Source organism: Schistocerca piceifrons, chromosome 2, assembly GCF_021461385.2.
Source record: "Schistocerca piceifrons isolate TAMUIC-IGC-003096 chromosome 2, iqSchPice1.1, whole genome shotgun sequence".
Taxonomy (NCBI): Eukaryota; Metazoa; Arthropoda; class Insecta; order Orthoptera; family Acrididae; genus Schistocerca; species Schistocerca piceifrons.
In genome coordinates this window covers 1,032,665,841-1,032,810,019 of record NC_060139.1, presented here as the reverse complement: position 1 = coordinate 1,032,810,019, position 144,179 = coordinate 1,032,665,841, and the positions used below count along the sequence as shown (strand labels likewise).

The window sequence follows — 144,179 nt, the reverse complement described above, 5'->3', positions numbered from 1 at the left end:
TAATGTACTTCAGTAATAGTATTTTGGGTTTTACGTCCATTTCTGGATGTGGGCGTTATTTCCTAAGCGACTTAATTTGTTTCTAGACGTTCCTAAACTGATGCCCTAGTCTCGAAGTCTTCCGTTCAGTGGGTATATCAGCGGCCGCAAGTGCGTCGTCAGTGGGAAAGCGAGCAGGGACGTGGAACGACTGTCCTACTCCCCTGTTTTTGATTGTTCGCAGGCTGTCAAGGAGTCCTGGCTGCCCAGTCGCAGACATGGTAAGCATATCACGGAACAGCCACAGAGGACTGCAGTAATACCGCACTCCAATTGTTTACGTTATGCTGCGGGTAGAGTTCATTGAGTTATGGGATGGCCTCCTGTGGAATTTCATTGTATGGGGTCTGAAACACTGCAGAGGAAAACAGAGGGGCGGCCTGCCTTCACACCCTTTGCCTTCTGTGTGTTTTTTGTCGATCTCCCAGCCTTGGTACCCTGCTGTGTAGTTTTTCCCCCCACACAGCGCGCACCTTACGTGCGGGTCCATGTGTTTCACTGTGCAAGTGCTAATGTCGTCGGATTCGCCGCATTTTCAACAGTGCACGAGCATCTGGCAGTGGGCTACAATGTGCTCCAGTCCCTGACACCTGAAGCAATGCACAACCTCGTTGCTGCGGAGGAGTAGCTCCGTGGTGACAGGGACTGCCAGAACAGCTCTTACCTTGCGCCTGATCTGCGGTGTGTCTGGCACACTAACCTGGAATAGTGGCGACTAGCTCTCTGGCCCATTTCTACCCATTTGCTCTACTGTTTTGACTACAAATCCCTGGGCTGTCAGGTCTGTCTCAATTGCCTGGGTCGAGAGTTGATGGGGAAGTCCCTAATGACAATGTTCCTGTTCCTTGTATTGGTGGTGGGGATCGCGTAATGGGGTATATTTTTGTTTGTGAGGGCCTTTCTGATGGTGTTGAAGTTTTCGATGTTCGGTAGAGTGATATTCATTTTGTCCACCCCCCCTGTTGGTTTTGCTGTAAAGTTGCCCCCCCCCCCCCCCTCCCTTGAGTTGTGGTTTCATGTCGTGGAGTTCATCGTCGTTGCGGCGGCCGGCAGAGCCTGGCTCTGCAGCAGCTGGAGTGCTCCAAACGGCCGGAAACGCGGCCCCTGGCAGAGACAAGACGCCCCCCCCCCCCCCCCCCCAGGGGATCCACAACTCTTTGGTGGATACGTCCGTAGCGAGCACGGGACCCCGAGCTAATGTTGTGGCCTTCCTTCCTTTCCGGGAGGCATACCTTCCCTTCCCTTTCCGCATCCTTCCCCATCCCCCATCTTCACCCCCCCCCCTCACCACTGGCTCTTTCCTTCCCTTTCTCCCCCTCTGGGAGTATGGTTTGTGCTTACGTCCAGAGACGGACGCTTGTAAATGTACCGCATTCTTCGCCTTCCTTGCTTGTATGTCTTCATCCTTCCTTTGTCCTTCTCTTTTCCTCACCTCTTCTCTTTACCCTTTTCTCCGCTACGGCGTTTGAGACCCCCTCTTCTTTCCTTTCCTTTCCCTTTCTCTTTTTTCCTCCCTGTGCATGTCTGAAGGCCGACCCACGCATTTCCATGCGTAGCTGGTGACGGGGTAACGCGTAATTTCCCGCCCCGGGTAGACAGGTAGGACACGTACGTACCCCCTGGTAACGGCCAGGACCAGGGAGGGGTGATTACCCGAGCTGATACCTTCCGAAAGTGCCGATTGGTCCCTCCGTCCGTCTGCCCACACCTCCTGACAATCACCTAAGGTGGGAGTGCCCTCAGAGAGGGCCCCCACAAGGGAGGAGCGCGCCATCGTAGACGCCGGTAATCATGGGGGGGATTCTTCCGCAATGGTTTCCTCACCTTCCTCTATGTCTGCTCACAAGTGTAAGTTCACCGAGTCCCAGCCACAGTCAGTTCTTCCATCGTTGCCACAGTTCCTTGTTGTTTCTCGGTCTGACGAAGGTCACAACTTCTCCACGGTCAACCCTTTCATTATTCAGAAAGGTGTCGACGCAATTGCGGGTCCTGTAAAGTATTGTTCCAGATTACGGAATGGCACCCTGTTGTTGGAAACACACAGTGCCCTCCAGGCTCAAAAATTGCTGCGTACTTCTCTGCTCCACACCTTCCCTGTCCGGGTGGAACCACACCGTACCTTAAATTCCTCACGTGGAGTCGTTTATACACGCTCCCTCGATGGATTGTCTGACGAAGAAATTCAGCACTACCTGTCTGACCAGGGCGTAACGGCTGTTCATCGGGTTATGAAAAGGGTTGACTCGAACATCATTCCAACCCGCACTGTCTTCTTGACATTTGACAAAGTTCAACTTCCATCAAAAATCAAAGCAGGCTATGAGATAATTTCCGTTCGCCCTTACGTCCCAAACCCTACGCATTGCTATCGGTGTCAGCGGTTAAACCACACCAGCCAGTCCTGTTCCAATCCGGCCAAATGTGTTAGGTGTGGCAAGGATGCCCATGAGGGTGCTTGTCCACCTCCATTCCCTCGCTGCATCAACTGTATGGGTGACCACGCTGCTTCCTCTCGAGATTGTCCTGCTTTTAAGGACGAAAAGCTCATCCAGGAAATTAGAGTAAAGGAAAAGGTGTCGACCTTTGCTGCTCGAAAATTATTCGCCAGTCGACAGCCCACCGTGCCTCAGAAAGAAAAATACAGCACTGTCCTTGCTTCTCCTCAGCCAACAAAGGAGGCGGCCACGCAGACTTGCGACCTCACCTTTAGTGCCACAGTCGTCAGATCGGCCAGCGCAAAGATCGCCCGTTCAACCTCACCACTTTCGCCTCCCCACTCTCTGGCTCACCCTTCATCGAGTTCTGCTAAATCTCGAGCCCAAAAGTCAGACACCAAGACTTCGAAAAAAAAACATACTCGTGCCGAGTTTTTATGTACGGCAACTTCCCAACCATTGGTCCCTCCTTCCTCTAAACATCATACTTCCAAGAAGGATACAAAGAAACCCAGTTCATCTCCTTCTCCGCCAAGGCGTGTCCCATCTACAGCACCACCTGGCGGAAATCTCCCTCGGCCGTCTTCTGTGTCGCCGAGGCGCACTGCTGGCGGCCAATCACCGGCCGATCGCTGGTGGCAGGTGCTGCTCCAGAACAGCCTATGGATCAGGATCTTCTGCCTTCGGCTGAATGCCATTCCATGCTGTCGGTCGCAAGCTCTGAGCAGTCGATGATTTGACAGCAACCTTGGTCAACCTTGGTCACATTCCTCCATTTTCTGTTCACCCTATGTCCATTATCCACTGGAATATCCGCGGCATTCGAGCCAATCGGGATGAATTGTCGATCCTCTTACGATCCTACTCGCCGGTCATCTTCTGTCTTCAGGAAACAAAGCTGCGTCCCCATGACCGCTTTGTTCTCCCTCATTTTCAGTCCGTCCGATATGACCTCCCCTCTGTTGAAGGCACTCCAGCCCATGGAGGACTCATGATTCTGCTCCATGATACTCTCCATTATCACCCAATCCCCTTAAACAGTTCCTTCCAAGCTGTCGCCGTCCGTCTTTCCCTTTCTGGATACACGTTCTCTCTATGTACGGTATACTTTCCATCGTCCACTACAATGGCACGAGCTGATCTCCTTCATCTTCTTGGTCAGCTTCCACCCCCATATTTGCTGGTTGGGGACTTCAATGCCCACCACCCGCTTTGGGGATCTCCACATCCTCGTCCACGTGGCTCACTATTGCTAGACGTCTTCCACCAAGCATATCTAGTTTGCCTCAACACTGGGGTCCCTACATTTTTGTCTGCCTCCACGACAAATTTATCTCATTTGGACTTTGCGCTCGGTACTGTTCCGCTAGCTCGGTGCTTAGTGGTTCGCCCTTGTTGATACGCACTCGAGTGACCACTTTCCATGTGTCCTTAGACTGCAGCCTCAACTGCCCTAAATGCGCCCGCGACGCCGGAAGTTTACCCAAGCCGATTGGACACTGACGGTCATCGAATGTAGCTAGAGACGAAAAAACTTTCCCAGCGTCGACGATGAGGTCACACATATTACCGACGTTATTCTTACAGCTGCGGAACATTCAATACCACGCACCTCCAAATTGCCCCGGCGCCTTCCCCTTCCTTCGTGGAACGAGGCATGCCGTGACGCAATACGTGAGCGGCGAGGTGCTCTCCGCGTTTTCCGCCACCATCCTACTTTGGCCAACTGTATCCCCTATAAGCAGTTCCGAGCGCGATGCCGTCGTGTCATCCGCGATAGCAAGAAGGCAAGCTGGAAATTCTTTATTAGCTCATTTAACACCTTCACTCCCTCCTCGGAAGTTTGGAGTCGTTTGTCCTTTCCAGGTTTCGGAACCATCTCCCCTCTAGCTATCGCCCCATTTCTCTCAAGAGTAGTGTCTGTAAGGTTTTGGAGCGTATGGTGAATTACCGTTTAGCTTGGTGGCTGGAATCCCGCAGTCTTTTAACACCAGCCCAATGCGGATTCCGACAGCATCGTTCTGCCGTTGACCATCTTGTTGCTCTCTCCACTTATCATGAACAATTTCCTCCGGAAACGCCAAACGGTAGCAATATTTTTTGATCTGGAGAGAGCATACGATACCTGTTGGAGGACAGGCATCCTCCGCACACCGTTCTCTTGGGGCTTTCGAGGCCGGCTGCCCCTTTTTCTTCGCGAATTTATGGCAGAGCGCACATTTAGGGTGCGGGTGAACACTACTCTCTCCCATACTTTCTCCCAAGAAAACGGGGTACCCCAGGGCTCCGTGCTGAGTGTTGTACTGTTTGCCATCGCTATAAATCCAATTATGGATTGTCTCCTTCCTGATGTCTCGGGCTCCCTCTTTGTGGACGATTTTGCGATCTACTACAGCTCTCAACGGACCAGCCGTCTTGAAAGACGTCTTCAAGGATGTCTCGATCGCCTCCACTCGTGGAGCATCGAAACCGGCTTCCGTTTCTCACCCAGTAAGACCGTTTGTGTTAATTTTTGGCGACGTAAGGAGTTTCTTCCGCCCTCCTTACATCTAGGTCCTGTCAACCTTCCGTTTTCCGACGTCGCTAAATTCTTGGGTCTTATGTTTGACAGAAAACTGTGCTGGTCCTCCCACGTTTCCTATCTTTCGGCTCGCTGTCTGCGTTCCCTTAACACCCTCCGTGTCCTGAATGGTACCTCTTGGGGAGCGGACCGAGTGGTCCTTCTCCGCCTCTATCGCGCCTTAGTGCGCTCGAAATTGGATTATGGAAGCATAGTCTACTCCTCTGCTCGGCCGTCTATTCTTCGGCGTCTCGACTCTATCCACCACCGTGGATTACGTTTAGTGTCTGGAGCTTTTTACACCAGCCCTGTGGAAAGCCTTTATGCTGAGACTGCTGAACCTCCGCTGTCCAATCGGCGGGCAGTCCTTCTGAGTCGTTATGCTAGCCATCTGTCTTCCATGCCTGCTAATCCAGCCCATGACCTTTTTTTCGACGCCTCCTTTGATGTCGGGTATGCAGGCCGCTCCTCCTCCCTACTACCCCCGGGAGTCCGCTTCCGTCAACTGCTCCATTCTCTCTCCTTCCGCTTTCCTAAAACCTTCTTGACAATTTGGGGTACAGCACCGCCTTGGCTCCGTCCCCGGATCGACTTGCTCAGAGACCTATGTCAATTTCCCAAGGATGGTACCCCTACACTTGTTTACCGTCGGGCATTTGCAGCTCTATGTGCACAAATGACGGAAGCCACATTTATTTACACCGACGGCTCGAAAACATCGTTAGGTGTAGGGAGTGCCTATATTGTTGGCGACACCCCAAATCACTTTCGGCTTCCCGACCAGTGTTCGGTTTATACTGCGGAGCTTTACGCTGTTCTCCAGGCTGTCCACTACATCCGCCGCCATCAGCGGATACAGTACGTAATCTGCTCAGATTCTCTCAGCTCTCTCCTCAGTCTCCAAGCTCTTTACCCTGTGCACCCTCTGGTCCACCGGATTCAGGACTGTCTGCGCTTGCTCCACCTGGGGGGCGTCTCAGTGGCGTTCCTCTGGCTCCCGGGACACGCTGGTATCTGTGGGAATGAGGCGGCCGATATAGCGGCCAAGGCTGCAGTCTCTCTTCCTCGGCCAGCTATTCAGTCTCTTCCGTTTACCGATCTACGGAGCGGTTTATGTCGCCAAGTTGCTCATTTATGGCATGCGCATTGGTCAACACTTCCCCATAATAAATTGCGGGAAGTGCAAGCCCTTCCTTGCGCTTGGACCTCTTCCTCCCGAACGCGTCGTCGGGAGGAGGTAATTTTAGCTAGACTCCGGATAGGGCACTGTCTTTTTAGCCATCGACATCTTTTAAGCAGCGATCCTCCCCCACTCTGTCCCCACTGCTCTCAGCTGTGGACGGTCAGACACCTTTTAATTGAATGCCCCTATTTTAATCCGTTACGCTCCCGTCTACAGCTATCGCCTCATCTATCGTCGATTTTAGCAGATGACATGCGCTCAGCTGACCGCGTTCTACAGTTTATTAGTGACAGTGAAATGACGTCAGTCATTTGAAGCTTTTTTTGGGGGACAACCAACCCCTTTCTATAGTGGATTTTTAAGCATTCCTTCTGTCTTTAGTTTCTCAAATTTTATGACATTGTTCCCATTGCTGCTGATTTTAAACTTCGTTTTTTTCCTGTTTTCTACGTCACGGGCTGGGCGCTAATGACCATAGAAGTTTTGCGCCCTAAAACCACAAAAAAAAGTGTCTACTGTGACAGCTTTTGATTAGCCTAACAGAACTTTCTCTATCTCACTAACTACACTCCTGCGGAACCCTTGTGTGTACAACTTGTTAAGTAGCCCTCTATGCCATACTGAATCAAAGGCTTTGGCTACATCTAATAGCACTATCCCGCAGTAGCCTCTGTGGTTGAAGCCCTGTGTGGCTGCTTCAACCATTCTCATGACCTGTAGTGGGGCAGAGTGGTTCTGCCGGAACCCAAATTGGAAATCCGGCAGAAGTTGCTCTCTGGGAATATGTTCCTGTATGGGTCTTAGCAGGAGGCGCTCATAGATCTTGCTGAGAGTTGGCAAGAGGCTAATCGGCCTGTAGTGCTGCGGGAATAGAGGGTCTTTCCCTGGTGTGTGTATCGCGACCATTTCGACATGTTTCCAGCAAGCTGGGATCTCGTGGGAACGAATAATCTCGTTGAGGACGTTCGCGAGGTGTATGATCGCTGTGGGTGGGAGATTTTGACTAACTGGAAGCATTGAGGAAGACAGCCAGTTGACGACTGACTACCTCTTTGAGAAGCAGTTTCAAGCGGTAGAACCCCAGCATGAAGAGCACGAAGGAGTCGGCGAGGGCGTTGGCCTTCCCAGCATGGCTGTAGACCAGTCCCCACTCGCCATGCAGTGGCGGCATCCTAGCGCGTCGTTTTGTAAACTGTTTTGTCGCTTGCCATAGTGTATGATCGCTACTTTGAGAGCTGTGAGGCGGTTTCGCCATGGCTGGTGTCTACGCTCATTGAGCGCTACCTTCAGTTCCCCCGTAGACGACTGAGCAGCCTCCTGGTGGCCTGAATTCTGTTAATCTTCCACTCCCTTGCCACTCTGTACTTCTGATGGATTTGGCCTGGGAAATGTTCTGGGAGTTGTACTTGCGGCAGTGGGCCGTCCCTTTGTGGAGGGGTGGCCTCTTCCGCTGCCTGCAAGATGGTGCCTGTTAGGTCTAGTAGCGCTTGTTCTACTGTTTCGGCAGTAGGTGGCGGAGCGCGAGCGATATCAGAGGCGACAGTTTCTTGGTATCGCTCCCAGTCTGTACGTTTGTGAGACGTCTGGTACCGTGGGAGTGCTACCCATTCTCCTACATAGACCTCCAGAATCACTGGGTTGTGGTCGGAGGACATTCTGTTGATTGTCCTTGCGGCCACAATCCCTGCGATCCTCCTAGTGAGAGCTATGTCTAACACGGCGGGCCTGCCTCCATGTCTTGGAAAATGTGTGGGCTCGACTGGACCCCATGTTTCGAAGGGTTGTGTGCACGCTAGTTGTTGCAGTTTGGCGCCTGGTCTGGAGGTTACTCTAGAATTCCAATCAGGGTGTTTGGCACTGAAGTCGCCCCCTATTATGAGTCTGCCTTCTATTTGCCCTAGAGCAGCTATATCTCCCTCATCTATCTGGTCATGTGGGGGTCGGTAGACTGCAACAATTATTAGGGGATCCGGTGGCAGTGGTTACTTCCACCGCCACTGCTTCGATTTTATTGGTAGCTGGTTAAAATACCTGGTGGTGGGATCCCTCTTTTTATGTATATGGCGGCTCCTCCGCTTTGGGTTGTCCTTTCTTCACGGTAGCTAACATATTTGGGAACTGTCGCTTTTATTCCCGGTTTTAGGTGGGATTCCCCCATCATGCATATGTCGATGGAGAACTCTTTCATGAGTTCTCTGAACTCGACCTCGACCTCTTGATAAACAATACCGTCTGCGTTAAAGACGCGCATTGTCAGGCCTTGGATATTCGGTCGCCTATTCATGATGGGGTTTTGATACTACTGAGGAAGTCACAGGGGAGCGACTGCTGGATTGTTGCCTGAAGGGCAGTGAGGATCTATGTTTTCTGCTTCTGGGCTTCCCTGAATTCCTTCATTTCCACGACGATGTTCGTGGTCTGCACCATAACGCCTAACAACTCATCCGGGGGGCGGGGGGGGGGGGGGCGGGGCGGCGCACTGTGTATGGGTTACCCTAGATCTTCCTCTGTCATGGTGGACCTGGTCGTTGTTATGGTCTGTTTCCCGGTGTTGTTCTCGTGATAGTGTCTGGTGTTGCGATGATTGGGCCACGCTTTCATGGTTCCTCGGAGGAGAAACCACTTCCGCATAAGTCACCCTCGGTGTGTCCGGCCTTGCTTTTACCCAGGCCTTGTCCGTTGGTTTTACCCAGGCCTTGTCCGTGTGTGTTGTCATGTTTTGTTTACTTGTATGTCTGGGTGGGTTTATGGGGTTTATGGTGTGTGTGTGTGTGTGTGTGTGTGTGTGTGTGTGTGTGTGTTTTTTTTTGTGTGTTGCTCCTCAGCAACCGCCTGGAATCTGTTTGGGGTGGGATCCACTCCCCGGGCTGGTGGAAGCCTCGGCTGGCGAAATGTTTTCTTCGCCAGCACGAAACATCCGAATCCTGCCCGGTTACGCTGTTCCCTCCAGTGCCGGTGTTTCCTGGTCCCCTCCCAGAGCGACGACACGTGCTGTCGGGGGCGCAGGCTCCTCGGAGGGTGTGGACGTGGTTAGGGTGGGGGTGGTGGATTGCTTCTTCCCCTTGGAGTGCTTCTCCTTCCTGTCCTTCTCTACACGCCGCTGCTTTGATGTGGTGGACTTGTGTGGGGGGGGGGTTTAAGGTATTTTGAATGGGTGGAGAACTGAGACGAGGGGGTGGGTTTGGGGAGGATTTTGGTCGGTAGACGGATCGTCTGCTTGCCATTTTTCATGGATTCAATGTATTCAGGTAATGTGCCAGTGGCGCTAGCAAGCAGGAGCGGAGTTAGGACGACGTTAGGAGGGGTGGGATTGCAAGTACTGATGAGGATGAGGATGTTGGTGTTCTGTGTAGGGTGGCATTACTTGCTGTGTTATTTGCCACGTCCGGAGCGGAGAGGGGGGCGCTGCCAGGGGAGTGCCAGTTACAGCCATCGTTGACACCGTTAGGTTGCCCGGCTGCATTGCTGGCCCTATTTTCCTGGTGGACGAGGAGGTCTGATCGGCGGCGGCAGAAACCTTCTCTGCGGTTCCGCGGCCGGCTCCCAGGTCCTGGCCCACATTTTCCCTAACCTTGGGGAAGGGGGGGGGGGCAGAGCCTGGCTCTACGGCAGCTGGGGCGCTCGAGACGGCCGACGACGCGGCCCGCGGCAGCAACAAGACGCGCTTTTTGTCGACAGCGGTTGACCGCTTCGACCCCGAAGCACCACTGGAGCTCGACATCCCGCAGTTGGAAGAGGAAAACACGACAATTCTGCTGTCGGGCGTCGCCAAAAAATGTCCTGCCCGCCGTAAGTCCTTGCTGCAGACCTTGACTGGGTTCCCGCCGATGCTTTAATAAGGGCAAAGCCGTAGATACCCCTAGTGTGTCACCCGTACAAGCGGGGGCCTATGAGTGATAGTGCGCGAGTAAGAGGAGCAAGCTCAAACCTTGACTGCTACTCAGCGAGTGGTCTGATGCTGCCTGCCTGCACTCATCTTTTGCTTTCCCCTCTTTGGGGAAGTGTGAGGGGGAGTCTGTAGCCTTTCGGCTTTTACTCCCCTGTGAACGTGTGTGTGTGATTTTTCTATAGTTTTTGGTGTCTGTGATTTGTGATGATTGTTGTGAGTGTGTCTGGTACTTGCCTGAGGTAGGCGAGAGTTTGGTATTATATGGGATGGAACAGGATGATGGATTGGGTGTTGGGATTTTCTCTTCGACTTAGTCGTCGAAGATCGTCATAGGGCGCTTGTGTTTATCGCGGGACATGTCATACCGACCTAGGGAGTGGATGAGTGCGTTTCCGGATCTGGAAGAACCCTCGTAGAAGGCCCTTGCCAGATCCTGGAAACGCTCTCTCAGGAGTGGGATTTCGGCTGCGGCGTGCAAGTCGTCTGTAGGGAACCCAAGAGGTAAGTGTAGTGCCCTTCTGAGGGCGCGGTTCTGCAGCCTCTGGAGTTTGTCCAGGTGCTGCTTTGCCGCGTATCCCCAGACAGGGCACGCATACTCCATTACTGGCCGGATCAGGGCCTGGTAGACATTTACTGCTACTGGGTAGGGAAGGGAGCTGGTTGTGTTCAGGATAGGATATAGGATGGACATTCTGGCGCAGGCTTTCCTGTGGACCTCGTCTATGTGGGGTTTCCACGTAAGACGAGAGTCCAAGGTTACGCCAAGGTACTTGGCGGTTCTGCGCCAGGGGAGTTGGGTTCCATTTAGGTGGAGGTGGAGGGGGGGACGTTGAGGAGGTTCGCGCCTTCCGAGCCTGCGGGTAATCAGCATTGCCTGCGTCTTCTCCGAATTGATGGTGATGCGCCAGCGACGGGCCCAGGTTTCTGTGTCGTCTAAAACCCTTTGTAGCCTACGAATGACCAGGTCCTTGTTCGCATTTCTCGTGTAGAAGGCTGTGTCGTCTGCGTACTGCGCGGTGTGCACCAGGGGGGCCGTCGGAGTGTCCGCAGTGTACAAGCTGTACAATACGGGCCCCAGGACCGATCCCTGTGGCACCCCCGCACGAATACGCCTTCTGGTGGAGGTGGCAGTTTCTACTTTGACGGAGAAGGTCCTATTCGCGAGGTAGCTCTTGATTAGTTGAACTATGCTCCCTGGAAACCCTTGTGAGTACAACTTGTAGAGTAGCCCTCTATGCCATACTGAATCAAAGGCTTTGGCTACGTCTAGTAGCACTATCCCGCAGTAGCCTCTGTGGTTGAAGCCCTCTGTGGCTGCTTCAACCATTCTCATGACCTGTTGTGGGGCAGAGTGGTTCTGCCGGAATCCAAATTGGAAATCCGGCAGAATTTGCTCTCTGGTAATATGTTCTTGTATGGGTTTTAGCAGGAGGCGCTCATAGATCTTGCTGAGTGTTGGCAAGAGGCTAATCGGCCTGTAGTGCTGCGGGAATAGAGGGTCTTTTCCTGGTTTGTGTATCGCGACCACTTCCGCATGTTTCCAGCAAGCTGGGAACTCGCGGGAACGAGTAATCTCGTTGAGGACGTTCGCGAGGTGTGTGATCGCTGTGGGTGGGAGTTTTTTGACTAACTGGTTTGTGACACTGTCGTGCCCTGGCGCCTTTTTTGTAGGGAGGGACCTGATTACTCTTGCCACGTCCTCGGGGGCAAAAAGTATGGGTTCGTCCTCTGGGTCCTCCTCAGCATTGAGGAAGACGGCCAGTTGACGACTGACTACCTCTTCATGCTCTTCATCCTCGGGTTCTGCCGTTTGAAACTGCTTCTCGAAGGAGTCGGCGAGGGCGTTGGCCTTCTCAGCATTGCTGTAGACCAGTCCCCGCTCGCCGTGCAGTGGCGGCATCCTAGCGCGTCTTTTTGTGAATTGTTTGGTTGCTTGCCAAAGTGTATGATCATCTACTTTGAGAGCTGTGAGGCGGTTTTGCCATTGCTGGTTTCTGTGCTCATTGAGCGCTACCTTCAGTTCTCTCTGTAGACGATTGAGCAGCCTCCTGGTGGCCTGATTTCTGGTGATCTTCCACTCTTTTGCCACCCTGTTCTTGTGTCGAATTTGAGCTAACAAGTGTTCCGGGAGCTGTATTTGTGGCGGTGGGCCATCCCTTTGTGGAGGGGTGGCTTCTTCCGCTGCCTGCAAGATGGTACCTGTTAGGTCTTGTAGCGCTTGTTCTACTGTTTCGGCAGTAGGTGGCGGAGCGCGAGCGATATCAGAGGCGACAGTTTCTTGGTATCGCTCCCAGTCTGTACGTTTGTACGATGTCTGGTACCGTGGGAGAGCTACCCATTCTCCCACATCGACTTCTAGGATCACTGGGTTGTGGTCGGAGGACATTCTGTTGATTGTCCTTGCGGTCACAAATCCTGCGATCCTCCTGGTGAGAGCTATGTCTAACACATCGGGCCTGCTTCCGTTTTTCGGAAAATGTGTGGGCTCGACTGGACCCCATGTTTCGAAGTGGTGGGTGCGCGCTAGTTGTTGCAGTTTGGCGCCTGCTCTGGAGGTTACTCTAGAATTCCAGTCAGGGTGTTTGGCATTGAAGTCTCCCCCTATTACGAGTTTGCCTTCAATTTGCCCTAGAGCAGCTATGTCTCCCTCATCTATCTGGTCATGTGGGGGTCGGTAGACTGCAACAATTGTTAGGGGTCCAGTGGCTGTGGTTACTTCCACCGCCACTGCTTCGATTTTGTTGGTAGCTGGTAAGAATACCTGGTGGTGGGGGATCCCTCTTTTTACATATATGGCCACTCCTCCGCCTTGGGTTGGCCTGTCTTTACGGTAGCTAACGTAATTGGGAACTGTCGCTCTTACTCCCGGTTTTAGGTGGGTTTCCCCCATCATGCATATGTCGATGGAGAACTCCTTCATGAGTTCTCGGAACTCGACCTCTTGATTAACAATGCCGTCTGCGTTAAAGACGCACATTGTCAGGCCTTGGATGTTTGGTCGTCTATCCATGATGGGGTGTTGATATTACTGAGGAAGTCGCAGAGGGTAGCGACTGCTGGACTGTTGCCTGAAGGGCAGCGAGGACCTGTGTGTTCTGCTTTTGGGCCTCCCTGAATTCCTTCATCATTTCCATGACGAGGTTCATGGTCTGCACCATTACGCCTAACAACTGATCCATGGGGGGGAAGTGTGTCTGGGGTTTCCTAGGGCCTTCTCCATCAAGTTGGACCTGGTCGTTGTTGCTGTGTATTACCCGGTGTTGTTCTTGTGTTGGTGTCTGATGTTGTGGTGGTTGGGCAATGCTTTCGTGGTTCCTCGGGGGAGAAACCACTTCCGCATATGTTGCCCTTGGTGTATCTGGCCTTGGTTTTACCCAGGCCTTGTCTGTGTGTGTTGTCATGTTTTGGTTTCTTGTGTGTCTGGGTGGGTTCATGGAGTTTTCTTTTCGTGTGTGGGGGGCGGCCTTTGCGCCCTTTGCCTGCTGTGTGTGTCTTTTATGGACCTCGCAGCCTTGGTAACCCGCTGTGTGGTTTTTGCCACACAGCGCGCACCTTATTTGCGGGTCCGTGTGTTTAATGTTGCACGTTCGTGTGTCATGGGCCTCGGCGCATTTTCTGCACCTCACTGCCATTGAGCAGTGTGCCGCAATATGGTTGAGGCCCTGACATCTGAAGCACTGCACCGTCCTGTTTTTGCGGCGCAGTGGTTCAGTGGTCACAGGGACCGCCAGAATCGTCTTAATGTCCCTTTTGTTCTGTGGGACGTCTGGCAGTGTGACCTGATACAGGGGCCATTTGCTGCCTATGTGTCCCATCTGTTGGACCGCCTTGACGATGTACCCCTGGGCAGTCAGGTCTGTTTTGATCGCCTGGGGGGCCACTCGTCTCGGCAGGTCCCTGATGACAATGTTTCTATTGCGTGTTTTCGTTGTGGGGAAAGTGTAGTGGGGTATGTTTTTGCTGTTGAGAAGTGTTTTTATTGTGGTGTAGTGCTCGAGTGTGAATAATGTTATTTTTATATTGTCACCACCAGCAGGTTTTGCTTTGAAATTGCCTCCCCCGATTGCTGTTTTTAGCATCTCGAAGAGTTCCTCGTAATTCCGAGTGAACTCTGCGACGATCGGAGGGAGGTGGTGGGTGACCTGGTTTTGTGTTTGTGTTGTTGTGTCTTGTGGTGTCTCAGGCTCATCGGCCACCGCCTGGAACCTGTTCGGGGTGGGTTCCACTCCCCGGGCCGGCGGGAGCTTCGGCTGGCGGAAGGTTTTCCTCGCCAGCACGAATCCATCCGAATCCTGCCCGGTTACGCGGTTCCCTTCCAGTGCCAGCGTTTCCTGGTCCCCTCCTAGGACGACGACAGGTGCTGTCGGGGGCGCGGGCTCCTCAGAGGGTGTGGAAGTGGTTGGGGTGGTGGAGCGCTTTTTCCCCTTGGAGTGCTTCTCCTTTTTGTCCTTCCTGACACGCCGCTGCTTGGAAGTGGTGGACTTGAGTGGGGGGGATTTAAGGAACTGGGATCGGGTAGGGGGTTGGGTGGCAGTTGCGGGTTTGGGAAGGATTTTTGTCGGTTGACTGGGCTTCTGCTTGCCATTTAGGTTGCGGATATGATCAGCAAGGAGGCCACAGCTGCTGGCAAGCAGGAGAGGGCTGAGGAGAGGGGAGGGAGGGGCGGGATCGCAAATACTGACTACGTATTTGTTTGTTTGTGTTTTGTGTGGTTTTGCCATGTCGGTTGCGGAAAGGGGGCTTGCTGCCAGGTTGTTGTCAGTTGCAACTTTCGTTGGCACCGTTAGGTTTTCCGGTTGCAGTGCTGACCCTAGTAACACGATAGTAGACGCGGAATTCTGGACGGGGGCGGCGGAAAACCTCTCTGTGGTTCCGCGGCCCGCTTCCAGGTCCTGGCCTACTGTTTCCCTATTCTTGGGGGGGGCAGAGACTGACTCTGCGGCAGCTGAGGTGCTCGAGACGGCCGGCCGCGCGGCCCGCGGCAACAAGAAAGCGCGCCTCGTGTCGTCGGCGGAAAGAGACCGCCGCGACCCCAAGGCGCCACCCAAGCTCGACATTCCACAACGGCGAGGAGACACGACAACTCTGCCAGGCGACGCCATGCAAAATTTTCTCCAAGTGCCGTCCGTGCTAAGACCTAGGCGCAAGTGCCCGTCAATGTTTTAATAAAAACAGAGCCGGTGAACACTTCTGTTGGTACTCCCGTACAAGCGGGGGCCTATGGCTGACAGTACGCGAGTGAGAGGAGCGATGCTCAACCCTCGACTGCTACTCAGCGAGTGGTCTGATGCTGTCTGTCACGCGGCTTTCTAGCCGCTGGACTGCTACCCGATACCGGGCGCCGACCAATCACGTGCCAGCGGAATCGCACCGGGCGCTTGGCGCCACCGGTGGTGGGGAGGGGGGCGTCGATTTCCGGTGTCTGTTCATATCAGCGCCGGCCGCGGACCCCTTCGGACTGGAGCGTTCTTGCCGAATTTTCCTAATTGTAGGATCCCAAGTTGTACTGAGATGGTATCCACTCTCTCAATGAATTGAATTTTCATGCAGACGAATCTCCACCGCTTCTTTTATCACCGAATCCCAAAATCCGCCTTAGTTGCACAACTTCGTTTCTTCAGATTGGAAGGTATGCTTTTCGTTGGTGCTGTGTTCCGCCATCGCGGACTTATCAAGCTGTCGAAGTCGCATGTTTCTGATATCTTCCGTACAACGCTGTGTAATGCAACATTGCGTGTGCCCTATGTACTGCATTCCGCATCCAATTCTATAAACACCCGGTGTCAATAATCCTAGTGGGTCTTTGGTCGATCCAAGAATATCTTTGATTTTTGTTGTTGCTTGGAAGACAGTCTTCCCTTGGTGATAAGCATCCTTGGGGTCTTCGTTGTTGTTTGTCCCACAGCAGGCAGGAACGCAGAATCTCCTGTGTCGTCCTCCTCTGGTCTCTCGCCTCTTCTTATTCCTCAAAGCTCTATTAGTTTCTCGCTGTAGGAGTTTCTCGCTGTAGGAGTTTCTTCTGAAGGTCTCCTTTAGATATTGTAATTCACTCGGTAAGCTCTTCCTGTCGCAAATGGACCTCGCCCTGTGTACCAAGGTGTTACAGAGCTGCGTTGCGCTGGATGGTGACAGCTCCTAGGGTTATTGGTCTGTTTCCTTCCTGTATACCGAATGTCCCAGCGTGCCTCCAACGTTTATAGTAACCGGGAGGTCCAGGTAGGGTAGGCTTCCGTTTTTCTCTATCTCCATGTTAAACTTAATGTTCTCATGTATACTGTTGAGGTGCTGCAGGAACTCGAGTAGTTCATCTTCATCATGTTTCCATACCACAAAGGTGTCATTCCCATATCTGTAAAATGTTCTGGGTTTCAGTGGAGCCGCGTACAATGCTACCTCGTTGAAGTATTCCACGTATAAGTTAGCCATGTTTGATGCTAAGGGGAACCCACAGCAACTACATCTATTTGCTTGTAGAATTCCCCACCACATTTGAAGTAGGTGGTGGTTAGAACATGCCGAAAGTGTTTGCCTATGTCCTCATCGAAGTGTCGGTCGACCAGTGCTAGAGAATCTTCCAGTGCCACCCCTGTGAAAAATTACGTCACATCGAAGGTGACCAATGGATCTTCTTCATCCAAGTGCATTTACGAATTCCGCCGAGATTTTCTCATCGTGGGGACAGTTCCCTACGAGTGGTTTCAACACATCTGCCATATGTTTAGCAATGCCGTATGTCGTCGCATTTATAGTGTTAAGAATCGGACGTAATGGAACCACCTCCTTGTGAATTTCTGGTAGGCTGTACAGGCATGGTGGTGCCGATGCCCTCGGGTACAGTCTTCTGACAGTGTTCTTTCATAGTCCTCAGTTTTTGGGCAACTCGATGGTCTTGTGTGTCACTGATGTAGTCGCGTCGTTTCCCACTTGCTTGTACGCAGGATGTTGCGGGAGGGTGTCGATTTTCTGCCAGTAATGTTCTGACGCCACAAGCACCGTCGCATTCTCTTTGTCGCTGTTAGGACCACTACATCATTGTCTTCCCGAAGTACTCGTAGTGCATTGTGCTCTGCAGCCACAGGAATACAGAAGAATATGAATTATAACACAACGATTAAATACATCAACAACAATTTTCTTCATCTTCTGAAGGCTCAAGGAAATATAGATGTGAAGTAGGAACGCGGAGAGCTTTTGGCTCTCCCTTCTCCATCAGTCAGCTTCTACATTGTTCTCCATTCTACAGTACCCATGTTGAGGACGTTGGACGTTGCACTGATTCTTTTCATCACTTCTTTTAACACTTTTCTAGACACACTTTGTAAGTCGTCGAGAGACCATATCCCCACTGAAGTCCCCATTCCCTTTCCAATTGCATCATAGAACTCCTGACTAAATGTTTGGGTTCTCTTTCCACTAAACACACCTTGGTACGACAGTTGTGTGTATGATACACTTAAAAGACCGGAAACGTTTGCTGAAGCCAATTTTGAGTAGTATCTCTGGGTTATGTGTTGGAATTGGACCTCTTAATCTGATTTTCCCATTCCGCTAAGACAGCTCACTAGCTGCGATCTTGTACTCCATGATCCAAAGTTCGTTATCTCTTTTAGTAGGTTCAGATCTTCTTTAAATGTTTCAAACATGCTATGAGAGAGAATCTGATTAGCCTGGGAATCAGTCATGTCTCCATGCATAGTAAATGGTCCAAGGGAGCACATTCTTTTGTACACAGCAAAAGCGCCATCTCTTGAAACGTTTACAAGTTTCAAGAGTTCGATGGTTGGCCTCCATATAGGATCTGCTTCAGTGACATCAACCTTGCAAGCTGCAGTAAAACGTAAGATGGGAAAGAATATCCTATGAGCATTACGACTTCATACCATAAGAAGAGTATCTGCTAAAGGAGTTATAACTGAAGAGCATTCATGGGCAGATTTTCCTTTCAGCACTTGAACCGAGTCCTTTATGTAAGGCATGTGTCCCATTGATCTTACACAAGCAGCCTCCCATTTTAGCCTATATAATCCCTCTGATCTTAGGTAACAAAGTAAGGCTGTTAGAGGTCCAAAGCTTGGTGCCATACTTGCTCTTCTGTCAGTATCCCCGCCTGTCACGCGGGAGAGTTCTTAGGCATTCTTGCCTTCTCAAGTACTTCGCAAATGTCTCACTTCTTCTGCAACCTCTGAGGGGCGTCCTCTTATGGTTTGTTCCACACCACTGGTGGTTCCGCGTTTTGGCAACGTCTTGGGAACCGTGGCGAAATCCAGGCCTTTTGACAGCACCGAAACAATTTGCTCATCCGTCAGATTAATGACCACCAAGTTTTAACATGTTGTCGTACACATGGAAGGCGAAATAACATGTTACACTGCTTTTCGGTGGCCTCCTCGTTGATCAGCTCACTATTAGCAAAAGTATTGCCGTCTACCCATTCCCAAGTGTGTGCTGGAAGACAGGAAGCCATACGTAGGTGGGGAGTGAACAGGCTCTTGGCGTTCTTGTCCAGTTCCAGCCTCGTGACCCGGCTGTGTTCTCGTGCTTGGGCTGAACCAGCCCGCCGCAAAATGCGTCTCGTCTTGGTAGTGTTGACAGGATGCCGTAGGTTCGCGAACTGCGGCATCACTTCATCATCCCGACACCAAAGTGAGAAAGATAGTGTGCTAAGCAGTTTCCCCTTCTTGATCCGTAATTTCTGCAGCGTCTTGCAGCTGCAGTCGCATATAATATTCTTCGTGTGTGCATAAATTATGAATTGGGGTTTGACGGCAGGCTTGCTGGTGTAGTCAGTGCAATTCTTACGATCAGTTGGCCTGGATGGCTTAGTGGTCTGGTTATCTGCCTAGTAAGCAGGAGGCGCCGGTTCCAATAGCGGTCCGATACAAATCTTCAACTTTAGCCATTGATGTGAATCAATGCCTACTTTCAGCGAGTGTCTGCTATTCCTTTGTTTTTGTACGTGTTCACTGCCGAATCAAAATGGTGTCGGTCCTTTCGGACATGTCAGAAAGAACACAACACACCACAACACACCACACCACATACGCACCACATACGCATAAAATATTCTGTTCAGGCAGTTTTAGGTTGGTTAAGTAGGTGTATGTAATAGGTCAGACATGTTTCACTATGGACATTTCACATTTAAAGTAAGCCAAGATTAAACTCGGCTAACATTCGTAAAAAAAAGTTCTGCACCATGCATGGTTGAGTCGGGGGGTTACAGATACTATGTCCCATATATTAGTCATCACCTGTCGTCAATTAGAATAATATTACATTGGCACATTTTGAAACCATGTCTCAGTGCACCATTGAAGTGGACCATAACAAAGTTGTTACACCCTTCCCTTATTTCGTCTCAGTTAAACTACCGATGCTACGAACCAGTGGTAATATAGCAAGCCAAATAGGTTCTGTAACAACTTCCTGAAATTACCTTGCCGAAGCGACTTTCCGAAGCTTCGGTACTGTGTAAACAGAGTCGCAAATACTTCCAGAAGGTATCCGGTAGTGGACACAAACCTAAAGAAATAAATGAAGGGCTGGGGTCATAGAGGTTAGCGATATCATGGTGTGTTGACCCATTGAAGTGGATTCGCACCTGACGAAACGACGTCATTATGTAAGGTTCCTTGGGAAGAATGTTTGGACGGGCCATAGACGGAGGAGTGCTGCATGGCTTCCTCGAAACATTAGGTTCACAGCGGTGACATCTCTCCGTGCAGTTCAGTAATTCGAGCAATGCAGCTGAGGTTCGCCTGGTTGCTCAAGGCTTACGATAGGTCCTAAACTTCTCGAAACCACATGAATTCCTGCCTAACGTACAACAAGCAGATTTAGTTGCTGACAACAGCAGTATTTGTATCAAACATACATACACTAAGAGAAGTGGAAAGTAATGTTAAAAGTATTATTGAGTCGTTTTCCGTGAATGAATGGTCACTCTCAATTTTAGAAAGCCAACACATTGCACTCTTAATATCTAGACATACCACACCCATCATGAGTATAACAAATCGTGACGAATTAATAACTAGGCTGGAAGCGTGGAAATATTTGAACTCGATAAAACAGATTTTCGAACTAGTAAAACAAATCACCTTGGCCACATTTGCACGTCGAATTATCGATAAGTATTGGCGAGAGACCAGTACGTGAGTTGACATTTTGCGTATTTTCATTGTATAATGTTCTGTGGGATAACCTTCTGCAGTAACTCTACGTCAGGAAGAAAACTTACGTATCCACTGCAGTTCAAAAGGAACAAAGACATGGACAATTATAATGCCGGGAGAAAAAGGCACATTCATTACTCCACTTCAAGCATGTCTTCCCTTTAAAACAGGGGTGCAAGGTGGAGACACCAAAATCTTCGCGCCATTACCGCACTGGTATACAATGCCAAAGGAACAGCAAGGTTAAATTTGAAAACGTAATGAGAAAGTTCGTCCTTTGCAATTCTTATACCGTGTTCCTGAGGGCTGGGTGGCCGTTTCTACCACGGTCTTCAGCTGACGTGCTGTAATAGACAAAGGTACGATCCACTGCTTCCCGCAAGGCTCTGCATAAAAGTGCCTGCCCATCAGTATGTAGTCCTAACACTAAACCGTTAAATAAGCACAGGTCTGTTATTTCTCGGTTCAGATCGACGTGCAAATGTGGCCAAGGTGATTTGTTTTACTAGTTCGAAATTCTGTTTTATCGAGTTCAAAAATTTCCACGCTTCCAGCCTAGTTATTAATTCGTCACAATTTACACTCCTTCCCGCGCAAATGATTGAAAGGTTTTTCTGTAAGATTGCACACGCACACTCCACGAGACGGAAGTGCAGCGGAATTGGTATTCAGTGAGTTACGGGCAATATTGCTTACTGCATTGCCAGTGACAAATCTTTGAAAGCGTAGGCCATTAAATTTCAGGTTAAACTGTATATTTAATATGTCGTAGCATACATGGCATATAGAAAAACTGACAGGGCGATGACTGTACTTCTAATCTTTCGTCGTATAGTCGAAGTTACCCGAGTAGTGCGTACATCAGTTTTTGATCAATATGCTTATTAAATTTTGTTCAGGCTCATGAAACATACAGACGCAACATCAGTCACACATCATAAGCATGGCTGCAGCTGTTCGTATTTCAGTGTCCAGTTACGGTCTATTTCCGCACAAGCTCATTTCTAAGTTGGCTCGCCATAATGTTTAACTTACTATCCGAAGTCAAGCAACTTGAAATCGCTGCAAATCAGTTGGCCGATTGGTTGAGTATTATCGTCTGTGGTCGATGTCGATGACATTATTTCCCCGATCGGCATCATCCACGTTTCTGCGCTGTTGGTCGCAATAATGGCAGCGTTCCACTATTGCTGGGTGTTACACTGGATTTCGCCCATCTTCAGCCAGATTTTCACGTTGAATCTGATTCTACAAGAATCGTACTGTCCCGCTCCATTTTTTGCAGTAGATCTCAAGTTACGGCTACACTACACTCGGACCGTGGGCTGCACCTGTTCACCGTACCGTAGCAGAACAAATGCTGTGTCCTGACGATGATCCGGTCTCGTTGTGGGTTTCAGCGTGGACGATGTGTGTGGAAGTACAATATGAGAATATACAGTGACTTCCTAACAAACTTTATTGTGCCGGTCACATTTTAATAACACATTTCGTATAGTTGTTTGAACTGTTGACGAGGTGCAACTTCTTCAGTAAGATAGTTGTTAGCTGTTGGTGGCTTATGGTTCTTCGTGTTGTATCGAGAAGAGCCCCTCAGTCACGGAACTCGCTTTCTCTAGGACACTATTCAGGTCTCGTGGCAGCCATCCAGGTTTATCGTTTAATGGTCCCCGTAAATTGCGTAATGCACATGGTGCGACGGTTTATTTGAAAAGGATTTAGCCATGTTGCTTCCTTATTCTTCTTCGATTATCCCCCCCCCCCACCCCCCCTGCGGGTTCGGGGGTTAGAATAGGCCCGCGGTATTCCTGCCTGTCGTAAGAGGCGACTAAAAGGAGTCTCAAACGTTTCGGGTGATTTCCCTAAATCACTCCAGGCAAATGCCGGGATGGTTCCTCTGAAAGGGCACGGCCGACTTCCTTCCCCTTCCTTCCCCATCCTTCCCCATCCTTCCCTAATCCGATGAGACCGATGACCACGCTGTCTGGTCTCCTTCCCCGAACCAACCATCAAACGTTTCGGCCTTGTGTGATGGTCCCCTCTCAGGTTTGTCCATCTTTCTGAATTGTTCCGAAGAGCGAGCCGATTGGGGAAGGGCGCCTTACTTGGTGCATTGTGTCCATCTTGCGTTGAGAACTTTCGCCAGCTTATTCGTCGTTGCATTGCAGTCCTGCCCGCTCTCCATCGCTTGGGCATGGATACGCTCATGCGTGCACTTTCTGCCAAGCACTGTGCAGGGCCATTTTCTGCACTGACGACGCCCATGGACCACATGTCACCTAACATCCAGCACGGTAGCCAGTCCGTTGTGGTGGGGCCGCCATGTACCCTCTTGGTTGTAGCCCCCTGACAACACAGGGATCGCTCTACTGATGCCTGCCCCGTTCACTCCCCACGTATGCCAAGGAGTAGATGCCCATCTCCCTGGGGCATCAGGACTCCCAGCAATGGCCATCGTGCCAGGTCCGTGGCTGGGTGGCGCCCGTGGGGAGGGCCCTTGGTCGGAGTAGGTGGCATCAGGGCGGATGACCCGCAATGAAGCGTGGTACATCATCTATCGCTGGTGGGCCTCCACCAGCGGTCTCTAAGCGATCGAGGTCTAACCTCAACGGCAGGAAATACGAACCACGATCATTTCCCTCCCTAGCTACTCCATGGGAGGAACGTCTTGCTAAAGAAGGCAGTGGAGAATATTCACCCCTGTACCTCGTGTGTACGTGGGTTGATGGAGAATCGTTCATGTCGACCAAGCCCCAGTTTTTTGTGGAGCATTTAGAAGACAAGTTCGGGGAGGTGGAGGGCTTGTCCAAGATGCGCTCTGGTTCTGTGCTCATCAAAACGGCATCCTCTGCCCAGTCACGGAGGTTGCTCCATTGTGACAAGTTGGGGGATGTTTCCGTTAGCATCACGCCGCATAAGTCTCAACATGGTCCAGGGTATTATATTCCACAGGGATCTTCTTCTGCAGTCCGACAATGAATTACGCGCCAACCTCGAACGACGAGGTGTTCACTTCGTCAGGCACGTCCATCGGGTTCCGAGGGATAATCAGGTAGCCACCGGTGCCTTCATCTTGGCCTTTGAGGGTGATGTCTTACCCGAAAAGGTTAAGGTGATGGTTTACCGTTGTGATGTGAAACCATATATCCCCCCTCCGATGCGGTGTTTTAAATGCTGGAAGTTCGGGCACATGTCATCTCGCTGTACTTCCAGCATCACGTGTCGGGATTGCGGACGTCCTTCGCATCCTGATGCTCCATGTGCTCCGCCTCCCATCTGTGTTAACTGTGGAGAACACCATTCCCCCTGCTCACCGGACTGTCGGATCTTCCAGAAGGAAAGGAAGATAATGGAATATAAGACCCTGGACCGCCTGACCTACACCGAGGCAAGGCGGAAATAGGTAGACGTCATGGGCACTGGATGTAGCCGCTCATATGCCGCGGCTGCAACACGAGTTCGCTCTCACCTCTGCCAGAATTCACCGGCCCCCTTGGTTGCGGGGGGGCTCTTCACTCCCTGTTGCTCCTGCTCCATCTACTTCAGGAGCAACACCACCCCAACCACCGGGGACATATGTTCCCCCTTCACAGCCGGAGAAGCGTGAGCCTTCTTCGGCTCCTCTCGCCTGGAAGGGGTCCCTTGGGGCCCTCCCATCCCAGGCTTTGCCCAGTGCCAAATCGGACACCCGCAAGTTTGTCAAACAACCACCGGTCGCTGGTCGTAGGGCGTCACGGTCGTCTTCAGTCCCTGAGACTGACCCAGTGAGGCCCTCCCAGCCAGACCCACCTAAGGCACAGCGCGCAAAGCAGTCGAAGAAAAGGGCTTCCAAGCATCCTGAAATTGCGGTGGCACCTGTCCCACTGCAACCTTCTCCCACTGCGTCCGAAGATGAGGTGGAGATTCTGGCGTCCGCTGAGGACCTGGATCTCGCCAGTCCCTCGGACGCAATAGATGGCTGTTGTCCAGGTGGTGACTCAGTAGCAGCAGGGGCCCCGGAGGCGTAATCTGCCTCCCCAGTCCCTTCACGCCTTTCCCATCCATGGACAATACCATCCTCCAGTGGAACTGCAGCGGTTTCTTCCACCATCTAGCTGAGCTCCGCCAACTTATCAGCCTTCACCCTTTCTTCTGCATTGCTCTCCAGGAAACTTGGTTTCCAGCAATGCGAACCCCTGCCCTCCGTGGCTATCGGGGTTATTATAAGAACCGAGCAGCTTATGAAAGAGTGTCTGGTGGCGTCTGCATATATGTCCTTAACTCCCTTCACAGCGAGTTTGTACCTCTACAAACAGCTTTAGAGGCTGTCGCTGTTTGGGTGTGGACGCCACAGGCTATTACCGTCTGCAGTCTTTACCTTCCACCGGATGGTGCTGTCATGCAGCATGTCCTGGCTGCTCTGATAGCCCAACTGCCGCCACCTTTCTTGTTGCTGTGCGATTTCAATGCCCACAACCCTCTATGGGGTGGGACTGTCTCCGATGACCGCAGTCGTGCTGTGGAGCATTTGTTGGCTCAGCTCGACCTTAGCCTCTTGAACACCAGTGCTCCCACGCATTTCAGTGTAGCCCATGGTTCGTTCTCGGCCATTGATCTCTCTCTTTGCAGCCCCGGACTTGTCCCATCCCTCCACTGGAGAGTGCATCCTGACCTGTGTGGTAGATGGGAAAATGGTCACTATTTGTCACTGCCCCAGTGTCATTCTTCTGGGCGCCTGCCCCGCTGGGCTCTCCACAGGGCTGACTGGCCAGGTTTTACTTCCGCGGCAACCATTGAGTCTCCCCCACAGGGTGACATTGACGTGGTTAACACATGGACCACCTCGTCAATCATTTCGGCGGCCGAGGCTGCTATCCCCCGCTCTTCTGGACTCCCTCGGAGGAAGGCTGTATCCTGGTGGTCGCCGGAGGTTGCTGCGGCTATTCGCGACCGTAGGCGGGCCCTGCAGCGTCATAGGCGGCACCCGTCTCTCGAGACCCTCATCGCCCTTAAGAGGCTCCGTGCCTTCGCCCGTCGTCTTATTGCACGGCGTAAGCAGGAGTGCTGGGAGCGGTATGTCTTCTCCTTGGGCTCCCGTGTCTCCCCCTCGCTCGTGTGGTCCCGGATACGGCGGATTTATGGACACCAGACCCCTACGGGTGTCCCTGGGATCTCTTTGGACGGCGCTGTCTGCACGGACGCTGCCGCCATTGCTGAACACCTTGCTGCGCACTTCGCTAAGAGCTCTGCGACTGCAACTTATCCTCCCACCTTTCGCTCTCTCGAGGAGCGTGCCGAGCAGACGCTGTTATCGTTCCACACGCGTCGATCTGAAAAATACAATGCTCCATCGGAGCGAGGGCGTGTTCCCGTCGCAGTGGCGAGAGGGTGTTATTGTCCCCATCTTGAATCCCGGTGAGAACCCACTGGCGATGGACAGCTATCGTCCCGTTACCCTCACCAACGTTTTGTGCAAATTGCTCGAACGTATGGTGGGGCGGCGTTTGCGTTGGGTCCTTGAGACGCACGGTCTCCTCGCTCCATCCCAGGGTGGCTTCCGCCGGGGCCGGTCTGCAGCGGACAATTTGGTGCGGCTGGAATCTGCTGTCCGTACAGCCTTTGCCCGACGTCAGCATCTCCTTGCTGTATTTTTCGATCTGCGGAAGGCGTATGACACCACATGGAGGCATCACATCCTCGCCACGTTGCATGGGTGGGGTCTTCGTGGTCGGCTCCCGACGTTTCTTCAAACCTTTCTATTGCGCCGCTCTTTCCCGGTGCAAGTCGATGCCGCCTTTAGTTCATCTTACACACAGGAAAATGGGGTCCGGCAGGGCTCGGTGTTGAGTGTCTCCTTATTTCTAGTGGCCATTAATGGTCTGGCTGCAGCTGTGGGGTCGTCGGTGTCTCCTTCTTTGTATGCCGACGACTTCTGCATCTCCTTTAGCTCCACGACTACGGGAGTCGCCGAACGCAGGCTGCAAGTAGCCGTTCGCAAGGCAGCATCATGGGCTCTGACTCCTGGGTTTCAGTTCTCTGCAGCAAAGACTCGAGTTATCCACTTCTGCAGGCATCGGACGGTCCACCCTCCTCCTGAACTTTACCTCAACGGCCACCTGCTTGATGTGGTGGACACTTGCCGCTTCTTGGGACTCGTGTTGGATGCCCGGCTCACATGGGTTCCTCACGTTACTCAGCTGAAGCAAAAATGCTGGCGGCACCTCAACGCCCTCCGCTGCCTTAGCCACACGTCTTGGGGTGCAGATCGCTGAACGCTGCTGCGATTGTACAGAGCCCTTGTGCAGTCTCGGCTTGATTATGGGAGCCTGGCCTATGGGTCTGCATTACCCTCAGTGTTGAAGTTGTTAGACCCCATACATCACTGTGGGGTTCGGCTTGCAACTGGCGCTTTTCGTACCAGCCCCGTGGATAGTCTACTGGTGGAGGCCGGGGTTCCCCCGCTGCGGGTTCGCCGGCATCGACTGCTCGCCGACTATGCTGTCCACGTGCATTGCTCGCTGGGCCATCCCAATCGTCGCCTGCTTTTCCCTGCCATGGTCCTCCATCTGCCCAAACGGCGACCTAGGTCTGGGCTTTCCGTAGCTGTCCGTGTCCAGTCACTGCTGTCGGAACTGGGGTCATTCCCTCTTCTGCCTCCCTTCCGGGTCCGTGCACCTACGCCTCCCTGGTGTTTGTCCCGGCCGTCCTCCGTCTGGATTTGGCACAGGGACCCAAGGACTCGGTTCCGCATGTGGCCCTCCGCCGCAGTTTTCTTGCGCTCCTCGCCTCATTTTCGGACTGTGAGACTGTCTACACTGATTGTTCCCTGGTTGATGGTCGCACTGCCTACGCTTTTGCTCACGCTGCCCCTGTTGAGCAGCGCTCCTTGCCGGCTGGCTGCAGTATTTTTACTGCCGAGCAGGTGGCCATATTGCGCGCTCTTGAGCATATGCCTTTCTGCTCAGGTAGGTCCATCGTCATCTGCAGTGACTCCCTGAGCAGCCTTCAGGCCATCAACCGCTGCTATCCCTCTTCTCCTCTGCTGTCCTCTATTCAGGAGTCTGTTTCCGCCATTACCCGTTCTGGTCGTTCGGTGCTCTTGGTTTGGACGCCAGGTCATGTTGGCATCCCGGGGAACGAACGTGTTGACAGGCTGGCCAAAGGGGCGATCGACGCCCCAGCTTTGGAGATCGGCCTCACAGCTCGTGATCAGCATCTGGTGTTGCGCCGTAAGGTGCTTGGGATGTGGTCTGCTGAGTGGCGAGGCATGACAGCGCCTAATAAACTGCGGGCTGTCAAGGAGACGACCGATGTGTGGCGCTCCTCCCTGCGGTCTTCTCGCAGGGACTCTGTTATCCTGTGTCGGCTCCGCATCGGCCATACATACCTGACGCACGGCCATCTTTTGCGTCAGGAGAATCCCCCCCTGTGTCGGTGTGGGTCCCGGCTGACGGTCGCCCACATCTTGTTAGTGTGTCCCAGACTGCGCCCCCTCCGGCAGTCTTTTAATCTTCCGGGCACTTTGCCTTTGGTTTTATGTGACGATGCCTCTGTGGTTGACGACGTTTTAAATTTTATGCGTGGTCGTCCTTTTTATGGTTCCATTTAGAGTGGTCCTGCACCTTTCCCTTTGTGTGTGTCTCTTGTCCTCGAGTCTCTCATATTTGGTTGCAGATTTTAGCGTGTAGTCGGTTGGTTGACTCTTTCCATTTTTTGTTGTCGTGGTCAGTCACCCAGTCTGCGGTCATCTTCTTTTGTTCTGTTTCTTTTTGTCTGGTGTTCATCTGTACTCTTCGTGTCTGTCGTATTCGTTACCGCACTTGTGTTCTTTTAGGGCCTGAGGGGGAGTATCCTTCCCCTTGGGGTTTTACCTGCTTCGTGCATTATTGTCTCGCCTGTTTTTGGAATGGGGGACTGATGACCTTCGCTGTTTAAGGGGGACTAAACATCCCAACAACCACCACCACCACCCGATTATCCCTGTTCTGTCTCTAATAACATACTCATTATTCCGACGTGAGGGTTTAACCTTGCTTCCTGCCTTCGATCAGCGTGAGATTTTACGTGCGAAACAAGAGGTTAATTCGTCAGTAGGACAAAGTGATAGTTGTGAAATAGCTTACAGGGAAAGCTTTGTGACAACTTACATTAAGGTATTAGGACTGTACGCAGTTCATAAGGAGACATTTCCAAATTACCGATAACAAGCGTTGACCGTCCTTGAAGCTACGTAGCGTATATAGCTCGGCTGGATTGCAATATTACAGGTAGCATCAGTTTCCTCGTTGTGCAACGTACTTTCCCTTGGGGTAAGGTAAGAGTGTGTTCGTTAAAAACCTGGCTTGTAGGTGACTCGGATTCGAGCTGTACAGTGTCAGCTCTGCGCCCTGGTAGTGTAGTGACAATTCAGTTCACTTCATAGGTGATCGTGCGATGCAGCTTGAGCGCTGCGAATTAAGCTATTAAACATAAATTCTCAGGGAAAGCACAGCAAGAACGTATGCTACACTCTGACACCATTCTATATGCGAAATATTGGGTATCGTGGAAACGTTTTGCCACATTTGCGCAAGAGCTTGTTGGCTGTAACCATTATTCGAAAATGTTTGTACTACTTTCTCTCCAGTACTTAAACCTGTTATTAAATTAGCAACATAGGGCTAGTGTGCGGTTGTCCTTATGACATAAAGTGAGCTCACCTGATACGAATGTCGCATTTGCAACTTAAATAGCAGCACAAGAGTAACGGTAGTCTCAAATTTCTAAATACGTTCCTAAACCTGTTCTTCTGACCTCACGCTCACATACGCGAACTAGTCCACGTATAACTAAACAGTCTCAAGGTCCGACAGCCGAAGTCAAAATCGCGCCAGTCCATGTGCAGAATCTGTCCCTTGGTTGCAGTCCCGATCGCGAAAACCACACGTCGCTTAACCGAACATCTACTCCTATCAGAGCCCTCCCTCTCTGCTGGCCACAACATTAGTGCTCTCCTTGCATTTCAGCAGCTCACAATAGCCCATCCCGCACCGCCATGTCCCCCAATATCACCGACCTTGAGCCGGTACGATCTTATGTAGCTCCCCAGCACGTAACACACTTCCTACAACACAGACAATCCTGTGCAGTAGAAATGGAATGGAAACCAAAAGGAAATGAAAAGGTAAATAAAATTGAACGGACATTCCAACAATAATAATTCCGCAGTTAATTTACGTACTTTACATGAAACATACGTACCGTATCTGACAGTAACTGCTATTCCTTTAAACACAGAAGTAGGATTTACACGCACAAATGCGTGGGTCACTCGCACTTTCGATCAAATACTGTGGACAAGGCTAACACGTTAAAAATATCTGACACAGTTGGGCTGTAGTTGTTAGTACACTTGTGGGGTACTTCGTTACGTCACACTCAATGTAGATAGTTGGTGTTCAAGCATATTTCATAATAATGCGTTCTGTATTGCTTTTCCTGACAACGGCTACTGCGCGATGATATTCGGTATTACGTCTGCTGTAATGGCCTGACGAAATTAAAATCGTCTGGTCGTACGTGTGAGGTTCTTTGATAGCTCTAGAGATGGATAATAGCAACTACAACGTAGAAACTTTACTTCAGTTTCAGAAATATGATACACTCATGTTATTCCACACACTCCTGTTGAAATGGATTGTATGAAATATTCACAACTATTTGTGAACACAAAAGCATAAGATCATGCATACAATTACACACACTCCTCTTGAAGTTCAACATTTACGAAACTGAAGTTCCATCGCAGACACAAATTGGACTGGTGTGCTATGCCTGTATACCAATGGTCAATGTAAAAGTGGCTCTGTTGTAGAGTTGATGGTACACAACACCAGCTGGAATACAACTTCATGAAAACTATAATTAATCCCTGATGGTTGTTTAATATCTGGCAGCTCCCACTGCAGCACGAATGGGCGTCTCCATTCTTGACACGGCAACGCGCAGCACATGCAGCTGCAAGTAGATGCAGCAACGGTGCGCACGCAGCATATCTGAGGCAAGTGCAAGGTCCATTGGCTGCTTTTTCACAATGTCGATGGACATCGGCGGGAGTTCCATTCCAATCTGCAGCTGTGCCTTTGGGACACAGCCCACTACATGCTGTTCACCGACACCACCAGTCCAGCGCACGTCCTCCAGCAGCCGTAACTTGCTGTATTTGACGTACACCGCCGACATGGTCGTCCTCTGTGCACCTGTGTCGACTATGTCGGGCAATTTACAGCTGCTGGCGAACCTGCGCTGGACTGGTGTTGTCGGTGGGCTGCAGACTGGAATCGAACTAAGAACTTTCAGCATTACAGCGCGTCAGCAATCGTGAGTCTCGCAATAATTATGAAAAATCTGCCTCTATTGCACAAATTACCTGGTGTTTACCTAGGTTTCAGCGTGGGTAACCACGCCTTCTTTAGAACAAATATAAAACAGCTTGCCTAAATAGGCATAGTCAAAGGGTAAAATCAACACCTACAGCGCCAAGACCCGATAAATTGTTTTACAAATACGCGGTACATATGTACCAAGTCGATAATATTACTTATCTCAGCCCTGTGTGTGCTGCCTCGCCCCCCAACCAACGTAAAATGGTCACAGGCTTTCCACCGATCTGAGGCACCGCAGGCGGCTCACATGCGCGGCTATCGAAATCACTGCGCATGCGCGCGGCCAGGAAACGCTCTTCTTATGCACGGGATCGGGATTACAAAGTTAACACGGATGGGGTCCTAACTGATTGCAAAAAGTTGTCGCACAAATAGCAAATTGAGCAAATGATAAAAGCGGTGATGCGGCAATTAAGACATATTTAATAGCAACGCACGAGAAGCTTTGTGCACGGTTGGTGAAACAGCCACAAGCTAATATAGAGGCCCTAGAATTAGGTATAAATTACAACTAAACTAAAAAGATAGCTATGCTAAGGACGTTAATGTTAACGAATAAAACCGCACAAATAACATCTGCAGCATAAACAACCATAGTCGCTACATTGCCGTAATACTAAGCGGCCGACCAGGCCGTAATCGGAAGATTTTAAAGATTTATAACATACTTTGGCTCCATGATCTTACAATTACGTAGAAGCCAACGAAGATAAATAAAATACCTCATAAAAAGCTCGCAGCAATAAGAAAATACAAATGTTCTTCTTGGCTAACCAAATCCTCAACACAGTAGGAGGAAAAACGTACTTAACGGTGCGGGGGGGGGGGGGGGGGGGGGGGGAGGGAGGGAGGGAGGGAGGGGGGGGGTGCGGCGTCGTTACCATCCGTGAACCATCAACGTCGTGCGCGTGCATCAATCAGCTTCCACGTCATGTAACTTAATGTGATGTGAAGAATTAAGTGAGGGAACGAAACCTTCGAAGAAATGTGTTTCTTAACCTTCATGGTATAGGCAGACAAAGTGACGAGATGGTCAACTGCAGAATGGCGCCCCCGAAACCCACACTGTGCAGTTGTCAGTGAATTTCCATACCAGCCACGCATAAATCATATGTTCCATCACCTTACAAACATGGATGGTGAGACAAATGTGGTGGTAGCTAGAAAAAAAAGTTCTTGTTCTTTCTGGGCTTATGCCTGTTTGACAGTGGCTTCAGTCCAGCGTCTGTAGCCTTAGTTGTCTATTTGGAGAAAGCCCACGACACCTGCTGGAGGACTGGTATCCTGTGCACAATACACATAGGGCTTCGATGGCTGCATGCCCCGTTTTGTTCAGGAATTTCTAAAAGACAAAGTTCTGAAGGTACATGTGGGTTATCCCTTGTCGGACATCTTCATCCAGGAACACCATGTGGATGAGGATTCCGTCCCAAGCCGTGTGCTGTTCACTCTCACCATTAACCCTATTATGGCGTGTTCAAAATGGTTCAAATGCCTCTGAGCACTATGGGACTTAACATCTATGGTCATCAGTCCCCTAGAACTTAGAACTACTTAAACCTAACTAACCTAAGGACATCACACAACACCCAGTCATCACGAGGCAGAGAAAATCCCTGACCCCGCCGGGAATCGAACCCGGGAACCCGGGCATGGGAAGCGAGAACGCTACCGCACGACCACGAGATGCGGGCTATTATGGCCTGTGTTAGGCGGGCTCCCATGTCGTTGATTATTCTGAAATCTATTGCAGTTCTCCATACACTTCTCTACTTCAGTGGCATCTTCAGCGTTGTGTCGATCGTCTTTCCTTGTGGACCATCAACAACAACAATTACTTTTTCACTGACAAAACACTTGGTATGTATTTCTGGCGGCACAGTTTGATTCTTCCACAGTCTTCACATCGTGGGCCTGTTGCCCTTCCATACTACAAAATTCTTGGGGCCCACGCCCAATTGGAAACTTCCTTCATCCTCACACACGTCTCACGTGGTCGCCCACTGTATGCGGTCCCTCAGTGTCTTAGGTGTCTTCAGTGGTATTTCACGGGTAGCGGATTGGGCCACCCTCTTTAGTTTCGTACCGACAGGGGACCGGTACCAATCAGACTATGGGTGATTTGTTTATGGATCTGCACGTTTGTCCCTCTTCCGGCGTCTCTATATTACACACAATCGCAGCATCCATTTGGCCCCTGGCGCCTTTTACACTGGCCTGGTCCAGTCTGTATGCCGAAGCTGTCGAACTACCGCTGTCCTATCGCCGTGAGTTTCATCTCAGCAGATACGGATGCCGTTTTCCTGCCAGGCGTGGCCGCCCATCCTACGCCTCCTTCTTCGATGACTTCCTTGACTGCCAGTTTGTGGGGCGTCCCTTTCTGCTAACTCGTGGGGTTCACTTTCGGCTATTGCTGTGGCAGCTTCATGCTACCTGCAAATTTCGTGGTGGGTGTGGATCCTTCACCCCCTTCACTTCATGCGGCGTCCCGTTCATTCGCTTCCTAAGGACACTACTCCAGCCTCGTTGTATCGCATTCAGCTTCACGACGTTTGCATGGAATTACGCGATAGTACCTTAGTGTACACTGAACGGGCTCAGACTGACCGTGGTGTAGGGTGTGCCTTCGTCACTGGCGCACAAGTTTTCGAGTATCTGCTCGGAACACTGCTCAGTATTTACAGCAGAGCTCTGCGCCCTGTATCAGGTCACACAGTAAATCCGGCTTGTACGTCATGTGCACACACACTCTCAGCGCCCTTCGAAACCTGGGTGCTGCACACCATCCAACCCGTAGTGCAGCTGTTCCAGGATAGCTGTCACTTGTTCACTGTTGATGGAGCCATTGTGATGTTTGTGTGGGTTCCTGGTCACGTAAGTCTGACGGGAAACGAGGCTGCTGACACTGCTGCCAAGACTGCAGTCCTTTTACCTCGGCCAGCTACTAGTTCCATTCCCTCCGATGGACTTTGTGTTCCTGTCTGTTAACAGGTGGTCTCCCCTTCATGGGAACAAGCTCTGTGGAAGTAAACCTCTCCTAGTGGCTTGGCCGACTTCGTCTCGGCCCTCTGGCCGTGAGATCATGTTAACTAGGTTGCGTTTTGGGCACTGTCTTTTTAGCTGTCGCCCACACCAACTTGCACTCCTTGCCCTCAATCCCTGGCTGTTATTTCCCGACAAAATTCCCGTCTTTTAACCACTTCCGTTCTCATTTTCGTTTGCCAAATCAGTTATCACCCGTTTTTGCACAGGACGCGCTGGCTGTCGACCGCGTTTTACCATTTAATTTTTACTTCAGAACCTCCGTGTCTCCGTGTCTCAGTGACGTGGTGAAAGTCTACAAAACACGCCAGTTTTCAGAAATCTTTCCTTCCGTCCATAGGGCATAACGTGTAGTCGTTTAAACTCCGTTTTCGGCTGTGTTGGGCGGTTCTGACATGTGCGTATATGACGCTAGTTTTGGCGCCCTAAAAGAACAGCGAACCATTTTGAATCATGGAAGCTATTAAATCAGTGTGTAGTGTTAGCTCATCGTGATCTCTTCTCCAAATGTCTCCACAGTTGGACACGCAACTCAAATGAATCTTTCATTACTGTCATTCGAACCCATATACCAAGTGTTCGGAGGAATGAAATCCCTATAGCTAGTAGTTTGTGATGGTGTGACAACGATTAATGATGGTAACAAGGGGTGAATGAGGGTAGACTAGAACCACTTCGGATCACTGAGCCAACAAAATGGAAGCCTTCTGGCGAATGACTGGAGTTAGAATCATGAAAGCCCATCGTGGTATTAAAGTAATGAGTAAAGCAGCAAGATGCAGGAAAGGGAAGCGCCTGGTCTTGCAGGGTAACCAGGATGCAGACAGTACTGCTTACAGGCCTGGTGGTTTCTAGCAGCTGCCCTGTCTCCATGATACCATGTGAAACTTTGAACTTTATTTCCTGAAAATGACTCTTTAAAAACATTTGACCATCTCAGAAACCAAAAATAAGCCATAAAAAATCTTTATTCAGCTGTTACCTCTCAGCATACTGAACAACCTGAATCATAAAAGAAACTAACACAAAACAAATTCGTAACTAATGTACGTTATTAATCTGGGCTGGTAATTAGAAGCAATAAAATACTCGGTTAAATTTCAGCTCCGTCAACTTCTGAGAAAATGGAACACCAGTATTGAATTGCAACGTAATAGGTATAGGGTGTGCTTCCTCCCATTATGACAGAGTAATTACCCATACCAAATTTGTGTATCATCACCAAACAACATACGCTTCGTTGTTCAGAAGGAGACATCACTCAGGTGCAAACCAGGAACTGAGTGGAGTTTCCGCAGGTAGCTCGTTTTTGCTTTCCTCGCAAGGCGTGGCCAAAGGAGGAAAGACCTGTAGGTCGCACCGAAAGTTTGATACGTGTCTGGAGAGATTTCTGAGGCATCTAAACCACCAGCTGATAACCTTGAATATCACTGGCCTGGATATCTGTTTGTCCTGGACGACAGAACAAACGCCAGCAAGCCAAGTAGACATAGCCCTGACTGACTGGCGCATCTGGGTAGGGCAGATTCCCAGTGTTCCTAGACACGCACCCTCTCCTCGGCTTGCACGGAGACGACAGGCAGCGTATCTGTTGTGTGCTCCCTGCGTTGTCAGAAGCGGCGTGTTAGGATAGGTGTAAGCCTCCATTTTCACAAGTACTGTCAGTACAAACAAATTAGATGTCAGGAAGTCTTCCATATTTCAAGAAAAATTGTCTTGTTCGTATGACCCAATTAGCAGTTTAACCAAATTTCTTACAAGCTTTCTGGCCCATTCATGATCTAATGTGTAAATGGCAGGGGGATTAATATCGCGCCTTGGGGGGAGCCATTTTGGAGGAATCTTTAGCTACTGGTTTAATTTACTATAGCGACCTTGTATCATCTGTTGCAAAACATACTTTCAACAACCTTTAACCTTTTGAAATGGGATCATCATCATCATTTCATACAGTAGGCCCGGTCTCCAGACGATATCCTAGGCTGCTAATAAATTAATAAAAGCGAAAGATGTTTGGGACTGTTGCTGCGGCGTATCTACAACAGTTCGTAGAGAAATAGAACTCCAAACGCAAAGGTGTTGAGTTCTAATGTATCTAGCACAGACTTGTAACCTGCCAAGAAGTTCAAATCTCGTGTCTCACCCTGGAACATAATCTTTAGAAACCATCAGGGTAAAGGCTGCTTTGCTGTTACGGTAACTGCACTCACAAAGCTGTTGCTGTTATCTGCAGGTAGAGCAATTGAATCGTAGCATTGTCAAGGTTTCACACGAAATAATTTCAATTCTGACAGAAGGATTAACATTATCAATGGTATAGATCCCGCGATTTATACTGGTGCGAGGCAGTATTAAATATGAGGGAAACCCGGAGAAATTTTGAATTGTGACAAAGTGATGGTTTCAATCAGAAGTGATAAAACGTAAGTTCGTGTCGTTCTGTAGATCCAAGCTGCGTAAATGAGGGCACCGCAGTCTTCAGCTTTGAAAACAAAATGGATGTTGTTTCCTACTGCCTACTCCACCAAAGCTGCACAGCTGGTACCAGTTCATGGATAACGTCATTGCATGTGGTGATGGCTGGGAGTCCTACAACGACAACAGGGCGTCAGTATGTTTGAAGAACATGTCGGCCAAGGAAAGGGATTGTTTATACTAGTTCCACAGTTTTTGTGGTAACATAATAGTATCGTGTGTTGGTTAGCAGGTAAGCATTTCTATTCTGGTCGTGTTGGCTGCTTGGTAGGCACAATGTGAGTTGCACCAACAATATCGTACCGCAGTATAGTTTGCTCTTGAGCCTAGTTGATCTCAATTATCTGTACAGCTTCCCTGCAGGACAAGACATCGTTGCTTTTGAACAGTATGTTCTCTAATACTCTCAATGTTCATTTGACATAGAAACCTGTTCCCATTTTCCTAGTTATTTGCCCCTGTTAAAGGAGCTTCTCATGTGTCGTTCTTTCTCCGTTCAATAATGTCTTTCCATACATTGAGAAGTGCAGCTATTGTCTAGCAGACAGTTGTTGGGCTCCTAGCACAACGCGGGGTCATACGTAGGAAACTTTATGATCGTACCTACGGATGTAAAGTACTTTTGGAGCAGTATTCCATAAGCTTTTTACTTCAGTGGTAAGGGGTTTAGAAAGTTAGAGCAGCATGGTTAACATCTCCCCATTGCAGTGACAAGTTATGTAACTCATTCATTTATTTGATGATGTAAGGTGTCTATATTTTACTGACCTTACATGAGCATGATCCATAATGACAGTACGATACAGTGTGAGATCGTCGGAAAATATAAAAAAAGGCAATTGCAGTAATCTCATTTACCAAAAACAAAACAATATTTATTTATGCCCCTGTTCATATTGGTAAACTGAAATACATTTTGGACACGATCCGAGCAGATGGTTAATGCTATCGGAAAACCCCACTTACAGGAATAGTGTGTTGTTCTGGCCTTACCCCTTTCTGCGCTGAAGATCGCGATTCTCTTTGCAATTGAAATGCGGCCGGGAGGGTAAGCAGCTGGATGTCTTTAAAAGGGCTAGGCTCCAACGCGGCGAGATAAGTAAAATTCTCCTCCAACGATACGAATTGGTTGAAGCCATATTGGGCGACGCAGACGCAACATGGTGGGAGATCCCCATTATATAAAAGCATTTTGAGAACTAAAATTTCTAGATATCTCTCTCGTCTCGCAGCAGACTGCACAAGTGTGTGGAAAATAGCGAGGGTGTTGAGAGCTTTGCTGTCTGCGAAGTGTGGACGATACGCTTCACGTATCATGGCGACAGATAGCAAATAGGTACTTTATTATTTCTGCAGGAATTTTTGTGGGCAAAGAAATTGTGCACGTTGCTCCAACTCTTAGCAAGTGTGCAACAGCCATTATTTCTACTAGGGAAAAATTAACGTTCTATGGAAGAGAGGAGAGTTGAGACTGAGTGAATTCAGTCAAGGTCAGAGTAGAAAATTAGCGTTTCAGATCCACCTAAATTTTCTTTGTGAACCATTCTTCCCTGTGAAAAATTTTTCTTCATATGTAGAGATAACGATTTTAACAATTGTCAGTTCAATATGTCCAAGAGTTAAATATTTTGTTATTGGGTGTTAAAAGTAATTGAACATGATTGTTTTGTATCAATTCAGCCCTGAAAGCACAGCTGATAAATTACATGTAAAATAAAAAAGGGAAAAGCTGTTTTGTCCTCCTAGAATAGACCCCAAACGTTCACTTCCATTAATTCATGCATTCTAATTGATAGCTGCATTTCTAATGATATTTGGTATGATTTGCACATGATATTAGCTGATGTACAGGGCCAGGTTCATATTTACATAGAATGTCAGTGGAACACCCTGAGCTTGAGTAGACAGTTCAGATGTTTCGTCCATTTGTGGATTAAGTGGTTCAGCCAAGTTCGCACACATCAGTACACTCGTTGTGTGGGTACAAAGTGCGGACAATCTCTCAATGTTACAGGTGTGAAATGCTGAGTTGTTTAATTTCCTTTGCTACCAAAGACTCCATTGTCATTAGAGAAATAAATGTACTGAGAAGCACTGTCAAATCGTTCAGTTAGCTGAGAACACATGAAAGAGGAGATCATTGCATTTACTTTGAACATTAGTCTACTCACTTCACTAAGCAGTGGAGATAGTATGTGGAAGACAATAGATGGCCCAGAATATAATTCTGTATGATGTCACAGAGTGCACAGAAACAAACTAAGCTGTTTTTGTAACCATTTCATCTCCAATGTGGGGAAGCATTCTTGAAGCAAAATTTGCTGAGGTCATTTTTTGAGAGTTTAATGAGTATGATGTTCCCAGTGTATGTCGCAGTTGGTGCAAATGCCCAGGAACGTGGTGCTACCAAGTCACTCACATTCTGCCTGTCATTGTATGTATGGCTTTCTGTGACTTGATCTAAACTGCAGGATACTTGCCTTGCGTAGATAGAGCGAAAAAGGATTTAACAACAAAGCATACCAAGTGCTGTCTGGAGTGAGGACTGGGTTTCAAAACGGAGAGTAACATTTAAAAACGCTAATTAAAACTAAAGTACTTTTCAAGATTTTTACGTCAAAAGAGAATTAAGAGCATGAAATTAAGAACTCATAAGAATCATAAATTCAACTAATAACAATACTTCAGTCTCGCGTTTTAAATCACACGAGAATCATGTAAGCAAAGTCAATGAGTGAAAGAGACATGCAAGCCAGTAGTCAGTAATAAAATCTTAACACAGTTTACACACCTCGCACCGAAGGTAATACTGAAACGTATGATACATCAAATGCAATAACGAAGATGTGAAACACAGGAAAAAAGAAACAGATTTAACAGAATGGAATGTCGTTTCCTCTGACCAAACATAGGCCAACACAAGGTGCCCCCATCCACTGTGGTTCCCAGTATTGTTAACAGCCATTAACAACCAGTCGGTGGCAACTGACGTCAAATCATTACAGACGCCGACATTTACTGGACATTGAATGCCCATCCAAGTACAACATATGTCACACACATTCCTTTACTCAAGATCAAAACAATCATAATTGCTCTTTTCCAAGAACTACTCTTGAAATGAAATGGATAGCCACTGCAAGCATAGTCACATGATAACTACAGTGACAGCATTGATGAGGATATCCTCAATTTCAAATTTACTCTTCTTGTTGATTACACGACAGTCTCCATCCGTTAATCACATTTTGCTACGATCTTCAGGTAAACCTCCATCTCTGTACAGGGTCACATCAAACCCATCAGAGGTTAGCAGCAATGCTATAGTGATCTTCCCCTTAAATGTAACTAGTGAGAACCTATGTTTAACGTACTCAGAAAACGACAGCCTTTTATTACTTCAGTAACACACGGGCAGAGAACATTACTGACATACGTGGGAGATGGAGAAAAGGGGTTACTGGTCAGTCTGCGCTTCCAAGTGGTACAGAGTAGAAGGCAGAAGGACAATTCACAGTGAAGGCATCTGATTCTTTTCTTCTATCTGAGCCAACACTGGTACAGGCATTACTAGAAATGCAGCTGGTGACACTTGGTAGGGAATTCATTGTGGAGACTCTTGTACAAAACAGGGTTTTGAAATAGTTGTTTATTCCAGACACGACTAACCAATACATTGGAGGCTAGTCCCAGAGTTAGAAGCAGCATGAATAACACTGTTAAAACAAAGACAGTGCAGAAGTCCCAGGAGTGGATGCTAACCACAGTAGCAAACACTAGCAGCATCTTAAGGCAACACCTTAGTTGCAAAACAATACATAATGAATGTGACACTGTTCACTGAGGCACTTACGCGGAACTGGACCGATGCTGGAGTCGACGGACGCGGCTTCGGTGCCCAGATCGTCTCACTGAGAACTCTGCCAAAATGCGGAATCGAGGGGTATTAGAGTCGGGTGGGGGCACTGTTTTTCCCAATTACTCACCCAGCCAATCCCGTAGGTATCTTGGAGGTGCCTGCCAATCACGGTTTAGTAAGGTCCCCTCTACTGCTCCTAAGGCGGGGATATTAGTGTAACTGCATGAAGTCCGTATTTGGCGTTTACGCTCGTTCCAACGGTTGTGTGTCTACTGATGTTTCTGTTCGTGGGGCTGGTATCAAGCTGGATTTATACGCTCATACGTGCCTGTTGGTTACAAAGTTACACGGTGGCAACCTACCACAGCATGTGGACGGCATTTAAAGTTACATCTTAATTCCTTGAAGAGTAACTAACGTCCTGGGACCGCGTCTGGGGGCGTCCGCATTTTCGCAAGGCTCTCCCCTTACGGTTTACTTCAAGTAACAATATCTCCCTTAGTTTCGTCTGCCCTCAGCATCGTTTCTGCTTCCGCGCCTGTCCTCCTTTCTCGCAGCTTCAACATAACGCTACAGTAGCAAGAGATAATATATTACAAGGCTTTCATACTACCAACACATCTCACTTACAATTTCATATGCCATATCTGACCAACAAGATGTGGAGTGTAATGTGAAACTGGGGAGGGGTACTGGGAGATGGAGAAAGTCGTAAGTAAGGCAGATTTAAACCTTAAATATCCTGATACTGCCACGACCATCGGAAGTAAGTACACGTAAAGAATAATCTGCCCCTTCTACTACACCAGTCTCGAGCCACCAAAATGCAAGATAGCTTCAAGCAAAATTGCGGTATAGAAATGTGTAGGGATGTGCAGAATAAATCATTCGCCAGCTATAAGTGACACCATATTGCTTCATAGGGAAGTCCAATCATGATAAGTAATATCAGCCAAAATCCACATAGGCAAGAAGTCTTACCATGCAAGTAAGGACGTCACTCTAGGTAAGCTCTGGGATGTAAGTAGAATCAAGCCGGTGCCATTTACAAGACGACTACTTCCAGCACTCCAGGAGTGCTCACATACTGGAGACATCGCTTGCCACACTGGTCTCAACCACTCGACTCCTCGTTGCTCTCGTCAGATTCCCGTGGCACCGCCAGTACGGGTCAAGGAGGCTATGATTCGCAGATGTGCCACTCATCGTCCTGACATATTCTGTTACCCGGCTGGTTTCGTATGCAAACATGGTAAATTTGACTCTACACACCATTCACAGCTGCCGGCAGAACATAAATATAAATAAGATCGGGATGGACACAGGACAGAAGGCATTTTTCCCCCAATCGCTATTCCACTGATACTACTAAAAGGCTAACCTAATTCATGACATGCAATACCAGTTTCGTGTTGCCTATAAGGCAGCTTCTTCGGTCAACGGAAACGTAATTTTTTTTTAAATGCAGTCAATAATTATACACTCCTGGAAATTGAAATAAGAACACCGTGCATTCATTGTCCCAGGAAGGGGAAACTATTGACACATTCCTGGGGTCAGATACATCACATGATCACACTGACAGAATCACAGGCACATAGACACAGGCAACAGAGCATGCACAATGTCGGCACTAGTACAGTATATCCACCTTTCGCAGCAATGCAGGCTGCTATTCTCCCATGGAGACGATCGTAGAGATGCTGGATGTAGTCCTGTGGAACGGCTTGCCATGCCATTTCCACCTGGCGCCTCAGTTGGACCAGCGTTCGTGCTGGACGTGCAGACGGCGTGAGACGGCGCTTCATCCAGTCCCAAACATGCTCAATGGAGGACAGATCCGGAGATCTTGCTGGCCAGGGTAGTTGACTTACACCTTCTAGAGAACGTTGGGTGGCACGGGATACATGCGGACGTTCATTGTCCTGTTGGAACAGCAAGTTCCCTTGCCGGTCTAGGAATGGTAGAACGATGGGTTCGATGACGGTTTGGATGTACCGTGCACTATTCAGTGTCGCCTCGAGGATCACCAGTGGTGTACGGCCAGTGTAGGAGATCGCTCCCCACACCAGGATGCCGGGTGTTGGCCCTGTGTGCCTCGGTCGTATGCAGTCCTGATTGTGGCGCTCACCTGCACGGCGCCAAACACGCATACGACCATCATTGGCACCAAGGCAGAAGCGACTCTCATCGCTGAAGACGACACGTCTCCATTCGTCCCTCCATTCACGCCTGTCGCGACGCCACTGGAGGCGGGCTGCACGATGTTGGGGCGTGAGCGGAAGACGGCCTAACGGTGTGCGGGACCGTAGCCCAGCTTCATGGAGACGGTTGCGAATGGTCCTCGCCGATACCCCAGGAGCAACAGTGTCCCTAATTTGCTGGGAAGTGGCGGTGCGGTCCCCTACGGCACTGCGTAGGCTCCTACGGTCTTGGCGTGCATCCGTGCGTCGCTGCGGTCCGGTCCCAGGTCGACGGGCACGTGCACCTTCCGCCGACCACTGGCGACAACATCGATGTACTGTGGAGACCTCACGCCCCACGTGTTGAGCAATTCGGCGGTACGTCCACCCGGCCTCCCGCATGCCCACTATACGCCCTCGCTCAAAGTCCGTCAACTGCACATACGGTTCACGTCCACGCTGTCGCGGCATGCTACCAGTGTTAAAGACTGCGATGGAGCTCCGTATGCCACGGCAAACTGGCTGACACTGACGGCGGCGGTGCACAAATGCTGCGCAGCTAGCGCCATTCGACGGCCAACACCGCGGTTCCTGGTGTGTCCGCTGTGCCGTGCGTGTGATCGTTGCTTGTACAGCCCTCTCGCAGTGTCCGGAGCAAGTATGGTGGGTCTGACACACCGGCGTCAATGTGTTCTTTTTTCCATTTCCAGGAGTGTATGTAATACTGGAAATAAAACTGCTGTCACCCTTTACTCAGTAAGAGGTACGATCTTGCATCAGAGGTTCAACACAGGAAGAAAAGCATTTGGCTGAAACTGTGTGCTTCTCTTCAGGCAGTGCTGATCAGGATGCAAAAAAGACAATAGTCATCCAGTGTTTAATAACTAGAGCACTCAGCTGCTTCCAACGAACATTAATTTCAAACCTTTGCAAATGGCAATGTTTTAAATGTCTGCCGCTAAGAATTTAGCACAGTATCAGAAGTTCAAAGAAACTGCAATGTATAAAAGAGCTTCAAATAATTGGAAGTTTAGTCAACCCAGTAGCAAAGGTTTTTTCTCCTAGTTTGAAACTGTTACTGGAGAAGACGAAATACAAAATGTGCTTAAACTCCAATAAATCCTGGCCTATGAAAACTACATTATCAGTGAGATTTTAGTAGACTTTCTTTTCTTTGAATTCCATGATACGCATTTGAAGTAAACAAGGTTTAAAACAACAAATGTATTACGTTCCAGGTTTCTGTCTTTTAGCCTTTTCATTAGCATGGTTTTTATTGCATACTGTTGAAAGTTCAACATACGAAGCTTCTGTCTGATATGACGCTTGTTACTGTCGTGTGATTTCATAAATATTATTTAAGTACCTGATAAAGTAATTTCGACTTCGTTTCCTATTAATAATTGAAATGTCTACATTGTTACCTGAACCTCACGTGCAGCTACACTGCACTTTTGAGCCTCTCTCTGTGAGAGTGCTTATATCACATATTTGTGATAATTCTGTAATACGTTTTCTTGAAAATTTATTTTTGTGTACACTTCTGTGATTCAGTTGCGAATAGTTTACTTTGCAGTGAGTAGTTGTGCATATAAACATGTCACAAGCACTCTCAGTATGATCTGTATTACTCGTTGCCTGTTAATGATCACTTCCCTTGTCTTATGTGCTACTGATAAAATTGATTCATGGATTCATTACAAACAACTTGTTATTTTGATGTGTTGTCTGGCAGTTTCATGTGATTATGTGTAAGCGTATGTAGGATAGTCATTTGATACGATCATTTGATACACACATTGCCATCTCTTCATAGTATAAAACTGCATAACTAAGACACTGAATCACATCAAGGAACATTGATGTATTACTATTACGTCACAGTTCAGTACGTTTAGTGATCCAGCTGCTTATGACAATGGATTTTTGTGTCTTTTACACAGGTTATGGTTTGTACATTGCCTTCTCTGTTACTGTTGTACGGCAAATGTACAGAAAGATTACATACACACTGTACATATATTTTTTATTCGGGTGACTAAAAAAATTAGTAACATGGCTGTATTCAACAAAGATAAATCTGTACAAATGTATGACAAATATAACATCTAATTGTTTTTACCTAAGATTAATGTGCATAATACAATAATGTTCATTGTTTGTATGATCTTCGATCTGTTACCTTCCACACTTTAGTGAGAGGTTACTTTTGTAACACAGCTAGTTTTGGTCAGTCTCACCTGTCTGAGGAAGGAATTACTAGTTTAAGAAGCCATAGTTTTGCTAGTAATGATGTCAACAGAAAACTTTAACAGTGTGTATGGAAATCATATCAATACAGTTACACTAACAGTAATACATATGAGACTAAGATTCAATACTTCCTCATGTTAGTTGGCTTTCTGACAACGTTTAGAACTAGTAATCAATGAAAGTTAGATTTGTGGAATACAAATATTTCGAGGAGTGTTTCTGGGTAAGGAAACACTCTCCAAGCACACAAATCTAACGTAATTTCCATTTGTACTATGTCATTTGAATTTGCTCTCTTTGAATAGAGACAAAAGTGTTTCACATTGTAATTACTGAAGCTCTTAAACTAGTGTTGGTTCTTGCAAGCACAATAAGACGACTGTTGCAAATGATTATGATGTTCTGATTGGCTCAAAGGTCAGTTACATGTCCTAGTTTCGTATTTTGTACTTCCAGTATAGCTGTAATGATATTTGCAGATCCATACATGACACTAAATTGTAGAGCATTGACGCAGAAAATGTTTGTTACCCTTCATGCAACTTCGTAAACTAGTATTTAAGTAGCATGTTTCATACTGTGAAAATATTTAAAATGTTATTACTCAGTTGTCTGAAATTTTTACCTAGCTAGGTGTGAGACATCCTTTGTTAGCTTTAAGGATGTATATTATACCTTCAGTTATATGTGTCTACATTATAGACAGACTTGTATAATGTCTTCAGTGTACCTATGACAGAAGTCAGAACAGCTAACTAGAACTTCAATCTGGATGTGATGTTACTAGTAGATTAGTTGCAGTTTGCACATGATGCGAAGTGTAATTTAATGATTCTGTCGTTTCACTTCAGAACCACTGTCTACAGTTTTCCACCTTTTTAAATGCTCTTCAATTTTGTATTTGATACATAGCATTCTATTGACTATATATGGCTTCATACATGGAGTTACGCGTGCGACATTGTGCATACCTTTCATATATTTTTAATTAATGGCCAATAGAGCAAACTGTAGATATAAAAATTTTTACACTGTCTGAAATTAGGATTGTTAAAGTTAAATACTACTCGGTGTTAGTATGCTCTTCCTATACGTGCTTGATGGTGGCATGGTAGTCTCAATTGGCTAATAGCACACTAATTAAATGATAAAGCCTACAACAATATTTTATGCATTATTTCAGTACTGATTGTCATTCGTTATGTCAGTCCACAAACCTGATAACAGATAGATAAAAAAATTTAGCCCACATAATGTAATTACAGTGGAGGATGTGTTAATGAGCTTGCAAGTGTGATTTTCTAACCTTTGTTTATTCAGAGAAACCATCACTTCCTCTGTAAGTAATGTAGAAACACAAGGGAACTTTCGAAAAATGTTGATTACTCTGTTGTATAACCAATGTATAGGAAAATAAATATTTTGACTTGCTTGAGGTCAGTAGTTAACCGAACATGCATGGGCTATCACCATGACATTACATTTCGCTTCAGAATAGTTGAACTGATGGAGATACATCACTCTAAAATGTCAGCTTTGTGCTAAACATGCAGAATGTTAGTGCTTTATGATTCTTTTCTAGAGATACATATTAAATGTCTAATTTAGTATTTTAGACAAATACTGTTGTCTCATTGGAAACATTTTAAATTGGTTATAAGGAATATTATATTTTGTATTACGACCAGATCAAACATCCTGTGTAGATATTTCAACTATTACTAAATCTAGGAAAGTACTTTCCTGGCAAGTAGTTTAAATTTTTAGTTAAGAGTTATATTATGTGTAGTAGGTAAATATACACTGCTTCCAATGACTACAGAAACATCTTAAATGTTAACATTCAATTAAAGTGTCTGCATGTTGTGGAAATTACATTTATTGAATAAGTGCTGTTTCTGTTAAACCTTATTTTTTATGCACCGAAAGAAGAAAAAACGCTGTTATAAGACTCAAAAACCCATGTAAGCAAGCTGTAGGTAATATTTGTAGTCTTACACTACAAACAAGAATCCATCTTCTCTTGGTGTCAGTCATAAACGATCTTCCAAAAAATAGTCTCATGTCTGACTGCTCTGAAACTGCTTCCTCTTACTTGCAGACCTCTGTTTTTCTTTCCTATCGGCCTCTCTTGGCCAACTCTTGATTTTTTTCGACCCCGATGGTATTAGGTTGCGAGGCCCGAGGGTGTCATTCATTTCCTTCCTCTAACCTTACATTCAATGGGGCAGGAGGGCCTCCATACACGAAGCGGATTCAGCCCTCCCAAGGGTGCAAACCTGCACGACAACATCAGGTCCTCCAAACTCAGGGTTATGTGACAAGGCTGGTAAGCAGTGCAAGAAGAGTACTCACAAGCTTCAGGACGAGCCCTGGACATAAAGGCTGGCAGACATACGGTGAGAACAGAAGTGGCCATAATGGATGTGAAGACAGCAGTGTTCCTCTGATCATTCACCGACAACTACTCTCATTTGGGAACAATCTGACCTGCAGTAGGGGACGTCTCTTTGCATCAGAAGTGAAGTAGGTCAGGTACGTAAACAACATAAAATGGTAACGGTTGCTGCTTTTGGAAGTATTATCACGAAAAGAAGTAATTGGGAAAATGGAAATCAGTAACCCCATGTTGGAGCCATTCTTACGGGGACAATCCTCGAGGTAAGCTCAGCACTTAGTACTGCACTAAGTGAACAAATGAGATGGATGTTGGTGTTCCAAAATTACGGTGACGTTATGTACCGTGTTGCATATTACTCAGGGACCGAAAGAAAGTAATGTTGTTGGTTCCACATGTGAAGAGAAGACTGAAGTGACGAAACATTGTGGAGGACCGTTGCTGAAATTACGAGCCACCAGTGTACTTCATCCCAAGACACGCTTCAGTACACAGCCTCAGAAAACGCAGTGTTTCACAGTTGTCGGTCACCCCCAGACAACGCGGACGTCTGCACGAATAGTCTTCATTTGTATTCTGGTGACCACTAGTAGAACAAATATGCCTCTTACTGAAGATGGTTCTGTACCTTTGGTAACAGAAAGACGATAAGATGTCCACTCAGCTTGACAAAAGGCCCGAAATATCTTCACCTACAGTCTTCCATTTGGGATGGGAACATAAGCTGCCCGTAGGCTAACTTCGTTCCACAAAAGTGTTAAAACTGTGACAAATGAGTTGCACCGGCCAACTAGCTAGCCTGCTTCTTCCTGTCATGTATTTGATTCACCTTTCGCTGAAACTACCTCCATAAGAGCCAAGATACGAAGAGTAGTCGACGACTACCTGTGACCACACGCTCTGGATTCTGACTTGATTCGACATCAGTCAGTAACAGATCGTTGAATCTGAAAGACTATGCAGCTGAATGCAGTCTTAAATACCAGTGGACTACTACTACAAGTACTTCCGTCTGGAGTGGAAGCAGACAGCTTAGAATGAATACAGTGCGAGACGCCAGCCTTAGTGGAAGTCCCATCCCGATGTTTCATGGGCCAACCAGTGAGAGGCGGTAGGACTGTGGGTGTTCCATAAACAGTTCAAAGAACAGTGGTAGCTCGAGGAGCAGCCATTCCTGACACCAGATTTATAACCGAATATTTCTTGCGGGAGACATGATAACCAGTAGAGTGCAATGTGTTGCGAGGTACAAGAAGCTACCACCCACCTTCCAAGATCTGTGAAGACTTTGCACTGAACTGAATTAACAAAACAATATACAGAATTAGTGATACGGGTTAACAGAGTTCAAAGAAACGTGTTACTGTGTAGAGTGAATTCTGTATGCAAGCCACTTCTGTTTACCAGTCGTCGCTGTAATGCCAGGCACAGTTACCAGTGGTGTGATGTACCACTATGACATCAGCTGGGACCGGGAGGAGGACGAAAACGTCACAGGAGCAAGGGAAATACTAAGGAGGAAAAAATAACTCTTAGTTTCGTTCCACTTCTTCACGAGCTATTTACGTATCTGCCTTCCCTCCAGTGTTGCTATTCCTTCTTTCTTCATTGATTGTATTTAATTATAGGATATTTAGTAGCTAAATATTCCATATGAGCATTATTCTCTACCTCTCTTCAGCAATAATATTCCAGCAGAGAGCCCGTGGAAGAGCCAACTGACGCAGGTGGCGATATGTGTGTTACACTAGTGTGTTACCATCTCAAGTAACGTAACTTTTGTTGTATGTAATATGCATATTAAAACGAATGTACTGGATAAGTTACGTTAATTGGCAGCTGTAATATAACAAAACCTATAAATGTTTTACATATAATAGTTAGGCAGAGTATCATGTTTTTCGAATTAAATGTATGGAAAGAAATAACATAGTTACCATAGTAGCCATTTATTTATATAGTAAGAAACTCTGAACCAGTTTGTTGCCCAGGACATATTCAGTTACGACAAATACCTTAAATATAGATGTATTTTGTAGTAAAAAAAAAGAACACCAAGCTGTTACGCGTTGTTATATTACTCTGCTGCTGGCTAGGTGTGGTTATTTCACACCAAAATAAGTTTCATGCGATCTACGCTGCAAACTTTTATTTTCATGTGTTGGTATTTTGGTACTGTGTTTTCCATTGTTATATTTGGGGGGTCGGAGATCGACTAAACAGATAGTAGAGCTAGTGGAATATAGACGATTCTTCAGTACAGTAGTTTGTGAAACATAATCATACGAATGTAGAGCTGCTACGTAATACCACCTTACAAAGTGACATTTGAGGAACTTGGGGTGGATAACTGTACTTTACAATGATCATACATTTTTTAATTTAAAGGAAAATGTTTTGCAATTTTTTTAGTTGTGGCACCACAGTCAAACGACTCTCTATAACACTGCCAAGCTATAAAGTAATTGAAGAGTTGTAATTTTATGTCCATAAGTTACATCGATGTATATGGTGAATGACCTTTTTAAAATAACGAGACTGCCAATTTGTCAGTTGCACATGTTCATTAAGGATGTCTTCCTGTTCTCTGTTTGGATGCACAGAAGGTGATGGCAATGAACTTTCTCTTCTCGCCACCCCAAACAAGATGATTAAATCTACAGTTTGCTCTCGCTGTTGTTCCACGTGTGGAGGATGTTCCACGATTCGTAATACAGGCTTTGGCAGGTTGTAGAGGATACTTTGTACATTTCTGGACAAGAGGTCCTTAACAAAACATCGTGCATTAAACTTGGTCCGCAAGGCTGTGGCAGGAATCGTGAAATACCCTTTATTTATTAGTGATCAGACTGATGGCAAATGGTTTGGATAGATTACTGAGCCTCAGTAATGCAGTGTCATGTATATCTAATTTTGAGCCATCTGCTACTATGTGGCAAGTGGGATTTCTCGGTTTCTGCCATTGTTGTCAGTTGGTAGCTTAGATAATAATGTAATGTACCTTTTCAAGGGACAACGAACTACGAAAGAACCCAAGTTTGAAGAGTTGTAGGTGATGAAAATTTCGTCGGGGAGAAATTCATCTGGCAGTGCACAAACGTGCTTGCACCTGACAAGCTCTCCTTCAATCTTCCTTAATGAACATCAGTATGCAGTAATAGAAACACCTTGTTTTTCCGTGTTGCCGATACCATTGTCTGTCCAGGTTTCATTGTGAAAATATTATCCGAGGCTGTATAATTCATATTGGGAACTTCACTACAAATTTAACTAATGACTTCAGTGGCTATGAATGTGAACAAAAGACGTGGTTTCTTCATAGTAATATTCGCACTCAGATAATGCTTATGAACGAACGATGTAATGTATAATGTAAATATTGGTTTGCAAGCTACTTTCAGTCTATTGCAGCAAACTTCTTTGATCTTGATAACTTACTACTGCAGTGATATTACCATGTTTATGTAATGTATCTGAAAATTCTGTGCCTTATACAGGTATTAAAAATGTACCAGTAAACTCTGATTCTCTAAAGAATCCCATGCATAAGAGCTGCAGACTGATACCTCTGTAAATTGTCTTACGTAGCTTAATGCATGTAACCGACGAAATGTTTAGGAACGGTTTGATGTTGAGTGTAAAGTATGTTGGAAGTCGGTAAGTGCTCTCATCCATCAACACTAGATGGTTGAATTCCAGGTATACGCACGGAATCTACGCTGAGTCGACAAGCACTCAGTTCGTCCAGTCCCTAACTGTACTACGTCTTATCCCTTTTCATTTTAACTGTATTATATATCTAAATGAGTAAATTACGGCATTAGAAGTATCTGAATTTAATCAAGAACTACGCCAAATATTGATGATAAAATTTTTGCTGTCCTTGGAAGCTGTGACTTAAGCAAATCTGAAACTGGTGTCAGGCTCCTGGCTGATTACTTAGCCATTATACAGTCAGTCAGAGAATACTGTAAATCGAACTTTGTATTGTTGCTATGTAAGTACTTTGGCTACAACTATTACTGTAATAACTGTTCCAGTAACTGATATTCAGCTGTATCTTCCATGTCCCTGTACACGACTGTCGAAGATTGTCACTATCACACATTGAGTCTTTAGTTATTAATATTACTGCGTTTGCATCTGCGTTTCTTCCACGTTTTTATTACACTGGCTATTAGCTACTGCTTTTACCCCTCAAGATATATGTATTCATATAAGAGGATGTTCAACTCTGGGCAGCTAGTTCCCCATTCCTTTGTCATTTTATTACAGTGGAACTAGTCACCATTTTGACCTCTGTGAGGGGCATTTTTATACTGCTGGAGTAGTACTGGAACATCTGCGCAATTCTTATTCAGCTTTGTTCATCAAAAATTTTGGCACATGAACGTACACTGTTCTAACATGGAACATTCTCCATCCTTTTTATCAGTCTCTTTAACGTTCTAGGGAGTATGCATACTTAACTGTAAACAAAAAGAGGATATGCAAAAACTGACAACAGTTCTTCCTCTCTCATACCTCGCACGCGCACGGTGGCAACGGTGACTGGAGGACATCTAGGCTCCACTCATTCACTAACTGCAACTGTCTCCACTTGTTTCTCTCTCTACCACTGCCACTGTCGCCTCTCTGTTCCACCGCCAGTCCCTCTGCTACTCCCTTTCAGCGCAAAAAGAAAGCGATTATGTTCTTCCTTGGCTCACTTCCATGCAGTCAAACACAGTGGACTGAATGCAGCTAGAAGTCCCCTTCTCCATTGCGTCCAGTCGATACTCGACATGTCAGCAATATAGTACTTCCGGTAGGATCAATGTCTGAATAGTCTCAAGACACCTGCAGGTTTGGTTTCCTGCATGGATCGTGTTGATCTGGACTTGACATAAAAGTTTCCCAGTGAGAAACCCTCTCAGGTGTTCAAATACGGAGACAAAATAGCAGGAACGGTCTTACACACGCAGTAACTACTTCACCAGTATCTTAACCTTGTATTAACTCGTTACCTTTCATCGACTTCTTGGTTTCGTTTATGAGCGGCCAAAATTTTCTGGCAGAGATCTGTTGCCTGGTTGTTTGATTGTTCAGCAACTCTGAAGAGGAATTTACACAGATACCTCGTCACGCTGGATATGCCTCATTCTTCCCTAATATTGTGCTCTCACCGAAGTTTTCTTTAAAATTACCGTATATGATCATCTCGAGGGTAAAACTGAACAGTGAAACTCAGAAAAAAAGTTTTGTTGCCTCGGAACCTTCAATTACACGGAGTTTACCCTAAAACAGAGCTTCGTCAGTTATCAACATCATTGTTCCGTTTGAGAAGTACGGTTGACAGGACACGGGAGAAAGTGGTTGGGCATTAACGCGCTACTATTTCTACTGGATTGCAAATGACTGCCTGCATTGCGCTCTGTCCATTTCAGTGCATAGACGGTCGTGAGACGATGCGCCTGCATATATCGGCAGCAGCACGCATGACATCAGGTCGGCACTCGAAAGATTTATTTCGTTGACTGTACAGAGTAACACACCGCATTGAAATGTAAAGTGGGTCAGATGGTTCTAAATGCAACAGCAGAGACTTCTCATTGTTACAGTGTTATTTGTGAGCTGTGTTACTGCTCAAGTTACGTGCTAGAGAAACCTAAAGTGCAATTTAACCTCTGCTACTCTCAGCAGGTAGGAAACTAGGGATCTTTGCTGATGGACCAACTTGTGGTTGGTACATAGTTTCAATTTCAACTGAAGAAAAAATTTCATTATTACAGGATAACAGAATCAGAAAAACAATAGAAACATTTAATTCGGACCTTTGTCCACTTGAAGGGGTGGGGGGTGGGGGTGGGGTGGGGTGGGGGTGGGGTGGGGCGGCAGACGGCAGACGGATATAAATGAAATTCCCAAAGATCAGGTCTTCAGATTTCGGACACTTGTCCTTCACCAAACGTAGACAAACTGTGATCAGGCCATGAATTAATATAACAAACAGGGTTTTTAAAGATAACTAGATCAGATTGCAAAAGCGTCAGTCACCAACATAAGCACACTATCAAATTCATCGCTTACGTAACCAAAATATACACAACATTAATGATTCACCTTAAGCTACTCATGAAAAGATCTCGTCCCTCCCGGCGGACAGGCCGGATATGCAACTAAAGGATGGAAGCGCGCCTTATATACGGTGGTACTCTGAACAAACGAGTAGAAAGGAACCTCCAAGCAATTTCGAAGATGATCAGGCTGCAAACCAGGGCAGAAAACATGTCGCAAGCACGATCTCAGCCTGTCCGCCAACGAGACAAACCCGATGCCCCCACATACCAGACAGTTTCTGCAGCAGCAAATAATTCACGCGGCAGACAGATTAAACTCGTGATTCACCTTCGAGACCATGAAAGGCTTACGAACTACTTGACTACCAGATAACATAACTGACAACCAAACAAACATTTACCGAATAAAAGAACAATTAGAATTACATGGATTTAACAAAAGCTCTGTTGTTCATATTAAAAGGAGGTCTCAAACCAAAACTGGGCGAAGAGCACACTAATTATCATACATGAAATTAACACTACAAGGAACTTTTAAAACTAGCAGTAAAACTCTATCCCCTTCTGTATTTGCCGAAATAATTGGAATCCACTCCGTGGGATCAACACTTACAAGTCCTAGACTTCGTAAGTTCCGTATAACACCCTCTTATTAAAACCATCCTTAACTGATCTCCGGTAGATACAACATGCCAGTAGAAGTTGGACACATCTTCACAGGTTAACAGCAGAACATAAATCATACGTAACTTCACCTCATCGTGTAACTGGAAACATTATGTCCAACACGAGGGGACGGACCCGCCACCACCTGCCTCGCCCCTCCCCCGTCCCCACGTCGCTCGTCGCGCCCTCCCCCGGTCCCCCACGTCGCTCGTCGCGCCCTCCCCCGTCCCCCCACGTCGCTCGTCGCGCCCTCCCCGTCCCCCCACGTCGCTCGTCGCGCCCTCCCCCGTCCCCCCACGTCGCTCGTCGCGCCCCTCCCCCGTCCCCCCCACGTCGCTCGTCCGCGCCCTCCCCCGTCCCCCCACGTCGCTCGTCGCGCCCTCCCCCGTCCCCCCACGTCGCTCGTCGCGCCCTCCCCCGTCCCCCACGTCGCTCGTCGCGCCCTCCCCCGTCCCCCCACGTCGCTCGTCGCGCCCTCCCCCGTCCCCCCACGTCGCTCGTCGCGCCCTCCCCCGTCCCCCCGTCGCTCGCTCGTCCCCCGTCCGCGTCGCGCTCCCCCCGTCCCCCCCACGTCGCTCGTCGCGCCCTCCCCCGTCCCCCCACGTCGCTCGTCGCGCCCTCCCCCGTCCCCCCACGTCGCTCGTCGCGCCCTCCCCCGTCCCCCCCACCCCCCCACGTCGCTCGTCGCGCCCTCCCCCCGTCCCCCCCACGTCGCTCGTCGCGCCCTCCCCCGTCCCCCACGTCGCTCGTCGCGCCCTCCCCCCGTCCCCCCACGTCGCTCGTCGCGGCCCTCCCCCGTCCCCCCACGTCGCTCGTCGCGGCCCTCCCCCGTCCCCCCACGTCGCTCGTCGCGCCCCTCCCCCGTCCCCCCACGTCGCTCGTCGCGCCCCTCCCCCGTCCCCCACCCGTCGCTCGTCGCGGCCCTCCCCCCGTCCCCCCACGTCGCTCGTCGCGCCCTCCCCCGTCCCCCCCACGTCGCTCGTCGCGCCTCCCTCCGTCCCCCCACGTCGCTCGTCGCGCCCTCCCCCGTCCCCCCACGCTCGCTCGTCGCGCCCTCCCCCGTCCCCCCACGTCGCTCGTCGCGCCCTCCCCCGTCCCCCCACGTCGCTCGTCGCGCCCTCCCCCGTCCCCCCACGTCGCTCGTCGCGCCCTCCCCCGTCCCCCCACGTCGCTCGTCGCGCCCTCCCCCGTCCCCCCACGTCGCTCGTCGCGCCCTCCCCCGTCCCCCACGTCGCTCGTCGCGCCCCTCCCCCGTCCCCCCACGTCGCTCGTCGCGCCCATCCCCCCGTCCCCCCACGTCGCTCGTCGCGACCCTACCCCCGTCCCCCCCACGTCGCTCGTCGCGCCCTCTCCCCGTCCCCCCCACGTCGCTCGTCGCGCCCTCCCTCCCCCCACGTCGCTCGTCGCGCCCTCCCCCGTCCCCCCCACGTCGCTCGTCGCCGCCCTCCCCGTCCCCCCACGTCGCTCGTCGCGCCCTCCCCCGTCCCCCCACGTCGCTCGTCGCGCCCTCCCCGTCCCCCCACGTCGCTCGTCGCGCCCTCCCCCGTCCCCCCACGTCGCTCGTCGCGCCCTCCCCCGTCCCCCCACGTCGCTCGTCGCGCCCTCCCCCGTCCCCCCACGTCGCTCGTCGCGCCTCCCCCGTCCCCCCACGTCGCTCGTCGCGCCCTCCCCCGTCCCCCCCACGTCGCTCGTCGCGCCCTCCCCCGTCCCCCCACGTCGCTCGTCGCGCCCTCCCCCGTCCCCCCACGTCGCTCGTCCGCGCCCTCCCCCCGTCCCCCCACGTCGCTCGTCGCGCCCTCCCCCGTCCCCCCACGTCGCTCGTCGCGCCCTCCCCCGTCCCCCCACGTCGCTCGTCGCGCCCTCCCCCGTCCCCCCACGTCGCTCGTCGCGCCCTCCCCCGTCCCCCCACGTCGCTCGTCGCGCCCTCCCCCGTCCCCCCACGTCGCTCGTCGCGCCCTCCCCCGTCCCCCCACGTCGCTCGTCGCGCCCTCCCCCGTCCCCCCACGTCGCTCGTCGCGCCCTCCCCCGTCCCCCCACGTCGCTCGTCGCGCCCTCCCCCGTCCCCCCACGTCGCTCGTCGCGCCCTCCCCCGTCCCCCCACGTCGCTCGTCGCGCCCTCCCCCGTCCCCCCACGTCGCTCGTCGCGCCCTCCCCCGTCCCCCCACGTCGCTCGTCGCGCCCTCCCCCGTCCCCCCACGTCGCTCGTCGCGCCCTCCCCCGTCCCCCCACGTCGCTCGTCGCGCCCTCCCCCGTCCCCCCACGTCGCTCGTCGCGCCCTCCCCCGTCCCCCCACGTCGCTCGTCGCGCCCTCCCCCGTCCCCCCACGTCGCTCGTCGCGCCCTCCCCCGTCCCCCCACGTCGCTCGTCGCGCCCTCCCCCGTCCCCCCACGTCGCTCGTCGCGCCCTCCCCCGTCCCCCCACGTCGCTCGTCGCGCCCTCCCCCGTCCCCCCACGTCGCTCGTCGCGCCCTCCCCCGTCCCCCCACGTCGCTCGTCGCGCCCTCCCCCGTCCCCCCACGTCGCTCGTCGCGCCCTCCCCCGTCCCCCCACGTCGCTCGTCGCGCCCTCCCCCGTCCCCCCACGTCGCTCGTCGCGCCCTCCCCCGTCCCCCCACGTCGCTCGTCGCGCCCTCCCCCCGTCCCCCCACGTCGCTCGTCGCGCCCTCACCCCGTCCCCCCACGTCGCTCGTCGCGCCCTCACCCCGTCCCCCCACGTCGCTCGTCGCGCCCTCACCCCGTCCCCCCACGTCGCTCGTCGCGCCCTCACCCCGTCCCCCCACGTCGCTCGTCGCGCCCTCACCCCGTCCCCCCACGTCGCTCGTCGCGCCCTCACCCCGTCCCCCCACGTCGCTCGTCGCGCCCTCACCCCGTCCCCCCACGTCGCTCGTCGCGCCCTCACCCCGTCCCCCCACGTCGCTCGTCGCGCCCTCACCCCGTCCCCCCACGTCGCTCGTCGCGCCCTCACCCCTCCCCCCACGTCGCTCGTCGCGCCCTCACCCCTCCCCCCACGTCGCTCGTCGCGCCCTCACCCCTCCCCCCACGTCGCTCGTCGCGCCCTCACCCCTCCCCCCACGTCGCTCGTCGCGCCCTCACCCCTCCCCCCACGTCGCTCGTCGCGCCCTCACCCCTCCCCCCACGTCGCTCGTCGCGCCCTCACCCCTCCCCCCACGTCGCTCGTCGCGCCCTCACCCCTCCCCCCACGTCGCTCGTCGCGCCCTCACCCCTCCCCCCACGTCGCTCGTCGCGCCCTCACCCCTCCCCCCACGTCGCTCGTCGCGCCCTCACCCCTCCCCCCACGTCGCTCGTCGCGCCCTCACCCCTCCCCCCACGTCGCTCGTCGCGCCCTCACCCCCTCCCCCCACGTCGCTCGTCGCGCCCTCACCCCCCTCCCCACGTCGCTCGTCGCGCCCTCACCCCCCCTCCCCACGTCGCTCGTCGCGCCCTCACCCACCCTCCCCACGTCGCTCGTCGCGCCCTCACCCACCCTCCCCACGTCGCTCGTCGCGCCCTCACCCACCCTCCCCACGTCGCTCGTCGCGCCGTCACCCACCCTCCCCACGTCGCTCGTCGCGCCCTCACCCACCCTCCCCACGTCGCTCGTCGCGCCCTCACCCACCCTCCCCACGTCGCTCGTCGCGCCCTCACCCACCCTCCCCACGTCGCTCGTCGCGCCCTCACCCCCCCTCCCCACGTCGCTCGTCGCGCCCTCCCCCCCCCCCTCCCCACGTCGCTCGTCGCGCCCTCCCCCCCCCCCCTCCCCACGTCGCTCGTCGCGCCCTCCCCCCCCCCCTCCCCACGTCGCTCGTCGCGCCCTCCCCCCCCCCCCCTCCCCACGTCGCTCGTCGCGCCCTCCCCCCCCCCTCCCCACGTCGCTCGTCGCGCCCTCCCCCCCCCCTCCCCACGTCGCTCGTCGCGCCCTCCCCCCCCCCTCCCCACGTCGCTCGTCGCGCCCTCCCCCCCCCTCCCCACGTCGCTCGTCGCGCCCTCCCCCCCCCTCCCCCCCTCCCCACGTCGCTCGTCGCGCCCTCCCCCCCCTCCCCCCCTCCCCACGTCGCTCGTCGCGCCCTCCCCCCCCTCCCCCCCTCCCCACGTCGCTCGTCGCGCCCTCCCCCCCCTCCCCCCCTCCCCACGTCGCTCGTCGCGCCCTCCCCCCCCCCTCCCCCCCTCCCCACGTCGCTCGTCGCGCCCTCCCCCCCCTCCCCCCCTCCCCACGTCGCTCGTCGCGCCCTCCCCCCCTCCCCCCCTCCCCACGTCGCTCGTCGCGCCCTCCCCCCCTCCCCACGTCGCTCGTCGCGCCCTCACCCCCCTCCCCCCCTCCCCACGTCGCTCGTCGCGCCCTCCCCCCCCTCCCCCCCCCTCCCCACGTCGCTCGTCGCGCCCTCCCCCCCCTCCCCCACCTCCCCCCCCTCCCCACGTCGCTCGCCGCGCCCTCCCCCCCCCTCCCCCCCCCTCCCCACGTCGCTCGTCGCGCCCTCCCCCCCTCCCCCCCCTCCCCCCCCTCCCCACGTCGCTCGTCGCGCCCTCCCCCCCCCCCCTCCCCCCCTCCCCACGTCGCTCGTCGCGCCCTCCCCCCCCTCCCCCCCCTCCCCACGTCGCTCGTCGCGCCCTCCCCCCCCTCCCCACGTCGCTCGTCGCGCCCTCCCCCCCCCCCTCCCCCCCTCCCCACGTCGCTCGTCGCGCCCTCCCCCCCCCTCCCCCCCTCCCCACGTCGCTCGTCGCGCCCTCCCCCCCCCTCCCCACGTCGCTCGTCGCGCCCTCCCCCCCCTCCCCACGTCGCTCGTCGCGCCCTCCCCCCCTCCCCACGTCGCTCGTCGCGCCCTCCCCCCCCCTCCCCCCCTCCCCACGTCGCTCGTCGCGCCCTCCCCCCCCTCCCCCCCCTCCCCCCCCTCCCCCCCTCCCCACGTCGCTCGTCGCGCCCTCCCCCCCCCCCTCCCCCCCCCTCCCCCCCCTCCCCACGTCGCTCGTCGCGCCCTCCCCCCCCCCTCCCCCCCTCCCCACGTCGCTCGTCGCGCCCTCCCCCCCCTCCCCCCCCTCCCCCCCCTCCCCACGTCGCTCGTCGCGCCCTCCCCCCCCTCCCCCCCTCCCCACGTCGCTCGTCGCGCCCTCCCCCCCCTCCCCCCCCTCCCCACGTCGCTCGTCGCGCCCTCCCCCCCCTCCCCCCCCCTCCCCACGTCGCTCGTCGCGCCCCCCCCTCCCCCCCTCCCCCCCTCCCCACGTCGCTCGTCGCGCCCTCCCCCCCCCTCCCCCCCCCTCCCCACGTCGCTCGTCGCGCCCTCCCCCCCCCCCTCCCCCCCTCCCCACGTCGCTCGTCGCGCCCTCCCCTCCCCCCCCCCCTCCCCACGTCGCTCGTCGCGCCCTCCCCCCCCCTCCCCCCCCTCCCCCCCCTCGGCACGTCGCCCTCTCACTCGCTCTTTCAGTGCTCTGTGAAACTCTTCACGCAATATTATATCTCCCATTTCCATAATAGTGTCCTCAAGTACATCGCCCTTGTCTAGACCCATCTACACTCCTGGAAATGGAAAAAAGAACACATTGACACCGGTGTGTCAAACCCACCATACTTACTGCGGACACTGCGAGAGGGCTGTACGGGCAATGATAACACGCACGGCACAGCGGACACACCAGGAACCGCGGTGTTGGCCATCGAATTGCGCTAGCTGCGCAGCATTTGTGCACCGCCGCCGTCAGTGTCAGCCAGTTCGCCATGGCATACGGAGCTCCATCGCAGTCTTTAACACTGGTAGCATGCCGCGACAGCGTGGACGTGAACCGTATGTGCAGCTGACGGACTTTGAGCGAGGGCGTATAGTGGGCATGTGGGAGGCCGGGTGGGCGTACCGCCGAATTGCTCAACACGTGGGGCGTGAGGTCTCCACAGTACATCGATGTTGTCGCCAGTAGTCGGCGGAAGGTGCCCGTGCCCGTCGACCTGGGACCGGACCGCAGCGACGCACGGATGCAGGCCAAGACCGTAGGGTCCTACGCAGTGCCGTAGAGGACCGCACCGCCACTTCCCAGCAAATTAGGGACACGGTTGCGAATGGTCCTCGCCGATACCCCAGGAGCAACAGTCTCCATGAAGCTGGACTACGGTCCCGCACACCGTTAGGCCGTCTTCCGCTCACGCCCCAACATCGTGCAGCCCGCCTCCAGTGGTGTCGTGAGAGGCGTGAATGGAGGGACGAATGGAGACGTGTCGTCTTCAGCGATGAGAGTCGCTTCTGCCTTGGTGCCAATGATGGTCGTATGCGTGTTTGGCGCCGTGCAGGTGAGCGCCACAATCAGGACTGCATACGACCGAGGCACACAGGGCCAACACCCGGCATCATGGTGTGGGGAGCGATCTCCTACACTGGCCGTACACCACTGGTGATCGTCGAGGGGACACTGAATAGTGCACGGTACATCCAAACCGTCATCGAACCCATCGTTCTACCATTCCTAGACCGGCAAGGGAACTTGCTGTTCCAACAGGACAACGCACGTCCGCATGTATCCCGTGCCACCCAACGTGCTCTAGAAGGTGTAAGTCAACTACCCTGGCCAGCAAGATCTCGGGATCTGTCCCCCATTGAGCATGTTTGGTACTGGATGAAGCGTCGTCTCACGCGGTCTGCACGTCCAGCACGAACGCTGGTCCAACTGAGGCGCCAGGTGGAAATGGCATGGCAAGCCGTTCCACAGGACTACATCCAGCATCTCTACGATCGTCTCCATGGGAGAATAGCAGCCTGCATTGCTGCGAAAGGTGGATATACACTGTACTAGTGCCGACATTGTGCATGCTCTGTTGCCTGTGTCTATGTGCCTGTGGTTCTGTCAGTGTGATCATGTGATGTATCTGACCCCAGGAATGTGTCAATAGTTTCCCCTTCCTGGGACAATGAATGCACGGTGTTCTTATTTCAATTTCCAGGAGTATATGTACTCTTAAAGGGTGTAAGGCCGTTACTTGACATTTGATTTCGGGTCTCCTTGTACAGTTTACCGATTTCTTTTTCCTTCGACGTTAACTCGTATTTTTTCCTTTATTAAATGAGATATTGGTTGTATTTCATTGTTGGTTCGCTTTGTTCAAGCTGTGTCGTTCAGCCCTTACTGTATTTTATATAACCACGTTTAATTTTAATTTAGAAACGGTTATTGAACCAAGCAGCCATGTTTAAAACTTTGCGATCCTCAGGTGGGCTGAATCAGAGGGATACTCAATCTGCCTGACGAACAGGTTTCGGGAGCTATTTCCTGTGACAGATGTAGTAACACACTGGTTGCTAGAGAGAGCCTCTCAACCTACTAGGTCAGAGCATTCGCAAATGAATTAATCGTAGTTCGGAGCTCCAATATAAGGCCCATAATCGGGCCTCTTCGGGATATGGCTGCAATGGAAGGGAACGAATGTGGTGAACATTGTGTTTACTTAGCGGGAGGAGTTTAAACCGCGTAAAAAAAAATAGGAAAAATAAACCAGCTTCATTTGAATTTTACGTGGAGATGGATATAGTGCGGTATTGCATTGTAGCTGACTAAGCAAAAAGCTGTCACCGACTTCTCTTCTGTAAGGTGTTCCAATCGTTTGTACGATCTCCTGGAGATTTGCGGGACCAGTGAAATGGCCGTATGTGAGAATTAGAGGGGTCCGCCGTTTCATCAGTTTTGCCGCCCAGAACATTACACTCGAACATTACACTCGAACATTACACTCGAACTTGGAAACGGATGGACCTGGGTTACGTACCGGCGTTCCTTGTGTCGTCTAGCGCTTCTCCAAACACACGCGTAGTGTCTGGTAGCAAACCAATTCTGATCTCGTCACCAAATACATTAGTGCAGTCTGCAGTGCTCGAATGTTGACTTGCAAAGGCCCAGGTCCTTGGATTGCGATGGTTCCGTCGGTGCAGTGCAAGACTTTGCAGTGGTCTTCTGGAATTAAGACCACCCGGATGCAGTCGTCTACGCACTGTTTGGCCTGACATACGAATCGCTGTTGCCCAGGCCGTTGGTGTTCGGTATATGCGAGCTGACGGTTCGACGAAACGACCCTGCATGGTTGTTGCCATCCGTCTACGATTACAGGCAAGGTCTGTCGTTAACATTTCACGTTCTGTGTTCTTCCTCTCCATATTACTCACCACTTTCAGTAACATGTAACCGATCGGCAACATATTACTGTGGGTGACCTGCTGAAAGTACAGCCGCCATTCTCACTGTATCACTGTGCTGAAAGCCTCTATGTGGCACGACACTGTAGTGCTGAACACAAACTGTATGGTCCTGTCGATAATGGACTGTTCGCGGTGTGCCTCTGTGGCAGCGGTATGTTTACTTCATTGGGAAAGAACCTCAAAGCAACCAAGTAGTAAACACAGTCCAATATATGGACGCATAGTCGATAATGTATGAATTGCCTACGTCAGTGAAACCCCTAGTATCGTAAACTGCATTTTCCGATTGTGTGCCAAACTTTTATGAAAACTAAAACCATTTCCACCATGCTCGGTTGGGTCACTGGCTTGTCGATTTACGATATAATGCCGGTAAACCCAAGAAGTGTCATCAATTAGAATAAAATTACTCTCACAGTACAATAAGACCATAACACGAGTTTTTATACTCTTCCTCATGTAGTCTGTCAGTGAAGCTACCTGTGGTATAAATCAATGGTCAGATGCCAAGCCAATTAGCTTCTGTAGCAAGTTACTGAAATTACCTTGTCCGGTGCTGTAAAGTGTGTATGTAGAACAGTAAACGGATCCTAGCCAAGGCTCGATATATTACGTACCAAGAATAACGGAGATGTAACCCTTATGCACAATTTCTGGTTAAGCCACTTCACAAGGACAATTTTAAATTTAAAAATTACAGGGCCGCCACGAGCAGAAGCCGTTCATAACAATTAAGAAAATTTCCAATTCGGTCTTATCGGTTTAATTTAATTAAGAATTTAACTATAAGAATGCAAGTTTTTTCAAAGAAACCAACAAGATGAAACGCATTGTATGTCAGACATCAATGAGCTTGTTTAATTACGTGTGAATTCCTTAATTTTGAGACAGTACGCCGTTCACTTTGCTTTTTGCTCCCCTTTTCGTTCATTACAAGCAAGTAGATAACTTCTCAGATTTGAAAGTGGCATCAATGAGAAAGACAAGACACTGAATTTATCTTTTACGTAGCGCATTAATTTCATGACAGAATTTGATGCACATCCTATGAATACACGACTGGTGCCTGAATAAAAAATTCACCTAAATAATTCGCCAAAAAGATTGGAGAATAGCGCAATTAGAAAAGGAAAAACACACACAACCGAAGTGGAACACAGTTGAATCATTTCATCCATAGACAAACGACAGAAATAGTTCAGAGAGATACCTATCACCATTATGCTAATGCACTAGCTTGGAAAGAGGTTTATCCCTTTCGCAAGGTTTGTATAGTAGATTACGACATGGAATCCGCGCCAGCCGCTTACGAACGGCCGAACTTCAGCACGCAGTAAACTTGATTACGAGTTAACTGTTCGGAAATTAGGCATTAAATCTAGCACACATGTAAGAAATTTTAATGGTGCAGTACCAGAATAATTTTATTTCGTGGCGGCAAAATCAACTCGGCAAGGCAACCGTTTCAACTTACTCGTGGTCCATTCAGAAAGAAACCGTCCGTATTAAGTACAGGTCATGATTTCCTATGGAATACAAAATCAAAATATCATTTAATGAGCCTTAGTTTGATTGCTTAGTCTTTCTGGGAGAGTTAAAAAATTAAACCGCAATCAGGCGGTGGACAGAATCGGATGCTCAGAATCCAGCGAGACAAGCGGCGTATCAAACGACTCCACAGAGACGTTTCAGTGCCTTTAGATAAAGAGTAAACACAGCTTGCAAGCACTAGCGAAGTCACTTGTTAGTGCACACAAATCTACATATATGTAAGCGTTGGGGTCATTCAGGATAGCGATATCGCCATGTATTGACCTGGCGAGTGGAGTGAAACCTCAGGACACATCGCCATGTCGTCAAGGTTTCGGCGCACCGTTGACAGCCGTCTGTTGTTTCCGGTGGGCATGAAAGTCACAGTAGTCATACCTCCTCTTGGCGTTAAATAATTAGATAGAGGTAAGCAGGTGAGGTCCTCATGAATAACGAGATATCACTGATCAGGTTCCATAAAGCTTAATCTTAGGTCCTCCATTTCTCATAAGAACATGACGTTCTCCCGAACGTACAGCAAGCAAAATGAGTTTCTGATAACAGTGGTTCAGAATGGAAACGGAAGCCAGTGTTCTCCAAAATATTATTGAGTGTTTCTCTGAAAGGTCTCGCTCTCAATTTCGGTATAGCAACAGATTCTATTCTACACATCTAGAGGTACTGCACCAGTAAAACAACTGGCGAGGAAGTAACTTACCTGGAAAAGTCGAAATTTTGGTCCCTGTTGATCAGGTACCTCGAAGGAACCGACTTTCGAACTCGTATAAATTACTTCGGCGCCCACTTGCACGTCGAATCTTCGAAAAATCTTGGCGAGACACCAGTAAGTTCACGTATTTTGCACAAATGTCGTGCGGAATAACGTTCTTGGCTAAGCAAACGTCCAGGAGAGACCGAGGGAGGCAGGGCAGCTTTTAGTGTACTGGACTCGCATTCTGGTGGACGACAGTTGAAACCCCCGTCCGGCCATCCAATTTAGGTTTCTCGTAATTTCTCGAAATCGCTCCAGACAAATGCTGCGGTAGTTCTTTTGAAATGGCTTGGCCGATTTCCTTCGCGGCCCTTGACACAATCCGAGCTTGCGCTTCGTCTCTAATGACCTCAATGTCCACGAGACATTACACCAAACATAGAATAGGCCCACGGTATTCCTGCCTGTCGTAAGAGGCGACTAAAAGGAGTCTCACATGTTTCGGCCTTATGTGATGGTCCCCTTTCGGGTTTGACCTCCATCTTTCTAAATCATTCCGAAGAGCGAGCCAATTGGGGAAGGGCGCCTTACATGGTGCACTGTATCAGTCGTGCAATTAGACCTTTCGCCAGCTTTCTCGTCGTTGCAATGGCGTCCCGCTCGTTTTCGATCTCTTGGGCGAGGATGCGTCCCTGGGTGCGATTACCACACTGCACTTTGCAGTGTTTCTTTTAACTGCGACGACGACGACCTTAGACACTTTTGCACCTAAGATCCAGCACGGTACCCAGTCCGTTGTGGTGGGGCCGCCGTGTACCCTCTTGGTTGTAGCCCCCTGACAACACAGGGATCGCTCTACTGATGCCTGCGCCGTTAACTCCCCACGTATGCCAAGGAGTAGATGCCTATCCTACTGGGGTATCGGGACTCCCGACATCGATCATCCTGCCAGGTGGCCTTTGCTGTGGCTGGGTGGCGCCCGTGGGGAGGGCCCTTGGTCGGAGTAGGTGGCATCAGGGCGGATGACCCGCAATGAAGCGTGGTACATCATCTCTCGCTGGCGGCCAGCCGCCAGCAGTCTCTAAGCGTTCTTGGGCTCAATTTAATGCTCAGAAGTACGATCCGAAAACGTTCCCCTCCCTGGCCACGCCGTGGGAGGAGCGTAAATCTCAGGATGGAGGTCAGTTATTCGCCCCGATTCTTAGTTTGCACGAGAGCTGATGGGGAGTCTTTTCTCTCCACAAAGCCTCAGTTCTTCGTCGAGCATTTAGAGGACAGATTTGGGGAGGTGGAGGGCTTGTCTAAAATGCGCTCTGGGTCAGTGCTGATACAAACGGCATCCTCCGCCCAGTCACGCAGGTTACTTGCTTGTGACAAGTTGGGGGATGTTAACGTTACTATTACACCACGTAAGAGTTTAAACATGGTCCAGGGTGTTATTTTCCATAGGGACCTCCTTTTGCAGTCTGACGACGAGCTGCGCGCGAACTTAGAACGTAGAGGTGTTTATTTCGTCTGGCGCGTCCATCGGGGTCCGAGGGACAATCAGGTTGCTACCGGTGCCTTCATCTTGGCCTTCGAGGGTGATATGTTACCGGAAAAGGTCAAGGTGATCGTCTACCGATGTGACGTCAGGCCCTATATTCCTCCCCCGATGCGGTGCTGCAAGTGCTGGAAGTTCGGCCGTATGTCTTCCCGCTGCACTTCCAGCCTCACATGTCGAGACTGCGGACGCCCATCTCATCTCGATACTCCATGTGCCCCGCCTCCCATCTGTGTCAAATGTGGGGAGCACTATTCACCTTGCTCGCCAGACTGCAGAATATTCCAGAAAGAGCGCAAAATCAGGGAATATAAGACCCTGGACCGACTGACTTGTACTGAGGCCGAAAGGAAATACGACCGATTACATCCTGTGAGAATGACATCTTCCTACGCCGCTGCTACAACACCTGTGCTCGCCCCATCAGTTTCGCGACTTCCGGCGGGATCGATGAATGGTACAACTCCTACTGCCCCCTTGCCAGTGTGGGGCTCTACCCACCAGGTTGCTCCTGCGCCACCTACCTCAGGGGCAACACCACCCTATCAGGACGTCCCTCCCTGCTTCTAAGTCGGAGAAGTGTCCAACTTCTTCGGCTTCTCACGCTCGCAAGGGGTCCCTTGGGTTCCTCCCTTCCCAGGTTTCCACCAGTGGGAAGGCTGACGACCGACAGTGGCGTAAGTGCCCACAATCAGCTGGTTGACGGGCTTCACGATCCTCCTCAGTCCCGGAGACTGAATCGGTGAAGCCCTCCCCGCCAGTTAAACACAAGGAGCAGCGTGAGAAATCAAAGAAGAAGAGCACTAAGCCTAAGGAACTCGCGGTGGCAGCCACCCCGCCGCCACCTTCCAGCTCTGCGTCTGAGGACGAAGTGGAGATTCTGGCGTCCGCTGAGGACCTCGATCTCGCCAGTCCCTCAGACGCCATGAATAGCACTAGCACAGGTGCTCAATCGGAGGCAGCAGGTGACCCAGTGGCGTAATCTGCCTTCCCTGTCCCGTCACGTCTTTCCCAGCCATGGACAACACCATCCTCCAGTGGAACTGCTGCGGTTTCTTCCACCATCTCGCTGAGCTCCGCCAACTTATCAGCATCCTTTCCTTTGCATTGCTCTGCAGGAAACTTGATTTCCAGCAATGCGAACGCCCGCCCTCCGTGGCTATCGGGGTTATTTTAAGAACCGGGCAGCTTATGAAAGGGTGTCTGGTGGCGTCTGCATATATGTCCTTAACTCTTTTCACAGCGAGTTTGTACCTCTACAAACGGCTTTAGAGGCTGTCGCTGTTCGGGTGTGGACGCCACAGGCTATTACCGTCTGCAGTATTTACCTTCCACCGGATGGTGCTGTCGCACAGCATGTATTGGCTGCTCTGATCGCCCAACTGCCGCCACCTTTCTTGTTGCTGGGCGATTTCAATGCCCACAACCCTCTATGGGGTGGGACTGTCTCCGATGACCGCGGTCGTGCCGTGGAGCATTTGTTGGCTCAGCTCGACCTTAGCCTCTTGAACACCGGTGCTCCCACGCATTTCAGTGTAGCCCATGGCTCGTTCTCGGCCATCGATCTCTCTCTTTGCAGCCCCGGACTTGTCCCATCCCTCCACTGGAGAGTGCATCCTGACCTGTGTGGTAGTGACCATTTTCCCATCTATTCGTCACTGCCCCAGTGTCATTCTTCTGGGCGCCTGCCCCGCTGGGCTCTCCACAGGGCTGACTGGCCGGGTTTTACTTCCGCGGCAACCATTGAGTCTCCCCCACAGGGTGACATTGACGTGGTTAACACACGGACCACCTCGTCAATCATTTCGGCGGCCGAGGCTGCCATCCCCCGCTCTTTTGGACTCCCTCAGAGGAAGGCTGTACTCTGGTGGTCGCCGGAGATTGCTGAGGCTATTCGCGACCGTCGGCGGGCTCTCCAGCGTCATAGGCGGCACCCGTCTCTCGAGACCCTCATCACCTTTAAGAGGCTCCGTGCCTTGGCCCGTCGCCTTATCGCCCAGCGTAAGCAGGAGTGCTGGGAGAGGTATGTCTCATCCTTGGGCTCCCGTGTCTCCCCCTCGCTCGTGTGGTCCCGGATCCGGCGGATTTACGGATACCAGACCCCTATGGGTGTCCCTGGGCTCTCCTTGGACGGCGCTGTCTGCACGGACGCTGCCGCCATTGCTGAACACCTTGCTGCGCACTTCCCTAAGAGCTCTGCGACTGCAACTTATCCCCCCGCCTTTCGCTCTCTCAAGGAGCGTGCCGAGCAGACGCCGTTATCGTTCCACACGCGTCGTTCTGAAAAATACGATGCTCCTTTCAGCGAGAGGGAATTCCTCGCTGCCCTCGCCGATTGCCCTGATACAGCACCAGCCCCGGACTGCATCCACGCACAGATGATGAAGCATCTCTCCAGGGACTGCCAGAGACACATCGTCACCATCTTCAACCGCATCTGGAGCGAGGGCGTGTTCCCGTCGCAATGGCGAGAGGGTCTTATTGTCCCCATCTTGAAGCCTGGTGCGGACCCACTGGCGGTGGACAGCTATCGTCCCATTACCCTCACCAACGTTTTGAGCAAATTCCTCGAACGTATGGTGGGGCGGCGTTTGTGTTGGATCCTTGAGTCGCACGGTCTCCTCGCTCCATCCCAGGGTGGCTTCCGCCGGGGCCGGTCTGCAGCGGACAATTTGGTGCGGCTGGAATCTGCTGTCCGTACGGCCTTTGCCGGACCTCAGCATCTCATTGCTGTATTTTTCGATCTGCGGAAGGCGTATGACACCACATGGAGGCATCACATCCTCGCCACGTTGCATGAGTGGGGTCTTCGTGGTCGGCTCCCGGCTTTTCTTCAAAGCTTTTTATTGCGCCGCTCTTTCCGGGTGCAAGTCGGTGCCACCTCTAGTTCATCTTGTATACAGGAAAATGGGGTCCCGCAGGGCTCGGTATTGAGCGTCTCCTTATTTCTAGTGGCCATTAATGGTCTGGCTGCAGCAGTGGGGTCGTAGGTCTCCTTCCTTGTATGCCGACGACTTCTGCATCTCATTTAGCTCCACGACTATGGGAGTCGCCGAACGCAGGCTGCAAGTCGCCGTTCGCAAGGCAGCATCATGGGCTCTGACTCATGGTTTTCAGTTCTCTGCTGCCAAGACTCGAGTTATGCACTTCTGCAGGCGTCGGACGGTCCACCCTCATCCTGAACTTTACCTCGACGGCCACCTGCTTGAAGTGGTGGACACTTGCCGTTTCTTGGGACTCGTGTTGGATGCCCGGCTTACATGGGTTCCTCATGTTACTCAGCTGAATCAAAAATGCTGGCGGCACCTCAACGCCCTCCGCTGCCTTAGCCACACGTCTTGGGGTGCAGATCGCTGCACACTGCTGCGATTGTACAGAGCCCTTGTGCAGTCCCAGCTTGGTTTTAGGAGCCTGGCCTATGGGTCTGCGTCACCCTCGGTGTTGAAGTTGTTAGACCCCATACACCACTGTGGGGTTCGGCTTGCAACTGGAGCTTTTCGTACCAGCCCCGTGTCTACTGATGGAGGCCGGGGTTCCCCCGCTGCGGATTCGCCGCCATCGACTGCTCGCCGACTATGCTGTCTGCGTGCATTGCTCGCCAGGCCATCCCAATCGTCGCCTGCTTTTCCCTGCCATGGTCCTCCATCTGCCCGAACGGCGACCTAGGTCTGGGCTTTCCGTAGCGGTCCGCATCCGGTCCCTGCTGTCAGAACTGGGGTCATTCCCTCTTCTGGCTCCCTTCCGGGTCCGTGCACCTACACCTCCCTGGTGTTTGTCCCGGCCGTCCGTCCGTCCGTCTGGACTTGGCACAGGGACCCAAGGACTCGGTTCCGCCTGTGGCCCTCCGTCGCCGTTTTCTTGCGCTCCTCGCCTCATTTTCGGACTGTGAGACTGTCTACACTGATGGTTCCCACGTTGATGGTCGCACTGCCTACGCTTTTGCTCACGCTGCCCATGTTGAGCAGCGCTCCTTGCCGGCTGGCTGCAGTATTTTTACTGCAGAGCTGGTGGCAATATTACGCGCTCTCGAGCATATGCGTTTCTGCTCAGGTAGGTCCTTCGCCATCTGCAGTGACTCCCTGAGCAGCCTTCAGGCCATTGACCGCTGCTATCCTTCTTCTCTTCTGCTGTCCTCTCTTCAGGAGTCTGTTTCCGCCATCGCCCGTTCTGGTCGTTCGGTGCTCTTGGTTTGGACGCCAGGTCATGTTGGCATCCCGGGGAACGAACGTGTTGACAGGCTGGCCAAAGGGGCGATCGACGCCCCAGCTTTGGAGAGCGGCCTCACGGCTCGCGATCAACAGCTGATGTTGCGCCGTAAGGTGCTTGGGATGTGGTCTGCTGAGTGGCGAGGCATGACAGCGCCTAATAAACTGTGGGCTGTCAAGGAGACGACCGATGTGTGGCGCTCCTCCCTGCAGTCTTCTCGCAGGGACTCTGTTATCCTGTGTCGGCTTCGCATCGGCCATACATACCTGACGCATGGCCATCTTTTGCGTCAGGAGGATCCCCCCGTGTCGGTGTGGGTCCTGGCTGACTGTCGCCCACATTTTATTGGAGTGTCCCCGACTGCGCCCCCTCCGGCAGTCCTTTCATCTCCCGGGCACTTTGCCTTTGATTTTATGCGACGATGCCTCCATGGCTGACAATGTTTTACATTTTATCTGTGCTAGCTCTTTTTATGGATCCATTTAGGGGGGTCCTGCACCTTTCCCTTTCTGTGTCTTTTGTCCTCTCATCTCTCCATATTTGTTGCTGTTATGGTGTGTTGTCGGATGGTTGACTCTTTCCCTTTTTTTGTTTATGTGGTCAGTCAACCAGTCCCCGGCCATCTTCTTTTCTTCTGTTTCTTTCTGTCTGGTGTTCGTCTGTACTCTTCTTTTCTGTAGTGTTTGTTGCCTAATTTGTGTTCTTTAGTGCCTGGGGGGGGAGTCTCCTTCCCCTTGCAGTTTTATCTGCTCCGCACCTTAATGTCTCGTCTGATTTTGGAATGGGGGACTGATGACCTTAGCTGTTAAGTCCCCCTTAAACATCCCAACAACAACCACCACCACCTGATAGAGGCTACTGTACAGTTTCATTACCCGATGTGATTTCTTTTAAGATGTGATGAAACTAGCCTCCAGGGGATCGCAACTCTTCAGAAATTTCGTGCTTTGCTACCACGGGGCCACAGCCTTCGCAGCGTCTCTTCTCTTCCATGCTGCATTTCTATCCTCTTCCCGTCGGGAAGATGGCTGGGATGTTGTTGGAAATGTTTCGCACATTCAGTGTAAGATACTAGAACAGTTTCTTCAGACTTACGTTCCTTGTACTTTATTTTCATTCCGCTTCTCGTGTCCTTCCGCTTCGGTGTTTACGGTTTCTCTTTTTCTTCTTCCTCCCTGTGCGCTCGTGAAGGCCAGCCCAAGCGTCTGACATGCAACAGGTTACTGTCAACCTGTGACTTGGGATCGTGTGATACCAGATAGGGTTCGCACATCCCTTCGTAAAGGTCAGACCCGGGCAGGGGTGATTTTCTGAGCCGCTACCTTCCTAAATTGCGGAATGGTCCCTCTGGCAGGCGTTACGGGGTGACCTGAGATGTGAACGGTCACATAAGGTAGATGTGCGGCCTTCTGAGGGACGCCTCAGTTGTAAGGAGCGTGCCATTGGGGGCGATGGCAATCATCGGCGATTGTCTCGCACCGATTGAGTCATCTTTCTCACCGTCAACGTCTACCAAACGTAAGGAGAAAGAGGCTAACGATTCAAAGACCCTCCCAACTGCACCACGTTTCCTGTCGGTTTCACTTACTGAACATGGTCAGTCCTCTGCTACGGTAAACCCGATTATTACTCAAAGAAAGGTGTTGATGCAATTGCTTACCCTGTTCTCTTTTACTAAATGGCTTTTTGCTTTTGGAGACTTCCGATTCTCAAGCACAACAGCTGCTTGCAGTTGTATTACTCCATTTCTGTCGTTCATTTCGAGGCCCATCAAACGCTGAATTCTTCCCACGGTGTTAATTATACTAGGCTGCTTGATGGTCTGACTGATGGAGAAATCCATACTTAACTCTCTGATCAGTGTGTCACTGCAGTCCATCGGGCGATGCAAGAAGTATATGCATCCTTAGTGCCAACACAAACTCTCTCTTTCTAACTTTTGGTAGACGAGTTCTTCCATCAAAGGTCAAAGCAGGCTGTGAAGTTACTACAGTACGACCATACATAGCGAACTTGATGATGCACTGCTACCAGGGTCATTGTTATGACTACACTCGAATGTCGTGTCGACATCTGTCATAATGTTATCTGTGGTAGCAATGCTGACAAGGGCGATTGTCCGCTTTCTCATCCCCGCTGTATCAACTGCAGTGGCTATCTTGCCGCCTCCGCCGCGATTGTCCGGTGTATTCGTTGAGTTGGCTGTCCAGGAGATTCTGGTGAAGAAGAAACTGCCTTACCCTGTCGCTCGAAAGTTCTTGGCTAGTCGGAAACCGCGCCTTCTACCACCAGACTATTACAGTTCTGTTCCTGCTACATCTCCCTACACGAAGGACATGGCCACACAGACATGCGATGTCAAAATTAACACGGATGTTTTGAAATTTCCGATCGTAATGGTAGCGTCGCTGTCTTCTCCTCCAGTTACGCAACAAGCCACCAGACTTTTGCCTCACAGGGCGAAGTCACTTGCTACACAACTGGCACACTGGAAAGACCTGAAGGAGTATTTCTCCGATGATACCCTACGTCCCTCCACCCAACCAACATCTGAGTCTTCGTGTGCCAACTAGAAAGGCCCAAAGTACTCAAACAAAGGGAAATGGTCTTCTCCTTCGCCGACTGAGATCTCTCCGAAGGTGTCGCCACATAATCTCGCCCGGCCGACCTCCGTGTTGCGGGTGTGCACCACCAACCATTTTTCTACCCTGGACTTCGCTAGCCGACAGAACGACAATGTCGACGCGACGCTTCTGTAGACTTCATGGAACAGGATCCTCCTGCCTCTGTTCCCTGTAGTAGTGTCTTTGAAGGCTGGCCCTCGGCAGTCGCAGAGGTGACACCTACGTTTTTCCCCATCATGACTCTCCACCAATGGAAGGTTAGCTGCCCATTCCTTTCCAATCCCTTTAGACTTGTCCCAAGAAACAGCAATTGCTCCTATTGGGGAGCGATGCTGCTCATCCAGGATGACATGCATAATGATATAATCTCCCTAATCTCCCCCACTACCCGACTTGTACTGTTGCTGCCCACATATTACCCTCTCCGCTACAGAACTTTCCATTCCTCGCACTTCGTCTCTACAATGCCGTGTCCCGGTTTTTCATTGGATTGAGGCGTCGTGACGCAATTCACCCGCGCAGACGTGCTCCCCGCGTTTTTTACTATCATCCTCCTATGGAGAACTACATTCATTATAAACGGTTTTTGCATCGTCTCGTGTTCTTTGGGATAGCAAGATCTTTCCACAGTTCCACTCTCCTTTCGATCGTGTGGGCCAACCTCTGATCATCCTCGAGGATGATCGTCCATTCCCCACTATGCAGCCTGACTGCAGCAGACAATGTTATCGTGGACACTGTTCCTATTTGACACCTCGGGCCTCCATTTTGTGGAGGTTTCGAGCTTTTACGACTACCACCCTGCCTTCCATCATGGGAAACGAGCGGAGGCGTGTCGGGCGATCCCTTCTGTTCTTCGAATCGTGAGCGCTACAATGCCGCCTTTCCTATGAGAGAGCTAGATCATGCTCTCAGTTGATCCCAATCGTCCGCCGCAGGGCCAGATGCCATCAACATTCAGATGTTGCAGGCAAGCACGTTCTGCTGAATACGTAAAACCGCATCTGTGAAGAGGGCACATTTCCCGGACGTTGGTGTGAGCCATCGTCATTCCCATACCTAATTCCAGTAAGGACAAAAATCCTTCCTTCTAGCTACTGTTAAATTTCTCTTACCAGCTGCATTTACAAGGTAATGGAACATACGATTCATGGCCAGCTCGTATGCTGGCTAGAGTCTCCCAATTACGAGATTACGAGCATGGCTTTCTGCAGTTCACAATCTCCTTACTTTGTCCACCCATGTCATGAATGTTTTTCTGCGGAAATCCCAGACTGGGCCTTGTTTTTCTATTCGGAGAAGGCCTAAGACACCTGCAGCAGGACTGATATCCTGTGTACTACTTACACGTGGGTGTTCCGTGGCAGCCTGCCCTGTTCCCTTCAGATAAAAAATATCGAGTTTTCGAGGTGCACGTGGGTTCTGACAGGAAAACGGTCTGTCCCAAGGTTCCGTCCTCAGTGTCGTCGTCTTCGTTACCACGATTAACCCTGTAATGGCCTCTCTCTTGCTGACGATCTCCGGCTCCCTTTTTGTTCACGATTTTGCCATCTATTGCAGTTCTCCACGGACCTGTGTCACTGAGCGGTGCCGTCAGCGATGTCTTGTTTGTCTTTACTCCTGGAGCATCGACAATAGCTTTCGCTTTTCCACTTACAACCTCCTGTATGAATTTCTGGCGATGTAATTGGTTTCTCCCACCGTCTTCACATCTCGGGCCTGTTGCCCTTCCTTTAGTTGAAACTACGAAATTGCTGGGGCTCATGTTCGATAGGAAACACTGTTGGTCCTGCCATGTCTAACCGGGCAGCCTGCTGTACGCGGTTCCTCAATGTCCTGTGTGTCCTCAATGTTACTTCTTGGGGGTGCCAATCGAACCACCCTCCTCCGTTTGTACCGGTCCCTTGTCCGTGCGAAACTCGACTACGGGTGCTTTATTCATGGGTCTGCACGCCCATCCCTCTTACGCTGTCGCAACACTATCCACCATCATGGCATCGGTTTGACCACAGGCTTCTTTTACACCAGCTCAGTTGTCTGTCCGCTGAAGCTGCAGAACTACTCCTCTCTTGACTTTCTCCTCAGTAGGTATGCATGCCATTAGGGTGCCATGAATGGCCACCCATCCTATGCCTTCTTCGATGATTCCTTTCATCGCCAGTGTGGAGTGCTCGTCCCTCTGCTGTTACCTCCTAGAGTCCAGTTTCCGTATTTGCTAAGGCGGCTTAACATTAACTTGGACTGCTTCGCGAAGCGAAGGTGACCTTGTCCTTCACTTGCTTCCTAAGGACACTACTCCAGCCCTGGTCTATAGTCTTCCGTTTCGCAACCGTCGCATGGAACTTCGCGATAGTAGCTTCGTATACACTGATGCCCTTCGGTCTGACCGTGGGGAGGGGTGTGCCTTCGTCATTGGCACCCATGTGTTTCGATATCGGCTTCTGGTACCCTACCTCGTGTTTACAGCCGAGCTCTTCGCCCTGTATCAAGCCACGGAGTACGTCCGACGACCAACGCTTCTCGATCGTATTCTCTGCTGACTCACTCGGCTCCCATCAAAGTCTATGTGAACTGTACAGCGCCCATCCCTTAGTGCAGCGGGTCCAGGGAAACGGTCACTTGCTCACTACTGGTGGAGCCAATGTGATGTTTCCGTGGGTCCCTGGTGGTGTCGGTTTTTGAGGGAACTAGGCTGCAGACACTGCTGCCACGGCTGCAGTAATCGTACCTCTGCCCACTAGTTCCTGTATTCCCTCTGATGATCTCTGTGTTGCTGTCTGTCAGGACGTGGTGTCCCTCTGGCCTCGCCAGTGGTCCTCCCTTCACGGGAATAAGCTTCAGCTTACTTAGCACCTGCCAGCGGCTTGGACGAAGTCTCGACCGTCCCTCGGGGAGGTCATTTTAACAAGGTTGCGCATAGGCCACTGCCTTTCAGCCGTCGCCATTTCAGCCAAGCTCCCCCACCACTTCGTACACATTGTGCGAAGGTTTTAGCTGTCCGCCACCTTCTGAAAGAATGTCCAATGTTTTAACAGTTTACGTTGCCGCTTGGGTTTGCGGTCTGAGTTTCCGGCCGTTTTAGCCAATGACGCGTCGGCTATGGACCGCGTTTTACTTTCATCCTTAGTAGCAATATGGCAAAGAACATGCAGTCTCCATCTCAAGCCTCCGTTTCTCTGTGGCGTATCATACAGACGTTTCTGCATGTCCCTGTCTATCCCAGTCGACGGAAGAGGAGACCGCTATAGATATGTGTGTGTTGGCTGGATAAAGGTTTGTGCTTTCAGTTCCATTTCCTGAAACAGCAACAATGTGAATATAATTTTGCATAGTGCCAGAGCAGTTCAATTTTGTGGTACCAACACAAGTACCTTTGTTGCTATTCAAACGATTGCTCAGCTATGAAAACTCAGTTGGGCCTAAGAAATACTGATTGCTAGTACTTACTGCTGGTTCAAATATTTCACTCGGTAACAGCCATCACATTGTTTCTGTGCGTTTTTAATTCCTTCCAGCTGCTAACGCTTTCACGTTAGTGGCGATGAAGATCGTTCCATCTGTTTCTGGGTTGGTTGCAAAACCATATACTTCCGTTTCGCGCTGAACGTGAAGACTATTTGAGCCTCATGACTCTTAGGTCCTGCTACTTCTGTCATCTCCGTCACTTCTTCCTACCATACACACATTACGGAATGACCACAGAGGACTGAAGTAATACTGCAAGACGGTTGTTCACGTTGTGCTGTGGGTAGAGAACAAAAAGATACGTGGACCACTGGATTAATGAAGTAAAGCCCATGCAAGACACTCAGAATGACAGAAAATACCGAGATGTCTTACTGCAGTCTCCCTGTAAAGTGTGTGCTGGACGTATAGTCCACTTCCGCACATAATTTCCACCTCATCTAAAACATGGAGGGTCTGTGCCTTTTCCTCCCTGTGCATAATTTGTTTAGGAGGGCAGTTCCTGCTCAGTAAGTTTTGAAGAACATTTCAATTTCACCAGTTGTAGGTCCTAACATCGAAACCATGGCCAGTCTGTCTTACATACAATATAGGGGCGTCATCACAACGGATACAGTACACACCCGTAGTGCAGTGTTTCTTGATGACAACCTCTTCACTTAACGGTTTCCCTCAAGTCCACAGGGATGGAAAACGCAGGTGTTACATTTTTATCCTAGGCAGTTTTCCCATTGTAGACCACCTACCACAGTATGGAACTTGATGGTAACTCCGTTCAGCTTTTCTCTATCCTGTGTAAAGTAATACCATCAACACCAGACCCCCGCCACATACCACACTTGTTAATGGATACTACGCGAACTACTTAACATTGGTAACATGGCCATTACCAAGAAAAACCTGAGCAATTCCATGAAAGGAATCCCCGGACATCATCCGAAAGCCGGTATCGTATACGCAAGAGGTTGGTTTGAGCGCCAGTTGATAACCAGATCAATACTGGTAACTTATTCACTCCCTGGAACTACAGATCGCCTAGGGCTTTGGCCTCCTGGACAATCTCCGCCCACTCTTCTCTGCTGGATTCCTTGGCTCTCCATCTGAATCCCATTCTTCTATACTCCTAAAACTTGGTCTTTGACTAATTATATCAGTAATGGCTGATTTTCCGGAAACATCGAATTTCACGCCGGACCCCTGGAGGGAAACATTCATGTCCAAATACGGTAACCTTCCTCCCTCGCTACGTTACATAGTGAACTGGACATTTGCATGCAAACTATTCAACTCTACATGAAAATCTCAAAATTTTTCTTTGAATATTCATAGAATAATACTTATCCGAGATAGCTAAACATCACAATATTACCTTCATGCATCGGTAATACTTAAGACGTCATGCTCGAGCTTGGTCGTAACAGTATTTGCTAGGCAGTTCGCCGAAGGGACCCCCATACACACACCTTGTGTTTGAAAGCACATATGATGTTGAACTGGAAGATAATTATGCGTACGACCGAGTCCAGAATCAAAAGTATATCTGTAATTTCACCTCCAGGCTAGCAACTGTGGTATCTTAAATTGTGGGAGATATTCATTCTGGCTCACATGAACGGGAATGTTAGTGTACGTATCTGTAACGTTGGAAGACGGCATGCATTTACCCCAGGTCAGACATTGCATACCTTCTTAATCACCTGTTCCCTGTTACCGACACAGATTAATGTGGTGAAGGTAATGCTCACATAAGTTGATAGGACTTCATCAATACGGTAACCCCTCCCCCCCCCCCTTTTTCTATCCTTGTGGATTGCAATGTTAGCTTTTTTCTTTGCTTTAAATCATATAGGAAAGACCTTAGTAGTCTTCAGTGCCTTTAACATAACTGCATACTTGGTTGTAGGGTCCCTATTTTACTGCTCAGTCTATTAGTCGTCTAAAAATTGGACTTGGTCCACATACTGCCATCCATTCTGCCCTGGCCCTCCTGGACAATACGTGTCTGGTTATCCACTAACCATCAATAAAACGCCATCTACCCCACCATGAGTTCCTCCCACCGACTAAAGCCTATTCATGTTGTTACACCAAAATACATACTGACCGCAGTAGCAACCTCATCACGCTCAGCAGTAGTCAGCTTCGCTCCGTCCAACACAGAGATTTCATATGCGAACAACGAACTAATTGTCCGCTCCGTGCTGGGGCCATGCACGTGCTACAACAGTCCTTTTCCCACTCGTTTACTTTCATTGTCATTACATACTGTATCGGTGTAATTAAACTCTCTTCGGTAAAATTGACATTCCCTACTCATGTTTCTTTCGTCCGTCACAACATCGACGCCTTCTACCCGCCGTAGTATGGTAGACACGAGAAACCCTATGCTTGATGTTCCGGCGTAACATCAAGCGCTTGCATGTCGGCATGAAACGTAACTGCAAAGAAGGCTGTGAGACATCAATCAATATTATGCTGGCTAGGACCGCACCACGACGGCAGCGGCGGCCTCTGTCCGAAAAGAATATAAGCGCAACTACTGCAGCCTGTGAGGCGCTGTAAGTGGGGGAGACGTCACAGTGGCTAACTGTTTAGGTGAGACTTGCGCGTTATATTAGTTGTCAGTATGGAGATTGTATATAGCGATTGATATTGATTATTTGCATGTCGCCAATTGCTTGCGACACTTCATTCTGAAAAGGGCAAAGTATTGATAATTACTGTAATAAACTTCATTAATATGATGTGGTTATATGTTTTCTAGCCATCTGAGAAAATAACGTCCCAGGCACCCTATGTTAAGAGTTGGCAGGATCCCACACTGAAGACAACTTAAAAAGTAAATATACCCACCAGTCCACCTCCAATGTTGTCGATTTATGATCTTGGTCAATTTTTTACTGGTCCAAATGGGTTAGCCTCTTAACATGGCATTTCTTGTAACTACTGAGAAAGTCGCAGAGGGGAGCAACTGCTGGACTGCTGGACTGCTGGACTGCTGGACTGCTGGACTGCTGGACTGCTGGACTGCTGGACTGCTGGACTGCTGGACTGCTGGACTGCTGGACTGCTGGACTGCTGGACTGCTGGACTGCTGGACTGCTGGACTGCTGGACTGCTGGACAACGAGGATCTGATCGTTCTGGGCCTCACTGAACTTTCATTTCCATGACGAGGTTCATGGTCTGCACCATAATGCCTAATAATAGATCCGAGAGGGTGGAATAAGTGAGGGGTTCCCTAGAGCTTCTTCTTTTGTGGTGGATCTGCTCCTTGTGTTTTTCCTGGTGGTGGTCTTGGGTGTGTGTGTGTGTCTCGTAGTGGTGACAGGGCTTGCGTCGATTGTTCCACGTTTTCGTGGCTCTTTGGTGGAGAGACCACTTCTGCACATGTTGCCCTTCGAATGTCAGGCCTTGGTTTTGTGTGTGTTGGCTTGTTTCGTCTCTCTGTGTGGGTTGATGAGGTGACAGAAGACAAAGGGTGCGAAGGCCGCTCCTCAACACACGAAAACAAGACACTGTGTTTGTTTGTGTGTGTGTGTGTGTGTGTGTGTGTGTGTTTTTTTTGTGGACCTCGCGGCCTTGTTACCCTGCGATGTGGTTTTTCCCACACAGCACACACTTTATCTCCGGGTCCATGTGTTTTATGGAGCAAGTCCTGGTGTCCGGCGCATTTTCTACGGCGCACGGGCATCTGGCAGTGGGCGGCTATGTCGCACAATCCCTGACACCTGAAGCATTGCACTACCTTGTTCTTTAATCTGAAAAGCTCTGTGGTGACAGGGACTGGCAGAAAAGCTCTGATCACGCGCCTGTTCTGCAGTATGTCCTGCAGAGTCACTCGGAATAATGGTCACTAATTCTCTGTCCCATATTTGCCCATCTGCTCGACGGTTTGCTGTCTGTCGGGATGCGCTCTCTCTCTCTCTCTCTCTCTCTCTCTCTCTCTCTCTCTCTCTCTTTCACACCTTTTAACTTTCCGTGCAGTGGCGGCATCCTAGCGCGTCTTTTTTGTGAACTGTTCGCTTGCTTGCCATAGTGTATGATCGTCTACTTTGAGAGCTGTGCGGCGGTTTTGCCATTGCTGGTTTCTGTGCTCATTGAGCGCTACCTTCAGTTCTCTCTGTAGACGACTGAGCAGCCCCCTGGTGGCCTGATTTCTGGTGATCTTCCACTCTTTTTGCCACTCTGTTCTTATGTCGATATTGAGCTGTGTTTGCGGTGGAGGGCCATCCATTTGTGGAGGGGTGGCCTTTTCCGCTGCCTGCAAGATAGTGCCTGCTAAGTCTTGTATAGCTTGTTCCACTGTTTCGGCAGTAGGTGGCAGAGCGCGAGCGATATCAGAGGCGACAGTGTCTCGTTATCGCTCCCAGTCTTCACGTTTGTAAGACGTCTGGTACCGTGGGAGTGCTACCCATTCTCCCACATCGACCTCTAGAATCACTGGGTTGTGGTCAGAGGACATTATGTGGATAGTCCTTGCGGCCACAAACCCTGCGATCCTCCTAGTGAGTGCTATGTCTAACACATCGGGCCTGCTTCCGTATTTTGGAAAATGTGTGGGCTCGACTGGACCCTGTGTTTCGAAGTGGTGGGTGCGCGCTAGTTGTGCAGTTTCGCGCCTGCTCTGGAGGTTACTCTAGAATTCCAATCACAGGGTGTTTGAAGGCAAACTCAAAATAGGGGGAGACTTCAAAGCCAATTTGCCCTAGAGCAGCTATGTATCACTCATCTATCTGGACATGTGGGGGTCAGTAGTGGGGGTCCGGTGGCAGTGGTTACTTCCACTGCCACTGCTTCGATTTCTTTGGTAGCTGGTAAGAACACCTGGTGGTGGGATCTCTTATGTATATGGCCACTTCTCCGCCTTGGGTTGGCCTGTCTTTACGGTAGCTAACGTAGTTGGGAACTGTCGCTTTTGTTCCCTGTTTTAGGTGATTTTCCCCCATCATGCATGTGTCGCCAGGTTTTCATCTGGCGTAAACGAAGAACCAGATACCAATCCCTTAATGTCCTTGAAAAGGACCTGTATGGAGGTTGTGGTTTGATGAAGTGGGTTGGGATTATGATAGCTGCACGTACACCCCTGCATGTTATCGATAGAGGAACTGTAACAGGTCAGGTGTATCGGGATATTATTTTGCACCAGAATGTCCGCCTTTCCAGGGGTGCAGTGGGTCCCACCTTCCTCCTGATGAATAATAACGCACGACCCTACTGAGCTGCCATCGTGGAGGAGTACCTTGAAACAGAAGATATCAGGCGAATGGAGTGGCCTGCCTGTTCTCCAGAACTAAACCGAAACGAGCACGTCTGAAATGCTTTCGGTCGACGTATTGCTACACATCTTGAGACCCCTAGGACACATCAGGATCTCCGACCGGCACTGGTGCAAGAATGAGACGCTATACCCCAGCAGGTGCACGGCCACCTGATCCAGAGTATGCCAACCCGTTGTGTGGACTCTGTACGTGTGCATTGTGATAATTTCCCATATTCATGTCGGGGTACTTGCGCAGGAAACAGTGGCGTGTTGTAGCTCATGTGTTTCGGGACGGTTTCCTCAACTGATCACCAACCGGTGGACTGTGTTCAGTGTTTTCCCTATGTGCCTGTGCTATTAGCGCCAGTTTTGTGTAGTGCCACGTTGTGTGGCACCACATTCTGCAATTATCCTTCATTTATGAGCATTAGTGTGTATATTATTCCGAGCCGCTGCCAGTTTTCACTCAAACCTTCTGGACTGATAGATGCCAGCAACAAATCACTGATACTCCACTAGTTCGACAGGGGAGAATTAACAGTGGGCTCATGTGTCGCGGAATTACTTGCCTGATTAAGCCACAGAAGACTAAAAACCCATCTACTCAGTGACTTGGAATGGTATACAGTCAAGGCCGCCTTCAAATTCAGGTTGATCCTCTCCACAAAAGATGACGTCGGATAACATGTAGTAGTGGTAATAAGTTTGATTCCGTGGTTAAAGTCCTTAAAGATACTCCGTGAGAAGGCCGGAGCATTGTCACCCATCATTGATTTAGGTGGCCCAAACAGTGAAACTACTATAGCCAACTGGTGAGTGGTAATATCAGCCATAACCCCACGAGTCGGTAGCAACCACAGAAAGCGAGAGAAGGTATCAACTACAACCAAATGGCTCTGAGCACTATGGGACTTCACATCTTGGTTCTAGGGCACTGATAACCTAAGAACTACTTAAACCTAACTAACGTAAGGACATCACACACATCCATGCCCAAGGCAGGATTCGAACCTGCGACCGTAGCGGTCGCGCGATTTCAGACTGTAGCGCCTAGAACTGCTTGTCCACTCTGGTGGCCAAGGGAAAACGAATCGCACCCTTAATCACCTTACAATTCAAAAGTCAATTACGATCTTTGCTACCGTTACCTGGCCTCTGGCGTCAGCTATTCGGCCTAGGGCCCCTGGACGCGGGACACTGCCGCGGTAAGGGATCGGTAATTGGCAACGAAGACATCGTAACACGCAAGGAATATAGGACCCCTTTCTGTATCGCCGCTAGAAATTATCACGAAAGATTGTTTAATTTGATCATTAACTACGGAGATCTTTACTACGTAGCAAATTAGCTGCTGGAAGATTGCAGTGTCGTCGCATTCTTTTGGACAGTTGAAAAAAACTGGTAAATGAAATCCTGCTAGCTTTTTAACGGTTCTAATCCATATACAATCGTTTGGGGCCAACCCACATGACTTTCTGGGACTAAGGTCCATTGCCCAATTTCTGGGCTGATCGTAGCAGATATGTCGCAGTGTACCCTGTTGCTATCTGCAGTATGTTGGGCCGCAGTTTCGTGGAGATTTCGAGCTCCATCCACAATCACCATGCCTTCCTCCATCGGGAAAAGGTGGACTCAGGCAATACCCTTCTCTCCTCAGAATCGTGAGGTCTACAATGTTGCCTTTACTACGATTGAGCTAAATCACGCTCTCACTCCATCGTATTCCTCTACCCAGGCCCAGACGATGTTCACATTAAGATGTTGCAGCGCCATTCTCTTGCAGCCAAGCTGTTTCTCCTTTATACACACAATCTGATCTAGGCAGACGGCATGTTTCTCAGATGCTGGCGTGAAGGAACTGTCATAACCATACCTAAGCCTGGGAAGGAGAAACACGTTCCTTCTAGCTACCACCCGATTCCTCTAACCAGCTGTTCACAAGGTGATGCAACATGTGATTCGGGCCCGGCTGGTATGGTCGCTTGTCTCGCAATTTACTAACCACTGCTCAGTGTGGATTTCGAGCGCGGCATTCTGCATCTCGTCACTTCGTCAACCCATGTCATGTCTGGTTTTATGCGGAAATCCGAGACTATGGCGGTGTTCCTCGATTTGGAGAAAGTCAACGACACATGCTGGCGGACTGGTATCATTTGTACTCCCTACACGTGGGGAGTGCCCCATTTTCTTAAGAAATTTTTAAAAGACCGGTTGTGAAGGTACATGTGCGTTCTGCCTTGTTGGACACGCTTTTTTCCAGGTAAATGGTGCACCTCAGGTTTGGTCCTTTCTATGACTGTGGTGTCACCGCCAGACACCACACTTGCTAGGTGGTAGCCTTTAAATCGGCTGCGGCCCATTAGTATACGTCGGACCCGCGTGTCGCCACTGTCAGTGATCTCAGACCGAACGCCACCACACGGCAGGTCTAGAGAGACGTACTAGCACTCGCCCCAGTTGTACAGCCGACGTTCATAGCAATGGTTCACTGACAATTACGCTCTCATTTGCCGAGACGATAGTTAGCATAGTCTTCAGCTACATTGGCTACGACGTAGCAAGGCGCCGTATTCAATTGGTAATTAATAAAATGGAGATTATATCTGTACAAGAGCGATGTACACCGATTATGGATTAAAGTTAAGTATTCCAGAAGCTACGTACTTTCCTTTATAGCATTCATTACGTATCCTGTTTCAGACCTCACGCCAGCCTGCGTGAGTTCAAGAGCGTGCCTTTCGGCTACCTCCCATTGTGTCTAGGCTGTCTTGCCTAGACACAAGAATCACCATTAGCGCTATTATTGCCCATCTACCACCTTCCATCTCTGGCTCCCATTGCTTCGACGATTTTGCTATCTATCATAGTTCTCCATGGTCTCGGTCCACAGCATCTTCAGCCGTGTCTCAAACGTTTTTACTCAAGGCGCAACCACAATGGCTGTACTTTTTCCACTGACAAAACCGTTTGTACGAATTTCTGGTGGCGCAATTCGTTTCTTACACCATCTTCACATCTTCGACATGTTGCTCTTCAGTTTGTTGAAACTACCCAATTCCTGGGGCTCATTCTCGATTGGAAAGTTTCTTGGTGTTCCCATGTGTCCTATCTGATCAGCCACTGTGGGCCGTCCTTCAGTGTACTGCATGTGAGCAGCCTACCCATCGGGGCATCCGTTTGGCCCCTGGCGGCCTTTAAACCAGTCCTGTTCAGAGTATTCATGCACAAGCTGCCAAACTACCGTGATAATACTGCTGTTATTTTCTCCTCATTAGTTACGAATAATGTTCATGTGCCATGCTTGCCACCCATTCTACGCCTCCTTCAATTACTCCTTTGATGGCCAGTATGGGGCCAGTGCCGCCTCTGGGTGACCTCCTGGGTTCACTTTTTGGTACTGTACTGGCTGCTTAACTTCACGCTACCTGCAACTGTCCTTGTTGGTGTGAATCCTTCATCACCTTGGCTTCGTGTGGTGGCATGTGTTAACCTTGGACTTCAGTTGTTTCCTAAAAGAAACTGCTCTAGGTTTTACCTATTTAGTGCATTGACCGTTGTGATACTGCCTTCATGTACACTGATGGCTGTCGAGCTGACTGTGGTGTCAGGTGTGCCTTCGTCATTTGCACCAGTGATTTTCGTTATCAGCAGTTGGAGCTCTTGGCACATCATCAGGCCATGCAGTACATCCAGTGACACAGCAAATGACAATTTAAATGCCTGTGACTTGCAGTGTACTGAGGCTCTGAAGGGCAGTAAAACCCCTTAGTCCAAGGGGTCCAAGAGGGAGCCACTGTGATGTTTGAGAGTCCCTGGTTATGTAGTTGCGATGGGAAATGAGGCTGCTGATGCTGCTGCCAAGCATGGAGTCTTCATATCCCTGCCCAGTATTTCTTCCACTCCTCCTGATGATCTCCATTGCTGTGTCAGCAGTTGGCATTACTTTGGCATTACCATTGGTCCTCCATCGATGGGACAGTCGGCAGAAAATCACACCAGTTGCTCAGCCCTCTCGCCACAAGAAGATCAATTTAGCTAGATTGCATACTGAACGCTGTTGTGTTAGCTGTCCTCATTCAAGTGGTATTCACTCACCACTTGGTGCTCATTGTCATCAACCTGTGATGTTCCACCGTTTCCAGACCAAATGCCCTTTTTGTGGGGTCCTGCCCACTCCTCCCATGTAGGGTGCCTAAGGGATGCTGTGTTCTCAGAATGCCACACAATAATTCAAGCAAAGTCACGTTAACTGTTCTTGTTGCAAACAAGTAGAATGACAATACCTAACTTGAGGATACAAGTGGTTAAAGTGATGGGCAACATGCAATGGAGAGTCGTTTCCTATGTGCACTGTTCATGCAAGCAATTCATATGTACCACACGTCACTGCTATTGTAGCACTCCCTTCTGGGCAAAGCAAATAGTGTACGAATACAGTCCGTTCCCCTACGCTCGCAGGCTGCCCCTCCCCCCCAATCCGTTCCCCTACCCTAGCACGCTGCCCCCCCCCCCCCCCACTATATGACTACTCTTTATTTGGGCACTCTACTTTATTTTCTTAGTTTCTTAATGGTTTGTTCACTTACCAACCTCAGTCCATCTTTCTAATAATGTGTAGTGTACCGGTATGCCATCTGTAGTATAAAAGGGACTGCGACTGCTGTATTGAGATGCCAGATCAGTTGGAGAGTACTCATGCACAGCTACAGGTGGTGGTCTTGGCAAGAGCCAGAAGCTGAGAGACTGAAGCAATGGGTATGTGTGGGACGCCAGACGTCTCATTTGGGAACATTCAGCACATGCCACACATCTGGTCCATTAGGTCCACTACTGATCCCACTAGTGAAGTTGACCCTGTGGTCGAGTGGAAGGTCGCCTCAAGGAGTGGCAGGCAGTAAACGATTTTCAAGGGGCACACCTCTATCATTGAATCTAGCCCAAAAATATACTTCTCTGTTCCTTTTGTGGGGCCGAACTCCTATCAGATGCAGCACCTTCTTCGTAATAAATAAAATAGTAACGTTTCATTTTCTACCAATAATAATTGGAAAAAAATTCGTTCATAATTTAAAATTGATTTGTTCCTTATTGTTTTCCTTATTACAAAGTTCTGGCGTCTATATGATTGTCCTATGTAGTAAGAATAGCAGTTATCGCAAACAGGTCGTGCCTTTACAACCAGATATAAGGAACACCTTAAAAAAAGAAAAAGTGGCACTAATCCCGAAAATGTCTTTTGCCGACCATCTTCTGATTACAGGTCACGCGCCTAAAGGTGTTGGTGATATCAAAAAATGTTCAAATGTGTGAGAAATCTTATGGGACTTAACTGTGAAGGTCATCAGTCCCTAAGCTTACACACTACATGACCTAAATTATCCTATGGACCAACAGAAACACCCATGACGAGGGAGGACTCGAACCTCCGCCGGGACCAGCCGCACAGACCATAACGGCAGCGCCCTACACCGCTCGGCTAATCCCGCGCGGCTGCAATATCAGCATTTTGCACACCGAGTAGAAAGGACGTAAATTAGTCTCAAATTCTTCCACAATATCAAACATTTCGAGAAACGATTTTTAAAAATTCCTTTCTCAATGAACAGCTGCAATAACGGAATAAAAATGTCTGGAAGGGTATAAAGCCTTTACTTGACATTTTATTTCGTGTCTCCTTGTACAGTTTGACTTGTGACTAAAGCCGTTCTGGCCTTCAACAATAAAAGACAGAAGCATTACTTACATGTCACATACAAAATAATTTAGTCAGTACTTACACTTTTTATATATAAGAATCTCGTTTCCCATAAATTTGTAACTACGTTATAGGAGATATGAATTGTATTAATTCTGATGAAGGCACTCAGTGTTGAAACCTGGTCAGTAAACCAAGTAGTAACAGTGACCGAGGGCTCATCTGTTTCAATTTGAATTTAGAAATGCTGACTGAACCAAGCAGCCATGTTCGTGTCTCCCTCTAAAACTTTGCAATCTTCAAGGGGGCCGAATCAATCGGCCTGACGAACCGGTTTTGGGTGCCATTTATGGCTGACGAATTCCTGTGACAGATGGAGTAACACACTGGTTGCTAGAGAAAGCCTCTCAACCTACTAGGTCAGAGCATTCGCAAATGAATTGTAGTAGTGAGCTCCGATATAAGGCCCTTAATAGGGCCTCTTAGGGATATGGCTGATACGGAAGGAAATGAATCTGGTGCCCATTGTGTTTACATAGCGGGAGGAATCTGAACCACGTAAAAAAAAATGAAAATAAAAAACTAGCTTCTTTTGGATTTTACGTGGAGACACTGATAGTGCGGTCTTGCAATGTCGCCGACTAGCAAGAGATTTCCACCGACTTCTGTTTGGTGTTCCAATCGTTTGTACGACCCCTTGAGATGTCGGGGACGAGTCAAATTGTCATAGTGGGAATTTGAGTGTCAGCCGTTATTATTATTGCCGCCCAGAACATTACACTTTCACTTGCAAACGGATGGACTAGGGGGACGTACCGGCATTCCTTGTCACCTAGCGCTTCTCCAAATCCTAACAGGCCTAGTGTCCAGTCGCAAACCAGTCTTGATACCGTCAGCAAATACGACATTATTGCAGTCAGCAATGATCGAATGTTGACAGGCAAAGGCCCAGGTCCTTAGACTGCGACGGTTCCGTCGGTGCAGTGCAAGACTTTGCAGTGGTCTTCTGGAATGAAGACCACCCTGATGCAATCTTCTACACACTCTTTGGCGTGACATGCGAATCCCTGTTGCCCAGGCCGTTGATGTTAGGCATCTGGGAGGCGACAGTTGGACGAATCGATCCTGCATTGGTATTGTGAGCGATAGACCTTGCTGTCGTCGTTGTCGTATGACATTTCCAGTGTCTTTGATTCTCCACACATTACTCACCACTTCAAACCCTCAGGGGGTCCACAACTCTTTTGTGGATATGTGCGTAGCGAGCATGGGACCCTGAGCTAATGTAGCCTTCCTTCCTTTCCGGGCTGCATACCTCCCCTTTCCGCAACCTTCCCCATCCCCCATCTTCGCCCCTCCCCCTCACCTCCGCCTCTTCCCTTCCCTTTCTCCCCCTCTGTAACAAATTCTTAGCTTTCTCCGCTTGCAAGTCTTAGTCCTTCCTCTGCCCTTCTCTTTTCCTTACCTCTTCTCTTTGCCCTTTTCTCCACTGCGGCGTTTGAGACCTCTCGACCTTCCTTTCCCTTTGTTTTTTCCCCTTTCTCTTCTTTCCTCCCTGTGTGTGTCTGAAGGCCGATCCACGCATTTCCATGCGTAGCCGGTGACGGGGTAATGCGTAAGTCCCTGCCCCGGATAGACAGGTAGGACACGCACGTACCCCCTGGTAACGGCCAGGCCCAGGGAGGGGTGATTACCCGAGCTGATACCTTCCGAAAGTGTCGATTGTTCCCTCTGTCCGTTTGTCGGGAGGTGTGACCCGAGGTGTGAACAATCACCTAAGGTGGGAGTGCCTTCAGAGAGGGCCCCCACAAGGAAGGAGCGAGCCATCGGAGACGCCGGTAATCATGGGGGATTCTTCTGCAATGGTTTCCTCATCTTCGACTGTCTGCTCACAAACGTAAGTTCAATGAGTCTCAGCCCCACAGTCCTTCCATCGTTGCCACAGTTCCTTGTGGTTTCTCGCTGTGTAGAAGGCCACAACTTCTCCACGGTCAACCCTTTCATTATTCAGAAAGGTGTCTACGCAATTGCAGGTCCTGAGAAGTCTTGTTCCAGATTACGAAATGGCACCTTGTTGTTAGAAGCAGTCAGTGCCCTCCAGGCACAAAAATTGCTGCGTACTTCACTGCTACACACCTTCCCTGTCCGGGTGGAACCGCACCGTACTTTAAATTCATCACGTGGGGTCGTTTGTACTCGCTCCCTCGACGGATTGTCCAATGAGCAAATTCAGCACTACCTGTCTGACCAGGGCGTAACGGCTGTTCATAGGGTTATGAAAAGGGTTGACACGAACATCATTCCAACCCGCACTGTCTTCTTGACATTTGACAAAGTTCAACTCCCATCGAAAATCAAAGCAGGCTATGAGATAATTTCCGTTCGCCCTTACATCCCAAACCCTACGCGTTGCTGCGGTTCAATCAAACCAGCCAGTCCTGTTCCAATCCGGCCAAATGTGTTACGTGTGGCAAGGATGCCCATGAGGGTGCTTGTCCACCTCCGTCCCCTCGTTGCACCAACTATATGGGTGACCACGCTGCTTCCTCTCGAGATTGCCCCATTTTTAAAGACGAAAAGCTCATTCAGGAAATCACAGTGAAGGATAAGGTGTCGACCGTTGCCGCTCGAAAATTATTCGCCAGTCGACAGCCCACCGTGCCTCAGACAGGAAAATACTGCACTGTCCTTGCCTCTCCTCGGCCAACAAAGGAGGCGGCCACGCAGACTTGTGATCTTACCTTTGGTACCACGGTCGTCAGATCTTGCAGCGCAAAGATCGCCCGTTCAACCTCCCCACTTTCGCCTGCCCACTCTATGGCTCACCCTTCATTGGGTTCTGCTAAATCTCGAGCCCAAAAAGTCAGACACCAAGACTTCGAAAAAAACCATACGCGTGAAGAGTTTTTACGTACCGCAACTTCACAACCATCGGTTCCTCCTTCATCTAAACATCATGTTTCAAAGAAGGCTAGTAACAAACCCCGATCATCTCCTCCTCCGCCAAGGTGTGTCCCATCCACAGCACCACGTGGCGGTAATCGCCCTTGCCCGTCTTCTGTGTCGCTGAGGCGCACTGCTGATGGTCGATCAACCAGTCGATCGCAGGTGGCAGGAGCTGCTCCTGAACAACCTATGGATCAGCATCTTCTGCCTTCGGCTGAATGCCATTCCCTGCTGTCGGTCGCAAGCTCTGAGCAGTCGTTCAGTTGACAGCGACCTTGGTCACATTCCTCCATTTTCTGTTCACCCTGTGTCCATTATCCACTGGAATATCCGCGACATTCGAGCCAATCGGGATGAATTGTCGATCCTCCTAAGATCCTACTCGCCGGTCATCTTCTGTCTTCAGGAAACAAAGCTGCGTCCCCATGACCGCTTTGTTCTCCCCCATTTTCAGTCTGTCTGATTTGATCTCCCCTCTGTTGAAGGGACTCCAGCATATGGAGGACTCACGATTCTTCTCCATGATACTCTCCATTATCACCCAATCCATTTAAACACTTCCTTCCAAGCTGTCGCTGTCTGTCTTTCCCTTTCTGGATATACCTTTTCTCTTTGTACTGTATACTTTCCATCGTCCACACCAATGGCACGAGCTGATCTCCTTCATCTTCTTGGTCAGCTTCCACCCCCCTATTTGCTGGTTGGGGACTTCAATGCCCACCACCCGCTTCGGGGATTACCACATCCTTGTCCACGTGGCTCACTATTGCTAGACGTCTTCCACCAAGCGGATCTAGTTTGCCTCAACACTGGGGTCCCTACATTTTTGTCTGCCTCCACGACAAATTTCTCTCATTTGGACCTTTCGGGCGGTACTGTTCCGCTAGCTCGGTGCTTCGAATGGTTCGCCCTTGATGATACACACTCAAGTGACCACTTTACATGTGTCCTTAGACTGCAGCCTCAACTGCCAATATAAATGCGCCCGTGACGCTGAAAGTCTGCCCAAGCCGATTGGACACTTTTTTGGTCTCTAGCGACATTCGATCACCGTCACTTTCCTAGCGTCGACGAAGAGGTCACACATACTACAGACGTTATTCTTACAGCCGCGGAACGTTAAATACCACGTGCCTCCGAATTGCCCCGGCGCCCCCCCAGTTCCTTGGTGGAACGGGGCATGCCGTGATGCAATACGTGAGCGGCGACGTGCTCTTCGCGTTTTCCGCCACCATTCTACTTTGGCCAACTGTATCCGCTATAAGCAGTTCCTTGCGCGATGCCGTCGCGTCATCCGCTATAGCAAGAAGGCAAGCTGGAAATTCTATACTAGCTCATTTAACACCTTCACTCCCTCCTCGGAAGTTTGGAGTCGGATTCGACGGTTATCTGGCGCGCCTAGTTTCTCCCCGGTCTCTGGGCTCACTGTCGCTCATGATACGTTAGCGGACCCCGTCACAATTTCTACCTCATTGGGTCAATACTTTGCCGAGATTTCGAGCTCTTCAAATTACCCGCCAGCGTTTCTCCTGAGAAACGTGCAGCGGAAGTGCAACCTCTTGCTTTCTCCTCTCAAAATCGCGAAAGCTGCAATACTGTTTCCTCCATGCAGGAACTCCAACATGCACTCTCTTCTTCTCGCTCCTCCGCCCCAGGACCGGATGGTATCCACGTCCAAATGTTGCTGCATTTATCAACCCATAGTCTGCGTTACCTCCTTCGCCTTTATAATCGAATTTGGACCGACAGTACTTTTCCCAGACGATGGCGGGAAGCTATCGTCGTTCCTGTTCCGAAACCTGGAAAGGACAAACATCTCCCCATATCTCTCACGAGTAGTGTCTGTAAGGTTTTGGAGCGTATGGTGAATTGCCGTGCAGCTTGGTGGTTGTAGTCTCGCAGTCTTTTAACACCTGCCCAATGCGGTTTCCGGAAGCATCGTTCTGCAGTTGACCATCTTGTTTCTCTCTCCACTTATATCATGAACAATTTACTCCGGAAACGCCAAACAGTAGCAATATTTTTTGATCTGGAGAGAGCATACGATACCTGTTGGAGGACCGGCATCCTCCACACACTGTTCTCTTGGGGCTTTCGAGGTCGGCTGCCCCTTTTTCTTCACGAATTTATGGCAGAGCGCACATTTAGGGTGCAGGTGAACGCTACTCTCTCCCGTACTTTCTCCCAAGAAAACGGGGTACCCCAGGGCTCCGTGCTGAGTGTTATACTGTTTGCCATTGCCATCAATCCAATTATGGCTTGTCTCCTTCCTGATGTCTCGGGCTCCCTCTTTGTGGACGATTTTGCGATCTACTACAGCTCTCAACGGAACAGCCTTCTTGAACGGCGTCTTCAAGGATGTTTCGATCGCCTGCACTCTCGGAGCATCGAAACCGGCTTCCGCTTTTCTCCCAGTAAGACCGTTTGTGTTAATTTTTGGCCTCGTGCATAGTTCATTCCACCTTCCTTACATGTGGGACCTGTCAACCTTCCGTTTTCCGACGTCGCTAAATTCTTGGGTCTTATGTTTGACAGAAAACTGTGCTGGTCCTCCCACGTTTCCTATCTTTCGGCTCGCTGTCTGCGTTCCCTTAACACCCTCCGTGTCCTGAATGGTACCTCCTGGGGAGCGGACCGAGTGGTCCTTCTCCGCCTCTATCGCGCCGTAGTGCGCTCGAAATTGGATTATGGAAGCATAGTCTACTCCTCTGCTCGGCCGTCTATTCTTGGGCGTCTCGACTCTCTCCACCACCGTGGATTACGTTTAGTGTCTGGAGCTTTTTACACCAGCCCTGTGGATAGCCTTTATGCTGAGACTGCTGAACCTCCGCTGTCCAATCGGCGACCTGTCCGAGTCGTTATGCTAGCCATCTGTCTTCCATGTCTGCTAATCCGGCCCATGACATTTTTTTCGACGCCTCCCTGGATTTAGGGTATGCAGGCCGCCCTTCCTCCCTACTACCACCGGGAGTCCGCTTCCGTCAACTGCTATATTCTCTTTCCTCCCGCTTTCCAAAACCATCTTGACAACCTCGGGTACAGCACTGCCTTGGCTCTGTCCCCGGTCCTGCCTGCTCCGTGACCTTTGTCAATTTCCCAAGGATGGTACCCCTTCACTTGTTTATCGTCGGGCATTTGCTGCTCTATGTGCACAAATGAAGGAAGCCACGTTTATTTACACTGATGGCTCGAAAACATCGTTAGGTGTAGGGAGTGCCTATATTGTTGGCAACGCCCCAGATCTATTTCGGCTTCCCGACAAGTGTTCGGTTTATACTGCGGAGCTTTACGATGTTCTCCAGGCTGTCCAATTCACCCGTCGCCATCAGCGGATACAGTATGTTATCCGTTCAGATTCTCTCAGCTCTCTACCCTGTCCACCCTCTGGTCCACCGGATTCAGGACTGCCTACGCTTGCTCCACTTGGGTGGCGTCTCGGTGGCGTTCCTCTCGATCCCGGGACACGATGGTATCTGTGGAAATGAGGCGGCCGATATAGCGGCCAAAGCTGCAGTCTCTCTTCTTCGGCCAGCTATTCGCACGATTCCCTTCGCCGATCTACGGAGTGTTTTATGTCATCGTGTTCTTTAATGGCATGCAGATTGGTCGACACGTCCCCATAATAAATTGCGGGAAGTGAAAGCTCTTCCCTGTGCTTGGACCTCTTCCTCCCGAACACGTCGTCGGGAGGAGGTAATTTTAACTCGACTTCGGATAGGGCACTGTCTTTTTAGCCATCGACATCTTTTAAGCGGCGATCCTCCCTCACTCTGTTCCCACTGCTCTCAGCTGTGGACGGTAAGACACCTTTTACTTGAGTGCCCCTAATTTACTCTGTTACGCGCCCGTGTACAGCTGTCGCCTGATATATCGTCCATTTTAGCAGATGACACGCGCTCAGCCGATCGCGTTATCGAGTTTATTAGCGCCAGTGAGATTACGTCAGTCATTTGACGATCTTTTTGTGGACAACCAACCGCTTTCCGTGGTGGTTTTTTAAGCTTTCTTTCTGCTTTTAGTTTCTCCAATTTTTTGAGTTTCGTTCCCATTGACGCTGGTTTCCATTTTCGTATTTTACCTTTTCCTAAGTCACAGACCGGGCGCTAATGACCATAGCAGTTTTGCTCCCTAAAACCAAAACAAAAAAAAAAAATGCAAATTGTTCTGTGATTGTGGAATCCAATTAGGATCACGTAAAACTGCCCATTCCTGTTCGTTCCCTGTTTACGATTTCATTGTAGCTGCTTCAGTTTCATTTTCGCCTTCGCCTTCATTGTGGCCATCATGTTAATGATTACTGACGTATTTCTTCCGCCTCATAAGCTTTCTAACTTTACTATTTTACACATAAAAAGATTTGTCTCTGTTCCGATTTTTCTTGTAGTTCCTTTCTAATCCTTTCCTTGGATCTGTAATTGTTCCTATTGTCAACACCTTTTACCACAAATGCTGGAATATTGGCTCTTTGAGCTTCACCCTCTGTTTGGTAGAGGCATCCAAGGAAGACTAAAACCTGGATATTCCACAACTTCAGACGTTTTCTATATATTTAGGTAGGCCTCATTAGTTCTAATTTTTGATCACTATTTTTTATCGCACTCGCCACTTTTTACTCTGCGTTCTAGTATTTCTCTTCAGCCCAGATTTTCATCTTCAAACTAGCTTACGTATAAGCATTCTGGTCTTCCCGCTGTCGTACAGTGTTAGAATTTTGCGGTACTATATGCGCATATATTTTTGTAGATATATCTGCCAAGCCATAAGAAAATGAAAAAAGCTTAACTCCTCCTTACTCAACAAAGCAGCAGACTAGGAACTGCACGTCAACATGAACGAAAGAGCTTCGCCATCTGTCACCCAAATTAACTACGAATGATTCTGGGGAGGACAGTATCGTTCAAGAAGCATATCAAAAATCGTCTTGGGGAAAAAACCAATGGAAGAATCAGATCCAGAAACTATTCGGTAACAACTAGCGATCGTCAGCAGATAAGCTTCGAACCTCTGTGCTCAGGTAAGTGTTCCCTGCGGCTGCATATTGTGTCCTGGTGTAGTTGAACGGCCCTCCCGAAGAACGACACTTGTGAGCTCAATACAAGCATCACAAACATCTCTGGTGCATAAAAGCTACTTTAATACACTAATATCCAACACTGAGCCACATAGCCACTCTGTTACGGAGACAGTAAGTCCTCACGAAAGAAAGTTCCAAAATAATGTGTAAACCTCAAGTTCCCATCGATGAAGATAGTCCTGGGTTGCCGACAAACAGTTACAGAAATGCACCCCTAGGACTGACTCTCCCGGTTGCTGATAGCAAATTCGCCATCGACCCTATACAGATACCGAAGGGCTTCGAAACCCCGCGGCGTGAATAGAAGACGTAATTCGCATCCGACGGGGACACAGGACAACCTCCACAAACAGGGTTAGCAGTGCAGCCAAAGGTGTAACAGTGGAGCAACGAACTAGTGTGTTCGGCATATTCGCGAGGAGTGTGCATCACTCAAGTACGCTCAGACTTCAAACCACATTTTCGTAGCTTGACCATACAAGGAGACTGAGCAAACACACTGTTGTTATATGCTAATGACCAGTGTGTTTTTTTATTTATGTATTCCTGTCTTGTCCGTGGGATTATATTTCATGTGTAGTGTTATACGTTAATTAAGTACATTCTGAAGTTTACTGTTTTTTATAATATCAATATGAGTAAAAACCATTAGCCACAAGCATGAAAAAATAATAGGTCTGGAACGGTTCGAGCGTGTCGGGTGACGCGTTATCGCAGTATTCGTAATTGTCAACAATGCTCGTGTGAAAGAAAATGGTTGAAAAATAAGCTGGAAATGTATTCTTGTATGAAAATCTCGGTGAACGAAATGTGACCATCAATTTGAAAGTTATGCTGTAGCATGTATTCCTAATAACAAATTGTGCATCGGGTGTTGATATTTTTACGAAGAACATCATCATTGAAAGCGATATAATCATACCTTTGGTGGGTTGCAGGAATTCATTTCAGTACGCGGTAATTTTGTGTGTTCCAAGCACTCAGTTGAACAGTTCGTGGTTTATTTCTTTTGGAAAAAATGCCACCACTGAAACTATGAAATATCGGTCGGCGTACTTGCAGTGCATGCCTATGGTATGATGGAATCACTCGGACTGAGTGTGGACAGCGTTCGAAGAAAAGTGGAATAAGGATTACGCAATAAAAACGTTCTGTTAAACCAGTTGCGAGAAACGTGCTAAGCTATACTGTGAAACAGTGCGTTTTTTCTTCTCCTTCTCGCAGTGCTTTGTTACGACGACCTTCACAATCCAACCTTTCCGTAGATTAAAATATGCGAAATACTGTAATAAAAGCTACTATCCTCATAGATCCAGCTATACTGGAGAGGTCTTCCTCAAAACGTGTATTACTGATTCCAACAGATTTACCCACTGATTTTGACTTCCATTCCCAGATTCTGTTTACCATAACATTAAATGTCACAGAGAGTGGGGGGAGGAGATGGATATAGAGGAGGGGGAGGAGGAGGAGGAGGAGGAGGAGGAGGAGGAGGAGGAGACTGATGGTGTGGGATAAGAGATGTACAGGAAGTGAGGGCACAATGGAAACAGATAAGGGGAAGGGGATGAAGGAGAAGAAGGAATTAAAACGTATATCCAATTCCTCAGTTCGCTTGTTGGATCTACTTTTTGTTCCCTACATCTATAGTGAGATTTCTAGGAAGCAGGGATCGTGGAGGAAGGACAACATATAATAGTGATGTGAAGAGACGTCGGCGGCCACCTAAGATTTGTAGAACAAACAATATTTTGCCTTATTTCACACGGCCCAACGAATTAATACACGTCAGACACCTCAACCAAAAATTGTTTGTTAATACCGAGAACCTTTCTTTCTGGTAGTCTATAGCGCATTAAACTTCGGCAGTCACTCCGAGTTTTAGATTGCAAGCAGTGTCTGATATCGCGAAGCGGTCCGTGTCGATGCCAGGTGCAGAGGGCGCTAGAGTCGCTACGTGACGCACCGCTGCACTCCGTAGTATCCCATTAGCTCCAGTCGTGTTTACTGCAGCAGTTCAGGCGCGTGGCTTACGTTTCGCGTGGGAATCTTAGCTCCAGCACCCGCGCCATTGCGTTCGTTGGTGATACGGTTTGTCGTATTCCGCCACCACAGTGTCCTGGGTCTGTATCTCATTGCTGTTTACTGTCAGTCGCTGCATTCCTTCGTTAGTACGGAAAATGTTTTGCTTATGTCCCGCAAAGCGCGGTTGCGTTAGAGAAATTTGACTCTGTACTTAAGACGTTACAGCGATATGTGTTAAGGTTCGCTCCCGTAGCTGATGACGTAACAATTATTGACTTACTTCATGGGCAAGCTACGAGTAAGCTCAATCGTGCTGCCGATTTTTGCTTTCTGTAGTGAACGTTGGATGTCTTTAATTACTTCCAAATAGATTATTCACTTGCATATTCGGGAAAAGATGAAACGTTTGTTGCGTTGATGTAGAGATTGTTGTTAAATTTAACAATTCTTCTTAAAACAAAAGTTACTTCAGCGCGTATGTGTTCGATTATTGGTGCCTTTCGTATTACCCGCTGGGGCAGCCGGTAACACCGTAATTGCTCTGCGTAGTCAACACTGCAGAATGTTTCCTCCGTGGCTCGACGTAGATGATGAATCACATTTGACGACGATGTTGTAACTGGTGTGTGATTGGCATCCTGTAATAGCAACTAATGAACAGTATACATGTTGAGCCAGTTCCATTTTGTACGAATAGATGCTATGTGGAGAACTGAACGTGGAAGAGTGGTAGTGGGGGTGGGGGGGGCTGTTGAACTGTGTTCGCGTAAGATAACGGTTGTAGTTGGATACAAACGAGCCCGTTTACGAAGTTTACAGTGCAGTAGACCGATGCAAATCTATTGTGCTTACATTCTTTTTCGTGGTGCCACAGTTCGCTTCCTAGTTTTGGAGTGAGTGAAGGGACTGATAGTGTAATAATTCCAATACCAGATACAGAACCACAGAACATGGGTGTACGAAGCCAGAGCTACGGTCTGAATCTTTTTTTCTTGTCGACTCTCTGCAGAGAGCTGCTTTTCGTTCGCGCTATAGGTCACAGTGATGGTTTCAATAACTGCTGTTTCATTTGAAGGTGAGAGAACGTGCTGTGTGCAGACCCTGCCAAAACCGTGGGATTGGTTGTGGCGTCAGATAGATCTGTAGCGTAGCTCCAGGTCTAGGTTACGTTGAAAGGTATTTTCGTTGACTTCAACTGGGCCGAAATCAAAGGCCGATTAGAAGTAATGGTAACAGCCTGACCTGTAGCTTGGCCTAATGTTTACGTTAGCGCCATATGTCAACGCATTTTGTGATATTTAACGCAGTTTCCATAACCTGTGTGTCGATGCATATTACGGCTGGGCGCTCACGCACACAGTGTACATAAACGAAGCCAGGTCCAATTTGCATCTTCAACGTAAAATTTGCGGAACTGCTACAAGAGTTCGATCGTAGCTTCTCAATCATGTAATATCCAGGAAAGCAGTAATATACGGAAATGGCTTGAAAAGAGCGAATCGTAGTTCTGATAAAATCTTAGTAATGAGAGATACTGAGAATAATAGCTTAGAATTTTCTACAGTTTTATCAGTTTCCCGAAAAAACAAATATGCCGTCCTTACTACAGGTCTGTAATATTTTCCGTTGATTTACTTTCAGTTGCAGAAAATAGGCAGCTCGCTGATTCTAGTTTAAACATTGGCAATGTATTCGCAACATTCAAGGCTTTCAAATATCGCTTGGACGTCCGTCAAAATGAGAATAAAATGTGTTCGCGAGCGAATGTTCACATTCACGGAGTTGGCTGACAGAAATCTCGTTCGAAGCTAGGTGCCGCCATATTACATTTTAAGACGGTTCTTTGATCAACTTAGATTCCGAAATTATTGCGGTCACGAAATGTTTCCGATGTATTACCACTAACATGTTCTATAAGCGCACATGTACTGGATCTTCCACGATTCGAACACATAACTCGATATTATTTTCACAGTTGTGTATATACCAGACACAGCATACTTCGCCTACGCTACAATACTTTTTGGCACAAATTACAGCAACGGCGAAGTGCTGCAAGTCAAAAATTTTGACGTGTTACCACATAGAAAACACACTAAATATAATTAATCTTTCTGGCTTTTTGCTTTGAATATTTACACCTGCTAGAGATGATCTGTTCGGCATACGGACTAGTAGGTGGGTTGAACACTTTCCGCTAGACATGGAAAAACGGGCAAAAGTTGGGCCGAAGAAAACATATTTCCATAGGAGAATGATTGGACTCCAACGAGGTAAATTACATGCTTCCCATGTTCATTTACTAGTGCAAAGCTTGAAAACATTGCTCTTCCATTTGAGTAAACGATTACCGAGAATATATTCACAAAGCTCTATTGGTTAGAGACCTTACTTCGTTCAAGTTGCATTAAAGATACTCTCTTCAATGTAGCATACTGCAGGAATACTGGGTTAAATGAAAACATGCAATAAACCAAAACCAACACCAACAGCGAACATACCCAGAAATTGTATATAAATAGCGGATACTTCTGTAACTCGGTGACAACTCTCAATATGTAAAACGTCCAAAATTTTTCACTAAATTAGTTCTCTCGGTATGGTGCCACGTTACATTGTGAATAACTGTGATGAAAGGTTTCTGCCGCTGTACTTTTACATATCTTACATTTTATAGTTATAACTCTCCTGAGCGTGGAGCGTGATAACATCTCACAATTACAAATGTCTTATTGGTCGCTAGAGGCAGCAGTGGTGTCCTGTGGTGGCTGGGATGGGGCGTCTGCTCCAGTACATTCCCTGCCAAGGGCGCTGCACCCGCACCATCCTGTCGGTGGGCCGACTAATTCCACGTGCGCAGGCATTTTGACCGACCGACCGACTGACGAACTTCGCTGACCGGGATGTTTGGCGAGCAAGACAACCCGACAGTCGCCCCCCTCCCCCCCCCCCCCCCAAAAACACACACACACACACACACACACACACACACACACACACAAATTGTACGTCTGTCGTGCCATCCAACCGCCAAAATTTCTTTCTTTTAATGCTGCGCGTGGTACTGGATGCTGTTCTAATACACACAAAAAGTGTGCGAAGAGAACGAAATCTGAACAGAGTTCCTGGGGAAATTAAAAGATGGCATTGTTTCGGGGACACCTGGTGCGAAGAGTATAGCAATTTAGTTCCAAGAAATGAAGCACTTCCTCAATTTTTAATGAATCCGCAAGTGTTTCGTGTGGCATATGGTGGGAATAAATCCGTCGACCTTCCGTATTTCTGATACTCGGTTTTATTTCCGATGCTTCCCGGAAATGAACTTAAACAGAAATATCGGCATTTAATGAGCAACAGTTAAGTCATGACAGTTGATTCCTTGGTGTGTGTTAAATAATTGTATTCTGTATCCAAGCCCTCTATTATTAAGAGCAAAGTGTGGCATAATATTATAGTTGTATAAGAAATACAAAAATATGTTACATTTGTTGTATTTTAAGTGATGGGGCCACTAAAATAGGTAGACTGTCTTCGAATTTGGAATGCTTCTTGAGTTGAAAGGGAGACGTTATGTTGTATTCGTAAACAAATTAGTAACGGTTACGTGCACATCTTTTCTCACTGTACGAAGACGTATTTTTCAGTGAACAACAAATCACGTTGCAGCTCTCCGGAATCATTTTTGGTAACATTTGTGCGGTTGTAACTGCATAGGCTTTCAGATTTTCTTCCGCCACATTTGAGATTGTAACGAATAAGAATACAGTCACGTGAGTCTTTAAGCTGTAAGGAGAGCCTGTTCGCTACGTTACAAATGGTGTGATGTTCCACAGCGCCAAAATGCATGTTTCATCCATTATTAGATAGTTACTAAAATTTCCAAAGTTTTGCCTAAATTTATTGGCCTCGTTTGATGCAACGTAGCTTGTATGTAGCTTGGCTGTATTGAAAACTGTAAAAGTTGGTATCAAACTGTTCCCTCATTGTGCGACTTAGGTTTTTAACGGACCATCTCTTACGTTAGCCCAAGGAAAAATTAACTCGTAGATGTCTGAGGTTGGAGCCGTAGGGAGTCTGCTTTATGCCCTGATTATGGAGTGACGAGTGAGTTCATTACAGTGGGGACCTTGCTGTCAAGTCGTTGAGGGGACCACGTAATGCAAATTGAAGATAAGTAAACATGAAATATGGGGAAAAGCACAGTAATAACGTACGCTACACTACAGATTTTTGTGAAGATCGATATCACGGTATCATGGAAATCTTTGACCACATTTTCGCAAGAGCTTGTTTGCCGCAACCATTGTTCGAAAACGTTTCCACTCATTTCCCCTCCAGAACCTGAACAAGTGGTTTCATCAGTAAGGTACGGCTACTGAATGGTGGTTCTTAATGACGTCAGATCAGTCCATCTTGTAACAATATCCCACTTGCAACTTCGCTAGCAGCACAAGAGTGGCGGTAGTCGTCCCATAGTATGCTCAAATTTCTAAGTGCGTTTCTACATCAGCTCTTCTGACACCACACTCAGATGCGTAAATGAGTCCACGTATGACGAAATAGTCTGATGGTCCGACAGTCGAAGTCACAATCGCTAGTTCACGTTCAGAATCTATCGCCTGGCCGCACTCCAATCGCGAGAACCACAAGTCCCGTAACCGACTCCCGGCAGGGAAGCCAACCTGGCCTCCCTCTCCACTGGCCATATAATATAACATCTCCAGAAGCTTTTCAGCAGCTCATCTCCCACCACCGCGTCGACCGGTGTCACAAAGCTTCAGCCACTGGGATCTGAAGTAGCTCCCCTGCACATATCCCATTTCATGGGACACATTGACACATCTAGTGCTATTGAAATGGAATGAAAATCAACAAGAAATCAGAGTAATGGAACTGCACCACCATTCCTACATTAACAGTTCTACAGTTAATTCACATTCGTTACATGAAATATTGATATCCTTGAACACAGATGCATGTTTTACACAGACAAGGGAGTGCGTTTATCGCAGTTCCAATCAAATACCATCGATAAGGTTAATATTATAAATAAATTTGTTAACAGGAAGTACCCCATCCATATACCAATTCATTTGGAAGTTATGACGTTGCCAATATGGACAATTTCTTTAACAACATTTTTATAATAATTATACTGAAGTAATTTTGGTTGCTACTCCTGACAAGGGCCATTATCAACTTTCATGTCTTCTCGTGTAACATCAAGAAACTACGATCGTCGGGTGATAAATGAGGTTGATGCCTCTGGGAGGTGGCTGATGAGAACTACATGTGGCGCGTCAGTTTACTTTCTGAAAAGAATAAGAGATTAGCGTAAATGTATAAAACGCATTGCCACAGGAGCGTGCTTCGAGCAGTAGACCATCGCCTGATACGTACTCTTCTCGTGAAGTGAACGTTAACTATTTACAGAAGTAAAACTGCATCTGAGACTTGGAAGGCAACTGCGCTCTACCTAGATTCCATGACCTGAACCATACCGCTGCCAAGGGGAACATTTCATAACTTGCGATGTTTACATCACTGGGAAACGGCCAGAAAGCATGCAAGTATTAAGAAAACGTCATATATATGGGCTCATAGTGGGTAATGTATGTAGACTGTGCCAAACTCCTGTGAAAACTACAACAATTTTTACCTTGTACGGTTGGGTCATAGGGTTTACGGGCATACCGTAAATTGATAAGTCAGTAAATGTGGTTAGTTAGAATAAAATTACTCACTATCCAATTTGACCATAACACGAGTTTTTATACCCTACCGTATGTAGTCCGTCAGTGAAGCTACATATGGTATAAACCAATGGTCAGATACCAAACCAACTACCTTCTGTAACGTTACTGATCGCTGCTTTTAGATCTAGAGTAAAAAGAGAGATTGGGCCCCCTCCACACCAACACCAACGTGGTGACCAGATCAAGAGTTCTACTGTCACCTCCGTCAACATGTTAGTTATCTAATAGGTGGATCACAGGATGCTGGGCTGTGATGTTACCCGTGCGTCTGGGTGAGACTATGCATTAACACGGTCCACCAGGTGATCGATAGTGGACCAAACGCGAGTGAGGGTAGCGATTTGAAGAGCAGAGGGAAAAAAGTGCCAAGGCTTGTGCCGTGGGAAAAAAAACCTCTGCAATAGTGGGATAGGCAGTGAGAGCAGTAGTGGCTTACTAGCTGCGATAGTTCATGCAGCGTTGGGTTTGTTAGTATGGGTATCATGCATCATTACCGTGGCAAGCGATGACGATGTATCAAAGGTTGCTGCAGCCGCTGCATTCCTGGAACAATATAGATAGTTACATAGTAGTGGGAGATCGGCCATAGATCATTTCACTGTGTGGGGGGTGTGTGGAGTTATTCTGCATGTAGTGTACGGTACGGCTTCCCTGCATGGTGGCAGTTACTCGGCATGTGTGTTCCAGCTAGACATCCAGTAATGGTGTCTGATTAACAGGGGCTCACCTGTACCGTTGTTTGCGTGTACTTGGAAACATAGAAGACCAAAAGACATACTTGTAAGGACCCAACATCTATGGCCATCTATGGTTTTGGTCGTAGTTCCCCAGATACAGAATAAATCGGTTCTGTGTATGTGTGGTTTCTGTATAGTCTTGTGGTGAGTTTGTTGAGTGTCACGTCGGTATTCCCACTGAAGGTCCGCGATGCGTGTGTATCGTGGAGCATTGCTTATGATTTTGAGTACTTTGTTTTCCACGATATGCAAACGGCGCAGGCGTGTAGGCGCAGCTTACAGCCAGTATCAGATAAATAAATCAAATTACTATCAAATCCACCTTCATCAACAGTATTTCACCATGAAATCCGTTACGAACATAAATCTACTGTAACCCACCCCAGACAGGAGCTGCGTACGTCATCAAGGGTGGAATAAGTGTCATGTACATGGATCTCGACACCCTTCTGTTCAGTGTGCTACGCCTGTCGAGCGTAGGGTAGAGCTGTTTGAGCCTCGCGCTTGCTCGATTGGTCATGTGTTGTATTTGGTCCCCCCAGAGTACTTTCCGGTCCAGCCAGACGCCGAGGTATTTGAATTTGTCGCGGAAATGTATTGGGCGTGCATGTCGAGTTATAGGTCTGCAGTATCGGTGTTTGTGCAGTTGCTTCGGTCTTCTACTGAACAGAACGGCTTCGCACTTGTCGATGTTTAACACGCCATTTCTCCAACCAAGGCAGAGCCACCCTGAGTGCGGTCTGTAAGCGTGACGTAATGTTTGGTGGTTTCCATTCTTGCGAGAGGATGGCTGTGTCAACCGCGTAGATTGCCATCGTTGTGTTGTGTGTGGCTGGAGAGGGTTTATGTAGAGGTTAAACAGTAGCGGCCCTAGGATGCTCTCCTGGGGTACTCCCGCGTGTATACCGTGTCATGTTGATTGTTTTCCCTGCACGTCAGTGTTGAATCTCCTTTCTGCAAGGTATGAGTGTATGAGACGCACCAGCCCGTCGGGGAATCCCGCGTCGCTGAGTTTGCGATTGAGGCCGTTGTGCCATAGACGGTCGAAAGCCTTTTCGATGTCCAGGGACACAGCCCCCTGTTGCTTTGTTTGTGTTGAAACCATGTGTTATATGTTCAACGACTCGTAAGAGTAGTGTTGTGGAGTGGTGACACCTGAAGCCGAATTGCTCGGGTCTCAGGATGTCATTTGTTACTCAGTGCCGGCGCACCGTTGACAGTCGTCTGTTGTTTCCGGTGGGCATAAAATTCACAGTAGTGATACTTCCTCATGGCGTTAAATAATTCGATGGAGGTAAGCAGGTGAGTTATTCCTGACTAACGAGATATTACCGATCAGGTTCCATAACGCTTAATCCTAGGTCCTCCATTTCTCATAAGGATATGACGTTCTTCGGGCATATTTGCACGTCGGATCATCGAAAAATCTTGGCGAGGCACCAATCAATAAGTTCAGGTATTTTGTATGCTTCCAATAAATATCATTGACTAACGTTCTTATGTAAATAAACGTCCAGGAGAGAGAGTTAGGGGGGGGGGGGCGCAGTTTTAGCGTACTGGACTCGCATTGGAGAGGAAGACAGTTAAACCGCGCCTCCGGCCATCCAATGTAGGTTTTCGTAATTTCCCTAAATCGCTCCAGGCAAATGCCGCGGTACTTCGTTTGGAAGGACAGAGGCGATGTCCTTCCTCATTCTTGACACAATGCGAGCTTGTGCTTCGTCTCTAATGACCTCGATGTCGACGGGAGGGTAAACCAAATATTCCTTCCCACCTACCTCAGGAAGAAAATGTGTATGTCCATTGCAGTTCAAAAGGAACAAAGACGTAGATAATTGCAATACCAAAGAAAAAGACGCTCGTTATTTGACATTAAACATGTCTTACATTCAAAGTGAAGGTGCACAGTGTTGCAACCAAAATGTTTGATGACAAACCACGGGGTATACAATTTCTGAGAAACGGGTATGTTGAATTCGAAAACATACTATAAGATGTTTCCCTGACAGATCCTATTCCATGGTCCTGAGCGATTGGGGGCCATTTCCACCATCAGAGCCTTCCTCAGCAGCTGCTCGCAATATCCAGAGAGGTTTAACAATCTTCAGTTGGTGTGCTGAGATCTAAAAGGCTGTGTTGGAATGGTACCCACAGGACTAGGCATAAAAATGCCTACCTGCCAACATGTAGTCGTAACATTAGTCCATTAAGTAAGCACACAGACAAGTTACTTGGTACTTAAGTTCACCTCTATAATTTAGGCTACTCCCCAGTCAAATGTTGGCATACATGGAGTACAGAAAAAACTTGAATACGCCACGAGACGGATCTGCAATGGTATTGCTGTTTGGCATGTTAGGGATAACATTCGTTAACTCACTGTTACTCCCATAGACCTATCTTGCCATTGCTATAAATCTGATGTTACAGTTTGCATCTCCTTCTGCCCTGCCATCTGGAAAAACTAGTAGCCCTGTGACGATGACTACCGTATGTATTCGGCGAAAGATTATATGTATTGAATAGTTTGTACATTAATATTCTTATTAAAATTTGTTCCGGTTCTATACAACGGACACTCTGCAACTTTCCTGACATACCGAAATTGGACACATCCACACCCACAGCTGCAGCTATGCTTAGCAGGTCGGACAAAAGGCAATGGAATTTTGACAACAATGTCTAATACCTTGGGGATCAGTGCAAGAGCAATAATTAGTTAAGGAGTGTGCTACGTCGGAAGATATGAAAGCTGAACCATAATGCTGTGGGTTGTCTGTAACAAGTGTCATACTTCCAGTTACTACTGAGGAAAAATTACTCCCTGATGCAGTGTTTTTCACCTATCTATTGCTCACCTTTGCAGCAGGGAATTCCTAGTCATGGCATAGTGCCACTGAAAAATGCCTCACTACAAACAAAATTGTGGCAGAAATTATGGGTTGTCATCATAAACATTAGCAGGTGCATAGTATTGCTAGGAAAGCCACATACGCTATGCTTACATTGCTGTGATGGGCACTCTTTTCTGCAAAAGTATTTATCTAAATGCCTCAGTACAAATTGTATTGTATAAAAGTTGCTGGGACGCTAATATTCAGCAGTGAGACAAGAACGGACACAACAGAAAGTATACAAAACAAAGAAAATTTAAAACACAATTTCCTCTTAAATAAGTTCTTCCAGCGGACGAAGAAAATACCTGTGATCTCACTCGGCGGCCATCTTATTTTTCGGTGCCCAAATGTTTTCTTTGGGTGGATCAGGAAATTGCGAAACAGACTGCAGCTGGGTGACATCCACCAGCACATTCTTGGATGTCTCTTTACTTTGTATTGGGTCAGGTGTGTGGCAAGTGCTAGGTTGTGTGTACTCTAACTCGACAACTGAAGCAAGTGGCGTTCTCACTGCACTCCATGTTAACAATATCCACAATCGTACTAAATTGTGCATCGGAATCGTATGCATTTGTTAACTGTTTCATTGAGGAACCAACAATTTCTAACAGTTTTGTCCGATCATGGATCTTGGTTTTTGGGGTAGGCTTCCCCCCCACCTGTTTTATACGCTTCCACCTTTTCTTCTGCAAGATCTTTTCGAAGTCTTCTTTTCATGTTTTCCTAACAGGTTTTCAGCCTGTCACAGGATCTTTTTGACACACCTGAAAATACATAAATGTTGTAGTACCATAAATTAATTTTTATATTATTTACATTCGTAAGTCCATTTTGCATTCTGAGGCTTATAACTGAAATAAAAATCTAAGATCTATATATGGTTGTTGTTTACATATCAGTTCATTAAAAAGAAAGTGGTATAGGCATATATGAAGAATATGGCACAGGGCTAAGTGAGAAACGTATGTTCACAATTTGCAACAGAAAAGCTTCAGTTAGTCACATAATATTTAGTTAACAGTAGTACGGCATTGGATTTTAAATTTAAAACAAACAAAACAATTCTAACCATAAGTGTACATAGCCCTATCACGTACGCCAATAACACTTACAAATTTCAAACTAAAAGCCAGTGTGTGCGGTATCCTATGCTTAAACCATGAACCCAGAAAAGTTACTAATTTAGGAGTAAACAGTAACGGGATTAAATTGCGCCTCCACATGAGACCACATTGTCTGCTTTTCTTTTGAGCTGCAGCCGTCAGTTTTCTTACTGACCAGCGATTGACGTTGGTGCACTGCAGAAACATTTTAAACACGATTTACTTTTAACAATGATCGCAGGACCTTGGTTGTCGTGCTTTTTGACCGGGTTTGGTGCACTCTGCCATTAATTCAGACGATAGCTATCTCACTCAGCAAGTTCAGTAATGTAATTTGCGTTGCTACTCATGATAGGCTACTGTACAGTGTCATTACCTGATGTGATGTCTCTTACGACCTGGAAGAACTAGCCCCCAGGGGATCGCAACTCTTCAACAATTTCGTGCTTGGCTTATACAGGGCCCCAGCCTTTGCAGCATCTTTTCTTTCCTGTGGTGTATTTCTATCCTCTTCCCTTCAGGGAAGATGGCTGGGAAGTTCTTGGAAAAGCTTTGTTCTGGTATCTGCTACTGAATGTGCAGTCTCGTCACAGCCTTTCGTTCCTTCTTTCTTTTTTCGTTCCGCTTCTCCTGTCCTTCCGCTTCCGCGTTTGCGGTTCCTATTTTTCTCCTTCCTCCCTGTGCGCTCCTCAAGGCCAGCCGAAGCGTCTGACACGTAACAGGTGACTGTCAACCTGTGACTTGGAAACGTGTGATACACAGACAGGGTTCGCACGTATCCCTTCGTAAAGGTCAGGCCAGGACAGGGGTAATAGCCTGAGCAGCTACCTGTCTAAATTGCCGAATTGTCCCTTTGTCAGGCGTTACGGTGCAACCGCAGATGTGAACTATCACATAAGATAGATGCGCCGTCTTCTGTGGTGGGGATTGTCTCGCACTGAATAAATCACTTTTCTCACCGACAACGTCTACTAAACGTAAATAGGAAGAGGCTAATGATTCAAACCCCCTCCCAGCTGCACCACACTTCCTGTTGGCTTCACATACTGAGCACGGTCAGTCCTCTGCTATGGTAAATCCCTTTATTATTCAGAAAGGTGTCGATGAATTTGCTTCCTGTGTGAAACCACGTTCTCGTTTACTAAATGGCTTTTTCCTTTTGGAGACGACTTCAGATTGTCAAGCACAACAACTGTTTGCAGCTGTATTCCTCCATGGCTATCCTGTTCATTTCGAGGGCTATCAAACGCTGAATTCTTCCCACGATATTAGACTAGGCTGCTCGATGGCCTGACTGATCAGAGAGGTACGTTTGGATTTCTCCATCAGTGTGTCACTGCAGTCAATTGGGCGATGCAAAAAGTAGATTCATCCTTAGTGCCAATGCAAACACTCTTTCTTTCTCACTTTTGATAGACGGGTTCTCCCATCAAAGATGAAAGCAGGCTGTGAAGTTACCACAGTACGACCATACATTGCAAACTCAATGATGCGTGTTACCAGGGTCATTGTTATGACCACAATAGAATGTCCAGTCTACATCTGGCATTAGGTTTCACCTGTGGTAGCAATGCTCACAACGGCAATTGTCCTCTTCCTCGTCCCAGCTGCATCAACTGCAGTGGCTACCATGCCGCCTCCCCCGCGATTGTCCTGTGCATTCGTTGAGTTGGTTGTCCAGGAGATTCTGGTGAAGGAGAAAGTGCCTTACCCGGTCGCTCGAAAGTTCTTGGCTAGTTGGAAACCCTGCATTCTACCTCCTGGCACCTACAGTTCTGTTCTTGCTACATCTCGCTTCACAAAGGACTTGGCCAAGCGGACATCTGATGTCAAATTTAACACGGCGGTTGTGAAATTGCCAAGCATAACGGTAGCATCCCCGTCTCCTCCTCTAGTTCCACAACAAGCCACCAAACGTTCGCCTCACAGGGCGAAGTCACTTGCTACACAACTTGCACACTGGAAATAACTGAAGGAATAATCCGGCGAGGATTTCCTACGTCCCTGCAGCCAACTGGAAAGACTCGAAGAAGTCGTACAAAGGGAAGTGGTCTACTCCAGCTCAGATGGTGTCGCCACACGATAGCCTCGCGGGTGTGCACCACCAACCGTGTCTGTGCCCTGGACTAGGCTGGCCGACAGAACGACAACGTCGACTCGACGCTTCTGACATCATGGAGCAGGTTCCTCCTGCCTCTGTGCCCTGTAGCAGTGTCTTTGAAGTCTGGCCCTCGGCAGTCGCTGGGGTGACCCCTGCGTTTTTCACCATAATGAGTCTCCACCAATGGAAGGTTTGCAGCCCATTCGTTTCCAGTCCGTTTAGACTTGTCCCAAAGGACAACAATCCCTCCTATTGGGGGGCGATGCTGCTCATAAAGTATGACATGCATAATGAAATAATCTCCCTGACTACCCGACTTCAAGCTGTTGCAGTCCACATATTACCCTCACCGCCACAGAACGATCCATTCCTCGCACTTCCCTTCTACAGTGCCCTGTCCCGGTTCCTTGGTTGACTGAGGCAGCGTGACGCAATTCGCCCGCGCAGACGTGCTCCCCGCGTTTTTAACTATCATCCTCGTATGGAGAACCACATTCATTATAAACGGTTTTTGCATCGTCTCGTGTTCTCCGGGATAGCAAGATCTTTCCACAGTTCCACTCATCCTTCGATCGTGTGGGCCAACTTCTGATGACCCTCTAGGATGATCGTCCATTCCCCACTTTGCGGCCTGACTGCAGCAGACAATGTTACCGTGGACCCTGTTCCTATCTGACACTTCGGGCCGCCATTTCGTGGAGGTGTCGAGCTTTTGCGACTATCACCCTGCCTTCCATCATCGGAAACGTGCGGAAGCGTCTCGGGCGATCACTTCTGTTCTCTTAATTGTGAGTGCTACAATGCCGCCTTTCCTATGTGGGAGCTAGATCATGCTCTGTTGATCCCAATCGTCCGCCGCAGAGCCAGATGCCATCCATATTCAGATGTTGCAGCAGCTTTATCTTGCAGGCAAGCGGTTGGTGCGTAACACGTACAACCGCATCTGCGCAGAGGGCACATTTCCCGGACGTTGGTGTGAAGCCACCGTCATAACCATACCTAATACCAGTAAGGACAAAAACCTTCCTTCTAGTTACCGTTCAATTTATCCTACCAGCTGGATTTGCATGGTGATGGAACATACAAATCATACCCAGCTGGTACAGTGGCTAGTCTCACAATTTACTCATGAACGCGCAGTGTGGATTACGAGCATAACTTCCTGCAGTTCACAATCTCCTTACTATGTCCACCCATTTCATGAATGGTTTTCCGCTGAAATCCCAGACTGGGCCTTATTTGTCGATTTGGAGAAGGCCTACGACACCTGCTAGAGAAATGGTATCCTGTGGACTCCTTACACGTGGGCCACCTGCCCAGTTTCCTTCAGGCATTTTTAAAAGATCAAGTTTTCGAGGTGCACGAAGAAAACGGTCTCTCTCAAGGTTCTGTCCTGAGTGTCATCGTCTTTGTCAGCAGGAGACAGGCCATTATAGGGTTAACGGCGATAGCAATATCCGGCTCCCGTTTTCTTGACGATTTTTCCATCTATTGTAGTTCTCCACGGACCTGTGTCACTGAGCGGCGTCTTCAGCGACGTCTTGTTTGTCATTACTCCTGGAGCATCGACAATAGCTTTTGCTTTTCCACTCACAATCCTCTGTATGAATTTCTGGCGATGTAATTGGTTTCCCCCAACGTCTTTTCATCTTAAGCCTGTTGCCCTTCCGTTAGTTGAAACTACGAAATTGCTGGGTCTCATTTTCCATTGGAAACACAGTTGGTTCTGCCATGTCTAACCTGGCAGCCCGCTGTACGCAGTTCCTCAATGCCCTATGTGACCTCAATGGTACTTCATGGGGGTGCCAATTGAACCACGCTCCTCCGTTTATACCGGTCCCTTGTCCGTTGGAAACTCGACTGTGGGTGCTTTGTGTATGCGTCAGTGTTGAGAAGGGTAAGAGGGATGGTCGCGCAATCTTGGATTCGCGAAGCAGCCCATGGTAACCTTGGGCTTCATTCGGTTCTTAAGGACACTACTCAAGCCTATGTGTATAGTTCTCAGTTTCACAACCTTCACATGGAACTTGTCGATAGTACCTTCGTATACACCGATGCCGATCGTTCTGGCCGTGGGGTCGGGTGTGCCTTCGTCAGCGATATCGGCTTCCGGCACCATGCTCAGTATTTACAGCGGAGCCCTTCGCCCTGTATCAGGCCACGGACTACATCTGGGGACCCAGGCTCCTCGATCGTATCCCCTGCTCAGACGCATCTGGCGCACTTCAAAGTCTATGTGCGCTGTACAGCGCCCATTCTTTAGTGCAACGGGTGCAGGGAAACAGTATTCGTGGAGCCAGTGTGATGTTTCCGTGGGTCCCTGGTCATGTCGGTTTCTCAGGAGACGAGGCTGTTGACACTGCTGCCAAGACTGCAGTAATCGTACCTCAGCCCACTAGTTCCAATATTCCCTGTGATGATCGGTGTGTTGCCGTCTGTCAGGAGGCGGTGTCCCTCTCGCATCGCCAATGGTCCTCCCTTCACGCAACTAGGATGCATATAAGGCACTGCCTTTTTAGCCGTCGCCTTTTGCATCGTGGCGCTGCCCTACCACCTCATGCACATTGCGACCAAGTTTTAACTCTCCGCTATTGACGGAATGCCCACCTTTCAACGTTGGCATACCCGTGCGGGAAACGTCAGAGTTTCCGGCCGTTTTAGCAAATGACTCGCGGGCTGTAGGCCGTCTTTTACTTTACATGTTCTTCGCCATATTGCTACGACGGATGAAATCTCCATGTTAGGCCTCCGTTTCTCTGTGGCGTAGCATATGGACCTTTCTCCACGTCCCTGTTCATAGCTGTGTTCTGTCGATTGGGTTTGATGTGCAGGCGTTTTTAACTCCTCTTTATGCTCGTGTAATACATTTCTGGCACGGGCACGTAAGATCCTTTTTTCCCTCTTTGCGCCCTAAAACAAAACGAAACCAAAACATGGTGAAAGAAGTCGTTGAACGATAAATGCGGTTGAATTATCTAGGAGACAGCTGATAACAGCAGCAGGTGGAACGTAAAGTGAATAACCACAAGAGTCATATTAATGGTAACTTCATGCGAACCGTTCTCGCAGGGGTGTCGAATATTTACGACTGTCTTTGTAATTGAAAAGAAAAGAATCACTTGATGCATACACTCTCTTGTCTTGAAGTGTAAGCTAAACGTTCAGAAAATTACAGTTTCAGCCGAGACACCAATGGCACTTGTGTATGCTAGGTTTTGTTGCCTGGTTCTTTGGTGCTCATGAATTGCGGTGGAGGGAGTCCATGCTCGGCCCTGTATCGTCCTCTCTGCGGTGCCAGTACGGTGCTGACGGGGGGGCGTGTGTCCAGAAGTTCCTCCCATTCATTGTTGCGGGCTCCACTATTTTCACACTACAGATGCCGCGAAGTTCCTTCATGGGGATTCAATTTACGTTCTATTTCAACCACCATTCAGCCTAAAGATAGTTTCCGTCGTTTTTCGACAGTTGGTCACGTAAAATAGCGAATGAGTATGATGAATTACTTTAGAATTACTTTTTTAGTCGTAGGATGTTCTGGTCTACCTCACTGCTTAGGTGAAATGATCAGCACATCTTGTATTTCGGCTTCATATACCGTGAACACTGAAAGCATATGGGTAATTCTACAGTTAACCTGTGTAAATGTAGACATGGTATACTAAGAGTCTTGTGGTAAGGGACACCTTGCAATAGAACGAAGACGACAATTACAGGTGATGTGTGTCTCCGGATTCCTTAACATCTAAAGCAACCATGTCAAACGAGCTATAATTACTAGAAGCGTCAATATTTTTGTAGTACGTGTTCGTTAAGCAGTCTGAGAAAGTGATGTATAAATTCTATAAGTAACAATTTTTTTGCGATGGCTTTTCTCAACTACATGGATGACATGAGGTGGGACAACCATGGCATATACAGACGTGTAGTTCACGTTCTGTTTACTAATAGAACAAACGCCTAGTTGAAGGATGACAAGGGTCCGGTATGTCTCTAGCAGAGTAATGGATGCAGCAGCACATCAAGATCTAGTTTGCGTTGATTTTCACAGCTAATAATTGTTCATGCTCTTAAAGAGCATTCTGAACCTGTAATCCCACTTGAGGATGGCAGCCAGTTGGGTCCCCAAAAGACAGAATCGTCAGGACAATACCATCCGGTTGATTGGGTTGGTTGGTTTCGGTTGGTTGGTTGGTTGGGGTTTTGGGTTTTTTGGGTTTTGGGTTTTTTGGGTTTTGGGTTTTTTGGGTTTTGGGTTTTTTGGGTTTTGGGTTTTTTGGGTTTTGGGTTTTTTGGTTTTGTGTTTTTTGGGTTTTGTGTTTTTTGGGTTTTGTGTTTTTTGGGTTTTGTGTTTTTTGGGTTTTGTGTTTTTTGGGTTTTGGGGTTTTTTGGGTTTTGGGGTTTTTTGGGTTTTGGGGTTTTTTGGGTTTTGGGGTTTTTTGGGTTTTGGGGTTTTTTGGGTTTTGGGGTTTTTTGGGTTTTGGGGTTTTTTGGGTTTTGGGGTTTTTTGGGTTTTGGGGTTTTTTGGGTTTTGGGGTTTTTTGGGTTTTGGGGTTTTTTGGGTTTTTGGGGTTTGGGGTTTTTGGTGTTTGGTTTTTTTTGGGTGTTTGGTTTTTGTTTTGGGTGTTTTTGTTTTGGGTGTTTTTGTTTTGGGTGTTTTTGTTTTGGGTGTTTTTGTTTTGGGTGTTTTTGTTTTGGTTTTTTTTGTTTTGGTTTTTTTTGTTTTGGTTTTTTTTTGTTTTGGTTTTTTTTTGTTTTGGTTTTTTTTTGTTTTGGTTTTTTTTGTTTTGGTTTTTTTTGTTTTGGTTTTTTTTGTTTTGGTTTTCTTTGTTTTGGTTTTTTTTGTTTTGGTTTTTTTTTGTTTTGTTTTTTTTTTGTTTTGGTTTTTTTTTGTTTTGGTTTTTCTTTGTTTTGGTTTTTTTTTGTTTTGGTTTTTTTTTGTTTTGGTTTTTTTTTGTTTTGGTTTTTTTTTGTTTTGGTTTTTTTTTGTTTTGGTTTTTTTTTGTTTTGGTTTTTTTTTTGTTTTGGTTTTTTTTTTGTTTTGGTTTTTTTTGTTTTGGTTTTTTTTGTTTTGGTTTTTTTTGTTTTGGTTTTTTTTTTGTTTTGGTTTTTTTTTTGGTTTTGGTTTTTTTTTTTGGTTTTGGTTTTTTTTTTTGGTTTTGGTTTTTTTTTTTGGTTTTGGTTTTTTTTTGTTTTGGTTTTTTTTTTGTTTTGGTTTTTTTTTGTTTTGGTTTTTTTTTGTTTTGGTTTTTTTTTTGTTTTGGTTTTTTTTTTGTTTTGGTTTTTTTGTTTTTTTTCTTTTGGTTTTTTTGTTTTTTTTGTTTTGGTTTTTTTGTTTTTTTTGTTTTGGTTTTTTTGTTTTTTTTTGTTTTGGTTTTTTTTGTTTTTTTTGTTTTGGTTTTTTTTGTTTTTTTTTGTTTTGGTTTTTTTTGTTTTTTTTGTTTTGGTTTTTTTTGTTTTTTTTTGTTTTGGTTTTTTTTGTTTTTTTTGTTTTGGTTTTTTTTGTTTTTTTTGTTTTGGTTTTTTTTGTTTTTTTTGTTTTGGTTTTTTTTGTTTTTTTTGTTTTGGTTTTTTTTGTTTTTTTGTTTTGGGTTTTTTTGTTTTTTTTGTTTTGGGTTTTTTTTGTTTTTTTTGTTTTGGGTTTTTTTTGTTTTTTTTGTTTTGGGTTTTTTTTGTTTTTTTTTGTTTTGGGTTTTTTTTGTTTTTTTTGTTTTGGGTTTTTTTTGTTTTTTTTGTTTTGGGTTTTTTTGTTTTTTTTGTTTTGGGTTTTTTTGGGGTTTTTTTTTGGTTTCCAGCATATGAGTAATTATCACCGTGAAATTCCTTGTTACACTTTCAGATCCACGAGATCAGTTTCTTCCCAAATCAATCCACTAACAAACGGGTGGTCTTCTCCATTACAGCACTCAACATACCAATGCCGCATAAAATTTGTTTTGAAGTGCATGATGCTGCTATCACCTGGCTCGGTTTATATCAATAGTAGGTCGGCTGCATACTCGGCCACGGTGACAATGCAGAGTCATCAGGCCCACAACAGAAAAATGCGATCGATAGCACACTGCCCATACTTCCATAATTAGGGGACAAAATTAAACTAGTTTCGCAGTTGTAGTCATGGATGAGGGGGCTCGCTATGCACGTAAGTCGGAATGACATTGCTGTCGACACACAGTTTCGTCCGAGGCATCTGGCAGTCTATCGTTTTTCGTCCCGCGAAAAAAGTATGAAAGTAACATTCATCTATCTGAATCTTACTAATTCATAGTCGTAACTTAAAATGTGAGTAGGATAACAAAACCAACAGAAAATGCATCTGTATTAGATAATACCGGCTATGATCAGTAGAAAATCCAGAATGGCAGACATGGCGGCCGCTGTCTTACCTATCAGAAAACAGAAGCCTCAAGAGGGTATGCTAACACAGGACAGACGACGTTGAGCCTCCTGACCCCCAAGCGTCTTCCATGGAGAAGAGCCAGACTTAATAGTTCATTGAAACCTTAATACTGTACCATAAAACGTGTTTATCGTTGTACAGCAAATGTGTAGCGGAAGAAACGGTAAACAACGCGGAACCCTAGGCCACGTTACATGACAGGGCTATCACAGCAAGAATAAAACACCGTTGTGAAGATGAAAAAGAAATTCGGTTGAACTTGCATCAGATACTCCTCGTATTGTTCACTTCGCAGTCCTGGGAAATTGTTTTAGTTCGGTCTTTTTATGGGGGATACACGTTAGGTGCATCTTAGGGGCCACTACATAACCTTCACTTTGTGAAACATCGGATTTCCATTTTTTGACGGTCGGTGTCTCACGAAATTTAGAATTGATCAGTGCGAAAAGACGTTCCTACCGTCCTCTATAGGTCGCCGGCCGGAGTCACCGTGCGGTTCTAGACCCTACAGTCTGGAAGAGAGTGTCCGCTACGGTCGCAGGTTCGAATCCTGCCTCGGGCATGGATGTGTGTGATGATCTTAGGTTAGTTTGGTTTAATTAGTTCCAAATTCCAGGCGACTGATCACCTCAGAAGTTAAGTCGCATAGTGCTCAGAGCCATTTGAACCTCTGTAGGTCAATGTTCATTGCATCATGCACCAAAGATCTGTCCGCTGGACCTACATGGAACTTTCCACATGGTCCGTAATCGATTTTTATAAATATCAGAATGACAAAAAGGGGGTAGGATGAGACCATTGGGTTGCAGTTCTCTACTGAAGGGTTTATCTCACCACAAAGATCAACTTCTCTTAACCTTTGCTCTAGCTACTTCATTCTTGGTTTGATATCACGAAGATGGTATAAAATGCTGAATTTCGACTTCATTGGAGGTAATACGTAAGTGAATCAGTAGTAGTAGTAGTAGTAGTAGTAGTAGTGATAAGACACACACACACACACTATTTTCCCCGTTTTCGCAACATTATTTACACAAAGTTCGTACTGCATGATTCTTCTTCGAAATGGTTCTAAATAAATTCACTTATTAGACAATTAACTTCCATTGCCTCTTGTTATAGCGGTATGTTCATTACCTAACTTGCTGGTAAATCAAAGTAACTCTTCTATGCTTAGTTACTGGCAATTGGTAAAGTCATCTCGCTGTCTGCTGCTCACGAAAAACGGCTCGAGTACGGAAAAACGTTCATTTGTTCTTAACCTTTCCGTCAACACCGGGAGTTGACACAGCTACAACAGTCTTACTCTCATCTAGGAAAAGAACTTCTGTTGTCCTACCGAGTCTGTTTTTAGATGATCTCCTGTGTACAGAGCTGTGGTACATAACTGTTTGTGATGGGCCAGTCGTGGAACTTCGGTGTGAAAGTTCCTGCAGTGTAGTACTGAAGAGCATGAACTTCCTGGTTGACAAGAACGAATGTCATATGTGATGTGCATGATCCACTCCTCACTCGAATTCCTTGCCGTTATCTCCTGAGCGTTTGCTGTTGCTGACCTAGATCTTCCGAGCAAACCCTCCAGAGTAAATGTTTCATGTGCTGTGGGAGTCCTCCAGAAACGGTTGAAGCACTCCCGCTCTTCCACTGGAGTACGAGAGGAAGAAATGACCATAAGATATATGCGAAAAGTCACAATTCGACCGCGTTAATTCAAACCGATGTTAAACTTTGCCAGTGGATGTTCTGCTTGTAAGTTAGCGGGCAGTGGTTCTACGCGAGTTAGTTGTGGAATCTTGCCCACTCGTCTAATGCAGGCTGCCTAGGAAGCTGTTTCCAATGACAGACAACATTCTAGCAATTCTTATTAATGGAGTTCATTGTATATAAGCTAACTTGAATCTTGTCAACGTAATTTACTGTAATATTGTGTCGCAAGCAATTGATTAGTTGCATGTCGCCAATATCCTTCGATGCATACAACTTCCATGCAAGTCACGACTGAAGAGTTGGGGTGACGGTTCGTCTTCTCGTGAGGCCGTGGGTAGCTGGAGCGGCGTTTACATTCCCTTCGTACAGGTGCAGCTCCTGTCATGGTGCGGTTCTAGACAGCATTACTATTGGGTGACATCCTCTCACAGCCTTCTCAGCTGTTACCTTCCAGGCCGACGTGCCGGCGCTTGATGTCACGCCGGAATATTCCTCCCTCCCAAAGCGACGGACCGTCGTGGTGGTGGGAGGTTGTCAACGGTGGGGGGAGACGGGAGGGTGGGCGTTGCGCTGGACGGGAAGCTGTGCCTGCTGACGTCAAGCTTCATGTCGTACCCTGCTATCCAGCCTCCAGCCTTCGGTCTGGCGGAAATATTCCCTGGAAAACGACGAGAAGGGTACGCGTCCACCTCCGGAGGCCAGTAACCAGATGCGGATGGTGTCGCCTGCTGCAGTGTGGGCGGGTTCAGCTCCTTTGGTAGGACGAGACAAGGCGAAGGCTCCGTCTCAATGGGGTCATGCCTCGGTGTCGTGATGACACCCTCTCGCTGCTGCTGTGGCCGCGTTGTTCTCGGGACCGATGAATCTGGGGGAAGAGAGACAGAAAGACAATCGTGCAAAGTACAGTGGCAAATTAGATTGTGATGGCGGCGCTGCAAGCCATCTGGACCTGAAATAAGATACATGCAAGCGCAAAGTCGACGGGCGATCTCGCCTGGCGCCCACCGTCTGCTGCCGCTAAAACCCTCTAAAAGACAGTATCACGCGGAGCTAAGCGATACTTGCAGCCTTCCTTAGGCGCCGGATGCTGAGAAGGGTCGAGCAGGTTTAGCAGAAACAGGTGGCGGCGGCCTTGAAGGAATTCCGGCGGCGATGGTCCATCTCGTGGGTGCGAACGATAGGAGGCGGGAAACAGTCGCAATGCTCGATCCCTGGTGTGTAAGGAGTGAAGTTTCGCCATCTACTGCTTGAAGTTTGTCAGAACGTTCCGCTTCACCAGTTGACCGTCGTTGCAACGGTGCACTAATTAGATGCTATATGCCATTGCTATCACAGTGTTTTTCAAATTCATTTGATGTGATCAGGGCCGTTGTCAGACACCAACAGTTCAGGCAAATCGAGGCAAAAAAATAGAGCAGAACCCCTGAACTGCGCCGCATGACGACTTCGACTTCATTGGCACAGCAAAAGGAAACTTGCTATGAGAGTCCACCACAATCAATCAACGAAAGTTACACAAAGGTCCCGCGAAGTCTGTGCACACGTTGCTGTGGTCATTACGACTTACCCCAAAGAAAGAATTTTTGTGCCGGAGGGCACTAATATTAAACATATGCGTCATCTGTTCTTCTTAGGCGTCCATACCCTGCCAAGTGCATTCTCGTTCCACTAACTGTTCCGTACGAACAATCCCTAGTGTTCTTGGTGAACCAACCGTAACACTGACTTTTACAAAGCTTTAGGGATCAACAAACGTGACGGTCACTTCGAACAAGAATCGCTACTTTTCTGTACAGATAGGCTATGATGACATGCAAAACATCGGCACTGTGCAGAGTTCTCTATGGTATGCAAGGAATGAGGCAAAAGGTGCGAATGTGTTTTAGCAATATGTTCAAATGTGAATCCGCTTCCGTGGGATGCGCAATTTTTCTATAGTTCAGCGGAAAAGATTGAAGCTATTCAGAATCCTGAGCGTCGATGTGACAAAAAGATACTGACACCTCCGCTGCATCAGGGCCAGTCGGAAGACGTGAAAGTGCGTCCGCATTACCATGTTGAGCTGTCAGGTGATACAGTCCCGTACTGGTATTGAAACAACAACAAAGCCCATCCGCAAGGCGTTCGATACAGTTGCCCACAGTCGTTTAATGAACAAAGTAAGAGCATATGGACTATCAGACCAATTGTGTGATTGGATTGAAGAGTTCCTAGATAACATAACGCAGCATGTCATTCTCAATCGAGTGAAGTCTTCCGAAGTTGAGTGATTTCAGGTGTGCCGCAGGAGAGAGTGGTAGGACCGTTGCTATTCACAATATACGTAAATTACCTTGTGAATGAGATCGGAAGTTAACTGAGGGTTTTTGCAGATGATGCTGTGGTATATCGAGAGGTTGTAACAATGGAAAATTGAACTGAAATGCAGGAGGATCTGCAGCGAATTGACGCATGGTGCAGGGAATGGCAATTGAATCTCAATGTAGACAAGTGTAATGTGCTGCGAATACAAAGAAAGATTGATCCCTTATTTAGCTACAATATAGCAGGTCAGCAACCGGAAGCATTAATTTCCATAAATTATCTGGGAGTAGGCATTAGGAGTGATTTAAAATGGAATGATCATATAAAGTTGATCGTCGGTAAAGCAGATGCCAGACTGAGATTCATTGGAAGAATCCTAAGTAAATGCAATCCGAAAACAAAGGAAGTAGGTTACAGTACACTTGTTCGCCCACTGCTTGAATACTGCTCAGCAGTGTGGGATCCGTACCAGATTGGGTTGATAGAAGAGATAGAGAAGATCCAACGGAGAGCAGCGCGCTTCGTTACAGGATCATTTAGTAATCGCGAAAGCGTTACGGCGATGATAGATAAACTCCAGTGGAGGGCTCTGCAGGAGAGACGCTCAGTAGCTCGGTACGGGCTTCTGTTGAAGTTTCGAGAACATACCTTAACCGAGGAGTCAAGCAGTATATTGCTCCCTCCTACGTATATCTCGAGAAGAGACCATGAGGATGAAATCAGAGAGATTAGAGCCCACACGGAAGCATACCGACAATCCTTCTTTCCACGAACAATACGAGACTGGAATAGAAGCGAGAACCGATAGAGGTACTCAGGGTACCCTCCGCCACGCACTGTCAGGTGGCTTGCGGAGTATGGATGTAGATGTAGATCTTCGCAATTTTTGGACAGTTCGTATGGGGACCTTTTTTGTCGGGTGAAATACAGACTGAAAAGGTCTGTGTTGCGTTACTAAGTCGGATTTTCTGCCCTACAAACAGCGGTGGAATTTGGTGACACCATACACAGCAGTCAAAGCCTACTTTTCAATTTGTGAGTAGTGACACCGAGGATTCGACAACACGTCTGATGCGAAAGCAATAGGCCTTTGTTTATTACCAATTATGTGCGAAAGGGCTGACGAGTCCGTAAGATGAGGCGTGAAATGTGCAGTACAATTTGTTCGTCAGTAACAAAGTGAACAATGTGTCAGTCATTGAGCAATGCATTTTTTAAGTTTTTGAAAAGTAACTTGGCACTAAACTGTTCAAACAAAAAGACATTCTTGCGACACAAGCGATGCAATGGAACTGCGATTTGTTAAGCATTCGGTATGAACCGAATATAATAGCTAGTTTTCTCTAAGACTGCCTGCAATTCTGTGAAATTCCGAGGAACTGGCAAATCTCGTATGGCTAACAAATAGCGACTGAAGAGGATGTACACCTAGACTGTTCGAAATGACCAAGATACTGCATATCACAGGTTTAAATAAGTCACGCTTTTCCAGTCTACACATTAGGCCTGCATCAGATAACACACGAAACAAAGCACGTAAATTTGAAATCTGCTTTGCAGGTGTACATCCTGCGGCAACAATATGTCCAAATAGTTTGAACAGTTTGGTACTGGAGCAGTCAGATGTTCCAAATACCGTTGGAAAATTTGGGGTGGGGTGCGGAAGCACTGCTAAAAGACAAACGAGATATTTAAACGAGCCCAAATGAGTATTTACTACTCACCTTTTGAGGTTCTTCATCGAAAAGTAGCGACCAGTGCCTAATCTCTGAGCGTGGCAGGGGGTAAGTATGTCACAGTTTGTGGCTGTGGTCAACACAGAGGCGTAAGCGACCTGAAGTTTTGGGGAGCAAAATGTGTGGGCCTCCCAATTGACTAATTTGTATGGGCACCATAACTCGGTATCTTGCAATTGTAGACGTTCAGCGGCGACTGTGTCCCATGAGGCAATGGGAAGAGTTATGGCCTGGCAGAGTTTGGGTTGAGCATTGTCTGTCGTAGTAATATGTACAACAATATTGTTAGCCTTGCCTAAACCTTCAGAAGAGTTCTGGGAATTCTTTCAGCGAGGTGTACACTGTCTCTTGCATTGAATGCAGACACTGACAACACATTGTCCTGAATGTTAAAGCCAAATAAAATGAATCAAGACCAAATACGTTCGTACAATCACGTGATTGTAGCACTGTAAAAGTCACCGCTTGTCATGTATCGCTCGCATTTGTGAACAGGCAAAGTACATTTTCCGAGAATGGGAATGTCTTGTCCATTATAACCTGTCAGTTGCTTGCTAGTTTTAGACAGGCGAGGGGAACCTAACAGTACATAGAGAGGCACCCGTGTCCAACTGAAATTTCTCACGTTCCACAAGAATGAGTAACAGAACGAAAAGATGGACTGGCGTATTAGTGACGAAACTGCGTGTTTGGTAGCTGCAAACTGGGAATACACTGCCTTCATGGCATACGAATTCACCTCACTCTCAAAAATTTAGTCACGAAGCCCATATTTGTTCGTTTGTAAACGCACCAACTGCAGATGTCCTTTCCCACCACAAGCGTCACACTGAGCTTGTTGCCAGGGCAGTCGTGGCATTTCTGCCATGAATGACACTGAGGGCAAGATTTATTGTGTTTGCCTGTGTAACTGCCTGTTGAGCGAGATGCTTAATCGGATGGCGAGTTAAGCTCCTGCTGAAAGGGCCAGTTGCAAACAAGGGACTAAACCTATCAAATTTCTGGCTGCTCAAATTTATCGGCGGACAGGACACCTAAATTGTGCTGATCAAGTACTTTCTCTACCTGCTGAAATGACGGAACACACGGTTCCAGAATCTGTTCTCAGTTTGACATCAGGTCCACTATATTCCAACGTTATTATGCGTGATGCATTTCCAACTGTGATTGTGGTGCTTTGTATGAAATTACATGTCCTTGTCATACCCAGCAAATCTGTTACCCACTCGGGATACGTTCGTTCTGACCGTTTTTTTTTTTACAATTAAAGAATTGATACCTAGCTGCTTCCACGTTCACTTGCAGGTAATATAGTTAGTTAGGGAATGTACAACCTGTTCATATGATATTTCACTCAGAGTGGCGTTAGGGAATAGGTTGTTTGTAAGGCGTATCGCTGCACTGGCTACTGTGGAGAGATAGTAATGGCTTTTTACAGTACCTGGTGCATTCTGAGAAGTTACGTGGGCTTCAAACTGTTGCAGCCTTGAGCCATTCCTCCTCCTGTTCACAAAACAGGTAAACAAGCGGTATAGCTGTAGGTTTTACTGTAGGTGGTACTTGTTCCGTCGGGTGCGCTGCGTTGGCAAGTCGAAACAGCAGTGGTCTGCGCGCAGCGTATCTGGGCCAAGTACAAGGTTCATTGGCTGCCCTTCTGCGATGTCACTGAACATGGGCATTATTTCCATTCGAATCTGCAGCTGTGCCTTGCGCACACAGCCGACTGTATGCTGTTCACCGACGACACCAGCCCAACGCACATTCGCCAGCTGCCTACCACGTACGCCCCCGACAGTGTCGTCCTCTGAGCACCTGTATCGAATGAAGGCTTGGCAGGGCAGCCATTGACCCAGCACTTGTCGCACAGCGTGTTGACAGTACGGGATTCCACCTGATTATTGTGCCCATCTGTCGGTGCTCTCGGAATGCATGGATGAACCCGTCACGACATGCTGGAGGAGGCGGCGGAGCAGCAGTGTGGGCAGCTGCGCCAACAGTGGTGGTGGCAGCACGAGCAGGGGCTGCACGAGGGTGTGGACCATCACAGGTGGCAGCAACTGGCGGGTTTCTCAGACAACAAGAGTCCAGAGCAGACTCGGACAGCGTTATCGACTGCTCCACATGTCGGAACAAACTTTCATTTGGCCATCTGTAGTAGCTGACTAGTCAGTACCACGCCAGTATCAAGCAACAGGTAGCTTCTATGTCATCACAGTGTCTCTCTTTTCTTTGGGCGAGTAGTCGTCAGTTTCATTTTACCATTTTCATCGTCCTATGACGACGCCAGGAAATAAACCGGCAGCCCTTCTTTTCCCATTTCTTTCATTTTTGAGGAGGTGGAACTGCAGAAAGTAGGCAAAAATCACAGCAGCAAGTTGATCACCGTCTCGCACGACCACTCGCGCGGAGATACACACGGCAGGAACCAAAACACTTGCTAGGTGGTAGCCTGTTGTTCCCGAAACGGTCACTATTTTGCAATTTTCGGACAATTCAGACGCTAATTGTCTGCCGCTCTCGGAGGTGACGTGGTGCTGGCAACTAAACCGCGATATCCAATGCGACACAGCGGCATGCGCCAAGGTTTCGGACGAGATATCATCTATTGGTACTGCTTTGGGTCAAAGAGTGAATCTGTCGACGATGCTGAGCAGGTAGCGATGGCCGTTTGAGGGCGACAGCTGTCTGACGACGTCAACGTGATGTGTGAATCTCACTGTGACGTCGGGGAAATTACGTACTGGGACATAGTGTCTGTGACTATACTGCGTGGGTGCTGGATACCACACTTCGTCCACTGTACTATCCTTCTCTGTTCCCGGCCACTTGAAGCTATGTAGAACCAGACGGAGCTTAGATCGTGTACCTGCGTGGCTCAGATCGTGGAGGGATTCGAAAGCTTGGTGTTGGAAGTTCGGAGGCCGGTGTGGACGTGACATGGCTGTGGACACATCGAAGTGCAGTTGCACGCTGGCACCTGGAGTGTCTACGGGTTGTAGTTGCATTGACGTCCGTTCATCTTCTAAAATGCCTTGCAGTTCTTGGTCTGACATACGTGTTTCTGCGAGTGCTGCGTAGTCCAGTGTAGAGACGCTGCCGGCGCGATTGTCCGCTACGATGTTATCGATCCCGAAATGTGTTGCTTCTGCGAACTGTTCACATTATTCTGCCAGAAGGCGAATGTCAGCGGCTTGTGGTCTGTAAATAGTGTGATTGCGCGAGGACGAAAGTATTGGACAGCTTCGTACATCGCCAGCAGTTGGCAGTCGTACGCGCTCCTTTCGTTTCCGAGGTGGTCAGCTTTTTAGAAAACAAAGCTAGCGGCTGAGAGGCTTCATCAAGGCATTGTAGAAGCACGCCGCCTAAGTAGGTGATACGGTGTTAGTGAATCCATTCCTGATAAAGAGCAAGAAATGTAGTATATTAAAAATACATTTATTTATTGCAGCACCATATCCCATATCTGAATTTTCACAGCTCCACGCTCATTCTGGGGATGTCTGGCCGGTAGGTGCAACAGACGGCCGAACCCCTCCTCTCTCCTCTCTTCCCCCCCGCCACTGCACCCCAGCCCCGCCCAACTCCTCGCAACAAATTGTGCAGCGTGTAACACTGTCCTGCCAACCACCTGACAAAAGATGGCCTTGTGTCACGGCATGTGGCATTAAATTTCTCCAGAAATTTTGACCTTCAAGTTTGGTCCGCCTGGCATTTAAAGACTACAAATGTTTGTATATTGCTATATTAATCGCACGACACGTCCCACATTCAATAAAAGCGCCTTTTGAAATTTTAATGAATCCATAATGGTTTTGAGTGGCATTCAGAGGAAAAGTCCGTCGGACTTCGGCATTTGTATTCATAGCTATTATTTCAGAGACTCTCCCGAAATGAAAACAAAGATCGCATCTGAGGCCGTTGTGCTATAAGCGATCGGAATCCTTCCCATTTTTCAGAAACACAGACACGTGCACCACCCTCAATGCTACGAAGGCTGTGTTCCACAATACAGTGGACTTCTTGTCCTGGAAGACAGTAGAACCGAGAATTCTGAAGCGAAATGTTGGCGGTTACAGCGTGTCCATGCTGACCCTGGCCACGTCACAAACGCAGGGAAGTGTTCGTGCCGTAGGACGGCATTTGTGACGTATGCGAAGTAGTTCACGAATGAAGCTGAAGAATGTTTCAAAACACGGTTTTCAATGCCATCGCTACCAGAAGCATTCCTGGCCGAGGTGTGCTTGATAGACCATGTGTTCCCCCAGTGTCGGACATATCGACGAGCCTATGATAGGCTAAAAGCCGTTTAAACTCGTGCTCCGTTGGGTCCTGAAAGACCCAGCATTCACATTTTAGTGTTCTACTGGTGTTCTTGCCATCATTTTCGTGTCTCTCGCTTAGTTAACCCCCGGGCCCGTAGCACCATCCTGCCACACGACGCGGCAACGAAACCACGATAGGCAAACAGCGATGGATCGACTCCAAACAAGCCGCGACGTCTCGATGTATATCACCGCCTTATTACAGTTCAGATGCACATCATTAAAATTTTCTCATGTCTCCTTAAACCAGCGTTCGATTTCCTAAACTGCGGAAATTCGTACAGAAAGCAGAAAGAGATGTCTTCTGTAAAGTCTGCTTTTTTATGAAGTGCTTGAGGGTTGACTATAACTATTCGCTTTCAGGGTAACGAATTCAAGATATCTACAATAGCCTGGAATCGTGGGTATTGCAAGTATGGCTGATAAAGCTGAAAGGTTTGAGTCCAGTTATTTCACTTAATCGATGAGCTTCCATTAAAACGTTTGGTATCCGGGACCAAAAACACGAGTTTTAAGAACATAAATTACTGTAGCCGGTTAGTCACCAAGCTGAAAGCACTGTTCAGACAAGTGAAGTTACGTCAGTTCATGTGTAGGGAACCTGACCGAAAAGAAAATTGCTATCCCGCTGATCCGTCAGTTTTCAGGGAAGTGCTGTTATCGTTCGACCCCACGACATGCGGACCCGGTTGTCTGCACCCACAACGTCGCTATAGGCTTAATAAACGTTGCTGCTGTCTCGGAAAACGGCGACAGAAGCGGCAGTGTGAACACGCAAAATTATCAGATCAGTTCCATTTGCTGGTACCAACACATGCATCTTCGTCGATATTGGAACGATTGCGTAGCTCTGAAAACTCATTAGGTCCTAGGCATACATCAGAAAGCCGGCATCGTATACGCAACAGGATGGTTTGAGCGCCGGTGGGTAACCAGGTCAGTTGTGGATACTTAGTAATTATATTTTGACTAAAGTTCAGTCTTGATCACACCATTTATGTTTCAATGAGATAGGTAACCGGTTTCGGTTATTTTTACATAACCATCATCAGACCCATGGCTCCCTTAGGATGGTAGGCGGAGCTATCCTCGCTGCTACGAAGTCCACTCAGTAAGTATATAACTAACTAACAACTCACTCCGCCCCAGGGGATCCACAACTCTTTTGTGGATACGTGTGTAACGAGCACGGGACCCCGAGCTAATGTGGCCTTCCTTCTTTTCCGGGCTGCATACCCCCCCTTTCCGTATCCTTCCCCATCCCCCATCTTCGCCCCCCCCCCCTCACCTCTGGCTCTTTCCTTCCCTTTCTCCCCCTCTGGGAGTATGGTTTGTGCCTACGTCCAGAGACGGACGCTTGTAAATGTACCGCACTCTTCGCCTTCCTTGCTTGTATGTCTTCATCTTTCTTCGTCCTTCTCTTTTCCTTACCTCTTCTCTTTACCTCGTCTCAAACGCCGCAGTGGAGAAAAGGGTAAAGAGAACTCTCTTCTTTCCTTTCCCTTTCTTCCTCCTGTGCGTGTCTGAAGGCCGACCCACGCACTTCCATGCGTAGCCGGTGACGGGGTAACGCGTAATTCCCCGCCCCGGGTAGACAGGTAGGACACGTACGTACCCCCTGGTAACGGCCAGGCCCAGGGAGGGGTGATTACCCGAGCTGATACCTTCCGAAAGTGCCGATTGGTCCCTCCGTCCGTTTGTCGGGAGGTGTGACCTGAGGTGTGAACAATCACCTAAGGCGGGTGTGCCCTCGGTGAGGGCCCCCACAAGGAAGGAGCGTGCCATCGGAGACGCCGGTAATCATGGGGGATTCTTCCGCAATGGTTCCCTCACCTTCCACTATGTCTACTCACAAACGTAAGTTCACTCTCAGCCACAGACGGTTCTTCCATCGTTGCCACAGTTCCTTGTTGTTTCTCGGTCTGACGAAGGTCACGACTTCTCCACGGTCAACCCTTTCCTTATTGAGAAAGGAGTCGACGCAACTGCAGGTCCTGTAAAGTCTTGTTCCAGATTACGGAATGGCACCCTGTTGTTGGAAACACACAGTGCCCTCCAGGCTCAAAAATTGCTGCGTACTTCTCTGCTCCACACCTTCCCTGTCCGGGTGGAACCGCGCCGTACCTTAAATTCCTCGCGTGGAGTCGTTTATACACGCTCCCTCGATGGATTGTCTGACGAAGAAATTCAGCACTACCTGTCTGACCAGGGCGTCACAGCTGTTCATAGGGTTATGAAAAGGGTTGACTCGAACATCATTCCAACCCACACTGTCTTCTTGACATTTGACAAAGTTCAACTTCCATCAAAAATCAAAGCAGGCTATGAGATAATTTCCGTTCGCCCTTACGTCCCAAACCCTACGCATTGCTATCGGTGTCAACGGTTAAACCACACCAGCCAGTCCTGTTCCAATCCGGCCAAATGTGTTACGTGTGGCAAGGATGCCCATGAGGGTGCTTGTCCACCTCCATCCCCTCGCTGCATCAACTGTATGGGTGACCACGCTGCTTCCTCTCGAGATTGTCCTGTTTTTAAGGACGAAAAGCTCATCCAGGAAATTAGAGTAAAGGAAAAGGTGTCGACCTTTGCTGCTCGAAAATTATTCGCCAGTCGACAGCCCACCGTGCCTCAGAAAGAAAAATACAGCACTGTCCTTGCTTCTCCTCAGCCAACAAAGGAGGCGGCCACGCAGACTTGCGACCTCACCTTTAGTGCCACGGTCGTCAGATCGGCCAGCGCAAAGATCGCCCGTTCAACCTCACCACTTTCGCCTGCCCACTCAATGGCTCACCCTTCGTCGGGTTCTGCTAAATCTCGAGCCCAAAAGTCAGACGCCAAGTCTTCGAAAAAAGAGCATTCTCGTGAAGAGGTTTTACGTACCGCAACTTCACAACCATCGGTTCGTCCTTCATCTAAACATCATACTTCCAAGAAGGCTACGAAGAAACACAGTTCCTCTCCTTCTCCGCCAAGGCGTGTCCCATCTACAGCACCACCTGGCGGAAATCGCCCTCGGCCGTCTTCTGTGTCGCCGAGGCGCACTGCTGGTGGCCGGTCAACTGGCCGATCGTTGGTGGCTGGAGCTGCTCCTGACCAACCTATGGATCAGGATCTTCTGCCTTCGACTGAATGCCATTCCATGCTGTCGGTCGCAAGCTCTGAGCAGTCGTTGAGTTGACAGCACCGTTGGTCACGTTCCTCCATTTTCTGTTCACCCTATGTCCATTATCCACTGGAATATCTGCGGCATTCGAGCCAATCGGGATGAATTGTCGATCCTCTTACGATCCTACTCGCCGGTCATCTTCTGTCTTCAGGAAACAAAGCTGCGTCCCCATGACCGCTTTGTTCTCCCTCAATTTCAGTCCGTCCGATATGACCTCCCCTCTGTTTAAGGCACTCCAGCCCATGGAGGACTCATGATTCTGCTCGACGATACTCTCCATTATCACCAAATCCCCTTAAACAGTTCCTTCCAAGCTGTCGCCGTCCGTCTTTCCCTTTCTGGATACACGTTCTCTCTTTGTACTGTATACATTCCATCATCCACTCCAATGGCACGAGCTGATCTCCTTCATCTTCTTGGTCAGCTTCCACCCCCATATTTGCTGGTTGGGGACTTCAATGCCCACCACCCGCTTTGGGGATCTCTACATCCTTGTCCACGTGGCTCACTATTGCTAGACGTCTTCCACCAAGCGGATCTAGTCTGCCTCAACACTGGGGTCCCCACATTTTTGTCTGCCTCCACGACAAATTTATCTCATTTGGACCTTGCGGTCGGTACTGTTCCGCTAGCTCGGCGCTTCGAATGGTTCGCCCTTGATGATACACACTCGAGTGACCACTTTCCATGTGTTCTTCGACTGCAGCCTCAACTGCCATATATGCGCTCGCGACGCTGGAAGTTTGCCCAAGCCGATTGGACACTTTTTTCGTCTTTAGCGACATTCGATGACCGTCGCTTTCCCAGCGTCGACGATGAGGTCATACATATTACCGACGTTATTCTCACAGCTGCGGAACGTTCAATACCATGCACCTCCGAATTGCCCCGGCGCCCCCCATTTCCTTGGTGGAACGAGGCATGCCGTGACGCAATACATGAGCGGCGACGTGCTCTTCGCATTTTCCGTCACCATCCAACTTTGGCAAACTGTGTCCGATATAAGCAGCTCCGTGCGCGATGCCGTCGCGTCATCCGCTATAGCAAGAAGGCAAGCTGGAAATTCTTTATTAGCTCATTTAACACCTTCACTCCCTCCTCGGAAGTTTGGAATCGGCTTCGACGGTTCTCAGGCGCGCCTAGTTTCTCCCCGGTCTCTGGGCTCACTGTCGCGCATGATACCTTAATGGACCCCGTCGCAATTTCTAACTCATTGGGTCAGCACTTTGCTGAGATTTCGAGCTCTTCAAATTACCCGCCAGCGTTTCTCCCGAAGAAACGTGCAGTGGAAGTGCGACATCTTGCTTTCTCCTCTCAAAATCGCGAAAGCTACAATACTGTTTTCTCCATGCGGGAACTCCAACATGCCCTCTCTTCTTCTCGCTCCTCCGCCCCAGGACCGGATGGTATCCATGTCCAAATGTTGCAGCATTTATCAACCCATAGCCTGCGTTACCTCCTTCGCCTTTACAATCGAATTTGGACCGACAGTACCTTTCCCAGGCGATGGCGGGAAGCTATTGTCGTTCCCGTTCCGAAACCTGGAAAGGACAAACATCTCCCCTCTAGCTATCGCCCCATTTCGCTCACGAGTAGTGTCTGTAAGGTTTTGGAGCGTATGGTGAATTACCGTTTAGCTTGGTGCCTGGAATCCCACAGTCTTTTAACACCAGCCCAATGCGGATTCCGAAAGCATCGTTCTGCCGTTGACCATCTTGTTGCTCTCTCCACTTATATCATCATCAATTTTCTCCGGAAACGCCAAACGGTAGCAATATTTTTTGATCTGGAGAGAGCATACGATACCTGTTGGAGGACAGGCATCCTCCGCACACTGTTCTCTTGGGGCTTTCGAGGCCGGCTGCCCCTTTTTCTTCGCGAATTTATGGCAGAGCGCACATTTAGGGTGCGGGTGAACACTACTCTCTCCCGTACTTTCTCCCAAGAAAACGGGGTACCCCAGGGCTCCGTGCTGAGAGTTGTACTGTTTGCCATCGCCATAAATCCAATTATGGATTGTCTCCTTCCTGATGTCTCAGGCTCCCTCTTCGTGGACGATTTTGCGATCTACTACAGCTCTCAACGGACCAGCCTGCTTGAAAGACGTCTTCAAGGATGTTTCGATCGCCTCCACTCGTGGAGCATCGAAACCGGCTTCCGTTTCTCACCCAGTAAGACCGTTTGTGTTAATTTTTGGCGACGTAAGGAGTTTCTTCCGCCCTCCTTACATCTAGGTCCTGTCAACCTTCCGTTTTCCGACGTCGCTAAATTCTTGGGTCTTATGTTTGACAGAAAACTGTGCTGGTCCTCCCACGTTTCCTATCTTTCGGCTCGCTGTCTGCGTTCCCTTAACACCCTCCGTGTCCTGAATGGTACCTCCTGGGGAGCGGACCGAGTGGTCCTTCTCCGCCTCTATCGCGCCGTAGTGCGCTCGAAATTGGATTATGGAAGCATAGTCTACTCCTCTGCTCGGCCGTCTATTCTTCGGCGTCTCGACACTATCCACCACCGTGGATTACGTTTAGTGTCTGGAGCTTTTTACACCAGCCCTGTGGAAAGCCTTTATGCTGAGACTGCTGAACCTCCGCTGTCCAATCGGCGGGCAGTCCTTCTGAGTCGTTATGCTAGCCATCTGTCTTCCAAGCCTGCTTATCCAGCCCATGACCTTTTTTTCGACACCTCCTTTGATGTCGGGTATGCAGGCCGCTCCTCCTCCCTACTACCCCCGGGAGTCCGCTTCCGTCAACTGCTCCATTCTCTCTCCTTCCGCTTTCCTAAAACCTTCTTGACAACTTGGGGTACAGCACCGCCTTGGCTCCGTCCCCGGATCGACTTGCTCAGAGACCTATGTCAATTTCCCAAGGATGGTACCCCTACACTTGTTTACCGTCGGGCATTTGCAGCTCTATGTGCACAAATGACGGAAGCCACATTTATTTACACCGACAGCTCGAAAACATCGTTAGGTGTAGGGAGTGCCTATATTGTTGGCGACACCCCAAATCACTTTCGGCTTCCCGACCAGTGTTCGGTTTATACTGCGGAGCTTTACGCTGTTCTCCAGGCTGTCCACTACATCCGCCGCCATCAGCGGATACAGTACGTAATCTGCTCAGATTCTCTCAGCTCTCTCCTCAGTCTCCAAGCTCTTTACCCTGTGCACCCTCTGGTCCACCGGATTCAGGACTGTCTGCGCTTGCTCCACCTGGGGGGCGTCTCAGTGGCGTTCCTCTGGCTCCCGGGACACGCTGGTATCTGTGGGAATGAGGCGGCCGATATAGCGGCCAAGGCTGCAGTCTCTCTTCCTCGGCCAGCTATTCAGTCTCTTCCGTTTACCGATCTACGGAGCGGTTTATGTCGCCAAGTTGCTCATTTATGGCATGCGCATTGGTCAACACTTCCCCATAATAAATTGCGGGAAGTGAAAGCCCTTCCTTGCGCTTGGACCTCTTCCTCCCGAACGCATCGTCGGGAGGAGGTAATTTTAGCTAGACTCCGGATAGGGCACTGTCTTTTTAGCCATCGACATCTTTTAAGCGGTGATCCTCCCCCACTCTGTCCCCACTGCTCTCAGCTGTGGACGGTCAGACACCTTTTAATTGAATGCCCCTATTTTAATCCGTCCCCCCCCCATGAACCATGGACCTTGCCGTTGGTGGGGAGGCTAGCGTGCCTCAGCGATACAGATAGCCGTACCGTAGGTGCAACCACAACAGAGGGGTATCTGTTGAGAGGCCAGACAAACGTGTGGTTCCTGAAGAGGGGCAGCAGCCTTTTCAGTAGTTGCAAGGGCAACAGTCTGGATGATTGACTGATCTGGCCTTGTAACAATAACCAAAACGGCCTTGCTGTGCTGGTACTGCGAACGGCTGAAAGCAAGGGGAAACTACAGCCGTAATTTTTCCCGAGGGCATGCAGCTTTACTGTATGATTACATGATGATGGCGTCCTCTTGGGTAAAATATTCCGGAGGTAAAATAGTCCCCCATTCGGATCTCCGGGCGGGGACTACTCAAGAGGATGTCGTTATCAGGAGAAAGAAAACTGGCGTTCTACGGATCGGAGCGTGGAATGTCAGATCCCTTAATCGGGCAGGTAGGTTAGAAAATTTAAAAAGGGAAATGGATAGGTTGAAGTTATAGTGGGAATTAGTGAAGTTCGGTGGCAGGAGGAACAAGACTTCTGGTCAGGTGACTACAGGTTTATAAACACAAAATCAAATAGGGGTAATGCAGGAGTAGGTTTAATAATGAATAGGAAAATAGGAATGCGGGTAAGCTACTACAAACAGCATAGTGAACGCATTATTGTGGCCAAGATGGATACGAAGCTCACACCTACTACAGTAGTACAAGTTTATATGCCAACTAGCTCTGCAGATGATGAAGAAATTGAAGAGATGTATGATGAAATAAAAGAAATTATTCAGATTGTGAAGGGAGACGAAAATTTAATAGTCATGGGTGACTGGAATTCGAGTGTAGGAAAAGGGAGAGAAGGAAACATAGTAGGTGAATATGGATTGGGGGACAGAAATGAAAGAGGAAGCCGCCTGGTCGAATTTTGCACAGAGCACAACATAATCATAACTAACACTTGGTTTAAGAATCATGAAAGAAGGTTGTATACATGGAAGAACCCTGGCGATACTAAAAGGTATCAGATAGATTATATAATGGTAAGACAGAGATTTAGGAACCAGGTTTTAAATTGTAAGACATTTCCAGGGGCAGATGTGGACTCTGACCACAATCTATTGGTTATGACCTGTAGATTAAAACTGAAGAAACTGCAAAAAGGTTGGAATTTAAGGAGATGGGACCTGGATAAACTAAAAGAACCAGAGGTTGTACAGAGATTCAGGGAGAGCATAAGGGAGCAATTGACAGGAATGGGGGAAATAAATACAGTAGAAGAAGAATGGGTAGCTTTGAGGGATGAAGTAGTGAAGGCAGCAGAGGATCAAGTAGGTAAAAAGACGAGGGCTAGTAGAAATCCTTGGGTAACAGAAGAAATATTGAATTTAATTGATGAAAGGAGAAAATATAAAAATGCAGTAAATGAAACAGGCAAAAAGGAATACAAACGTCTCAAAAATGAGATCGACAGGAAGTGCAAAATGGCTAGAGGACAAATGTAAGGATGTAGAGGCCTATCTCACTAGGGGTAAGATAGATACCGCCTACAGGAAAATTAAAGAGACCTTTGGAGATAAGAGAACGACTTGTATGAATATCGAGACCTCGGATGGAAACCCACTTCTAAGCAAAGAAGGGAAAGCAGAAAGGTGGAAGGAGTATATAGAGGGTCTATACAAGGGCGATGTACTTGAGGACAATATTATGGAAATGGAAGAGGATGTAGATGAAGATGAAAAGGGAGATATGATACTGCGTGAAGAGTTTGACAGAGCACTGAAAGCCCTGAGTCGAAACAAGGCCCCCGGAGTAGACAATATTCCATTGGAACTACTGACGGCCGTGGGAGAGCCAGTCCTGACAAAACTCTACCATCTGGTGAGCAAGATGTATGAAACAGGCGAAATACCCACAGACTTCAAGAAGAATATAATAATTCCAATCCCAAAGAAAGCAGGTGTTGACAGATGTGAAAATTACCGAACTATCAGCTTAATAAGTCACAGCTGCAAAATACTAACACGAATTCTTTACAGACGAATGGAAAAACTAGTAGAAGCCAACCTCGGGGAAGATCAGTTTGGATTCCGTAGAAACACTGGAACACGTGAGGCAATACTGACCTTACGACTTATCTTAGAAGAAAGATTAAGGAAAGGCAAACCTATGTTTCTAGCATTTGTAGACTTAGAAAAAGCTTTTGACAATGTTGACAGGAAAACTCTCTTTCAAATTCTAAAGGTGGCAGGGGTAAAATACAGGGAGCGAAAGGCTATTTACAATTTGTACAGAAACCAGATGGCAGTTATAAGAGTCGAGGGACATGAAAGGGAAGCAGTGGTTGGGAAGGGAGTAAGACAGGGTTGTAGCCTCTCCCCGATGTTGTTCAATCTGTATATTGAGCAAGCAGTAAAGGAAACAAAAGAAAAATTCGGAGTAGGTATTAAAATTCATGGAGAAGAAATAAAAACTTTGAGGTTCGCCGATGACATTGTAATTCTGTCAGAGACAGCAGAGGACTTGGAAGAGCAGTTGAATGGAATGGACAGTGTCTTGAAAGGAGGATATTAGATGAACATCAACAAAAGCAAAACAAGGATAATGGAATGTAGTCTAATTAAGTCGGGTGATGCTGAGGGAATTAGATTAGGAAATGAGGCACTTAAAGTAGTAAAGGAGTTTTGCTATTTGGGGAGCAAAATAACTGATGATGGTCGAAGTAGAGAGGATATAAAATGTAGGCTGGCAATGGCAAGGAAAGCGTTTCTGAAGAAGAGAAATTTGTTAACATCCAGTATAGATTTAAGTGTTAGGAAGTCATTTCTGAAAGTATTCGTATGGAGTGTAGCCATGTATGGAAGTGAAACATGGACGATAAATAGTTTGGACAAGAAGAGAATAGAAGCTTTCGAAATGTGGTGCTACAGAAGAATGCTGAAGATTAGATGGGTAGATCACATGACTAATGAGGAAGTATTGAATAGGATTGGGGAGAAGAGAAGTTTGTGGCACAACTTGACCAGAAGAAGGGATCGGTTGGTAGGACATGTTCTGAGGCATCAAGGGATCACCAATTTAGTATTGGAGGGCAGCGTGGAGGGTAAAAATCGTAGAGGGAGACCAAGAGATGAATACACTAAGCAAATTCAGAAGGATGTAGGTTGCAGTAGGTACTGGGAGATGAAAAAGCTTGCACAGGATAGAGTAGCATGGAGAGCTGCATCAAACCAGTCTCAGGACTGAAGACCACAACAACAACAACAACATTTTAATCCGTTACGCTCACGTCTACAGCTATCGCCTGATCTATCGTTGATTTTAGCAGATGACACGCGCTCAGCTGACCGCGTTCTACAGTTTATTAGTGACAGTGAAATGACGTCAGTCATTTGATTTTTTTTTTTTTTTTTTTTTTTTTTTTTTTTTTTTTTTTTTTTTTTTTTTTTTGGGACAACCAACCCCTTTCTATAGTGGATTTTTAAGCATTCCTTCTGCCTTTAGTTTCTCAAATTTTATGACTTAGTTCCCCTTGCTGCTGATTTTAAATTTCGTTTTTTTCCTGTTTCCTACGTCACGGGCTGGGCGCTGATGACCATAGAAATTTTTTTTTGTTTGTTTGTGGTTTTAGGGCGCAAAACAACAACTCACGCACTCTCCATGCCGCTGCAGCCCTCATGGGGTCTTGGCCCCCTGGACGATCCCCGCCCACTCTCCTCTCCGGCTGCATTGCGTCTCCATCTTCTGACTCCCGTTCTTCTCAAGTCCTGTACCTGGCTTTAACTGATTAATTGTATCAGTAGTGCATGATTTTTTCGAAAACATGGAATTCCACGTCGGAGCCCTTTAGGGAAATATTCATATCCAAATAAGGTAACCTGCCTCCCTCGCTATGTTATATGGTGAACTGGACGTTTGCATGCAAACTATTAAAGTCCACAAGGAAATCCCAACAATTTTTCTCTTTGAATATCTATAGAGTAATGATTAATCGAGATAGCTACACATCACAGTATTACCTTCATGCATCGGTAATACTTAAGGCGTCATGATAGAGCTTGGTCATAAAAATATTTGCTAGGCAGTTCGCCGAAGGAAACCCCATACCCACACGTTGTTTGAAAGTACATATGACGATAAACTTAAAGATAATTACGTGTAAGACTGAGTCCAGAATCAAAAGCATATCGGTAATTTCACCTGCAGGCTAGCAATTGTGGGGGTCTCAAATTGTGGCAAATATCGTTCTGGACCACATGGATGGGAATGTTAGTGTACATATACGTAACGTTCAAAGATGGCTTGCATTTACCCCAGGTCAGACATTTGTACCTTCTTAATAACCTGCTCCCTGTTACCGACACAGATTAATTTGGTGAAGGAGATGCTCATATAAATTGATAGGACTTTATCAATACCGTATTGGCGTCTCCCCCCCCCCCCCCCCTTTCCAAACTTGTGGATTGCAATGTTAGCTTTTTCCTTTGCTTCAGATCATAGAGGAAAGACTTTCCTAGTCTTCAGAGCCTTTAACATAACTGCATGCTTGGTTGTAGGGTCCCTGTTATACTGCTCAGTCTAATAGTCGTCGAAAAATTGGACTTGGTCCACATACTGCCATCCATTTTGCCCTTGTCTTCCTGGACAATACGTGTCTGCTTATCCACTAACTTCGTAGCTGAATACCTCAATAAAACTGTCTACCCCACCATGAGTTCCTCCCACCGACTAAAGCCTATTCATGTTGTTTCACCAAAATACATATTGACCGTAGTAGCAACCTCATCACGCTCAGCAGTAGTCAGCTCCGCTCCGTCCAACGCAGAGATTTCATATGCGATCAACGAACTAATTGTCCGCTGCGTGCTGGGGCCATGCACGTTGCATGGGGGCTTAATTAAATAAAATGCTAATCAATTTTAATTTTAGTAGCTGACTGTAAGATTACGAAGTCTCGTAACCGGTTGGCCCTGTCTGGTATAGTACGCAATCTGACTGCATAGAATAACAACAAAGAACGAAAGAAAACTTCCGTTAACTCACTTAATTAATTAAGTCCCCAGCAACTATAAAACCTAGGAAACAACAAAACACAAGTGTAGCTGTTCTGTGTGTGGAAGTGTGATTCAACGTACACATCTGGCACGGTTCTTCCTCAATAAGACCAGATATTTTAAACACCATTTATACTGAAGTAATTAAAAAAAACAGAAATACTATAATTGCACATAGAAACCAGAAATACAGTGTAATACAAGAACACGAGCCAGATGCTTTGTTGACTGAACCTGTGACCAAGAGGCATTATTGTTTAAGACATTGAAATAATACAAAAAAGGAATTTTTTACCTTCATATATATTGACGAAAAGCACACTGATCATTACAGCATCCCCAATCCAACAACATCTGATGTCTAGCCCATCAAAACAATACTACAAGTTCTGAACAAGCACTCTCCATGGGAACTTCTCAACAACGACTCACCACTGCTACATCTCAACAAGCACTCTCCACCACGACTTCTCGACAAGAACTGCCTACTACGACTTCTCGACAAGAACTGCCAGTGGAGGCGGCTGAATGATACTCTTTGGCGCAATCTCTGGCGCGGTGGCTCAGGGTAGCCACCTTTCAACGTGCTGTAACAGTACTTTCCCCACTCGTTTACTTTCACTGTCATTACATACTGTATCGATGTAATTACACTCTATTCGGTAAAATTAACATGATATCCCCTACTCATATTTCTTCCGTCCGTCACAACATCAACGCCGCCTTCTACCCGCGTAGTATGCTGGATACGAGTAACCCTCTGCTTGATGTTCCGGCGTAACATCAAGTGCTTCAACGTCGGCATGAAACGTAACTGTAAAGAAAGCTGTGAGACGTCAATAGTACGCTGACTAGGACCGCACCACCACCACGACGGCAGCGGCGACCTCCATCTGAAGGGAATATTAGCGCCGCTACTGCAGCCTCTGAGACGGTGAAAGTGGGGGAGACGTCAGTGCCTAACTGTTTAGATGAGACTTGTGCCTTATATTAGTTGTCAGCATGGAAATTTTATATAGCGATGGTCGTTGATTATTTGCTTGTCGCCAATTGTTCGCGACACTTCAATGTGAAAAAAGGCAAAGTTAAGTATTGCCAATTACTGTAACAAACTTCATTAATATGGTCAGGTTCTATGTTTTCTAGTTATCAGAGAAAATATCTTACTAGACACCCTATGTTACACGAGTGGGCAGGATCCCACACTGAAGCCAACTGAAAAAGAAATAAATATACCCACCAGTCCACCTCCAATGTTGTCGATTTAAAATCTACATCAGTTTTTACTGGTCCAAATGGATTAGCCTCTTAATATGGCAATTTTTGTAACTACTGAGAAAGTCTCAGAAGCAGCGACGGCTGGACTGGTGCCTGAAGGGCAACGAGGATACGATTGCTCTGCTTCAGGGCCTCCCTGAATTCCATCATCAGTTCTGTGATGGGGTTTATAGTCTGCACCATAATGCCTAACAATTGATCCAATGGGGTGCAGTGTGATTGGGGTTCCCCTAGAGCTTCCTTTGTCTTGGTGGACCTGGTTGCTGTTGTTTTTCCCGGTGTTGTTCATGAGTGTCTCTCTGGTGTTGATGGGGCTTGAACCGATTTGTCGACGTTTTCGTGCCTGCTTGGTGGAGAGACCAGTTCTGCATATGTTGCCCTAGGACTGTCAGGCCTTGGTTTTACACAGGTTGTGTGTGTGTGTGTGTGTGTGTGTGTGTGTGTGTGTGTGTGTGTGTGGCTTGATGGGGCAGGTGTGTCTTGTTTTCGTGTGTGTGTTTTTTTGTGGATCTCGCAGCATGGGTACCCTGCTGTGTGGTTTTTCCCCACACAGCGCGCACCTTACCTGCGGGTCCATGTGTTTTACTGTGCAAGTGCTAATGTCGTGGGGTTCTTCGCATTTTCTACAGTGCACGAGCATCTGGTCGTGGGTGACAATGTGATCCAGTCTGACACCTGAAGCACTGCACAACCTCGTTGTTGCGGAGGAGCAGCTCCGTGGTGACAGGGCCTGCCAGAACAGCTTTTATCTTGCGCCTGTTCTGCGGTGTGTCTGGCACAGTAACCTGGAATAGTGGCGACTTCCTTTCTGGCCCATTTTTACCCATCTGCTCCACTGCTTTGACTACAAATCCCTGGGCTGTCAGGTTTGTTTTGACTGCCTGGGTTGAGAGCCGTATGGGGAGGTCCCTAATGACAATGTTTTTGTTCCTTGTCTTGGTGGTGGGGAATGTGTAATGGGGTACATTTTTGTCTGAGGGCCTTTCTGATGGTGTTGTAGTTTTCGATGTTGTGTGGAGTATTCTTTTTGTGCCGCCCACTCCCCCCCCCCCTCCCACTGTTGGTTTTACTGTAAATTTATCCCCCTTCAGTTGTGGTTTCATCATGTCATGGAGTTCCTCGTAGTTGCGGCAAACTCCACGACGATCGGTTGGAGGTCGTGTGTAGTGTGACGCTGTGCTGGTGTTTCTCGTGTTTCGTCACACATATCAGCCACAGCCTGAAACTTGTTTGGGATGGGATCCACTCCCTGAGCAGGTAGTCTCGGTAGGCGAAAGGTTTTTCTCGCCAGCAAAAACCCTGAGTCCTCCCCAGTTTCGCAGTTCCCTTCCAGGGCAGCAGTTTCCTGGTTCCCTTCCAGGGTGACGACAGGTGCTGTCGTTGGCTCAGGAACCGTGGGCTCCTCAGGTGTATGGAGGAGATTTGAGTTTGGGGATGGGATTCCTGCTCTTTTTGTTTCTCTTTCCTATCCTCCTTTGCACGCCGCTGCTTCGTGGACGTGCTCTTTAGTGGGGGGATGTGAGGAACTGAGATCGAGTATGGGATTAGGTAGCAGTTCCGGGTTGGGGAAAGATTTTGGTCGGTTGACGGGACTTCTGCTTGCCATTTAGGTCGAAGATGTGTACGGCGAGACAATTTCTTGCGTCGGCAAGCAGGAGCGGACTTGGGACGAGGGGAGGAGGGGTGGCGTCGCAAGTACTGACGATGTATTTTGTTGTGGGCGTATTGTGTATTACCGCCCAGCTGCATTGCTGGCCCTATTGAATTAGTGGTCGCGGAGGTCCGGGCGGCGGTGGCAGAAACATCTGCGGTTCCGCAGCCGGCTTCCAGGCTCTGGCCCACATTTTCCGTAACCTTTGGGGGGGGGGGGGGGGGAGGGGGGGTGGGCGTTCAGAACTTGGCTCTGCAGCAGCTGGAGTGCTCGAAACGGCCGGAAACGCGGCACCTGGCAACAAGACAAGACCCGCCTTCTACCGACAGCGGAAGACCGCTTCGAAACCAAGGCATAACCTGCATAAGACATCCTGCAGCGGCGACAAACACAATACTGTTCTAAATTCTTTCTGAGGCTGCTTTGCCCTCGGAGGGTGCTGAGCGCCAAACTGTATTTTAATAAAAACGCAGTTGGTCGCCCCTGCGCCCTTGATATGCGCTAGTTTTAAAGCGTTACGCACCCTCGAGACATAACCCCCAAGCTGGTCCCTATGGCTCGGTGTAGTTTCGTAAGTGCTCCTGCAGCTTCGTACGCGATCACCGCACAGTACAACTGGCACCGAGCAAGCTACTGCTCTCATTGGTTATTCCCCTCTTTGGGGAAGTGTGAGGGGGAGTTTGTACCCTTCCGGCTCTTACTCCCCCGTGTACGTGTGTGTAATTATTTCTGTAGTTTTTTGGTGTTTGTGAAATGTGATGATTATTCTGTTTGTGCCTGGTACTTGCCTGAGGCAGGGGAGATGATTGGTGTTATATAGGAAGGAAGAGGATTAAGGGATTGGGTATTGGGATTTTCTCTTAGGCTTAATCGTCGAAGATCATCATGGGGTGCTTGTGCTTCTTGCAGGACATGTCATACCGACCTAGGGAGTGGATGAGGGCGCTTCCTGATCTGGAAGAGCCTTCATAGAAAGCCCTTGCCACATCTTGGAAACGCTCTCTCAGAAGTGGGATTTCAGTTGTGGCGTGCAGATCATCTATGGGGAATTCGAGAGGTAAATGCAATGCCCTCCTGAGGGCGCGGTTCTGCAGCCTCTGGAGTTTGCCCAGGTGCTGCTTAGCCGTGTATCCCCAGACAGGGCACGCATATTCCATGACCGGCCGGATCAGGGCGTGGTACACGTTTAATGCTACTGGGCAGGGAAGGAAGCTAGTTGAGTTCAGGATTGGGTGTAGGATGGACATTCTGGCGCAGACCTTCCTATGGACCTCGTCTATGTGGGGTTTCCACGTGAGATGAGAGTCCAAGGTTACGCCAAGGTACTTGGCGGTTCTGCGCCAGGGAGTAGGGTTCCATTTAGGTGAAGATGGAGGGGGGGACGTCGAGGAGGTTCGCGCCTTCCGAGCCTGAGGGTAATCAGCATTGCCTGTGTCTTCGCAGAATTGGTGATGCGCCAGCGACTGGCCAAATTTCTGTGTCATCTAAAACCTTTTGTAGCCTACGGATGACCAGATCCTTGTTCGCATTTCTTTTGTAGAAGGTTGTGTCGTCTGCATACTGTGCAGTGTGCACCAGGGGGTAATTCGAGTGTCTGCAGTGTACAGACTGTACATAACAAGCCCCAGGGCCGATCCCTGTGGCACCCCGGCACGAATACGCCTTTTGGTGGAGGTGGCAGTTTCTACTTTGACAGAGAAAGTCCTATTCGTGAGATAGCTTTTGATCAGCTTAACTATGCTTACGGGGAGTCCTTGCGTGTACAAGTTGTATAGTAGCCCTCTATGCCATACTGAGTCAGTGGCTTTGGCTACATCTAGTAGCACTATCCTGCAGTAGCCTCTGTGGTTGAAGACTTCTGTGGCTGCTTCAACCACTCTCATGACCTGTTGTGGGGCAGTGGTTCTGCCGAAACCCAAATTGGAAATCCGGCATGAGCAGCTGTCTGGTAATACGTTCCTGTATGGGTTTTAGCAGGAGGCGCTCATAGATCTTGCTGAGAGTTGGCAAGAGGCTAATCGGCCTGTAGTGCTGCAGGAATAGAGGGTCTTTCCCTGGGTTGAGTATCGCAACCACTTCCGCATGTTTCCAGCAAGCTGGGAAAACAAGGGATCGAGTAATCTCGTTGAGGACGTTCGCGAGGTGTGTGATCGCTGTGGGTGGGAGTTTCTTGACTAACTGGTATGTGACACTGTCGTGCCCTGGCGCCTTTTTTGTAGGGAGGGACCTGATTACTCTTGCCACGTCCTCGGGGGCAAAAAGTATGGGTTCGTCCTCTGGGTCCTCCTCGGCATTGAGGAAGACGGCCAGTTGACGACTGACTACCTCTTCATACTCTTCATCCTGGGGTTCTGCCGCTTGGAACTGCTTCTCGAAAGAGTCGGCGAGGGCGTTGGCCTTTCCAGCATGGCTGTAGACCAGTCCTTGCTCGCCATGCAGTGGCGGCATCCTAGCGCGTCGTTTTGTAAACTGTTTTGTCGCTTGCCATAGTGTATGATCGTCTACTTTGAGAGCTGTGAGGCGGTTTTGCCATTGCTGGTTTCTGTGCTCATTGAGCGCTACCTTCAGTTCTCTCTGTAGACGATTGAGCAGCCTCCTGGTGGCCTGATTTCTGGTGATCTTCCACTCTTTTGCTACTCTGTTCTTATGTCGAATTTGAGCTAGCAAGTGTTCCGGGAGCTGTATTTGCGGCGGTGGGCCATCCCTTTGTGGAGGGGTGGCATCTTCCGCTGCCTGCAAGATGCTGCCTGTTAGGTCTTGTAGCGCTTGTTCTACTGTTTCGGCAGTAGGTGGCGGAGCGCGAGCGATATCAGAGGCGACAGTTTCTTGGCATCGCTCCCAGTCTGTACGTTTGTACGACGTCTGGTACCGTGGGAGTGCAACCCATTCTCCCACATCGACCTCCAGAATCACCGGGTTGTGGTCGGAGGACATTCTGTTGATTGTCCTTGCGGCCACAAACCCTGCGATCCTCCTGGTGAGAGCTATATCTATCACGTCGGGCCTGCCTCCATTTTTTGGAAAATGTGTGGGCTCGACTGGACCCCATGTTTCGAAGAGGTGGGTGCGCGCTAGTTGTTGCAGTTTAGCGCCTGCTCTGGAGGTTACTCTAGAATTCCAATCAGGATATTTGGCATTGAAGTCTCCCCCTATTATGAGTTTGCCTTCAATTTGCCCTAGAGTAGCTATGTCTCTTTCATCTATCTGGTCATGTGGGGGTCGGTAGACTGCAACAATTGTTAGGGGTCCAGTGGCAGTGGTTACTTCCACCGCCACTGCTTCGATTTTGTTGGTAGCTGGTAAGAATACCTGGTGGTGGGGGATCCCTCTTTTTACATATATGGCCCCTCCTCCGCCTTGGGTTGGCCTGTCTTTACGGTAGCTAATGTAGTTGGGAACTGTCGCTTTTACTCCCGGTTTTAGGTGGGTTTCCCCCATCATGCATATGTCGATTAACAATGCCGTCTG

General features: G+C 48.7%; 1 protein-coding gene across 1 annotated transcript; it reads left to right on the top strand.

The window, feature by feature from the left end:
- The first annotated feature begins 30,479 nt into the window (after window positions 1-30,479).
- Window positions 30,480-123,410, top strand: LOC124776100 (basic proline-rich protein-like). The gene is made up of 3 exons (XM_047250941.1): window positions 30,480-30,619; window positions 53,746-57,275; window positions 123,322-123,410. The coding sequence occupies exons 1-3, from the start codon at window positions 30,480-30,482 to the stop codon at window positions 123,408-123,410; spliced, it is 3,759 nt and encodes a 1,252-aa protein (XP_047106897.1).
- Window positions 123,411-144,179: the final 20,769 nt, after the last annotated feature.

What these genes read in the sequence shown, in the direction of transcription:
- LOC124776100 (XM_047250941.1), top strand. Translation starts at nt 30,480, where the DNA reads ATGGTCGTCCTCTGTGCACCTGTGTCGACTATGTCGGGCAATTTACAG. An exon ending in ATTACAGCGCGTCAGCAATC is followed by an intron (nt 30,620 to 53,745) that starts GTGAGTCTCGCA and finishes GTCCAACACGAG; the next exon opens with GGGACGGACCCGCCACCACC. An exon ending in CCCTCACCCACCCTCCCCAC is followed by an intron (nt 57,276 to 123,321) that starts GTCGCTCGTCGC and finishes TTGCGCACACAG; the next exon opens with CCGACTGTATGCTGTTCACC.